At 37.1% G+C, this 144,179-nt stretch overlaps 4 protein-coding genes across 5 annotated transcripts; 1 reads left to right on the forward strand and 3 right to left on the reverse strand.

Moving 5' to 3' along the window:
- Window positions 1-24,136: 24,136 nt before the first annotated feature.
- Window positions 24,137-24,949, reverse strand: LOC135155208 (putative nuclease HARBI1). Its single transcript, XM_064104102.1, has one exon. The coding sequence runs from the start codon at window positions 24,947-24,949 to the stop codon at window positions 24,137-24,139; it is 813 nt and encodes a 270-aa protein (XP_063960172.1).
- Window positions 24,950-26,168: 1,219 nt separating this feature from the next.
- Window positions 26,169-55,846, reverse strand: LOC135155209 (uncharacterized). Its single transcript, XM_064104103.1, has 15 exons — window positions 55,834-55,846; window positions 54,466-54,545; window positions 53,549-53,787; window positions 47,411-47,418; window positions 46,374-46,553; window positions 36,469-36,777; window positions 35,409-35,750; window positions 34,557-34,874; window positions 32,703-32,996; window positions 31,916-32,212; window positions 31,386-31,406; window positions 30,565-30,804; window positions 29,199-29,330; window positions 28,534-28,583; window positions 26,169-27,574 (listed from the first exon to the last, which is right to left on the reverse strand). Exons 1-15 carry the CDS (start codon window positions 55,844-55,846, stop codon window positions 26,765-26,767), a joined length of 3,333 nt encoding a protein of 1,110 aa, XP_063960173.1. The 3' UTR covers window positions 26,169-26,764.
- Window positions 55,847-64,884: 9,038 nt separating this feature from the next.
- Window positions 64,885-93,956, forward strand: LOC129267168 (ubiquitin conjugation factor E4 A-like). 2 transcript variants are annotated; one of them, XR_010294412.1, is made up of 20 exons: window positions 64,885-64,978; window positions 69,598-69,703; window positions 70,349-70,460; window positions 71,535-71,656; window positions 73,080-73,247; window positions 73,667-73,814; window positions 74,451-74,653; window positions 76,023-76,205; window positions 77,178-77,295; window positions 78,547-78,768; window positions 81,377-81,643; window positions 81,904-82,167; window positions 82,851-83,004; window positions 83,782-83,974; window positions 84,715-84,828; window positions 86,092-86,266; window positions 86,882-86,958; window positions 87,441-88,243; window positions 88,404-88,950; window positions 90,160-90,247. XR_010294412.1 is itself a non-coding variant. In XM_064103584.1 (20 exons), exons 2-20 carry the CDS (start codon window positions 69,632-69,634, stop codon window positions 90,275-90,277), a joined length of 3,120 nt encoding a protein of 1,039 aa, XP_063959654.1. In that variant the 5' UTR covers window positions 64,885-64,978; window positions 69,598-69,631; the 3' UTR covers window positions 90,278-93,956. The 2 variants fall into 2 exon arrangements, 1 of the variants encoding a protein (XP_063959654.1); XM_064103584.1 differs by having other exon boundaries at window positions 87,441-87,692; window positions 88,793-88,950; window positions 90,160-93,956.
- A 5,557-nt stretch (window positions 93,957-99,513) lies between these two features.
- LOC129266318 (vang-like protein 2-B) lies at window positions 99,514-111,575 on the reverse strand. The gene is made up of 3 exons (XM_054904162.2): window positions 111,409-111,575; window positions 110,736-110,963; window positions 99,514-103,976 (listed from the first exon to the last, which is right to left on the reverse strand). Exons 1-3 carry the CDS (start codon window positions 111,475-111,477, stop codon window positions 102,582-102,584), a joined length of 1,692 nt encoding a protein of 563 aa, XP_054760137.2. The 5' UTR covers window positions 111,478-111,575; the 3' UTR covers window positions 99,514-102,581.
- Window positions 111,576-144,179: the final 32,604 nt, after the last annotated feature.

The following is a 144,179-nucleotide window of genomic DNA, read 5'->3' on the forward strand; positions in this document are numbered from 1 at the left end:
ACGGATAAATTATGTTCTGGTTGACTGATGTTGCTAGACACTTGATTCTCACCTGTTAAGTTTTTTTTTTTATCGAAAACAATATATGAAAAATTGATTTAAATGATTCTTATTACTTTACTTTGGCATTTAATCTATTGTGCAATTCAAGTAAGGTTTCATCAATATAAAAATGTCTCTTACGAAATTAAGTATAAATAGCTTCATCTTGTAGTCACGATAGCGGAAGAAGATACAATAGGAAGAAGAAGGTAAAGGATGATAGGAAATAAAACGGAAGAAAAACATAAAATGATAACATTAATATTTTATGCAGGGCCCGCTGGTAGAGCAGTTTCCTAAATGAAATGGCTACCCTGGGTAAATGATTATTAACATCATTATTATTACGAAAATAAAAAGAACATTTTACAAGAAGCATTAAGTAGGCTTGTGAAAATCATCCAATAACCATTGATAACGAAGAGGCAGTAGTAGTAGTAGTAGTAGTAGTAGTAGTAGTAGTAGTAGTAGTAGTAGTAGTAGAAGTGGTCGTGGAACTGTTTCAAAGGTGGTTGAGGGGTCAGTTGGTCATGCTACAAAACACAAAGAGAAGGTAATTCTTCGTTTTTTACGCTATAATTGAAAAAAAAAATGGGAATGAGGCACAGTGATTCCTGTTCCGGGGCTCGTGCATGTCGTGAGTCGTTAGTAGAAAAGTTATTTCGAGAGGTTTACAATAAAATTTAACTAGTCAATATGTCTTACCAAAGTCTGTGAATCTCTTGGTCGACTAACTATTTCTGTTCTTGGATTATCTGTAAAGGAAATGTTATTATTCAAACACATATCAAATAATCACGCAATACAGGCCCTACATAACATTTGTCATATGCATTTATTTTCATGTATTATTTATCTCTCAGTTAATTTTGTACTTGCATGCTGAGAATGGAAGGGGTTGTCTAAAGTATGTCCTGGCAAATCTTTCCATTTGATAATAAAGTACAATGTCTCTCTAATTATCTGAGCTGTTTATTTAAAAATTATGGTGTAAACATTACCTGAATACAGTTTATTTATTATTTTGTTCTCTAAAATTGTGTAATCATTACAATTTGCCTAACGTCACCTTGTGCAGCACTCAAGAGAGGGAAAATGAGAATGGGAGAGGTAACATAAAAACGTAGATATAACAGAGAGCGTCGAGTATAATGGCAAAAATAATAGATCAGAATTTAAGGACGGATTGAGATGAAATTTCCACTGACATGTTAAAAAATTTTCAGGGTCAAAATAAAGAAGCAAAAAAAAAAAAAAAGGAAACAACAAAAACATGCTCTTCGCAACATGTCCCCAAAACTCACCGGTCTTTTTGATAAAGAAACAACGTCTTACAGAGAACAGCAGCCCCAATGAGAGTAGCAGGATGACAATAGAAGCTGCTATCACACACCAGATGATGCCCAAGAAATATGAAAATTTAGAATCTGCCGTCTCTGCATTAAGGCGTCAAAAAGGAAGAAGTTGATTCATAGTAATAATGATAACAATTGAGGTTATTTTCTATAGCATAACATTCATGTGCATACCTCGTAAGCATCCAAGCGCTTACATATGTATCATTTACCCGGTCATCACATTCAATCGGTCACTCCTGCACAAAAGGTATGCACGTCATCCACTCCCTAGGGACCACTAATGCACCCTGAGGTGCGCATGATATTGGACAAGGTACAGTTAATTTTACATCCCACCGGGTAGCCATTTATCACCTGGGTGGAGAGTGGTAAAGTGTGAAGAAGCACCTTGCCAAAGGATCCGAGGCCGCGGTGGAATTCGAACACACGACCATTTGATTACAAGGTGTCATACATGAAAGCTTTGTCAACAGCAAATTCAATTTAAAGATTAAAGAAAACACCCACTTGAAAAAAGAAAATGGGTGCTGAAAGTCTCGAGGAAGTCTCTTCTGTTTTTACGTAACTTACTGCAATCACACTTATAAAAAGAAAGTAGTGATAATTGGTTAAAAGGGAGCGGATAACTTTAACTTTTTCCGTGTAAGTATTGATGTGATTAGCCTGTAATTATGCGAAAGAAATGCCAAAAGGAAATGGTGAGGTTAACATGTTTAGAAAATCATCACCAATGATTAAAAAAGGCGAAGGAAATTATATTGAAAGTGGTGAAAGTGGTACAGTATACGATTGAAATTACAGTTTCTTTATCGTATCATCTGATAATAACATAGGGAAAAGGTCGCGAACGCAATGTTTATCTTGTCAAAGGCGATTTGCATTATAGCATTCCCTTGATACATATACTTTCACAAAAATAATGGGTACATCGTGAATTCTGGTTTGAAATTCATTATATTATTTAAGACGGGAATATCGAGTCACAACCTTGTTCATTTGCCATCTTGCCTGTCTCTAAAATAACCCGGTGCTACCTCTGAATATTGATTCTTAAAAAGCCACATGTATTTGTTTGTTTTTTAATAGTAGATTTCCCTTGGTTAGTGTGCATGAGTAGAAATTGATTTACAGACACAAATACAAGTATTGTTGTTGTTTTGCAAACCCTTTTCTTGCTGGCATTATATAGGGAAAAAATGAATTGTTACGACGGATAATAAGTACAATTTCACGGAGATATGTTCGTGGCATGTTAAGGGTATAAGGAAATACATGGAGCACTAACCTATGATAGGATAAGAAGGTGCACTGCACAACCCCCTGCCAAAGGTCACCACAGCTAGGTTATCATCCGGGTCTATGTTGACCTCTGTACCAGGGTCAATGCACTTTGTATCATTCAGAGAGGAACATTCGGACCTATTCCGCAGGATGACAAAGCAAAGATCTTTTATGGGTTGGTCTGTATTCGAAATTGTCAAAATTCCCTCCGATGTCTTCCGAGTGATATACATGTATATTCCTATATTAATTAAAAAGTAAACAGAAGACAACGTGGTTAGGTAATCGTACGACTATACACAGTTATCTAAAACAAACATGTTATGGAACAATTGTTCCAGATAAAATGAGCCATGAGAGATGAGACTATAAGAAGATTGCCTATTTATATACTGTCCTTTGCTGGAATTATGAGTTAAAAGTAAAAGTTATAATTTAAATATTTGTTGAGAATTGTAATGCATAGAATGTGTTTTTATGATGCATGTTTAAAAACAACTGTTATTTAACCATGTACCGGAATTTTATTTTTACTTTATCTTGGGGGAATGTTTTTAAGATATATTTTTACTTCGGGGAAGGTAATAAAATGTTCGTTTAAAAAACTATTTAAAAAAAAAAATTAGGAATAGAAATGTAGACCCATTCTGTTTCGACTAATCATTATTTTCATATATAATGCATATTACCAACACATATTCATCTTATTTCCTGTTGCAATAAAAAAATATATATCAAACTCTATACTTACCATAGTGTCTTGGTGTTAATGCTGTCATGAGTGTCAAAGCATATAACGGAGATATGAACCGATGAGTCACAAGGGAGAATATATCAAAGAAAAGAGTTAAGTTTAAACATTAAAAAGTCCAGGTTATCCGTCTTTTTACCACTTAATAAATATTACTTTAAACATGAAGCTATTAATATTAATATTAATAGCTTCATGCTTTAAACATATCGTTTTGACAATGTATGAAACGTTTGAAAAATCAATACATTATTACAAAAGTGTGACTTTCATTCAGTAAATTCAAATATATCAAGTCGATTCAATTGGGTTGAGAGGGAAAAAAGGAATAAAAAATAGTCTTACGTGCTGTCGAAGACACGATCTTCTTTTGGCCACTGTTTCCTGCTTTGTTAGCAGACCATAAAATAATTTCGTAACGGCTGTATGGCTTTAGATTCTGTAGAGTATAATTTGTACTATTTATGTCTGCTTTGTGGTAACACACTTTCTGACCCGGATCTTCATTTTCGTATTTACAGTACTGAAGGGTGTAGGTTTGTTGGAAACCGCCATAGAACCCTGGTTGCCAGGCGACAATGATGGTTGAAGATGTCGTCTGCTTTTGCTGTACCTTTAGGTCAGATGGTGCCTGTGGAGTAGCTGAAATAAAATATGAATAAGTGGAAAATCTACATTATGTCTCATTATTAAAATGTGGATTATCGAAATAGGAATGCAAAAAAAATGCTTCTGTAAATGGACAAAAAGTTGGATAATGCCATTCAACACACCCAGTTAACTCAAGATTACATATATTTTCTTAAGTCCACATCAATAAAAATGGACGAGTCGGAGTCTGGATTTTGAATGTCGAAAGTTTCAACCTAAAATAGTTCAGTGGTGAATATATATCCATGTTGGGCCGGTGCCCAACAACTGTCGATCTGAATGCAATTTAAGTAAAATGTATTTTTCCGTAGGCCTATATCAATCCTAAAAATATTAAATAGTGTACGGTATTTTATCAAAATAACGGATCATACAACATCAAAATTTAATTCACCTTCGGCCCCTTGTGAAGGCAAAAGAAAGTTTTTGATTTTCCAAAAGTGATAATCGACAATGTATAATAATCATCATTCTCAATTGATAACTTAAAGGCCCAAATTATTTTCTGCCCTTAGGCGAAGATTGCCGTTGCGTAGGGAGGATACACAAGAGGTATTTACTCTGGTGACAACGATATACAGTTTTCTTTTCTCCAAATTACTTAAATTAAGATAGATTGCGATCAGGTACTAATCTGAAATTGGAGTAAAGTTTCCAATCTAAAACAATTTTAATTCAATCTTATTTAATTGAACTTTCCAATCCAACGTTGGATAGGTCAATGACCACAATCTCTTATATTGACGTCAAATCTACGGAATATGGGGAGTTCATTCCCTTTTCAATGAAGTAGGTTTTCATTACAGCTTTTATATTGAGGCAAAAATGTGACGTTATATTTACAGGCAAACGTATAATTGATAGCCGAGCTGTCGCGACCAAGATTCGTTGACGCTTCACACTGATATTCCCCTTGATCAGACAAAGTAACACCACCAATGGTAAGTTTGCTTGATGACGTTGTATTCCCCTTCTGATAGTCAGTATGTTGCTGTTGGTGTCCATTGTTGGAGTCCAAACTTGACCCGTTACGAAACCAGGTGAAATTGGAGGCGGACGGACTGGCATCCGCTAGGCAAGTGAAAGTAACATCGGTCACAAAGTGCCGAAAATTAAGCTTACGAATGACAGGTGGATCTGAATTTAAGAGGGGTGGTAGAAGAAGGGATAGTGTAAGGGAGGACAAAGAATTACACGACACATCTATTTGAAGTACATGTAAATGAAAAAAAAAACGTGAATAGAAAGATAAACAACGAGATCATTAATAATAAGAAGGGATATGTCGTGTCAGGATCGAATAGCACTTGTGCTATATTCTGGTCATATTTACCACTGTATGTTTTTACATGTATGTGTAACTATTATGCAATTTGTGTCATATCCTGTATACATTTGAATATTGTTGATAAATAAGTCAATCAAATCAAATGGAAATAGCGAGTGAGACCAGTACAGTTTGGTCAAAAGAAAGCTCTGACGTCATTCATGATATGTCTATAGCACACAAATATGATTAAAAAGGGAATGTGTTACACAAATTATTTAGCGATAAATTTCAATAGTGGCCAGGTCATTTTTTACGAGAAGCTATGCACTAAATTTTATTTGGATGTGCAATAGAACCAGTCAATTCAGAACATCACCTAGAAAACAGAAGCACTTAACCTTGGACTGACTTCTTAAAAATCATGAAAAATATGAATCTTAGATCGCACTGAACATTTTCACGGTTAATGAATTCCAAGATAATGACAGAATGGCATAACTAATAGTTACAATGAATTTCTAGAGTCCTTAGAACTTTCTGGGACAGACGAGACAAGGTAGTGAATGCCATCATTTGTGTGGTTTCACAGGTCAGGTTCCTTCCATTGTCAGCCTTCGTTGGTGTAAACACAAGTGTACTCATGATACTAGCTCTTCCATGGTCGCTCGGTATTTGATTTGGCCAAGATTGGTTGGTGATGTTCCTAGAACCTATATACCAGTGGACCAAAGGTGCTGGGTATCCACTACCTGTTGAGCAGGTCACTTTGGTATCTTCACCATCCATCAGTTTATTAGGAAGATCTATCTCGGGAGGTTCGGATGTCTCTGAAGCATTTTTATTGAATAAGAAGAAACAGACAATATATATTTATTCAGACATGGTTTCTGATGCGTCTGGTAGGTTATATTTGCTTTGAATGATAAAACAACAATTTCGCAGATCAAACTTCTGAAAGGTACTTGATGCTCGTTCAAATTTAAAATCAAGATGTAAACAAAGAGGAACAGTCTTTCCTTAATGAAACAAGCAATACAAATATCCTGAAAATAGTTGAACTCCATGGACATGCATATGCCTACATTAATAGATCGTCTTTATTTAAACATAAAACCCTAACAGGGAACTTGTTAAACTTGTTACTATATTGAACGACTGAATAACTTTTCCATAATTGCAATAGAGGTTTTCTTAAGGAATACGACCAATACAAAGTAATATGCTTCGGATTACATACCGTAAACAAGCAACGTTACTTCGGTTTCACGCCGGATGTCGCCAACCATAGCCACACAGCGCAGAATCTGATTGTGGTGGCGCCTTCTTGGCTGAATTTGTATGACACTTGTCGTATCATATAAGCTACCATCTACTGGGTTAGACGTATTGTGAGATGTGACGTCATTGCTGATTTTGTTGGCGTTCAGTGTCCATGAAATATTGGCAGCTGGACGAGACCCATTGCTGGTGCATGTGATGTTGGTGAGGGTGCCTTTGAAGATGATGATTTTCTGAACGCCAGATCCATCTTCTCTGATGGGCATTGATGATATTGAGATCTCAATGGAAGTCGGTGGAGCTATAGAAGATTGAAAATAGATTTGTTCTGGTCATAATGTGTACCTTACATCAGAGCTTGGGATAATTTTTCTTACCCTTGTAGAACAATTGGGAGCATTCTCTCTGAAAAAAAAATATCTAAGTCATTTGGGATATTAGCAATCACTTTTTGGAATAAATCTACAAAATATTTGAATGATATTGTGGTTTTCAATAAACAAAGAGGGGGTTTACGTTTTTTTCTTGTACATATCCAAGTGCGAAATGCAAAAAATAGTTCACTGGCATATTTGGGTGCAGAGGGTGGTCATGAGATTCAGGGGCACGGAACTGTAGGAAGCTAATCTGCCTCGATCTTACTTATGCATTTCTGAGGAAACGAAATATCATCAATATCATTCAATCGATTCCATTAACTCAGGGGGCCAAATTTTATTGTTTGGATGATTTTTCGATACCTTGGTTATTGCCAACAAGGGCAACACTGTTTGCATGGTTTCCAAGCAAAGATGCCTTCAGGGGAGCGTATCGTAAAAGGCTTGTCTGGTGTTTTATCCGACAAAGTATGTTTTATTTGACATTCAGACATTTATGCTTCTTAGCCAAAGTCAAGGAAAAGTTGTCAGATCTGACGACTTGCCAGACGCTAATGCTGAGAAAAGTTTCCAAGTCGGCCATGAAAAGCGTTTTTCACAATCAATAATAAAAACTTACCTTGAACGTTGAGAAGAACTGAAGTCTCAATAGGTTCTTGAAGTTGTGGATGCGACACTTTGCAATATAGTCTCTCACCATGGGCATCCCTAGACGGACTCACGTTCGCCCTACGCGAACAGAGGTATGAGTCCGGTCTTATCTTATTGGACTGCCTCGTAATATTAAAAACTTGTACAGACTCCGGGATGATCCATTCTACAGCAGCAGGAGGTACAGCACGGGTTATGCAGGTCACTTCAATGATTTCACCCTCTGTCAAGATCAGAACCTTGTCACCAGCTTGCCCGGTGATTAGCACACCGTGTGGGGGCGCTAGATATAAATGAATGCATCAATATAACATATAAAAAGACAAAACGGAAATCAACACACTGACGTGTACTTAATGATTTGATATATATAGAGATCACTTTTACCTTGATTCTAGATAAGAATGCACTATCGAAAATTACTATAACATCAACTTTAAATATATATTTATAAATGCTTGTAGGCCTATTGGTATTTTCCATTTTAATTCAATTTATATTGAAAAATAGTATACATATCTAAAACCTACAATGTGTTGCCCTAATTGTCTAAGTGTTTTTTTTTTTCACAACATTTGTATTATTATTTTCTTTGCAACGGATACAAATATTTATGTTTATATATGGTATACAATTTGTTTTTGTTTGATGGAAGTGAAATAAATAAATTTTAATTTTAATTTTAATTTTAAATTTGAATTTGAATTTGAATTTGGTATATCCTCACAGCTTCAATATGTCAACATCCACGTTATCAATAACAGATTTACAGTTTTGATACGAGGTATAGTAGAAATCTAACATTCGAACTTTATTCATCATACATCAATCATTTGCAGTTCTTTATTATTCTGAATTTTTTAATATTCACTCTGGAATTGTCAAATAGATGTTAAGAATAACCTCAACTTACCCGCATTTGGTGCTGACACAATATGAGTATAGACATGATAGATTAAAATCATGCAAAAATAGCATGTTCATCACACTCAGGGAGTAGGTTATCTATGTACATGTATATTAATACATATATTTTCAGCAGAAAATAGTATGCTTTCGAATTTTCCTTGGCCATTAGCAGATTATATCACTGATCTTTTTATTGAATAAAACTTGCCTGAGTGTTGTCATTACATCAAATTATTTACTACAAAATAAGATAAAATGATGAAACACTTACGGACACAATTTAATTTGATGTTATCAATATGAAGCACTACGATTGTATATGTAATCTATAAAAGTATATTGTTTTGCCGACTATCATTTTTCTTGCATGGCCTGTGTTGTACTTTGTTTTGTTTTCTTTCTTTTTCTCTTGTTTACTTGATTTATTGAAAAAGGTTCCTTTGCGTCATTCAGTTTCGAAGAAAACTTTTTTATTTGAATCTGAATCTGAAACTATTTTCTAAATATGCCTACCTTTTTCAAATACAACCAGACTGGTCGTAGCAGTTCCAGCACCCAATTTTGTTGTCACCAAACATTGGTAGTTTCCGTTGTCATGTATTGTTAAATTTCTTATTTCCAGACTCACAGTACCATCTTCGTCAAATGATATGTTGAATTTTTGAGGGTTGTTAACATTACTCTGGCAGATCCCGTTGTCGCAGTCCAGTGATGCCAGCACAGGGTCACTTCCAAATTGCCATGACACTCTGCGATCTGGGGTCTTAGGTGAATAGTTGCTATATTTTCTCCAACTACAAAGATGTCATCTTTATCTCCTACCATGGAAACGTTTATTTGTCCACAGCAATCTAAAAAACGAAACCACAAATATTAAGAAATTCGAACGATAAGTGTCAATTATTCAAATTCTGCTATATTTAATGAATAATCTCAAAATTAATGGAGGTTGCATTTCATGAATCTATTTTTATTTTTTTGTTTTTTATGATTTTTGTCGGAGTATGAGCCTAAGTTGGTAAATATTTTATTCAAATCATTATTGCTAGTGTTTCACGGCATCCATAGTTCTGCCCCAGATTATAATGTTAATTTGTTGATGCCACGCAACCAATCTCGATCTTTTGACTCCAAATTGCTCGTTGCACGGCCCTGGGATCGATTTTTTTTCAATAGGGGATGCTAAGAAAATTTTGACAAGCAAAAAATGAAAAATACATAGAGGTTATTTCCAAATTTTTTTTTACTTTTTAGTAACACACCCTGATTTCCATGGGGTGCTGCCTACACACACAGCACCCCCAGACAATGTTTTTTGGGGGGTGCTTCAGCACCAGGCCATGGCTCGCTGTTCCAGAATTTTAGAAATCATCTTGATAATTTGCTGGACTTTCGCTGTGGAATCAATTGCCACGATATTCGCAATGTCTAAAACTTGTTCTGTTTAAAATTGCCATTCAATAGTCTCCATTCATTGCATAGTAGTGAAGAAAATGAAATGCGTCATATCGAAGAAAAAGAAAAATCCAGTTAAAATCGCAGCGCTTCTGACACAGAATGAGGTCATGGACTTAGGCCTGGTGACAAAATATTTCGAAGCTCGATAATATGAGCTATTCTCAAACAAAATACTCAGCTGACAATCGGTGAAAATGCACAAACCATATGCATTCATGTGTTTTTTTTTTTTTAAAGCTAACGAATGTTCAATGGTTTGTCAATTTCACGTTTGGGTCCGGTCGAGCCTGTAATGTTTAAAACACGGTTAACTTGTCAATTGCAGTAGACTTACCTTTAAGGCTGATAATAGAAATAACATAGATGACTAGTAGAAGATGAAATATCATCCTTCTAGATTTCATCTCTTAATGTGAATGTTTCAAGATGATTGCTTGAAAATCAACTAAAATGTATTCTATGAAGTAATGAAGATGTTCCGGTATAGGAGACTGATGTGTGTACTGTATACAAAGTAATGACATATATCATGTATATATGTTGCAAACCGAATTGAAAGAAAATAATCTAATGCAATCGAAACTTTCTTCGCTCTTAAGCATGACATTAATCTTGGAAGGATTTATAAATCATTTAATGCCAGACGAGAAAACTCTATATCAGCTAGAACATTATTGTCAGTGGCGTAACTACTAGGGGTACGCCTCCCCCCCCCCCCCCCCCCCCCCCCATCGGCTTGCCAAAAAAAAAGGAGAAAGCGGGAGAAAATAAATAGGGACAAAATGAATCATTATATATTGTACAAATATATCAGGCTTTGAGAAAGTGTAGTGGGAATTATTTATTTGAGGTTGGACGGGCAATAGGCTTAACTATTTTCCGAGGTCGAAGCCCCGAGAGGAAATTGTTTTAATATTGCCAGTCCAACCGAGGATTGATAATTCCCACTATGCCTTCGAAGGAAACGCCTAATATATTTGTTTTATATCCCTCTTTAATTTGTAGGCCTAGTCCTTGCTGATGTGTTACCAATAAGGACCAATTCTAACGTTGCCGAACCTATATTCCTACTGTCTGTCGAGCTAATGCTAACCAGTTGCTGATTTGTAGGCTGCACACGGCTTCTACCCGCTTGCAGAAGAATGAGAGGTCTGCTGCGCGGCTGCAGTTGTACTCAACTTGTAAACGCGCAGGCTTTAGTCCGGTTTATAATTGGGCAAGGTGCCACTCGGAGAAGAAGAAATTTTGGTTTGGTGCTTCTACACCATTTTTTTAAAGCTGAATATGAATATATGAGGTAAACAGGCTGTATCCTGAAAATTAAGAATATTTGAATTTTTGTTCATAGATTTTGCATCGGGCACTATATATTAAGATCTTATTCGAGCAGCAAGTTTAGAGTGGAAAATTTTCCCTTGCCGAATTGACATAACATGGTATCACAACCTGATAGGAATTATCTGTGCAAAGCTAGCATTTTTCTCCAAACTTCAATGCCATACCTTTAATGTCAATTACTTTTCCATCAGTATGCGAAAGACTTGTATACCCCATTATGCCCAAAATGAGAACACTGGTAGAACAGAAATGTCAGTGTCGTCAGAGAAAAATTATGCGTGCTTATACTGCCATTACATCTTCAGAAGATAGCGGATAGTACATGGAACAGGAAATATGTCTACCAGTACTTGTTCATGATACAGTGGTTGTTCCCGAGGAATTAAAAGAACTTCCTTGTCGATACAAGTCAGCATCACCCTGTTCTATAACTTTTAAGGGGTAATGAAGTTGCTGGTCAGCCGTCGAATAATATATTGCATAGTAAATACTGCGAGTGTAAATCGAAGTAACACGGCTCTGGCAGAGGCATGTAGTGGAGATTGTTGGTGAAGGGGAATCCTATGAGTATCTGGTCGAAGAGGTATGGTACAGAGGGTAGTTGTGACAGGAATATAACAGGACATGGTGTAAAATGTTAACCTGGTGTAGATTATTTGGAATCACATGAAATGATTTGATACAAAATGATACGTTTTGTTTAAGATCCTGTTAAACTCGCGCGATCATCAACCTTTCATGTGTGTAAATGACCTAAAGGACACCTTTACATGTGCTTCATTTTTTTTATTTTTTCAAACCTTTATATGTACATTACATTTTCCATAAGGAGCATGGTATGTTCCGCATTACATGTCTTACTTACATTTGTAAGGCATTTTGACCTTTTATGACCTTAAATTACCTTTACCTGAGCTATGCGTGATTTCAATGCCTAGTAATCCTTATCTTTGCATTTGATTTTTCATTAGCTTTAATTTGATACCAAACATGAAATGTTAACTGAAATATGAAAATCATATTTAAGAGGTATGTGAAAAAAGTGGGCGTGGCCTATGACGTCAATTTAAAAGACTCCGTCAGATTCTTGAAGTAGACACCCTCTACTACAACTTCCAGCAAAAAATGCAGTCATACCCAACCTGACGGTTATGTTGGGGTTCTACTTGACTATTACGTTCAGTTCCAAATCAAGCGTGAGTTCCAAAATTTATAGCGACATGGTGCAAAGCAACAAAGTTGAGCTGCGCATCAAATGCCAATCAACTACAAATTCGCGCTTTAATAGTCAAAGGACCTAATTTTGCGACTAACGCTTGATTTAGTATCAAATGTAGCTTCCCTGCAATTTCCCAACAGTGTTCATATAGTAACAAAATATTCATTTCCTAAGAAACAACGCTCGTGCCATTCTTTACCAGGTTGTCATTGTGAAAGTTGATAATTCTGTGCAATTACATTTTTAGGATTTCATTTTTCAGCTTATTCATTATTTTTCTTCACTCCTTGTCTTTATTTTGAGTCCTTACATTAGTGGTAACTTCTTCTGTTATTTAGGGAATATTGGATAGCCTTGAATGGGATGCGTATAAATATTGTATGGTAGGGGGTCCTAAAGCTACGCACCACTCATCGCGTTTTCAATGGCAAATGCGTACTCTCTGTGTGGAACTGTGACTGCAGAGAGACGAACGATTCCTAGTCAATTTTTAATACAGAGGCTGAATTAAATCTCTAAATGTAGAGGGAACCCACAACTGGGACCCGTTGCATAAACATTTTGCCATAAAAATAACTCTGGCAAACAAAATTATGCCATTGAAAATTACACATTAAAAAAACATGGGCAGAAAATTTGCCCGAATTTTTTATGGCAAAAGTGTCATGCAACGGGCCCCAGTTTGGAATTTTGGAGTTATATTCACTTTAATTTCCTATTTTCTTATAATGAACATATATTAGAAATTGAGGCACAGGAAATGCTTTTTTGGGGGGATGATAAATCGAGTGCGTAGCTTTAGGACCCCTTCTACATCGGGCGGAGAAAGTAAAAGGTGTTCGGAAAACACAGCGGGATTTTCGCATTTGTTTCTTGGTTAAAGGGGTGGTCTGGGCTGAAAATATTTATATCTCAATAAATAGCGTAAAATTCTCAGAGCAAAATGCTGAAATTTTGATCAAAATCGGATAACAAATAACAAAGTAATTTTAGATATTTGCATTTTTCCGAAGAGATAGTTCTAGGGATGTCTTTATGAATATTCATCAGGTGGGCTGATGATGTCATATCCCCACTTGTTCTTTTGTATTTTATTATATGAAATTAGGTTTATTCATTTTTTTTCTACCAGGGGGGCGTTTCATGAAAGGACTTGTCGGACGTTTTATCCGACAAGTCCCATTTTATCCGACAGTTACCATAGTAACAGTACCTCTCAGCCAATCAACATCAGAGAAAGATGTCAGATCTGACAACTTGTCGGATGAAAATGTTGATGAAACACTCCCCAGAACTTAAACAATTCGAATGACAACTGATTAAGTGCATTAGTTATTTATTGCCGCAATTCATTTCATCATAATGGAGACACATCATTTACACCTGTATAAAAAAATAAAACATCTATGATTTCATTTAATAATATAAGAAAAAGGAAAGTGGGGGATGTGACATCATCAGCCCACCTAATGAATATTCATGAAGACATGCCTCGAACTGTTTCACCAGAATAATGCAAATCTTTGAAATTCAATAACTTCATTATTTGTTATCCGATTTTGATGGAATTTTCAGGATTTGGCTTTGTGAAATCTTCTCTATTTATTTAGATATAAATATCTTCAGCCCTGAGTGTCCCTTTAATGATCTTTAGAATGCTTGCCACAAATTAGTGAAAGATAATTTGTTCAAATATCAAAGTTGGCATAGTTGTTTTTATCTTTTGTAAACAAAGTGCGTAGCTTTAGGTCCCCCATCATACGAGCTGAAGAACAATTTTGGACGAGTCGGAGACGAATCCAATATTGCTCTTCAGCGATTAACAATATTTATACCCATCCCACGAAAATTGGTCATCCAACAGTATTATTATTATTTAGAAACCCTCACAAAGCTAAACATAAGTTAATAACGCAAATAAAAAATGGTTTTACACACATTTTATGTCAATCCTGTTAGTCATGAGCATTGCAACTGAGTTTTGTCATTAAAAAAAATATGCATGTGTAAAGATACGCTAGCGTATAGTGCAAGCACATTTGAATTCAATATAATGGGTGATTTCAAGTCCGGTGTTGGCCTTGGTGTTAGTGTTGGTGTTTAAATGCTCCAGAACCTATTCTGATTTTAATGAAACTGATCCAGATCAGTTTATTGACATCTCAACAACCAATGAGAGACTCTTCGGGACCATCTCCATTTTATTCATCTTGAACAAATTGACCTGACACCAATACCAAAATGTCAACACCGAACTTGAAATCACCCAATCCCGTTCCTTTGCCATACCTCCTGGCAATACGCAGTGCAATTTCATTGTGACGTAACAAAAGCTTCATGTGCACAATTTATTAACCAATGATAATCTTGTAGGCGGGCAAAATATTAATTTCATCCAATATGGTTATTATTGGATGGTTTTTACATAGGCATGCACGTTAAAAATCAGTTTTTATTATTTGTCTCTTTGAAACAACCTTGCAAGACGTCAACAAAAATCTGTGCCTCTAAAACCCTACATCTAAATAATAATTCATGATATAAAGAGTTTGATTGCAAAAGGGGTTAGGTCGGCTCTTGACCATTCCGAGAAAAATTAAGTTTTTTAAATCTCACTTATTGCAATATTCTTATGAGAAACTAAATTGTCATGATGTACTATCAAATCATGTAAACATAAAATTGGGTATAAAAGAAATCTACCTGTTTTAAATTTGTCTATATTTTTTAAAAAATTATCATTGTGGACCTTAGGGGGCGGATCAAGGACTTTTCTAAACGGGGGCACATTTTAACGATGAAAGATTTGACATGCAAAAAAAAATGTTTCAACCAAAAATAAGGGGATTTCGTCCATGAAAAAATACGACAAGCAACAAACAAATAAAACAAGGTCTTCACTTTCAATAGGGGGCACACTTCTGTTTTAACAGCGCTTTTGCATTTCAAATTTTAATTGTGCCTCTCAAGGGGGGCGACACGTGCCCCCCCCCCCTACCCTCTCCTGAATTTCGCATGTGGTGGACCTATACCCTTTTGCAAGCAAACTGAAATGAATCAAATCTATTTAGATAAAAAAGGGATTTTTCTTTGCCACTTTTATTCATGTTTTAATATTTTTCTTTTTTCTATGGTATCATCAGAGCTATGAAAATCTATAGGTTTTGAGACTGAACACAATAAATTATTATTTGCCATTTGTGTTACCCTTTTTAATGGGAAATTCAACCTTTCTTTGGTTTCATCTTATAAAGCTACTAAACGTCTATACATTGAGACAAAAAAAAATCAAATTTGATGAAAAATGGACCTAACCCCTTTCACAACTGAGCTCTTCATATTTCCGCCGTCTTATCACGAAACAGCGGCTTAACATAATAATAATAATAAAAAAAATAGGCATTTATATAGCGCCATCTATCTAGAAATATTCTATTCCGAGGCGCACAAGAAAATAAAGAAAGAAAGTTTGGATGAGTGTCAAAGTGCCAATAACTAATACTGTTAGAAAAGATAAGACTTCAGTTTAGATTTGAAGGTCTCCAGTGATGGTATCATTCTTAAATATAACGGCAAATTATTCCAGAGAGAAGATGCTGAGGCAGAGAAATCTCGCGCACCATATGCTACACGTGTCTTGGGAGTCATAAGAAGTTGCAGGTGTGATGATATTGGGCTACGAGCTGGTGTATAAGGCATGACAAGGTCTTGTAGATATGTTGGTGCCAAACCATTTAACACTTTCTAAGTGAAGTATTTTAAATTATATACGCTTCCGGATTGGCAACCAATGTAACTTTTGGAGAATTGGTGAAATGTGTTCATATTTTGATGTACCGGTTAAATCCCTGGCAGCTGTATTCTGAGCATACTGAAGTTTATTGACATTGCGTGAGGTTATGTTAAAAAGGAGAGTATTTCCAACATCTATTCGAGATAGTACAAATGAGTGTAAAGCATAGCAGCAGACTTATGGCCAAGGACTTTCCTAATGCTGTTAACATTATGAATATTATAGTATACTGATTAACATATTTTTTTACATGTGCATCCATGGACATATTTTCGTCAAATACGACACCGAGATTTCGACTGATGACAAGGCTTTAATCAAAGAGTCCCCAACCTGTATAGTGCGGTCCTTAATCAAATGACTTTGTGATTTAGAACTAATAATCAACAACTCTGTTTTACTTTCATTTAATTTCAACTTATTATTTAGCATCCATGACCGCATATCATCTATTGTATTTTATAAACGAAGCCTGGCAGACAACTCACTAGCAGGGTCAGTTGTATCAAACGAAACATACAACCGTGTATCATCCACATACATATGAATGTTTATGCCATGTTTATGCGCAATTTTTGCCAGAGGACTAGAATAGATGGAAAAAAAAAACGGCCCGAGGACTGAACCTTGGGGCACGCCGAAAGGAAGTTAAACAAGAGATGACATATTTTCACCAATCTTGACAACCTGTGATCTTTCATGAAGATATGATGAAAACCAATCAAGTACAACTCCTCCTATGCCACAATATTTCAAACGATCCAATAGCAAGTCATGGTCAACAGTATCAAATGCTGACGAAAGATCAAGCAGGGGGAGGAAAACAGCCTTCTTGTCATCAACAGCACGAAGAATATCATTTGATACACGAACCAAATCAGTTTCTACCCCATGACATTTCCTATATGCAGATTGAAAAGGTTCAAACAATTCATTATCCAAAAAATGGTCAGTAAGACGCAGCGCCACAACCTTTTCTAAAACTTTTACACAAACAGACAAACTTTAAATTAGAGACAGGTATGTAGTTTTTTAATTCCTGAGTCTAATGATGGATTTTTCAAAAGAGGAGTGACAAGTGCTTGCTTGAAATCATGAGGGAAATTACCTGTCTAAAGAGAAATGTTGATAATTTTTGTGATTACTGGAAGCAACAGATGCATATGTTTCGTAAGGACCCAGGTTGGAATTGGATCTAATGAGCACGATTTAGCAGGATAAGAGGTCAAACTTTTCTTAACTTCTTTATCAGTTGTCATTTCAAATGTTTTCATTATGGGAGTGGCTGTATGTGAAGAGTCACATTCTTCAACACTATGAGATAAGGTACCTGGATAGTGGATATTTTTATACAAAGAAATTACTGAAACGTTCTGCTAGGTCTAATTGAGATATATGTTTCGGCGATTTGATTTGTTCTTTTGATGGAGAGCACTATCAATTACTCTGTAAAACTGTCCACTATCTTTACAATTTGACAGCTGTTCCCATAAGTATTTTGCTTTGGCATATTTTATCATATGCCAAACTAAGAGGCGCTGTTTAATAACATTTTCTCGACTTATGTCTGTTCTCTCAGCTCGCCAACGACGCTCAAGTCGTTTGCGCAAGCGTTTTGCTTCCGCTATGTCATATGTATACCAGATTTTCCTCGATCGGATTGTTACTTTACTTTCTGTTAATGGAGCATGTTTGTCCAAGATAGACTGAAGACTAGCATCATATTGATTGACAAGAGTATTGACATCAGAAGTAGGATGTAAGAGAAGATCTAAAGCAAGAATATAAACAGCCAACTTTTCATGATTCACGGCTTTGAGCTTCTTGTATGAAATAACCTTTCTGTTTCTCATAGGTTTAGTTAATTTCAAATTACAGTGTATTGCAGCATGGTCAGTGAGAAAAGATGACACCTCCAGAGCCCTGATAAGCTCATCATCGGTACGCGTAATCACAAAATCTATAATGTGACCAGTTGCATGAGTAGATTCATTTACGTGCTGTTTTAAGTTGAAAGACTTATTAAGTAAGTCACAAAACTTTTTGTTCTCTTGATTAGCAGGATTATCCCAGTGAATATTAAAATCACCTACAACAATCAACTTACTTGAAGTTGACAATAAGGATGTTAGAAAATCAGAAAATTCATCAATTGAAAAAAGACATTAAAACCCACTCTATTATTTTGACTATACGGTGGTCTAAAGATAACAACAAGCATGATAGGAAATTTGTTCCATCAAAATTAATAGAAACACTCATACACTCAAAACTGGATGCAGTGTGTTCCATTTGCATTATAAACGTACTCTTGATTGAAGAATGGTGTATATACAACTCCTCCACCGCTACGAATGGAGCGAGGTACATGAATTAGATTAAATCCAGGTGGTGTTGATTCACCAATTGTCTTTTTATGTTTTTCTGTGTCTGATAACCATGTCTCTGTTAAACATATAATGTCGATATCATGTTCAATTAGGTGATCAATAACAATATATGTCTTGTTACACACTGATCTGGTATTAACTAAGCACAACTTGATACATTCTTTAAAGGAACCAATGTCAACAACCCCTAAGGTTGGAGCTTCTCTTTTCTTTTTTACCTTGGTCCCACCTTTTCTTCCACGCCTTTTATAGTTACAAGAACGCCCCAGACATCAATGGGGAGTCGATAAGCACAATTCAACTCTAAAAGATTGTCCCTAGTATACACATACCGACACTCATTAGGAATCAAATTTACATTTATTTCTGTGTTATTTTCACCACCCTTGTTACTACTGGAAATATGATCAGGGCCTGGGTTAGGGTGAATATCACCCACAAGGAGCAATAGGGATATTCTCAAAGTAGTAGTTAATAGACTTTCCAATATACTTGCACTTCACATGCCCTCCTGACAACCATTCAGTCCTCCCATAAAGACTGAACCTAATCTCTTTAGAATTAGAATCTGGTGGACAAACCACTGATCTCTCCACTAACTGGATATGCGGGGAGGGTCCTTTGTTTGAAGCCCACGAGTTCTATTGTCCGCCATACCAGTTCCCCCAAAAGGAACGCGATCGCTCCACTAGCTAGCATGTGCATTGTGAGCGATATAGCTGTCTGCACACTGAAGCTCTCATTGCTTTTCATACAAAACTTCATATATTTAAGGTGCCAGAATTCGCAATTTCCTTGAAACCATGGTACTTTCCCAGTACATTTCGGAAACATAATTTTGAAGGGGTTGGTGTTTTTCTCACCTAAGGAAGAATGGATGAAATCCTTGACTTGTCTAGGGGTATTTTGGAGGTTTGCCACATAAAATCTTAGGGATAGGGCGAGGACTTATTAGGTTATGCAGGCTTATAACACTGGGCTTGAAACCCCCTTTTATTTAAGTCCACCCCCCCCCCCCCAAAAAAAAAAATCAAACAAGCATACATAACACCGAAAAATTCATCGCTTAAGTAAAACTTTGAAATATCATAACTTTCATATTTTACTTCTGATTTTGATTAAATTTTCAGCATTATTGTGTGGTTTTTTACTCTATTCAAATAATCTTTTCCATGAGGTGGACTCGCCCTTTAAGAGTGTCTCTCTCTCTCTCCCTCCGTCACATCGATCGACCCTCTTCAATTATCCTCTCCCCAGTTTGTTCATATAGTATAGGCAGCGGAAGCGGGGGGGGGGGGGTCCTGTCCCCCCTAAATTTTAGGTGGGGTCAGACGGACCCCCCCCTAAATTTTTGGTTGATAACCCCCCCCTTATTTTGCTCCACCGAGACATTTTTTTCTTTGAAGACATTCATCATCTCAAAATAAGTTCTGTGAAATTTCTGAAATCTGTAAATCCGTCTCTGTAGCCTATATATTTTTTACGTACTTTTTTTTTAAAATAAGTTATTGGAAAAAATAATTAGATCTATTGTCGACAGAGAAGTATCACAAATTCACATACCACATGTTACATTAGCCTCCTAAAGTCCTACCGTACATGTACCTCTAGCTTGTAAATTTTATTGTCCTTTCCAAGGAAATTAACACAAATAAAAGATAAAATAATTGTCAGAATACCTTGTAGATCTAGTCCTTGACCGAAATCAGTCTATTTCGGTCAGGATCTGTGCTTCGCAACAAATCATTTTTTTAACTCCTCCGAAATGGCAGATTTTTCAGTCTTAAGTCAAGTTTCAGAATAGGTGGCCTACAGGCTACACGTACGGTCAGTATTTTCGTGTCTCGTGATATTCTTCTGTCCAAACATGACTGATAAACTCATAAAACTTGGTGACAGTTATAAATATTAATAAACTTAATATTTATTTGAATCGTGGTTTAAATTCATCACGCTTCCAGAGAAATCACAACAACCGATAACCCCCCCCCCCTGGAGTTTTAAAGTTTTGGAAACCTGCTCTGGTAATTTAGAATTACCACACATGTATTTGAGCACATGGGACTACATAAAGTCTACAACTAAGCAGTTCACCAGCTTGTCTTATCTGTGAAAAGTAACCCCCTTTTCTCTGTTTCCACGGTCGTCCCGATTAGTGCAATCATACGCGGCACAGTACGGCATCTTTAACTTTGTATCAGGTATAAATTCACATTGAAAAGTGCTGTAATAAGAGTTGATCTGGTAAGTATAAGTAAGAATTGACACTATTGCCGTGAACCAGACTCTACTTCGATTTTGGCTTTTTTGGGGGGGAACTCGGGGTGCGGAGGTACCAACTTCCGGTGCTTCAACACGGAATAGGCCAATCAGCGTTATTGTTCCCATCCAGATAGGGGAGAGATCAGTGGGACAGACACTGAATGACAATATATCCAACAATAGAAGACTTTGCAGCTTCATTGTAGTCATTTAGCTGCTCCAACATTCCATTCATGTCATGATCTTAAATACTACTTGAATGACTACATACCTTGAATGAAGTACATGATAAGATGCCTACCTTACTTAAGCCCCTTTCACAATTGGCGCCTCACTCGTGCGATAATTTTTTTTTTCGAAAATATTGGTTCCGTCCTGTTGTAGAAGTGTTGTCTTTGAGTCGCAAGCAATATATAAAATCGTACGAGAGGTGAACGACCACTGCACCAGGATACAACAGTCGTGAGACGTAATCGTGCGATTATTTTCATGTTTCCGGGTGCAACAGTCGTACAACGGCTGCAACGGTTGAACGATGATGCGACCAAGTCGCACGACATATGCGTTTTGTAGCGCCATATGTCGCGCGACCTAGCGACCCGTTGTACGACTACTACAACCGATCGTACAAGGCTACGACCCATTGTGCGACACACCGCACCACCTGTCGCGCGAGGTGTTGGCCTATAAATAGGACACGCGATGCGACTTTCTTCATTACAACCGCTGATGCCTGACGAGACGCTGCTACAGTGAACAAGACACAACCAAAATACAAGCATCGGCATGGCCCCAAAGAAGTCAAGGAAAAAGAGGAAAAATCAGCCTGATGAGGAGGAAGGGCCGAGGAGAAAGCTACTGCTTCTGTCATAGCTGGTGATGAGGGGGATGAATTTGGTGAAGCCCAGACCGAGGATGATGAAATGCTGCAGGAAGGGGGCCAAGATCCACCAGCCGCCGCCAGTGATGAGAACAACGTGACAGATGGCCATGCTACCTGCGGTATCACCATGGAGCAGGAGCTGGCCGAGTTTTTCGCTGACAATGAGTTCATCTACGACAAGAGCAAGGTGGACTTCAAAAACTCTAAGAAGAAGGAGCGCAAGTACATGGAGATGGCGGAAAAGCTGGGAGTCACCGGTAAGTAGTAGCTGAAAAATATGCACATTCTGATTTATTGATGATGTTTATTAGTTAAACATGCCAATTTTTTGGATGTTGACTAATTTCTTGCTTCTACATTTTGTATATTTTCAGTGGCCGACATCAGACTATGGTATAAAAGCCAGAGGACCATCCTGGGGAAGATGAAGACCGCTGGAAAGAAGAGTGGTCAGAAGGCCATCGTCCTTACCCCCAGGCAGAGATGGGTCAATAACAACCTTGGTTTTCTGACAAAGCACATAGTCCATCGGTCACAGGGCTGCCAACTGGGCCACCTCAGTGGCCGAATTACTGAAGCCGCCTCCGACGAAGAGGGTTTAGATGAGGAGGGTCCAGATGCCAGCCAAGCACCCAGCTCCAACCAAGTCTCCAGCCAGGGGGCTGCACCTCCCAAGAAGAGGCAGAAGAGGGGGTCGCCCACCGATGTGGACAAGGCCCTCCTGGAATTCATCAGAACATCCACCGAGCAGACGGCCATCCGGAGCCAGGTGGATGCGGCACTCACCCAAGGCGCTGACGAGAGGTAGGCCTGGCTAGAATGGATGCTGCAGGCCGTCCACCCACTCCCAAGACCCCTCTGGCGAGAGTTCACCAGGGACACTTTCAACTTGGTGAGCCGCTACCAGGATCGGGCGGACCACCCCAGTATCTCGCCCCAGCACTCCCCAGATGATCCAGCCACTCAGGCCTCAGTCAGCGCCGATCGGCTTCACCAAGGACGCTCCACCTGCTTCCTTCCTTGGGATGCTCGGGCCAAGCAGCACCTGGACCCCTCAGAACCCTCAGGGAGGATTTCAGCAGCCCAATTTACAGGCCCCCTTCCAGCAGCAGGCCCCCTTCCAGCAGCAGCGTGCCCCCTTCCAGCAGCAGCACCCCCACTTCCAGCAAAAACAGCAGGCAGCAGCAGCAAGGAGGCAGCAAGGAGGCAGCAACAGCGCCAACACATCAATCATCACCCAGTTTAACTTGTCAGATGAAAAAGATGAACAGTGAACTTTTGTTAGGATTGTTTTTATTGTTACTTGACGAACTCTCTCAACTCAAATTATAATTTGACTAGTTTGGAACATTTATTTCAAACTTTTTTAAACATTTACTCGGTGAATAGAATTCATTTTCGTTAACAAAATGTCTTGGAAAAAATATATAATTTTTAAAACAACATGATTAATGACAATATAAAATTTGTTATATCTGTACATCTTTTTTATTCTCATAAATCACGTTTTTTCAAAAATGTTCTTCTTTTTTTAAATTTCAAATACATGCTATTAAAGGAGAATCAACGTTTATTATTTCAAACATTTCATTGTCAAAGAAATTTTTGTTTTAAATAAATGTTGACATGATCATTCATTTCTTCTTTGAAATGATTCATTCCACTAGATCAAGGAAGCAGCAACAGCGCCGTCACATCAATCATCATCCATTTGAACTTGTCAGACTTGTCAAATAAAGAAAATGAACAGTGAACTTTTGTTTGGATTGTTATTGTTACTTGATGAACTCTCTCAATTTAATTTACAACTGACCCATTTTGGAACATTTATTTCAAACTTTATTTTAAACATTAACATGGTCAATAAAATTAATTATCGTTAATAAAATGTCTTTGAAAAATATATATCATGTTTAAAACAACATGATTAATGACAAAAGAAAATGCGTTATATCTGTACATCTTTTTTATTCTCATAACTCACATTTTTTCAAACATGTTCTCCTTCGTTATTTTATTTCAAACACATTTTATTAAGGAGAGTTAACTTTTTAAATTTCAAACTACCTTTCGATGTAAAAGTAATGTATGTTTAAAATAACTGTTGACATGGTCATTCATTTCTACTTTGAAATGATTCATTCCACAAAATCATGATCGAAGTTTACATGCCATTTTTATGGCAGAGTCTGTGCTGTATCCCAAGTAGTGCGCCAAGTGGCAGTCTATATCATGTGTTGTTGCCAGGGCAGGCTTCCAACTGGACTGTTGTAGTAGTGCTTCAGGTAAGTTCTCAGCTTCTTGCCCTCTTTGTTTGCCTGGTAGCCTCCGCCAACTCGTTCCTGCAGAACTGCTGCGTTTCTCCATGCCCCAGGGATGTGGTTGCCCAACTCATCTTCATGGTCAACGTCAATGTTCTGAAGCCCAGGAAAACGATCTCTCATTAGGTTGTGAAGGCACATGCAGGCCATAATGACTGTCCTGGCTTTTTCTGGATCAAGCTGTAGGGTACTCAACAAGCATCTCCAGCGATGGGCAAGGATGCCAAAGCTGTTCTCCACCACACGGCGAGCCCTCGAGAGACGGTAGTTGAAGATTCTCTCCTCGTCGGTCTGCTCACGGTTGGAGTACGGCTTCTGCATCCATGTCCTGAGAGGGAAGGCGTCGTCCCCAATTAAGAAGTAAAGGGTGTCTCGGTCATCATCTGGTAGGGGCTCTGGATCTGGCAGGCCAAGAGTACCATTCTCCAGTCCACGTCTCAGCGGGCTGTGGTTGAAGACCTGGGCATCCGATGATGAACCGGGATTACCAACGTCAGCCCAGAGGAACTTGTAATTGCCATCAACTAGGGCCAAGAGGATGAGGCTGTAGAAACCCTTGTAGTTGTAATAGATCGTAACCAGAGCCTGGTGGATTTCTGATGGCCACGTGTTTTCCGTCCAAGGCTCCGCAGACATGATGTAAGTTCCATCTGTCAGCGTAAGTCCGTGCCACTTCTCTCCATTCATCTGGGGTAGTTGGACAGGAAAATACTTCATCTTGGTATTCACTGATGATGGCCTGGCACACCTCTGGTATAAACAGAGAGATGGTATTATGGGCAACACGGAAGGCATACTGCAGGGTTTTGTAGCTGTTGCCGGTCGCAAGATATCTCAAGGTGATGGCCAGTTTGAGCCCAGGATCCAGTGGCTGCCGGTAGCGATAGGACTTCTCTATCCTCGGAGTGATGCGCTGCAACAGTTCCAGGAACGTTTATGGTGGCATCCTCATGTAGTTCAGGAAGTCACCCTGACATTCTCTCTGCAACTCCGTCATCAGATTATCATACTGTCCAAACAGCACACGTCTCTCAATCCAGGGTTTGACCCACCACCTTCTTCTTTGCCTTGCATGTCTTTGACGTCTACGGATGAGTAAGGCCATCAATATGACATGTCTGTCTTGAACGTTTTGGATTTGCCTTCTCAGACTTAGCAAATGCTAGAGCCTCCCAGGAGCTATTGGTCGAGCAGCAGCCATGTTTACAGTATGGATGGTCCAGACATTTGGGATGAAAGCTCAGGAGTTCTCGAGCTTATATTGGGGGTGAAAAAAAATCGTACAACGTTGCAAAGGGGGCAAGACAGGTCTTCCAATAGTCTTAGGGTGGTACAACGGACTCGTACGACAGGATGCATCATCGTACGACATGAAAATACTCGTGCAACACTCGTCCGGGTCTTACGAGTACGAGCAAAGTCGCACAACACTCGTACTGCCTGTCGTGCAATTATTTTTCATCGCGTCAGTCGCTCAAAATATCGGAGCAGCACGGTTTTTTTCCCGACCGAGATGCGACCATTTTGTCGCATCTGGATCGTACAATAAGTGGTACAACGGCTACAACGAGTCGTACAACGGGAAAAATTTCGAGTCGCAAGCCGTTGTAGTCTGTTTGGCAACAATTGTGAAAGGGGCTTTAATAGTACACACAGCAAGAAAGCCAAAAATCAAATTTGAAAAAAAAAAAATCATCAAAACAGTACCAGAAATGCTCAATCTTGGTCTAGTTGAATCTATGGCACATAATAACTTGACACTTGAAAAAGAACACTCATCCAATAAGAAAAAATATATTAAAATTCAGATGAATCCAGATAAGGTTGTGCAAGCTGCCTCTCAGCGCTATGCCTATTCGAGTCTTACTTATTCTAAAAAACACTGGTCAGTTCCGTTCGCATTTTAAATACTTTTTTTCAATTTTTTCATCAGTTTACACTATATTTAGAAAAATATGTATTTGCTTTACAAAACATAAATGTGATAAATTTTCTATACATTTTTATTTGGAATTATCGATATAACTGGTTCCAATGGTTCCGTGTTCACTGTGATCAGTCACGGAAACATAGTCTATCCCCATCCATATTTTGTCTACCATTTCTATAAATTACATATTTACATACATTCTGTGAAAAAATCCTCTTAATCTGCTTGATGGTGAAGAGAGTTGAACTTGTAGTTCAACACAAGGGCACAACTACCACTAAAAATATGTATTCTTTGATAGATTCAAGATATGATATGAAGAATAAAAAGTACAAGCAAGTGTCCAACAAAGGGCAGCCGAGCAGCAGAATTAATCCCGTGGTAATGCAAAATTATTGTTCCACGGATACAAGACGTATGGAAGAAATGACCGGCTCTTGCCAAACGATAGTTTTCTGGTGGGTCGTGCGTATATACAGAAACGTGATTGGGTGGCATCCCTCTCCTTGTCCCATTCCTGCTTTTAACTGATGTGGCAAGGCTTGAAGTCAATTGGGAAGAATTTGGTCTGGGAGGATACGTCACACAGCAGGGGTGTTTTATTATTGGGAAATATTAATGTAAAGTAGATCGTTTTCTGTGACCAGGTCTTCTGGATCTCTTTTGGTCGATGAAGAGGGGCTAGCGTTCTCCTTCTGATGGGTTTCCATGACATCATAGTCGAGTGATGCATAGACAGTACCTTCTCGAGATCGATCCAGGGCTGGTCTTGGATAGCGCACGCTGTTATGGGAAATATCGAGGTAAATCATACCATCCTCATCTAATCGCTTGGTAACTGGTAACGCCACAGAGGTTTCTTGAATGACGTCCATCTTCCTTGCGCCTTTGTCATTTGATTTATTTGCGGTTGTTACGACAGATTTTTCGGTTACCGTTTCATCGGCATGATCAGTTTCGGACAAGCCCGAAACATGGGCAATGTCACTATCTCGATTTCGATCAGTGCGGACTAAGCTGTCTTCATTGGGCATCGCAGGGCTTGGTATGTTTCCATTTGTCTTGAGGGCGGTCATTGCTTCACGGTCGAGAGATGCGTAAGTTATGCCGCCTGTAAATCTTCTTTGAGTTGGTAATGGGCGGTCGGTACGGTCGTGTGAGAGATCGATGTAAACTAACCCATCTTCGTTCCTCTTCTGGGAGGTGGATGCTATGTCAGGAATTACCGGCTTAAACTCCTCCTCATCTCCTTCTGCCACACTTTCTACCCTTTGGTCTTCATTGTCCCCTTCAGGTTGAACTGTGGTATTGTATGTGTGAGTTATTCGGGGTTTGGGAATCGCAGGTAAAGCTCTGACGGATAAGTTATGTTCTTGTTGACTGATGTTGCTAGACACTTGATTCCCATCCACCTGTATAGTTTTTAGGAATATAAAATAATATACGGAAAACAAATCTTAGTGATTCTTGGTCATTTGCTTAAGCATTAACATAACCTTGTGCAATTCAAGTAAGATTTTATCCGTATATGAAATGTCTTCTAAAGTACAAACTGAGCTTTATCTTGCATTCACAATTAAGAAGAACAATATGAAGGAGATGAAAAATTATAAGAAATAAAACGAAATAATAAAACGAAAATATAAAGAACGTTTTACAGGGAGTATAAGTAGGCTAGTCAAAATCATCTCATAACGAAAAGTCGTAAGACTAGTAGTAGTAGTATCATTAGTAGAAGTAGTAGTAGTAGAAGTAGTAGTAGTAGTAGTAGCAGCAGCAGCAGGAGTAGTGGTAGCAGTAGTAGTAGTAGTAGCAGCAGCAGAGGAGTAGTAGTAGAAGTGGTAGAAGTAGTAGTAGTAGTTGCTGGGGCCAGTTTCAAAAGTGGGTGAGGTGCAGGTTGGTCATACTACAAAACACAATCAGAACGTCATTCCTTCGTTTTAAACTTTTTCATTGAAGAAAAAGGGGCTGAAGCACACTGTTAGAAAACGTATCCTTAAAATAAAAGAAGTTCCTACAGCAGAGTCTCGAGAACACCTGTAATCTTACCAGATTGCGTAATCTTCCATTATATCATGTAAAATTACAGGAAATTGGTATTTGGTTTATGGAACCTTACAAATATCCTTAAATAAAACACAATTTTCCCCTTTTTAAACATACCTGTTCTGTTAAATTGCAGAAAGAATCCTGTTTTATGAATTTCAGAATGATTCTGTTGTTGCTTTTTGCAAAATCTTGGTTTTTTTTCTGTAAAATCAGGTTTTTTTTAACAGTGCACCCCCTCCCCTTCCGGGGTGCCTGAGTCGTGAATACAAAAGTTCTTTCGGGAAGTGCATAATAAAAGTATACACGTTATTATTTGTCTTACCAAGGTCTGGGAATCTCTTGGTCGACTAACTATTTCTGTTCTTGGATTATCTGTAAAGGAAATATCATTTTGCGTCATTGTTCTAAGAATTACATCATACACCATATTAGTCATACCCATATATTTTCTTGTATTATTCATTTCTTTTAATGTATCTATATCTTGAGAATGGGAGGTGTTGTGTATACTGACTAATCTTTCCATCTGATAATAAAGTACAATTTCATTCTAATAGGCTGTTGAATAATGTATTTCCTTCAGCTGTATTTAAAAAATATTGAGTTAAAATTACCTGAATACACTTTATTCATGATTTTGTTCTCTAAAACACTTGTACCTTAGGAATGTAACAATTTGCCTTACTTCAACATTTACAGCACTCAAGAGAGCGAAAATAGAGAAAGGAAGAGGTGAAAATAAAAATGTAAATAACAGAGAGGGTGGAGAAATGGCAAGAACAAGAGATAAAAATTTAAGGATGGATTGAGACAAAAAAATTTCCAGGGACGTCTTCAACTCTTTATGCATGGTAAAAAAAGCAAACTGAAAAGAGTAAGGAATTAGCATTGCGAAAAGTTTACAAAACGAAAACTATCTAGAGACAAAGGGCAATTAATTTGCAGAAACAACAAAACATGTTGCTTGTGACTAGTCCTAAAACTCACCGGTCTTCTTGATAAAGAAACAACGTCTTACAGAGAACAGCAGCCCCAATGAGAGTAGCAGGATGACAATAGAAGCTGCTACCACACACCAAATGATGCCCAAGAAAAACGGAATTTTTGATGCTGCCGCCTCTGCATTAAGGAGGTCATAAGGGTAGCAGTTGATTCATAGTAATAATGATAGCAATACTAATTATGGTTAGTAGTTAATGAAAACAAACATACCTCGTACGCATCTAAGCTATTACAGATTTATCATTAACCCGGTCATCATATTCCATTTGGCATTCCTGCACACAATGTGTGTACTCCACTCCCTAGAGACCACTCATGCAATTCCCCATTTAGGCGCACATGATTTTGGACAAGGTACAATTAGATTTAAATCCCACCGTGTAGCCATTTATCACATGGGTGGAGAGTGGCAAAGTGTGAAGTAGCACCTTGTCAAAGGACGCGAGGCCATGGTGGAATTCGAACACACGTCCGTCTGAATACAAGGTTCCATACATGAAAGCTTTATCAACAGCAAATTTAATTTAAAAATTAAAGGAAAAGCCCACTAAGAATAAGGAAACGGGTGCTGAAAGTCTCGAGGAAGTCTCTTCTGTTTTACGTTACTTACTGCATCACACTTATAAAGAGAAAGTGGTGATAATTGGTTAAAAGGAAGTGGATAACTTTTCGTTTGTTTTTTCATATAAGTATTGGTATGAGTATTCACTTGTTATTATAAAAAAGAATGTCGGTAAAATGTCAAAAGGAAATGGTTAGGTTAACATGTTTAGACAATCATCACCGATGACAAAAAAATGAAGGAAATCTGAAGGAAATTATATTGAAAGTGGTTTAAGTAAACGATTGAAATTACAGTTTCTTTGTCGTATCATCTGACAATAATATAGGTAAAAGGTCGCGAACGCTATTTATATCTTGTCAAAGGCGATTTGCATTATAGCATTCCCTTGATACATATACTTTCACAAAAATAATGGGTACATCGTGAATTCTGGTACTGAAATTCATAATATTAATTGGAGAATATCGAGGTCACATCCTTGTTCATTTGCCATCTTCCCCTCCTCTAAAATGACCCGGTGCTACCGCTGAATATTGACACTTAAAAGCCACATTTGTTTGTTTGTTTTTTAATAGTAGATTTTCCTTGGTTGGTATGCATGAGTGGAAATTGATTTACAGACACAAATACAAGAAATATTGTTGTTTTGCATGTTTTGCGAAGCCTTCCTTGCTTACATTGTCTAGGAAAAAAATGAATTGTTTAATACGACGGATACTAAGTACAATTTCACGAAAATATATCCATGTCTTGCTAAAGGTATAAGAAAATACATGGAGCCCTAACCTATCATGCCTATAGAATTTGAAGGTTCACTGCACAAGCCCCTGCCAAAGGTCACCACCGCTAGGTCATCATCCGGGTCTATGTCGTTGACCTTAGTGCCAGGGTCAAAGCACTTTGTTTCATTCAGAGAGGAACATTCGGACCTATTCCGCAAGATGACAAAGCAAAGGTCCTCTATGGGTTGGTCTGTATTCGAAATGGTCAAAATTTCCTCCGATTTTTTCCGGGTGATATATACTCCTATATTAATTAGGAAATAAACAGAAGACAACGTGGTCAAGGAATCGTACGACTATACACAGTCATCTGTAACAGGTTGTCGTGTAAAAATTATCCAAGATAAATGAACAATGAAAGATGAGACTATTATGAGCTCGCCTACTTATACACTTTTAACTTTGCCATAATTATGAGATAGAAGTAATAACACATAACTTAATAAGCATTGTTATGTATGGAATGGGTTTTCCATGATATGTTAACTAACCATGTATAGGAATTTTATTTTTACCTTATTTAGGGGATGTTTTTAAATATAATTTCACTTCGGGGAGGGAAATAAAATATGCGTTTTAAAAAAAAACCAATATATATATATATACATGTATATACATCGTGAATTCTGGTATTGAAATTCATAATATCAAGTGGGGAAAATCGAGGTCACATCCTTGTTAATTTGCCATCCCCCCCCCCCCCACCCCTCTAAATTGATATTAAGTAGGGAAAATTAGGGTATTGAAATTCATAATATTAAGTGAATATATTATATTCATCACATTTCCTGTTGCAAGATACATTATATCAAACTCTATACTTACCATATTGTATTGGTGTTAATGCTGTCATGAAACATGGAACGGAGATGGGAGCAAATGAACCGATGGAACAGAAGGAATAACATATCAAAGAAAAAAAGGTACGTTTAAACATTAAAAATCCAGGATATTCATATTTGTTATACTATACAATAAATATTGGCATATGTTTACATTCTAAAGGACTGTATCCCAAGTCGAATAGGGATAAAGCACATAGCCCCAGCAAAAATTCCTTTAAGCATATCCTTGATAAATTACATGATTTTTTTTTAGTAGTCTGAGGAATGATTTCTTGGCATTTATGATGTGAACGTTTACAAATCAATATATATTCTGCAACTTTCCATATTTATCTTTAAGTTATATAATTTCAAATTTTTATATCCGTTCCGTATATTATTAATTCAGTTATTAAGCTTATATTGTTTGACGTATATATTTTGTATTGCTTTTTATCTTGAGAAATGAATAAATAAATGATGGGTTAATGAGAAAGAAAAAAATGGATAATATAAAAAAAATAATCATACGTGCTGTAGAAGCAACGATCTTCCTCTGACTGCTATTTCCCGCGCTGTTAGCAGACCACAAAATAATTTCGTAACGGGTGTATGGCTTTAGACTCCGTAGAGTATAATTTGTACTATTTATGCCTGTTTGATGATAACACTCTTCGTGATCCGGATCTTGTTTTTCGTGTGTACAGCATTGAAGGGCATGGGTTTGTTGGACCCCGCCATAGAAGCCCGGTTGCCAGGCGACAGTGATGGTCGAAAATGTCGTCTGCTTTTGATGTACTATAAGGTTAGATGGCGCCTGTGGAGTAGCTGAAATGAAATATGAATAAGTGGAATATCTGCATTATGTCTCATCACTAAATTTTTGATTCTCGAAAAAGGAATGCAAACAAATTGTTTCTTTAAACGGACAAAGAGTTGAATAAAGCCATTTAACACACCCAATTACCTCTAGATTACAGGGATTCAATCAATCAAAGGACAAGTCGGACTCTGGATTTTGAATGTCGAAAGTTTCAAACTAAAATATTTCAAGGGTGAATATAAATCCATTGTTGGACCGGTGACCAACAGCTGTCGACTGTTGAGGTTTCAAATCTAAGACAATTTCAATTCAATCTTATTTAATTGAACTTATCGATTTCTCCAAATTTTGGAGAGGTCAATGAGAACAATATATTAGATTGACCTTCAACACGTCCAATTTTAGAGGCTTTGATAGTTCAAAAAAAAATTCAATGAAGTATAGGTTTTCATTGTAGCTTATTATATTTAGGCAAAAATGTGGTGTTATATTTACAAGCAAATGTGTAGTTGATAGCCGAGCTGCCACGACCAAGATTCGTTGACGCTTCGCACTTATATTTCCCTTGATCAGACGTAGTAACATGTTGAATGGTTAACTTGCTTGAGGATGTTGTATTCCCCTCGTGATGATCAGTACGTTGCTGTTGGTGTCCATTGCTGGCGTCCAAACTTGACCCGTTACGAAACCAGGTGAATTGGGAGGCAGGCGGGCTGGCATCTGATCGGCAAGTGAAAGTAACATCGGTGACCAATTGCCGAAAAGTAAGTTCATGAATGACAGGCGGATCTGAATTTAAGAGGGGTTGTAGAAAAGGGGAGAAGATACGGAGGGATCAATGAGGAGGAAGGACTGAGAATAACACGACAGAAATATGACAAGGGCGAATTTGTCGAAAGAAATTTGTAGCGTCAGAGAAAATATTGTAGCCGAACCGACTTTCTCTCCTGACGAGCTGGTTCGTTTCGGCTGCAATATACAACCAGTTGGTGTAAAGTCCGTCTTTTTTCCACCTCTGACTCTTTGCTCCTTCTCAGTAACTTAGATGAAATCTCATGTATTGCAACATCTCCGTTATTCCGTATCTCCGTTTCCTCAGTTATTCCAGTATTCAGTATTTCCGTAATTCAGTATTTCGGTATCTCAGTAATGTCAGTACTTTCAGTATCCTCACTCATCTCAGTATTTTAAGAATCTCGGTAATCTCAGTATTTTCCGTATTCTCACTTCTTCTGGTCAGTACTTTCAACACTTTCGTACTTCGGCTCTTCCGACCATGTATACTGTAGCTTCGTACATCAGAATAACAAGTAAGCAAGGCATTCAGTTTTTATAACTTTACTGAAGAAATCATGCTCATCCTGTCGCAGCAGGTTCCGATGAAAATTGAACAGAGTTTCGGCCAGAAACCTATTACTGCCAAGCATAGCGCTTGGCTCATAATCGAGCATGGAGCCCGATTATGCTCAACGATTAAGGAGGGAAATTGCCAAGCCGTAAAATTTAATCATCTTTTTAAAACAGTTAGGGTCATGAAATAAATCTTTACAACAACGGCATTGTGTATTATCTCTACTATTTATACCCAAACAGTTAAGAACAATTAACAAAAAATATTTAACATAACCATACAGTTGTAAACATCGTTATTTCTCAGCAAATAGTGATTAGATACACTTTAACGAAAATACCTACATAATCTATTACAAACGATTACTGAATTTCCCTATGCAACTATATACATGGATTAAAAATTGTTCTACGCTCTTCACTGTTACGAAACCATGCTAGACATTAAATAAACCTTTCATTTCGTTACAATATGTTTAAACCACAAGAATACCAATGAATTGAACCGAGTAGTCAGCCCTATGTTTTTTTGCAAGGAGCTATTCTTGATAAATTTTGATCATCATGATGAAATATGACCTGGGTCCCGTAACACAAAAATTAGCGATTAATCGTATGCTTGATTTCCACGATTGATTGTACATTGTAGTCACTAGCGTACCTACGGGGGGGGGGCAGGGGGGCACTCTGCCCCCCCTGACGAGCCACAACCCATACAAAATACATATCACTGCCCCCCTGATGAGCTTGAAAGACCTTTTTATTTTTTTATTTTTTTTTTTTTTGCTTGTCAATCTTTTTGGCGGCCGATTTTGCCTCCCCTGTGGAAAATCCTAGGTACGCCACTGATTGTAGTCATTGGAATAAATCGGAAAAAATGTTCTTTGATCATTGCTAAGTTTTGTGTTACGAGCCCCTGATCAATAGCCATTACAAGGATGAATCTTAGATTGCACTGAGTTACATGAATCTTTTCGCAATAATGAATTACATACTTACAAAGAATGTCAAGAGTCTTCCGAGCTTTCTGAGACTGTCTAGGTGAAGCAGTGAATGTCATTTCTTGTATGATTTCACATGTCAGGTTCCTTCCATTGTCCGATTTCGCTGGTGTAAACTCGAGTACACTCGTGATGTCAGCTCTTCCATGGTCACTAGGTATTTGATTTGGCCAAGATTGGTTGGTGATGTTCCTGGATCCTATATACCAGCGGATCAAAGGTTGTGGGTATCCATTGTCTGTTGAGCAGGTGACATTGGTAACATCGCCCTCCACCAGTTTATTAGGGAAATGTATCTCTGGAGGGTCCGAAGTCTCTGAAGAATTATAGTTCAAGAAAAAGAGAACACCGAAAAATTGTTAAATTGGGCATATTTTCTGGTGTGTGTGGTAAATTAATTATTATATTTTTGCAACAAACCACAAGTTCTACTGTGAAATATTCCACCAGATACCCTGTAAATATTCAAAATTTACCCTGTAAATATTCAAAAGTCCCTCCTTATTAAAACGTATAATATAAATGTCCTTCAAATAGTTGGATTCCGTGGACATGATAGGCCTACCACAATGGCCAATAAAGAACCTGATAAATAATCTTCTTAAATATGTTTATGCTATAATGAACATCGCTGAATAACTTTTCCCATATGACAATACATTTGAAGTTTATAATAATAAACAATTATTATATAGTTACATTTATATAGCACTTAATACGTTGTGCTTCTAAGCGCGTTACGTGTAATTAAATTATTTTTACCCCGGTCATCAGATCTTTGTTTATACGGTTTATCATGTGAAATATGACCAAAGCACAAATAGACGCCTCTGTTACCGTGATTACATACCATAAACAAGCAACCTCGCTTCTGTTTCAAGCTGGGTCTTGCCAACCCTAGCCAGACAGCGTAGAGCCTGATTATGGTGGCGCCTTGCTGGTTGAATTTGCATTACACTTGTCGTATCATAAAAGCTATCATCTACTGGGTTATACGTAAAGTGAGATGTGACGTCATTGCTGATTTCGTTGGCGTTCAGTGTCCATGAAATATTGGCAACTGGACGAGACCCATTGCTGGTACATGTGATGTTGGTGAGGGTGCCTTTGAAGATGATGATATTATGAACGCCGGTTCCATCGTCTCTGATCGGTCTTGATGGTATGGAGATCTCTACGGAAGTTGGTGGGGCTATAGACGAATTTAAAGCAAAATGTTCTGGTCATAGTGTAGGCTAGCTACCTTACACAGTTACATCTGAGCTCAGGAATAATATTTTTTCCCTTGCAAAGCATGGTAGCTTTGTCTCTGAAATAAGGATCTGGTAAGTAGGAATATTACAAATAAATTGCTTTTGGGGAAAAAGCTACAAAATATTAGGAATGAGTGTGAGGTTGTCCTCAAACAAAAGGGTTTGTGTTTTCTTTCTTTCTTACAAGTACGCATCCTAGAACGAATTGCAACAACAGTTTAATGGCATATTTGGGTGCAAATGGTGGTCTTGTGATTCGGGGTACGGAATTGACTGATAAGAAATGAATCTACCTGAATAATATTTTCATATTTTCGAGGAAACAAAACCATTAATATCAAGCAATCGATTTCATAAATTCAGAATGGGCAAAATTGTAATAATGAGATGATTTTTCTCTACCCAGCGTATTGCCAACATGGGCAACACTGTTTGCATGGTTTACGAGCTAAGATGCCTTCAGGGGAACGTTTCATGAAAGGACTTATCCGATATTTTGTCCTAAAAGTATGTTTTATTTGATAGTTGATGTGGTGACAGTCAGACATCGGTGCTTCCCAGTCAAGGAAAAATTGTCAGATCTGACCACTTGTCAGACGCTAATGCTGAGAAACGGTCGGCCGTGAAAATGGCTATTCATAATCATTACAAACTTACCTTCAACGTTGAGAAGAACTGATTTCTCAATAGGTTCGTGAAGTTGTGGATGCAACACTTTGCAAATGAGTCTCACTCCATGGGCATCCCTAGACGGTCTCAGGCTCTCCTTCCTCAAAGAGACGTAAGAGTTTTCTCTTATAACATTGGTCTGCCTCGTGATATACGAAAATTGTACGGACTTCGGGATGATCCACTGAAGTGAAGCAGGAGGTCTGGCGCCCTTAGCTATGCAGGTCACATCCGTGGTTTCATTGGCTGTCAAATTTCTCACCAGATCTCCTTTAATAGACACCTCGTTTGGCGGCACTGCGAGTTAATCATTTGAATCGTTATCAATATTACGGAATGAAACAGCAAACGCCCCAGGTTCTATGTAACTGATAAAAATGGCTGTCAGATTGAATGAACACGCTGGTGGGGTTTGGGGAAGGGGCTAGGCCCCAAGGTCTGGGCGATCGTCTAACATGTGAAATGCAATGACTATGCTCATTTGAAGAAAATGATCTCGGTCCTCTCTCCAGATGTGATGCTTTTTTTTTCTTGCCAGGTATTGGATTTTATAATTTATAACCCCTCCCCCTAACGGTCAGTCCTGCACCCCTCCCTGGATTAACATAGGAGTCAACAACTGGATTTTTACTTTCAAATAGTTTGTTGTCTCGGACGTATGTTGAATTGATCAAAGATGTGCTTTTTGACATTTTTTATCACGTCAGTTTACTACAAATAGTCAATGACTAACTATTCAAATGCATCACAATAACAGGTCTACTAATACGTAGCATATTAATCATGCTCACAAGACTATTAATGAATATTAATAAAAGGGTAATTCTCAGAAAAATGCACCAATTGATGGGGGAATAATCGTAAAAATAAAGTCTACAGAATGGTTTGAAAGATGCATATTGTGAAAGTACCATGTATGAGAAAGTGACAAAGAAAAGGGGCAAGTCGCTATTGCGTCAATTTAAAGTACTGACCGGATTAAATCAAGCACTGTATATCAAGATTATGGAGGTTAATCGTTAGCATTGCCCACTTATGTTACTCAATTATATCACTTTTGAAACGATTGAAATAGAAATGCACACAATTTAGTTAAGTGTGGTATTAACAATATTGAATAGTTTTCTATCTTGCAAGATTGAAAAAATATTTAATATTGTTTTTCACAAGCAGGATTTTAACAAATGACATTATAACAAAAGTACCGTAAAAATTCATTGCACATCTTTCGTTCAGTTTAATGTTCATAATCTGAATGAGGCAACCTTGAAATAACTTTTCATCTATAACCTGAGATCCTAAGTAATGCATGACCAATTATGGGGATCCAAAGATAGTTTACCATGAAATCCTCCCGATTGCATTTACTCTTGTCAATCTTCGTTACGGAAGTTAAATCAAGTTACAAATTGCAATATTTATTTTGCTAGCTAAAGAACATCCATATTTAGGTATTTGTATAACATTTTAAAATGATTAAAGATGAATGTGGAACGCACTGCTTAATTTTGCCACCCCTCCAAACAAAAATTTTAAAAAACAGAACACGAAACGGACAACTGTGATTTTTGTTGTCGTTCTTGTTCAAAGTTGGAATAAGAAAACCGAATCCACAAAATTGTAGTTCATCATAAATTTTCTGGCCCAAAGTAATCTTAAGCAAGATCCTAAGCAATGCATGGCCAATTCTGGGAATCCCAAGATATTTTACCATCAAATCCTCGAGTGGCATTTACCATTGTCAATCTTCATTACGGAAGTTGAATCAAGTTACATATTGCAATATTTATTTTGTTAGCTAAGGAAAATTCATATATAGGTATTCGCATAACCATTTTTAATAAATAAAGATAAAATGTGGAACGCATAGCTTAATTCTGCCACCCCCCCAAAAAAAAGTTAAAACAGAATAAGAAACGGACAACTGTATTTTTTGTTGACGTTGTTGCTCACAGTTAGAATGAGAAAACCGAAAAATCGGGCCACAGAATTGTAGTTCATCTTAAAAGTTTCTGGCAATAAACAAAATATAACAATCGCAGGCCCGCAACCAGGATGAGTTCCAAGTTGGTTACGATGAATTCCGCCGCTTGCCAATAGCCAAAAAGAAAGAGAGAGAAAAAATGGGAAAAAACATTAAAAAAACAAAAAAGGACATGGGAAAATTAATAATAAAACAGGAAGGTGAATGAAACAAGAGGCTAAAAATTCACTTTTGTAAATTAATATACACAAATTATTACTAGAATCTATATGATCTAATCGCTATTTTTTTCATTATTGGGTTTCATCGAGATACGCAATTACGCATCCTGTTCGTGATGAAAAAAATGATGAATAGCCAAAATGTGATTATCGAAATACGTATATCATTCCTAAATTCCAACAAACCGTGAGTGAAATATCCCTTTCCATTTGTTCATGTCAGTAGGTCTATATCAATTATTTCAGCGTTTTTAATGCTCATTAAAGGGGTCATCCAGGCTGAAAACAAACATGATCTGAACAGATAATAATCAGACAAACAAAATACTGCAACTATGATCAAAATCAGACAAGGAATAACGAAGTTATGCAATTTTAATTATTTGCATTTATTTTAGTGAAACAGTTTAGTCTATGCATATCTTCATGAATATTAAGAGAGTTAATTGATGGTGTACATACATGTAATCCCCACTTGTTCTTTTGTATTTCATTGCATGAAATTATTTTTTATTCAATTTATATTCTCTTTATTTGAAAGCGTGCTTAAAAATGTCTGGTTTTCATATTGGAATGACACATATTTTCAGTTCGCGCTTCGCACTCGCTGCGCATCATTTCCTTAGCAAGACACCCATCCTTTTTTATGATTATTAAAAAAGGGTAAATATTCCCCTGCAAGTACAATGATGATGCTGCGCAACGAAAGTCCGAAACTAATTTGTGATTTTTGGATTCTGGGCTTCAAGACGGTGGCCTCAATGTTTCACTAAAATCGCCTTTGGTTTCTTCTTTTCATGAATTATTGTTTGTAATAAAAATAATTTTGTTCCTGAAGATTGCTTACCAGTATTCGATCTGTTTTCCTGTTGCAATTTCAAAGAGTGAAGGGGATAAAATTAATGTGACTCGAATAGTGGATCTGAAATCATACCTCCCAACGCTCTCCTCGTCTCGTTCTACGTTTCATTTTTCTATCTCCCTTTTCCCTCCAAAAATAACCTTTCTACCGATTACTGTTCGTCACAATGAGAGAAAGTAAACTATTTTTATATATTGCAATTATACAATCTAAATTATAATTGTTTTATTTTGTTCTTTCATTTTATTCATTTTTTACCGTTCTGGGTTTTTTCTCAACCGAAAACAAAAGTAATAAATAAATCATGAAAGATGTATATCCCGTTTTGTCTCTATCTTTTTAATCGTTCAATTAAATAGTACAGAGGCGTTGGAGTCTGTAGGAGGTGTCAGTCCACCCCCCCACCCCCTCCATTCAGCAAAAGTATACAAAAACGCAAAGTCCATAAACTTGTGATTTTGTTTTGGCCGGATCACTCCCTCTCACATTCAGCTAATCTATAATTCTTTATAAGTAAATATTCATGCAATAGCAAAAGCGCACATTATGGTTTACATTATACCTGTTTGGTCTATATCCTCTTTTTTCCCCTCTCATCCTGTCGTTTCATCATTCTCCTATACATGTATCTCGATTTGCATTTTATATTCTTTTTTTAATCTCACTTGCATCTTCCTCCATCCCTATGTGTATCATCACCCAAGGGAAATTGTATTTTTTATGAAGAAAGCACTGTCATGCTCAAGAAGAAAATGTTCTTGCCATGTCTTAAGCGCCTGCATGTTTTGTCAATAAGTGAGTAAGCATTTACTTTTTTAATTTTACTGTCGTAATATGAAAAGCAGTATTCCTGAGATTTTTTTGACTTTCTTTTGTTTTGAGTGCCGAGATCAAGAACTGCGTGGACGTTTTCACTTTCAAAAGAGCAGAGGATAAATGGTGTTCTACATTGCTTTATTTTCTGTTTATTTCCTTTGAAATAGGAGACAAAAATAAGAGCAATAAGATGAGAGAACGAGAGAAAGTGGGGAGAGGTTCAAAAGTATACCAGGGGCCCGTTTTATAAAGCTACTGAAATCCTTTTATTTGACTGGCGGATGGTAAATTTGTTTAAATCATAGCGCGTTTGTCAATATAAAATGTACATGTATTTATAAAACGGTACCAATTAGGGATTTCCTCGTTTTCCCTTTCTCTGGTTTCTAACCTGTAACATAATGTATTTTTTAACGCTTTCATTCCCTTTCTTATATCTTTCGTCTTTCCATATCCCCTCCCTTCTACACCCTTTGTTTTCTGAGTTCTTCTCATTTAAATTATATCTGTATCGTCTTCCTTCTCCCCGATTTTGATTACGAGGTATATACCCACCCCCATCCCCCTCAATCCTTTCTCTCAATTTTTTTCTTCTCAGTACCTGTCATTTTACATTACATCTTACGTCTCCCCCTCTCTCTCTCTTCATCGGAAACGGTTCCGAGAGTATGCCTCGATTTTGCCAACTTGTATTGATCGGAGATGGTTGCATTTGTGGGCCTCTCGTCTAATTGCAACGTGGTCATCATGTCGACAATCTAGGGCCCCCCCCCCCCGTTTCTCAAATTAATATCCCGAAAAACCTTTTAAAATCACTATTGTAACTGTCACTTCACAATAAATTTAATATCATTTTCCATTTTCTATATTGATAACGTAGGTAGATATCTTTCGCAAAAGACAAGATGAGGATCATCGTATAAAAATGCACGACTAAACTATTTTTTGTGAACTTGGGGCTTAGGGTTATGGCTAGACAGAGGCCTCAATCTTTCACTAAAAGACATTATTGAGATTTTTCCATAAATTATATGTATCATTTAATTCGATTTTCCACGCAGCTATGATAATAAAATAATTTTGTTCCTGAAGTTTGCGCACCGGTATTCAATTTGTAATATCCTGAAATTTAAATGAGTAAAAGTGACTAAAATTGTAAGTCTGAAATCATACCTCCCAACTCTCTTCTTGTCACTTTCTACATTTCTTTCTTTATCTTACTTTTCCCTAAAAAAGAGCCACGCTAGCAATTACTGAAAGTAAGAGAAAGTATTTTTTCTTGAATATATTATATAGCATCCGCAATCAAAAGGTTTTTTTTTTTTTCTTTCGTTTTGTTCTATTTTTAATTTGTCTCATTGATCACAACCGAAAACAAAGTAATAAATAAATTATAAAAAAACATTCCTAATAGTTAGAATTCATTTTTATCTCTATTGTTTTAATAGTTTTATCTAATAGTACAGAGGATGCGGAGTTGGTAGGAAGTTTCAGTCCTCACCCCTTTCAGCAAACATGTACAAAAAATCCGAAGTCTACATAAATTTGTGATTTTTTTTTTGCCAGTCCACTCCCTCCCATATTCAGCTCAACCCCTCCATTATCAAAACGCTCAGCGGTCCCTGTTTTTATTTTAAAAATCAGATATTTTGGTTTTGATGCTAACCAGGGTAAGCGCCCCAAATGTTTGCAGTAACGGAAACATGTTTTTTTCTATATGAATTTTTTCTACCACGCTATTCGCCGGTAAAAAAAAAAAAAAAAAAAATTCGCGAAAAAGTAGGGAAATCAATTAAATTTGGGTCGGTATCAACCCTTTTTTTTGGGGGGGGGGGGGTGTAGGTCAAACATGAATAAAAGTTTGTAGGATTGAGAGGGTTCTGTCGGGTGACACGCCAGACAAACTTGTTTTCTTTATAGTGGGTGCCTTAACGTAATTTCTCATCATAATTATATCATTCTACATGTATTTCCTTCATTTCAGGCGAGGAAACTTTTAATTCATTATTGGTTTAATCATTTGAAGCGATTATGTTTCCGTCTACTTTTCAATGCAAAAAGCTTCTAAAACCTAACCTATTATAAATTCATTCTGTAAAATGACATGAATTAAAAAATTTAGATTTTTTTGCCGATTCACCCCCGTCCCACAGCTCAAACCCTGCACCATAAAAAAATTGCTGTCCCGGTATAACATAAATCTTTTTCCAAATATGTTGGTTTGGATGCTAACCATGGTAAGCGCCCCAAATGCGATTTTTTTTTTCTTGGTCGTAACGGGGAAAAAACTTGCCAGGACGGTCTTTATTATTATCTTTTCTACCGCGTAACTCGCAATAAAAAACAGATAATAGGAGAGAGGAGACAAACAATAAATATTACAGTGTAGGTCAGAACATTTCCATCGGGGGGGGGGGGTTGGCTAGGTCAAACAAGAATAATAATAAAAAGTCATCAGTTTGACAAGGGTCTGAGGACCGAGTTGCGACAAACAAACGTCTTGGGATTTTTTTTTTAATTAATCTAACAAAAGAATAAAGTCATCTTGTTATTCGTTTAAGTAGATATTCATGGAAATTTAGCAAAAGCGCACTTGTCTATTTCCCCTTTTATCTCTGTCTCTCATTGTCTCTCGTTCTCCGTGACATCTGAACATTTTTTTTCTATCATTTCCCTAAATGATTCATCTTTCATCCTTATATGCATCATCACCCAGGGGAAGCGCTTTTATGCAATATGAATCAATGACTGATGTCATAAGCACCTGTGTTGTCGGTAATTGAGACAATTTTTTTTTTCTTTAGATACGGTATGAAAAAAAAGTATTCATAAAAACTTTTTGTATTGCGAAAAAAAAGTACGAAAAGCATTCAATAGGTAATCCTGCCGATAAACACTAATCTTCCTTTTGTTCGGGGCGTTAATTGACCACCTGTATCTTGCTCTTTTGGAAGGAATTTGTTTGAGTGGCCGCCCAGACATTCTTTTGTTTGGGTAGTGCCGATACCATGAACTACATGGACGTTTCCCTTTTGAAAAGAGCATAAGATGAATGGTGTGCTAAACTGCTTTCTTTTCACTTTTTTCAGAATAGTAGACAAAAATAATGAGAAGAGGGATGATGGGGAGGGAAAAAGTTCAAAAGTGCACCGAGATCAGCTCAAAGTACTAAGACATTACAAGCTTTTTGTTTTTCTGAAAGTATAATTGATCGATGAAACCAATGAGATATCATTCTATCTAGAGTGATATCTCCTTGATGAAACAAATAAGACGAAAATGGTGAATAAACGCGTAGCTTATTACGTGACGATCTTGCAGAAAAGAGTTTAGCTTATCTTTCAGAACAACGATATGGATCAAATCACGTGATCAGAACAAATCACGTGATCAGGCCTAGTGCGCGCGCGTACGTGCACGTCACAAAATTTATCCTCCCCGTCTGACTCCAACGAAAAATTCGGGTAAAGTTGAAATAATTTCCTATTTGGGGGATTTTTCCCCACGTAGCTGTATATTTTTTTCATTTGGTTATCGAAATAGGTTCATAAAGGAAATAGTGGCAGAGGTTTTAGTACATTACAATTCCGAAAAAGCTGAAAAACTTCATCGAATTAAACCAAACAAATCTCGGCTTCTGTAGAAGCCCGTCGTAGCGAAGTGAACAACTCGCTGGGCTTCTGTAGAAGCCCAGTTACAAAAAGTTAATAGAATGTCCCGTTTTGGGGTCTAAATCTCAAAAAGTGCGCGTTTCACATTTGCAATAATTGTTTATTGTATATATATATATATATATATATATATATATATGTGTGTGTGTGTGTGTGTGTGTGTGTACACACATATATATAGCTTGTTCTTAAATTAAAACGTTCATAAATCTTTTTTTTTTTCAGATCAAAATATTAAAAAATTCAGTCGCATCAATTAAGATACCCATCCTTGTAATCGGTAAAAAGAGTATTTAGAATGTCAAGCTTTCAGTCAGAATACGAGAAAAAAAATCAGCTAGCATTTTGCACTCGCACTAATAATTTACTCAGATAACATTCTGATCATTTTTTACCAAAAAAAAATGCTTAGAATTTCAAGTTTTCAATTTGACTATACAAAAGTTTTAGCTCGCGCTTCGCGCTAACATTTTTGATTGGTGAGATGTCAATCCTCTTCATGAGTCATTGCAGATAGTTTCTATTTCCTTGGCCATGAATGCTTAATTATTTCTCTTTCTTCCCCTTTCTCTCCACCGTTTCTGCCGACTTCAGCATTAGACAAAGCCATGACACCTGTTCTTGAACTAGAATCGTACTATCAATCTCAGCAAAGTACAGCAAAGAAGTGTATTAACTTCCGTAACAATTACTGAAATAACTTTATATAGCAAAGGATATTAGAAATGTTAAGTTCTAAAGAAGATGCCAATATTCATCATTTGTTGTATGAATTATTTAAAATTCCTAAAGCATTAAATATCGTAATTATCGGGAAATTGTTTTCTTTAGCAATTTTCCCTCTTTTTCAAAGTGATGTTGAAAATAAGTTGTGTAATAATAATTTGACAAGGATGAATAGCTATGATTTTTATGGGTACCTAGGTGGAGAGTACCTTATATGATTTATATCTGTATGATCTGGAGTGATTCAGTAAAGCACAAATTTGTAGCATATTAAAGAAAAAAATGTTACGGAAGTTAATGTCTTTGTGCTTTATGGTCCAACGTGGTCCTTATTTAGCAGTCCTACCTTTGTAAACTGTCTTTATCATGAAAGGTGTCTCTTATCTTATATAATACTGAATCCTTAACACAGAACTGCCAAAGTGCATATTTTTAAAGGTGCGTTACGGATGTTAAAGCTATTTAGTCATACATTTATATTTTTTTAATAGTCCTACATTTCCGTGTAATACAGGAAACACATATAATAATTCCCTATCAATTATTTATTAATGAATATCACTCTACTTGCAGACACATTATCATATAATATCAGTAAGTTTGAAAGGGAGAAAAAACTTGTGGCACTATTCGTTACAGAGGTTAAAATGAATTTGGTACAAAGTTAAAAGTGAAAATAATCATTATGCAGATATTATGATTTTTTGACTGCTCTGTATTTTTCAGGCTTATGAGATATGTTTTACTCCCAGGTTTCATACTTTGACCAATGTTCTAACCATTTTCATTCAAATATTATGACCAGATGTTGTATTTAGGAATATTATCTATAGTTGCTTAGCAACTGTTGCTGTACATGGTTGGCATGTTGCTTGATATGTGATTGTAAAATTGGCACTTAGAAGTCAAAATATATTTTTTTTAATATAGATATCACCCCAAAATGGTTGTTGCTAAGGTAAATATGTTACCTAGGAACTGTTGCTATATGAGGAGAAATCAGGTTGGCACCCCCGCTAAAAATGTTCAGCACTGTTTACTCTACCTGTCAGCCGAATATATGCTTGTACCATAATTTGAACAATTCTTTCTATTTTTTGCACCAATCATCCAGACTATAAGCGCAATAGGTCAGACGTTTACACCGAATACAGACTACTTATAAAAGAAAATGATAATAAAATCTAAAACTGACCAGAGACAGTGTCGATTCTAACAAACAGCAAAAATAAAAGGCTTCTGTAATAAAATTAGAGCTTTACTAGTCACTGGTTGCATATGCTTTGTGGAGCTAGTCTATCAATGTCATTGTCTTGATAATATTTTTGTAGAAAATGTTCAGGGTTGTGAAGCTAGCGGCCATGAGATAGTCGAAACACGTTTTTTGTGAATTGTAACATTTTTTTGAGAATGACGCAAAAGAACAAAAAAGACCTATTCCCTACCTTGTTCAAGAACTGCCAATCGTAAAGAAGATAACCCATTTCCACGTTTTGATGTCACCAAGCATTTGTACTTTCCACTGTCATGTACAGCCAGATTTCGTATAGCCAAACTCACAGTACTATCTCCATCAAACGTTATGTTGATTTTTTTAGGGTTGGTAACATTACTCTGGCATATCCCATTCTCGCAGTCCAGTGATGCCAGAGGGGAATCACTTCCATCTTTCAATCGTACTTCGCGATCGGGGGCCTTGGGTGAGTAGGTGCATATAAGGGTTGTATTTCCTCCAACTACAGGGATAGTATCCACATCTGCTACCATGAAAACGTGTATTTCCCCATAGCAACCTATAAACAAAATCACAAATGTTAAGAAATTCGAACAATACATGTCAATTATTCAAATTTTGCTCTACTTAATGTATAATCTCAATTTCAGTGGAGGTTGCATGTCATGTATTTATCTATTTATTTAAATTTGTTACTGATTTCTATTATTGGGGTATGAGTCTAATGGGCTCCATGTTTTATTCATGTCATTACTGCTATTTATTAACTGTATCCATAGTTCTGCCCCTGATTATAATGTTAATTTATTTTCTGACTCCAAATTGCTCGGTGTACGGCCCTTTTTTAATAGGGGTGCCAAGAACAACCCCAGACATTTTTATTAGGCGGGGTTCTTCACCCCCCCCCCCCCCCCCGCTTCCCATGGTCCTGGCTCGCTGTTCCAAAATCTGAGAAATCATCTGGATTATTTGCTGGACATTCACTGCGGAATCAATTGCCATATCGCGATATTCGCAATATTACAAAATGATGTTTTAAATTTGCTCTCTACCCATCCGTTTCAAATTGCCTTCTAATAGTTTTCATTCATTGCATAGACGTGAAGAAAATGAAATGCATAATCCCGAAAGATAAAAAAACATCAAGTTTTGAATCACGAGGCTTCAGACACAGAATGACGTCATGAACATGGGGTCGGTGAAAAACATTTTTAAGCTCGATAATTAGAGCTGTTCTCAAGCAAAATACCCAGCCGACAAGCGCTGAAAATGCACAAACCATGCATTCCTGTGTTTTTTGTGCTTTGTAGTTGAAAAAGTTTACGATTGTTCGATGGTTTGTCAATTTCACGTTTTGGTCCGGTTTAGCCTGTAATGTTTAAAGCGCGGTTAAAATATCAATTGTAGTCGACTTACCTTTACGGCTGGAAATAGAAATTAAATAGATGACTGGTAGAAGACGAAATACCATCCTTTTAGATTTCATTTTCTTGATGCGAATGTTCAAAGATGATTGCTTAAAATCAACTTAAAATTTATTCAAGGAAGTAATAAAAAATATTCCGGTATAGGACACTGCAGTGTATACTGCATGTCAAAAATGACATATGTTGCAATCCTATTTGAAAGAAAACAATTTAATGCAATCGAAACTTTGTTCGCTCTTAAGCATGACATTAATCTTGGAAGGATTTATAAATCATTAAAAGCAAAAGGGGGATAATATTTATCGGCCATGGATAGAACAGTTACTGTATATCCCTCATAGTACGGATGGAAGTTTGAAAGACGACAAAGAAATGTAAATTAAGAGTTTAGTTGCAAAAGGGCTTAGGTCCACTTTGGACCATTCTGAGAAAACCCTGTTTTTTATTCTCACTTACTGCAATATTCTTATGAGAAACTAAATTGTCATGATGTACTACTCTATCATGTGAACATAAAATTGAGTATAAAAGAAATCTACCTGTCTTCAATTTTTTTCTATAAATTATTTTAAAAATTATCATTGTGGACCTAACCCCTTTTGCAAGTGAACTGAAATGAATCGAATCTATTTTGATTAAAAAAGTGATTTTTCTTTGCCACTTTTATTCACGTTTTCATGAAAATTTCAAATTTTCTTTGTTTTCATCAAAGCGACTAAAAATTTAGACGTTTTGAGACAGAAAACAATAAAAAAATTTAACAATGGACCCAACCCCTTTTGACAAATGAGCTCTTCAGAAGAGTTTGTTTGCAAAAGGGGTTAGGTCCACTCCAAGAAAATATTTTTTTTATTCTCCTATATTGCATATTCTTATGCGAAACTAAATTTTCAAGATTCCCTACCATGACAACATAAAATTGGGTATAAAAGAAATCTACCTTTATTCATATTTTTTGTAATATTCTTTTCCTAAAAATTCGGTGTGGACCTTATCCCTTTTGCAAATAAACTGAAATGGACCTAACCCCTTTAAAAAAAAAAGGTGATTTTTCTTTGCCATTTTTGATCACTTTTAAATAGGAATTTCAACTTTTCTTTGGTATCATCTTATAGAGCTACTAAAAATCTATACATTGAGACCAGGAAATCAAATTTGATGAAAAATTGACCTAACCCCTTTTGCAAGTGAGCTCTTCAAATAGAGCGTGTAAATAAAAAAGATCGTTTGTATATTATTTTATACTATTTTATGATGTATGATTTTGCATGGGTTATATTGAAAAATTATGTTTTGTGAAAATGGAAGAAAATAGATGCTTATTTTAATTGAAGAAAATAGGCTAATAGTAACTAAGAGGTTCTGGAGGCGAGATTGGGATTGGTCATCGGGAAATAAGTGGACCGACTTGGGAGTGACCCTCTTGGGATTGGCAACATGAGCCAACTAACTAAGAAAGTGGACTAAGGAGCTAAGCTTTGGCTTTAAGATACGGGGCACAGTTTTGGAAAATACTGGCTGTGAGCGAGGCGAGTGAGCTGAAAATTGATCAATTTGATTTTGTACCAGCTCTGTATGTAAAAACTCAAATCCGTTATATTTTAAGTATTGTACTACTTACTGTCTTTGTATTTTTGTTGGAGGGGGGGGGGGCAACACACATCCACCATTATGCCAATTCACCCAGGGTCCCATAACACAAATATTCAAAGCCCTTTTAAAAATTTGGTACATTCCCTAAAAGTACATTTCACTGTTCCAGTCCATATGTCTTAAAGCTAATATTAATGTGGATGATAGAGGCCTATATATATATATATATATATATATATATATATATATATATATATATATATCCGCGTCATTGATTTTCTTCATTTTTTAAAGAAAACTATACTTATCAATTATTGAATTGGTGAATTAGATTGAATTGAAATTGTTGAACCTGATTGGCATCTGCTAATATTTTGTTCAGTGCAAACAAGCAAAAAAGTACATGACCACTGAGTAGGTATGAAGCTTCAGCATGTTCAGGATATAATATTCATATTTGTCTTTCTAATGTTCAATCGTTTGTAATGTGTGAAAAGTGTTCGTTTTAAAGAAGAATAAAACAGTTAACAAGAGAGGGTGCTAGACATAAAATTTACAAATCCAATACAAAGGGGAGAGGATGGTCAAGTGCCCCCTCAAGCCCCCATCTACACGCCAGTGATAAGCAGTGTAAGTATCATTTCTCTTGAAATGGTTATGATAGTATTTAATTGTATTCTAAGTGGTTTCATGCACAAAACCTTGAGCACTTGAGGACTATACAATCAATGCAAAGAAAGATTGATATTGTTTTATTTGAAGTGGGGCGGGTCCAGGGGCAGGGGGAGTGGGCGTACCTCAGACAGAGATCTGCACACAAATAAGAAACAATGCGGTATCCCACATCCAGGCGTGTCCACTTTTGAAAGTGACGACGAAAAGGTCCCTAAAAATCCTTTCGATTTGGCTCGTTTAAAGAGGGAAAGGTCTCCGATTTTGACGTTGAGGCCCATCCCCTTTTGCATTATTTTAAGGGATTTTTTGCCAATAGAAAGTGAAAGATTTTGAAGTGAACTTCATTTTTTCTTTCCAAAAATATAATACGTTCTTCCCCCACCCCATTCTGAAATCATAGTTCCGCGCCTTTTGAAGTGTCTTGTATTGTTTATCTAACTGACCTTAAATTTAAATTTTGTCACATCACACCAAAAAAAAGGGGCCTACAAAGTGCTTTTGTGTAAGCTTCTAAAAGAAATAAATTCATTTCCTTCCATCAGTTAAAAAGCGAAGAAATGACCCAGTAAACACAGTTCACAATTCATTTTCACTATGATTTTATTTACTTTTTATTAATTTAGTGTAATGCAATGTATCCAATATAGTATAAAAACATAACACTATTCATTTGCCACTTATGTTTAATGGTTTCACAATCACACTTATGAATCATACACTACACAATCGATTTTGTATTGCCTCTGTGCGTATATCTGAACATATATATTTTGAAACACATTTATTCTTAAACATAATGGCGAACCCATTCCACAATTAGTGTAAATATTCTCGTGTGTTTATGTATATGCAGAACATAAATGTGTAATGAGATATCATATTTCCAGAAGACCATAAACCCGGAAATATGGAAACAATTTCTTCAAAACATTTGTATTTATACAGCAACGTGACATTCATTTACAATTGAATGCAAACCATAATCGACATTAAAGCTCTTTATAAATAGCTATAACTATCTTATTTGCAAAAATACTAAAACATCAGATCAATACTTCTTTCGCCTGAACAATAATCTTATTTTTATTTAATGAATTAATGACGTATTATTGTCTTGAGAGCACATGGCCATGCATTTACGCCCTAGTAATATTAACAATGTGGAGCTTTATTGCAATACAGTTTCTAAGCGCTTTAGAATTTAAATTAAAAGTAAAAAAAAAAAAAGTAAAGCATAGTAAATGTAAATAGAAAGTATAAATTATAAGTGTACAAAAAATGTGGTGCCATCTTGTTATAGTAAAATAAAGTGCAGGAGACTTTAGTGTTATTCAATTCTTAATGGTTGTGTCATAAGTACTTTTGATTTTTATTGATCATCCTATTTACAATTTAAAGGCAATAAGAGTGCCAATACACATCCACATTCAACAATATAGGCTCCGTTACACAAAGCTTTGCAATCAATCGCTAAATTCCAATTACCAATCAAGATCGTCGTTGCAGGCGCACTCTGTTTAAAATACTGACCGGGAATCAATCGGCGCGGTTCTTTTATACTCGCATTTCATCGCAAACCTTTGTGTTACCACGGTTACGGTACCCTGAATTGAGATTGTGAGAGTTCTCGAGAATTTCGAGATTTTGACAGATCTCGAATAGTGAGGGTTCACATTGTAATGGTCAGTCACACCGGAGAAGCCCACTCCAGGGTCCCGTAACACAAATGTTATTGATTGATCATAAGCTGGATTTTCACGACAGGCTGTACATTGTAATCAATGCAATCAATCATAAAAAACGTGTTCTACGATGATTGCTGAGCTTTGTGTTACAGGCACCAGAATTCTATCACGTTATAACCAGTGACAATCCATCAGGAGGTTTGGAGTCGATTTTGTTGATGTGAATGAAACGAAACATAATGTGATTAAGGTTGTGAAAAGGAGTGGAAGAAAGAATGTTTGGTGAAAAATAGGTTGTGAAAATCAAATATAGGCCTATATATATATACATATATTTACAACTTTAAGAAATCGAAATCGTCATTACGAAAAGAACAAAGTAAATTTACATTAGAGAACACTCCATACCCTACATCGATACCATTATTTTTCAACTGCTTATAACCATACAAGTGTCTTCAATCTAGTTTATCATGTTTATATACCCCTTTAATGTACATTTGTTTGTTGTTTGGTCTTATTACTGCGCTCAAAACAATACAATGCATAATATCAAATGTGCATGTTTACATGTACAATATACAAAAATAATCCATAGTATAAACAATAAAGTCATAATACATAATGAATCCAAAATAACATGCAGGAAGTAAGAATAAAAATAAGTGAAATGCTCAAAGGCCTATATCTATTCGGATACTTCATACCACTTGCACCTCTTTAATCATTACGAAAACTGACTGGTTCTGCCTCCCCTCTATTCAACCGTTGTGAACACTAACACTTGCCTTTCATTTTCATTTTCTCTCGATTAAACTAAATTCGTCATTCCATAGTCATGAGTATCTCAGCACTTGAATCTTTCCCATGCATAATTAACATTTTTTTTAGTTTGAATGAAGATTGTCATAGAAATTATATCTTTTTAAAAGTTATGTAGGCCTCTATGTTATCGGATACTCTGTATATCTACCGCTTTAATCATTACGAAAACAGACTGGTTCTGCCTCCTCTTAACCCAAACGTTGTGGATACTTGTCTTTCATTTTCTCTTCCTCTAAATTGAATGCATAGATTCGTCATCCAGGAGGTTATAAGTATCTCAGCACTTGAATCTTTTCCTTTTCAATATCCAATCTTAAAAGACCAATTTTAAAGCTGGGCTCCTAGCTAGGAGGTCAAAGGGGCGAAGTCCTCAGCGTGCTATGTGTATATGACCTGGCTGGCAATCGAACCATGTAACGACTTCCTCTTCATGAGGTGGAAGCTCACCGCTAAGCCACCAAGTAAGCATGGGTTACTGACATAAATATATCTGACTAAATATCATTAGGACTAAACTATATATTATGATGCAAGATCTTTCAAGGTTTCGTTTAATTGAATAGATTATATACGTATTCATTAAGGGATTCAAATTCAATGCAATTTATGTTTTAAAACAGATGAGGTTATAAATGAATCTAAGAATTTACAGAGTTAATGATGCTTTGATAGAATATGCATTTATTCCATAAGATCATGTTTTAAATGGCTCGTAATCTGAACTAGAATTTAATTCAAACTCTAGTCTAAAGCTGTTTAACTATGGATAGACAATTGTGACGGGTATTTCTAACAGTACAAATTCAATTTGTCAACTCATTTGACACTCAAATCATTCACAACAAACTGAGAATAAGTATTACTGACATAGTCCTTTTTACAATAAAAACCTGAGGATGATTTAACACAGGGTTAGATAATGTCCTTCAAAATATGGGTCATTGTGTCTGCACGTAATGACAGTGGTGTTAAAGCTACATAATTCTGTAAAAGAGGGCCACAGCAAACATTTAGTGTTTCAAATCATAATGTCAGTCCATCACCAATTAGTTTTGATATGGTTGTAATATATACAAATTATTTCGTGTTATATTCAAACAAGACCAACTACGTGGGCTTTAAGAATGTAGATCTTAAATGTGATATGAAGTCAATCAGCTTTCGTCAGGTAATGGCACTTACTGTGGCTTTTATTGGCGATGATTGGGCATGGGCAACGGAACCGTGTGTGAGTTCACATCACCCATCCCCACCCCTCCCTGTGCACCTGTGCACGACAGGACAACATTTATTTATCAATACCCACAGAATTAATTTCAGCAGAAAAAGGTTTCAGGCATTTGCCAGGCCTCTTGATATTCTCATAAATTCCCTCCTCTCCCACAACACATCCCTGACGCTTCAGCTTATTTGAAGACACGTAGTTTGCTCTGTAAGATTTATCAGGCGGGACACAGATAGGGTTGTCCATCATCTGCGTGGCGTTCATTCCACCGGCCAGTCTGTCAGTCTTTGCTCTGATCGTGTTTATACGAAATGAAGAACTTTTCTTGGGCGTAGGTTCCGGTCGTCTTCTTTTCACCACGTCCTGCAACCAAGATGGTTAATTATACTAAGGTGTTAGTAAAATCAATACTATCACACCAACATCATAGACTGAATACTAACCTATGTTATGCTATATTCGAAACAAGATAATGTTTTATCGGCCTGGGTTAGTTTTGTTGATGTGGCTGTGGCAAATAAGCATCTGTAGAAGGATCTTCAAGTACAAGACGGCCCGTGTCATAAGGGTAACAACTATTGCATCATTGTAAAATTCGTTCTGAAAACATCTTATACTTGATAATACCAACTTTGTTTCTGTAGTTCATTTTAGAATAACCCGTTCGATGAAAAGGACATTCAATCGACAGTTCACGCTTCGCGATGAGCGACGGATTCAAGAACACAGTCATTGTATTGAAAATGCCCGTAAAATGGCATTGAACTGATGGGGTCTTTGTCGAAAACTGGTTAACCGAATCACCGGAATAGCATTTTCGTCCGAAATTTCGGAGGTGACGTAAACTTTTCAATATGTTGTTTGTTGAGAGTCCATGATGAAACTGTTGTTTTGATTCGCCAATTTCTAACAAAGACTTATTGGTCGTTTTTTTTTATAAAGGGCAGTTAACATCCTTTTTCTATATTCTTGAGTCTGTCATACATCGCAGAATGAAAAATCTGTCATATCAGTTATCAGCAGTAGCATGTAAATTCTTACCGAATCGTTTTCTAAATTTGCGCTTTCTTGAATGCCCTCTGTTTCATCTGCTTCGAAGACATAGGTGATTGCAGGGTGTTCTGAAAGAAAGAAGAAAAATTTAGAAGGATTTACGCTTATAAGTAATACAATTCCTTTACGACTACGTCTACCCCCACCCAACTTTAATGTCGGTTTCTCTTCCCCATTGGCGGCGGAAGCAAACAAATTTAGGGGGTCCACCTGAAATTTTGTGATGGACACAGATAAAAATTTGACAAGCAAAAAAAAAAAAAAAAAAAAAAAAAAAAGGTTATCAACTAACAATTTAGGGGGGATCGTTCCCCCTTAAATTTAGGGGGGAATTATCCCCCCGCCCCCCCCCCCCCCGCTTCCGCCGCCTATGCTCTTCCCCCTCTGGATGGGTTTTCCATTTCCCTTTCATGCTTACTTAAACAAAAACACATAAGCACCGACAAACCGGCATCAACAATACACACAACAATCATAGGCTGATTATTATTTTTTTTTTTGCCTAATGTACGCGATGATTGCGCTTTTCACCGGCCAACTTCACCGGCGAAGTTCGCCAGCGAAGAGGAAAGTGTCCAGTATGAAAGGTACACAGGAGAACTTCAGCGGTGAAGTTCGCTGGCCAACTTCTCCACCTCTAGAGGTGGAGACCGGCGAAGTTCGCCGGTGAAAAGACCAGTATGAAAGCAAACCGGAGTACTTCTCCTCTTTAATGACGTCAGAGGTCAATTTTTCTCTCTCCCGAAGTCCCCTGTACCGAGATTCCGCGCGCGAAAAGTTGCAAGCTCAGCTGAATGCTATGGCCAAGTAGAAACCCTCGAACATATTTTTTGTATACTAACAATATTTATAAAAAAGCACTTTTTACATGTATAAAATGCGCTAAAATATAAAACAAGGTGATATTGTTTGTTTTTCTCGTAATACTTTCAAACTATGTTGTAATTAATTTTTGTTATACCTTTTTGTAATAGGTAAGAAGTAATGTTTACAATTTTCTTTCGTTTTGTTCTGCAATCGCCCGTTGACTTTCGCCGGGGAAGAAATGTCAGTGCGAAAGGGTACATTTTTTTCTTCGCCGGGGAAGTGATGAATGCGAGGCGGAGAAGTTCGCCGGTGAAAAATGAAGAGAGCAGTATGAAAGGGGTATTAAAAGCCACTTCAACCTGACACCACTATTGTACATAGGGCGCGGGGGCAGGGGGCAGACCCCCCCCCCCATTCCTCCTCTGTAAAAGAATTTTCATAAACTTTTGTGTCTGTCAGGAAACTTTTGGCGAGAAAGTGCTTTAGCAAGTGGTGTTGGCCTTTAAAAAAAAAGAAAAACAATATAACCCTCATTTGTAGATACCCTACTGCCTGACGTCATTGTTAGTTTTCAATTCAAGAAGGGGCAAGATGTAACAACTTGAAATTTACCTTTTGCTTTGTTTACTCGACCTTCGCCACGACACTTTATCTTTAATAACAGAATCACAATGGCAACGGTGAGAGCAAAGAGTAACACAGCAAGGCAACACACGAGGTACAAGTAGATTGCGACCAGATTTCCCTGTGTCTGTACAGCTAGAGTTGGGGGAGGGGAGAAGAAAATGGATTGGGCGGGGCTTTTTTGTACACTGTATATATTATTTTTTGAACTGCAATAGACATTACATGATATAAAATGTGTGACATCATTTACATTATCAAAGGGGGAGTTTACCCTTACAATATGTTTTTTAAAAATAATGATTATCACTAACGAATTGATGGGAGACTATTTTCCAGGCAAAGGACATTTAAAAAGACCTTCGACAATTTTCTGCATATATTGTGGCTTCCTATGTTTTCTTTGGCAATGAAGAAATATAAATAGAATTCGAAGAAACCAGAACATTGACGTTGAAGAAAAATGAAAGCGTTTGAATAATAATACATTCTTCCAAATTTATATTGTTCTGAGCACTTTTCATTTTCTGCGAAACTGTGCCATGCAATGAGTGGGCGTACAACTATATCGTAAAAAAACAAAGCAAAGCATTAATCATACAAATTTTATGTTTCGTTTTAAGATTATTTTAATAACACAAGACACGTGAAATGGATAAAACATAAACATATATCATATTTTTGGTAAATATGTAACAACGAATAGCATTTGATGCTTAATCACTGTGCAACAAATTTATTTTCAGTTTCGGTAAATTGACATAAGAATTTTGAACAATACTTTGGTTGTCAAATAACTTGTTAGTTTTGCCAGCATTTTATCACCAAAAGTGGCCGATGTCATTAACAAGTGGAATGCCTCTGGCGGTCTCACCTGCATCACGCGATTCAATATAGCAGCAGTGCTGACTTTGAAAACTACTACAAAATAATTATTCACAAAAAACACCATTCATATAATGATACAATACTACGTTCATTGACATTTGACCTTGATCATGTGACTTAAAACTTGTCAGTGATACTTGATTACCCCTATATCCACATTTTATACACTATAAACTTTGAAAGTTATGACAGCAATCTAATAATTACCTCTAAAATTGCCAAAGTTCAATGGCCTTAAATGACCTTTGACTTTCGTCATGTGACTTAAAACTCGCATGAGATACTCAGTGATACTTGATGACTCTTGATGTCCAAGATGCTATTCGTTGTTACTTGATGTCCAAGTTTTATGAACTAGACCAATATACTTACAGAGTTATGATGGTAATTCAACAAATACCCCCAACATGGCCAAAGTCTATAGACCTTTGACCATGGTCATGTGACCTGAAACTTGCACAAGACGTTCAGTGATACTTGGTTACTCTTATGTCCACGTTTTATGAACTAGACCAATAAACTATCAAAGTTATGACGGTAATTCAACAAATCCCCCCAACTTGGCCAAAGTTCATTGACCTTACATGACCTTTGACCTTGATCATGTGACCTGAAACTTGCACAGGATGTTTAGTGATACTTGATTACTCTTATGTCCAAGTTTCATGAATCGGATCGAAAAACTTTTGAAGTTATAATGGTAATTCAACAGATACCCCCAATTTGGCCAAAGCTCATTGACTCCAAATGACCTTTGACCTTGATCGTGTGACGTGAAACTCAAGCGGGATGTTCAGTTATACTTGATTAATCTTATGTCCAAGTTTCATGAACTAGGTCCATATACTTTTTAAGGTATGCTGTCATTTCAAAAACTTCGGTTAAGATTTGGTGTTGATTCCCCCAACATAGTCTAAGTTCATTGACCCTAAATGACCTTTGACCTTAATCATGTTACATGAAACTAAGGCAAGATGTTAAGTGATACTTGATTAACCTTATGGCCAAGTTTCACGAACTAGGTCCATATACTTTTTAAGTTATGCTGTCATTACAAAAACTTTGGTGTTGACGCCGTCGGAAAAGCGGCGCCTATAGTCTCACTCTGCTTCGCAGGTAAGACAAAAATTAGATATCTGCTTGTATCCAAGATTGAAAAATTAATTATAAGCTGTATTTGATTATGTCAATTTTAAGATCACTGAAACTTGAAAAAAAATGACAACGTTTTTTAAAAAATATTCGAATAGCCTAAGAGGATTTGACCCTAATTTCAAACAAAAATTGTTTTAGGAGAAATGAACATTTTAATATCTCTATATGAATTTAAAGGGTCCCCCGGCTGTGAACTGACTACCGTCCTTATTAATTTCGGGGGGGGGGGGGTGGGTGATATCGTACTTATGAAGATCGAATGGTTTTGGCAGGTTGTCCACGTTGAAAGCAACACCTCGGAAACCGGAACTAATGTTCCCTGAACTTTGACCTTTGACCCTCTGCTCACACAGACTGTCTCGGATAATGACCAATCTTCACGATCAGTGCTTATGTTCCAGTCCGGAAAGCAAGCTCCCAATTTTTCCGCGGTGTCATCTGTATTCAGGCCTGAAGCGAAAACTGAGAAGAGACAGAGAGAATTAAAAATAGAAAATTGGGAGGAATGGGAGGGGAAATTCCGAATGGGCGAGGCGATGGGTGGGAGTGTCGGTGTGTATGGGGAGGGGGGGGGGGGAGTGCTACGGTCGATGTGGTGTCAGGATGGGTATGCGTGAGAGTCAGTGGCGTAGCTAGGATTTTTTTCCTGGGGGGCACTGGGGGGTCCTTGCTTAGTTCAGGGGGGCAACATTTTTTTTCTGTGTGTGTGCGCATGTGTCACAAGGGCGGATCCAACTTTCGCCTATAAGGGGGGGGGGGGCACGAAATTATCTTCACCTATATTTTCCCTGATCAGTCACTTCTTAGCTTTATTCTTATAAAACAACATAAATATGAAATAATCTCATGACATAAGCCCTATATAAAAGTGCGAACGCGAAGCGCGAGCAGCGAATTTTTTTATATTATGTATTTTGTCCTGAAAATTAAATATTCTGGGCAATGTTTGTGATCCTGAACAAGATGCGTATGTAACTAGATAATTACTGCGAACGCCAAGCGCGAGCAGAAATTTTAAACAAATGTTCTAACATGATCAGAAAGGAACCTGTAAAGGACTGTTTACAGGCTACCCACGAATACGGTACATATTTCAATAATGGGAGCGCGAAGCGCGAGCTAAAACTTGTTGACATTATGAAAATGATGACAATCTTCCTATTATTCCTAAGCTTGTCGATATTCCATTCTGAAAAGACCCAATTTAGTTAATTCATGAAAATGTTATTTTCTTATTTGTTAATCTAATATGCGTAATGACAGCGTGGAAGTTGTTGGTTTTAAGGCTTGAAAACTAGAAATTGTAAGCATTTTGTAATTATGAATACGCCTTACAATGGTTAATACATTTTAACAATTAATGCGAGCGCAAATCGCGAGCTGAATTTTTTAAATAAGTGTAATGAAAAGGCCTGGAGTTTTGTTTGCCTAATTTACATAATATAGAACTGATATATGGTACTCGCCAATCAAAATGCGAGTGTGCAGCGCTAACTTATAGGCGTTTTGACAGTAACATCTGAAAATTGATATTTCGAGAACTTTATGGAATACACGAAGACAATAGGAACTTGGCAAATCAAATAATGCGACCACGCAGCGTGAGCTTAAAATGTTGATATGTAGACCATATTAACCGACATTTTACAAAGTGCAATAAATTTGTAAATGGAAAAAAAAATAATGAAAGCTTGATGTCCGAGCTGAAATATGTTTTGAATATTGACTCAAAAACTTGATATTTTAAGCTCCATATCAGCTTATTGAGCAAGATGTGAATCTCATCGAACAGGCAATTCGAGCGCGAAGCGCGAGCGAAAATTTTATTTAGTAGCATGAAAGATTTTTTTTAGAAGTCTTCCCCCAACATTATTATATTCACTCGTCTTCCTCCTCTTATTTTCATCTTCTTCTCTTTCTGTCTTTCGCCTTCTTTTTCTTTTTTTCTTTTTCATCTTTCTCCTTTTTTTTTTGCTTCGCCAATTTTTTTCAGGGGGGCACCTGGGGGGCACGTGCCCCCCCCCCAGGCCCCCCATCCGTAGCTACGCCACTGGTGAGAGTGTATATTAAAGGGAAAGACAAAAAGGTTTGGAGAGGATGAATGGCAAATTGTAGGGAAAAGGATGCGGCTGTGGGGCGTTACGGTTAATCTGGGTGTTGGTGTATAAGAGAGGGAGAGAGCTCTGGGGTAAAAGACAAAATATCGGGAGAGGGGGAGGGGCGAGTTGGTGGCACATCATTTTGAGTGGCCAGAAGTCGGGAGATGTGCATGTTTGTGTAGGAGGGGGTTGTGTCACTAATTTATATAGTATGTGTAGGCCTATGTGGGAAAGACACAAGATTGGTAGAGGGGTAAATCGTGTGTGAGGAAGCCAATAGTGCGCCTAAAATTATGTTTGTTTGTTTGATTATTAACCATGCATAATGGAAAAAAAAATTGACAGAATATAATAGTGCGCGTAAAATTATGTTTGTTTGTTTGATTATTAACAATGCATAATGGAAAAAAAAACAAATTGACAGAATATAATAGTGCGCGTAAAATTATGTTTGTTTGTTTGATTATTAACCATGCATAATGGAAAAAAAACAAATTGACAGAATATAATATAATGTTTTATTCATGATAATAATACACAGTAGGAATCAAGCATATGCAAATTATGTTGGAAATGCAGAGTCCTTTGAATAACATCGTAGAGTTATAAGTAACATGGCTAGCTAGATGTGTGTGGTGGATGTGTCCACTGAGGCTGTGCGTGCGTGTGTGTGGGTGTGAGGGAGTGTGGGTGAGTGTGTGTGTGTGTGTGAGATAGAGGGGGTAGAGAACACACATAAAATAGAGAGGGGGCTGGAGGGAGATGAAAACAATTGATTCGGTGATGTGATTCAATCATCAGTTTTGAATGAAAGAAAATACAACCATTATGACCATTGTGGGGAGCTAAAAATTATTTTCAATTTGAAAGAAGAAAAAATAAATGATAAAAGTACCACTTGGAACAAAATTGACAATATATTAGTGCCGCTGAAATGTGATACCCGCACACAAAAAAAAAAAAAACTATTCCTATTATTATTGTCACTTATGATTAATCACAACTCCAGTAAATGCAATCAACTCTCTGGCTTTTTGTTCATAGTGATACATTAGAATATTGTGTCTAATTATATACTATTTTCCCAACTTACCTATATTCCATAAGGATGATATGACGACAATGGGGTATCGCATTATTCGACAAGGCGAGTTCACCAAAAGCATATCGAAAATTCTGAGTTCAAGAAGAAAAAAAAAATCGCTAGCCCACAATCAGAACATATCACCGACAGTGGTCACTTTCCTTTAACCTGCTCAATTTCTAGGTTGTGGTGCTGGTAGCGGTGACGACTACGATATAATGCCGACGACGATGATGGTGTGGTGATGATGACGATGGTGGCAGAGATGGATATATTTTGCCACAAGTGTAAATGCAAAAACGAAAGAACAGCGTATGATTAATCTCTTGCTGCAGTAAATAATAAGCCAGTGTGTCTGTTTAAGACCTCAAATCATTACTTATTGATTATGAAAGATTGATATAAAGTAAACTAACACACAACTACCCGTCTGTAAGCGATACCATACATGGTCTGTTGTGTTCATTGTGTACTTCCGGAAATGTAAACACTTGATATTTCCTTCTAAGTGCGAACCTCATCATTAAATGTATTCTTTATGTTCATCATATTATAAGCAGCTCTTATGGTATGAAAATGAAACATCAAATGGAGAACGAGAAAGTGACGTAGATATGTGTCCTGTATGTGAGTGGAATTCAAGTACTCTAGATGGATTTAACCTTTTACTAAAAACGAAATTAAAAATATGTTACTAAAATGATAGAATAAATTGGGCATTTAGAAAGAATTTAAAAATGAATTCCATACAAACAAAGTTATTGTTTGATTGTGATAAAAAAAGCTCCAAACTGATTTCAGTATATGAAGAGTTTTGTTGCAAAAGGGGGTAGGTCCACTTTGGACTATTTCGAGAAAAATCATGTTTTTTTATTCTCACTTATTGCAATATTCTTATGAAAAACTTAAAGGAGAATGAAACCCTTAAAACCAGCTGAATCTATATCAAAGAGAAAAATCATAGAAACATATTGTTGAAAGTTTGAGGAAGATTGAATGAATAATAAGAAAGTTATGAGCATTCGAATATTGAGATCACTAGTGCCATGTAGATCCTCCCAACGGCAATGCGACCAAGATCTGTGATATCACACACGTACAACTCCCTCATTACTTTAGTACTTATTTCACTTATATTCTCACTTTTATAGAGTCTATCACAAGGTGAGGTGTTCTCTTTATGAGATGACAAGTACAGAGGTTTCACAACATTATATCATTGATGAATCGTTTGTCATATGATTAGAATGAGCAAAAAGAGATGTTTTGGGGTATATTTTCAGTGTCCAAATGGGAGAGTTGTACGTGTGTGACATCACAGATCTTGGTCGCATTACCAATGGGAGGATCTCCATAGCATTAGTGATCTCGACATTCAAATGCTCATAACTCTTTTATTGCTAGTCCTATTTTACTCAAAGTTTTGTTGATCTTATTCTTTGATTTTTCTGCTTTCACAAAAGCTAACTTGCTCCAAGAGTTTCATTCTCCTTTAATAATGTTGTCATGGTGTACAATCTTATCATGTAAACATACATTTGGGTATAAAAGAAATCTACCTGTCTTCAATTTTTTTAATATATTAAAAAAAAATTATTAAAAAAAAAAATTATTTGTGGACTGACCTTTCGCAAGCAAACTGAAACGAATCCAATCTCTTTTGAATAAAAACAGTGATTTTACTTTGCCACTTTATTTATGGACCTAACCCCTTTTGACAAATAAGCGCTTCAGAAGAGTTTGGTTGCAAAGGGGGTTAGGTCCACTGCAAGAAAATCATTTTTTTTATTCTCCCATATTGCAATATTCTCGTGCGAAACTAAATTTTCATGATAACATACCATGTGAACATAAAGTTGGGTATAACAGAAATGGTCTAGCTGACTTCTCAATTTAGAAAAAAAGATGGCGGAATTTCAACACCTTTTTATATAATTCTGGTGTAGGCCCACTAGCGTACCTACGGGGGGGGGGGGGGCAGGGGGGGGGCACTCTGCCCCCCCTGACGAGTCACAACCCATGCAAAACGTATCTTTGCCCCCCCCCTGACGAGCTTGAGAAACCTTTTTTGCCCCCCCCTGACGAGCTTTAAGACCTTTAATGCCCCCCTGACGAGCTTGAAGACCTTTTTTTTTTTTTTTTTTTTTTTTTTTTTTTTTTGCTTGTCAATTTTTTTCTGGTACGAAATCCTTTATTTGTGATCGAAGACTTTTTTTTTTTTTTTTTTTTTTTTTTTTTGCTTGTCAAATTTTTTGGTGGACGGTTTTGCCCCCCCATGTGGAAAATCCTAGGTACGCCACTGTGTAGGCCTTTAATAACCACTGTACAAGCTAGGGAAAAAGGAGGGATCCATGAAAATACAAAGGTTTATGAGTGTGTAGAACCCTCGAATAGAAATCATAAATCGACTCAGTTGTCAGATCTGACTTATCATGATCAGGCGAAAAAGTAATTAGGAAACGGATCCTAAAGTCTAGCTTATATATGTTTATTTTGATTGATTGATTGATTGATTAATTGATTGGTTGAATGATTCATTGATTGATTGAATTGCCGATTGATTGATGACGAATTCAGTTCACTTCAGCTTCAAATTTTCAACAAAATCATTAAAGTAAGGCGAAATATAAACAACTAACAAGTTAATGAACCGAAAAGGAATCAGCTTCGGGATTAGCTCCATCACAAATTCAAAATAGGCCTACTAAAAACCGGTACTCTACAGCTTACAAGCGGTTATACAAGCCTATAGGTGAGGATCTCATATCTGCATGGCAAGCTATATAATTTATATTCAAATTTTGAGAAAAAGATAAGCATTTATAACAGGGGCCGCGGAAGCGGGAGGCTTGGTGGTGGCTTCAGCCCCCCACTTTTTTTTCCAAAACCGTGTATAAAAAAACGTAAAAATGACCATATATATGATTTTGATTTTTTTGCATGGTCAGCCCCCCACTTTTGACTCAGCCCCCCCTCCCCCCCAACCACCTTGAAAACCGTTCCGCCGCCCCTAGCTGTATAGCACAGTTAGTTTTATTCACTCTCTCTACTACATATATATTTATACATTAAAGGAGAATGAAACCCTTGAAACCAGCTGAATCCATATCAAAAAGAAAAATCAAAGAAACATATTGTTGAAAGTTTGAGGAAGATTGAATGAATAATAAGAAAGTTATGAGCATTTGAATATTGAGATCACTAATGCCATGTAGATCCTCCCATTGGCAATGCGACCAAGATCTGTGATGTCACACACGTACAACTCCCTCATTACTTTAGTACTTATTTCACTTATATTCTCACTTTTATAGAGTCTATCACAAGGTGAGGTGTTCTTTTTATGAGAGGACAAGTACAGAGGTTTCACAACATTATATCATTGATGAATCGTTTGTCATATAATTAGAATGAGCAAAAAGAGATGTTTTGGGGTATATTTTCAGTGTCCAAAAGGGGAGAGTTGTTCATCTGTGACATCATAGATCTTGGTCGCATTGCCAATGTTAGGATCTCCATAGCATTAGTGATCTTGACATTCAAACGCTCATAACTCTTTTATTGCTAGTCCCATTTTACTCAAACTTTTGTTGATCTTATTCTTTGATTTTTCTGCTTTCACAAAAGCTAACTTGCTCCCAGAGTTTCATTCTCCTTTAAGCCTACTAAAGAACCCCCCCCCCCGAGAAATTGACACCCAATCAAGTGATCCAGTGAGAGATCCACCCCCCCCCCCCTCGAATTCCACTTAACCCGGAAGCGCTATTAAACCGACGTGGAATCCCAAGCCGGATTTTCTCATCGCTGACATAGGCATAGCTAGATCTAGGACTATATAATATTGGTAAAGTAATGTTTTTTAATCATATATTCTGAGTGTGTGTGTGTGAGTGAACAGCAAAACAAATGAAGTAAAATCTAGACGACTTTTTAATGCAATTTTTTACTCCGACTCGGTCCTCGGAGTCCGAGTGCAAAGCTAAGCGGTGATCGACGATTTCGCATGCTATATTTCGCGATCGCCTCTTGTCCCCGCCGCTCCGGCTCGCACGGCTGACTCGGTGTCGCCTCTAGTCTGTTCGGGCCTACTGGTAGTGAGAGAGTGAGACTTAGACTTGGAGTTCCATACATACATATAGGCCAATGATATAAATTAACGTTAGACTCAAGACTCTAAGTCTAACGTAAGCATGATTTTAGGGGTCAAAATATACTCCCCCCCCCAAAAAAAAATGGCCTTATCGTGAATGTAGTCTCTAAATAGACTAATGAGTAATGTCGGTGTGTGCGTACGCGTTGTGTAACGTGAATCATGGGAGTTGAAAGAAGTATACCGAGGGTTCGTATACTAATATAATAATACTAACCTCGCAATACGTGTGATTGACCGAGGGCGAGGAGATCATTTGGGTGTGGAAATGACCCACAACAACAACGAACGAAGTCACCAGCGCTGACGAAATAAACGGCAGTGAATGGATTGGTGACTCGAACCAGGATAAATGCCAAAAATATGAAAGTGAAACAGCATTTCTAGCTTAGCCTAAGCCTAGGGCTAGGCGCACGAACAGAGTCTAACATAGTCATAGACAGCTGGCAGCCGTCTGTTTCGAGGAGTTTTTTTACATTTCTTATTTTTACTTCTCGTACACAGACGGCTCGCGATCGTGCAGCTCCCATAAGGGGATTAACAATGCAAAATCCCCCCGACGGGGCTCATCATTTTTTTTTCTTTATTCCATAAAAATATATAAAAAGAACTGGACATGGACCAAAATAAAGATTATTAGATCTAGGCCTTTAGGGTCTAGGTCTAGGACCCTATTCCGTTTTGACCTGAAATGCACAAAAAGAGGAAAATATAAACTTAAAAGGAAAAACAACAGTGACTTATGCACCTAATGACCTATCAATTGTAAGACGCACCCCTCGACCCCCGGGAATGGTGTGTCATGGTAGGGTCATTTACCAACAGATTAGCGACGCAGGGTACCGTCATGGCACATACATTCGTAATTCCGAAGCTTCATTATTCCGAAGGTTCCGATATTCCGAAGGTTCATTAGTCCGAAAATGAAATGAGGTTCGTAATTCTGAAGGTTCGTTTGTCTGAAAACGAAGTGAGGTTTGTAATTCCGAAGGTTCGTTAATCTGAAAACGAAATGAGGTTCGTAATTCCGAAGGTTCGTTAGTCCGAAAATGAAATGATTAATGAACCTTATTTCGTGTTTGGACTAACGAACCTTCGGAACAACGAACCTTATTTCGTTCTCGGATTTACGAACCTTCGGAACAGCGTACCTTATTTCGTTTTCGGATTAACGAACCTTCGGAATAACGCCACAAATGTTCGGATAAACAAACCCTTTTACGTTTTCAGATTAACGAACATCGAGGTATAGGCAATTTACGTGTTTCGGAATTACGAACCTTCAGAATAAAGAACCTTCGGAATTACGAAGTGTAACCCCGTCATTGAAACATTTGGTCTATCACAGTTTGAGGATTGGGGTGCGTCAATGTCAGTCATTTTACCTGGGTGCGTCATGATGCCTCAGTGATACAAACGGGTATTAAAATGTTGTATAAAATCGGATCAAAATGAAATTGGATCGGCAGTTAAAGGAGAATGAAACTCTTGGAGCAAGTTAGCTTTTGTGAAAGCAAAAATATCAAAGAATAAGATCAACAAAAGTTTGAGTAACATAGGACTAGCAATAGAAGAGCTATGAGCATTTGAATGTCGAGATCACTAATGCTAAGGAGATCCTCCCATTGGCAATGCGACCAAGATCTATGATGTCACAGATGAACAACTCTCCCCTTTTGAACACTGAAAATATACCCCAAAACATCTCTTTTTGCTCATTCTAATCACATGACAAACGATTCATCAATGATATAATGTTGTGAAACCTCTGTACTTGTCCTCTCATAAAGAGAACACCTCGCCTTGTGATAGACTCTATAAAAGTGAGAATATAAGTGAAATAAGTATTAAAGTAATGAGCGAGTTGTACGTGTGTGACATCACAGATCTTGGTCGCATTGCCAATGGGAGGATCTACATGGCATTAGTGATCTCAATATTCAAATGCTCATAACTTTCTTATCATTCATTCAATCTTCCTCAAACTTTCAACAATATGTTTCTTTGATTTTTCTCTTTGATACGGATTCAGCTGGTTTCAAGGGTTTCATTCTCCTTTAAGCTTCTAAAATCCAAATGGAATCGCCGATATTTGAATACAAAGCTATCTATCAAAATTTTGTTGTCTTTCGCACGCATCTTCCTGACAACACAAAGTCGCAAAGAATAAAATGCAATAGAAGTCGCCAACATGCGCGATCGTTCGGAACATGTTTTAAAATCGTTTTGAGGGGCTAACGAGTTAAAATATATTTCATATACCTTTTGTTATGAACTCTCATTCTCCCAGAAGAAATATTAAAGACGCATTTTCTCGACAACGTTGGAAACGTAAATAAAACATAATAGAAGTTGGCAACATCTCATATTAGCGTGCGACCTTTCAAGACATATTTTAAAATTGTTTTTAGGCGCTAACGAGGGAATATATATTTTATATACCTTTCGTTATGAACTCCTGGGGGCGTTTCATGAAAGGACTTGTCGGACGTTTTATCCGACAAGTCCCATTTTATCCAACAGTTACCATAGTAACAGTTCCTCTCAGCCAATCAACATCAGAAAAAGATGTCAGATCTGACAACCTGTCAGATGAAATTGTTGATGAAACACTCCCCAGTTCTCCCAAAAGAAATATAATTGATGCAGTATTTCAACACCTCGGAAAGGAAAATAGAAGTCACAAACATCTAAGATTAAATGATTGGGACACCATTTTTGCTGAGGTGCTAATTAGTTAAAATATATTTTATGTACTTTTCCGTATGAATCCTTGTTTTCTGAGAAGAAATATAAATGACGCATATTTCGACATTATCAGAAAGGAAAACAAATGAATCGGCTGCCGATCCGATGATCAGTTACAGGGTTACCTTTTATAAGAGTTCAAGGCGGCCTCCGCTATCACCACGAAACATCGTCAGATAATAGCGCTATACACGTATTGCATTCCATTGCATTCATATTATAGCTCTATTATGCGCCACGCAGCACTTACACACACAAGACATCATACTTCACATGCTTCAGAGCTAGAGTCTATTCCGAATCTTACGTTTTACTCTGACGAAGTTGCGTCAGGGAGACGGTCATGGTTGGTCAAAATCTTGAACTGGTGCGTCACTTTTTTTCTTTCTTGGCAGGGTCATTGTAAGTAAAGGTGCGTCATTGTTAAGACACACATGTGCGTCATGGTACCACAAAATCTGACTCACGTTTGACAAGTGACCCACCATTCCCGGGGGTCGAGGGGTGCGTCATACAATTGATAGGTGCATTACATCGGCTGTCGCGCAACTCCCACTTCCCTGGTTTATTGGAACTATTAACATATGGCCATTGAGTCCCTGTACAGATCGAGTTAGAACTTTGGTTTCTGTAATTGGTGAGTGGAGCCAACAAAGTTCTGCGGATCAACCACTATAACAGAGACCGAAGCTTTTGGTCTAAGTCTAACATAGACACTAAGACAGGACTAGCCATCTTTTCTGGGGATTTATTTAAAGGACAAGACCACCCCAACAAAAAGTTGATTTGAATAAAAAGAGAAAAATCCAACAAGCAAAACACTGAAAACTTCATCAAAATGGTAAGTAAAATGAGAAAGTTATGACATTTTAAACAGTTAAAGTTTTGTTTATTTTCACAAAACAGTTCTTGTCGGTATACAAATGAGGAGACCGATGACGTCATCCACTCACTATTTCTTTTGTATTCTATTACATGAAATATGAAATATTCTAATTTTTTCATTGTCAAGTGAAACTATGATTGATTCTTCCATGAACATGTTAAACTAGCATTGCTTAAAACTATATGATTCAGTCAAGTTGGTCCCTATTGTCAAATCTATAGAAAATGAAATATGGTATAATTCAAACAATAACAAACAAAAGAAATGGTGAGTGACGGTCATCATTGACTGTCTCATTTGCATGTCACTGAGTTGTGCATATCACTGTTTTGTGAAAAATAAGTGAAATTTTAAAATGTCATAACTTTCTTATTTTACATCCAATTTTGATGAAAATTTCAGTGTTATGCTGGTTTGATTTGTTTCCTTTATTTATTCGAATCAACATTTTTCTGGGTGGGGGGTGGACATAACCTTTAACAATTTCGGACATTTTACCATCATCCCCATTTGCCGACAGTAGTACGTTAGTGCGAGCCCACATGTGTAATCTACACAACACCATTTCAGAAGATTGTTTTTCATCATATTCTACCTACATGTAGATATCCCGAAATGTATTCTGTTAGCTTAATTACATGTTAAACAATTTTTTTTCTACCTATATCTTGTATTGAAGGTACCTGGTATTGACTACGTGTAGCTGTAGAGGGATGGCTTCTTCGTCAACCAATCCCTTTTCTCTCCTTGTCTCAACAAACGAAGAAAAACAAGGCTCTGTTCAGGTTTGTTTTTTCTCATTCCTCTGAAATATAAAAAGAACCAAGAGTAATTTCTGTCATCTGTAAGATCAGCCACTGTGCCTGATTAATTAAAGATGTAAAATGTTTCCTATTTAATTGGTCATACCAGCTTAGGTGTTATGCAGCAGAAAGCTATCCTGATTAGTTCCTATGGGAGTTACTATAACAAAAATAAATAACAAGCTTTGTAAAGAACTTTTCATAATTGTTCAGTTTGTGCATGTATATTTGCTTTTTTATAGGGCAATTCCATAAAATGATGTCCGACCCCCATTTTTCTCAAGTCTTACTTTATAAACTGACCAAGTCATGGTCATTTGAGAACATTACAGACTGTCAAAAGAACAAGATATCAGAGACAGAAATTTTCATGAAGGTCCCACGTGTAGGGATTGGACGTACATATTTTATGAAATTGCCCTTTAGTGGAATAAAAAAAGGACAAAGGAAAATAGAAATAAGAAGTAGCTCTTTGTCAAGTACAGGTAACCCTAGAAATCATTATGAGATCTATTTTCAATATTGTCTGTTTAAATGTTGCATGCAGAGTAGTTTTATTATTGTTATGAAAATACAATTTAAAAATTGATTTTCTTCATGTTTCTTTTTCTTTCACTGTTTATTTAGAATATCAGTCATCCTGATAAATCAGGAATGATGGAGGTGGATGTGACGGCCAGAGAGATCAGTTTAATAGATGCAGTCATTCAACAAGTCTTCCTTATAACGGTAGATCAAGGTAAGCAAGATTATCACCTGTGTAATTGACTTGGAAGCATGAATTGAATCGACGGTTCTAAAATAGGGTGGAGTTCTCTATTCACTCGGTCTACAAACAGTTGGTCAACTTCTCAGATAATCTAATACCATATGGGTTAAATTCACAGGTCCACCCTCCATTTGGTCTAATTTTTCATCTACAAATTACGTTACAGTTTGTATATATGAACATTTGATTCATAGTTTTCTAACGATATAGACTATGGTGTTTAGACCAATTGGATTGAAATGGGTATAGCTAAATTGATAATTAGACCAAACAATAAATGGGTAAAAGAAGTTAACTTGGCAATATTGTAGTACTGTAGATGAACAGGTTGCAGACAAACTAGGGTTAGTCCAAGTGCGATGAGACCAAATCTGAAATTGATGAATGGCCTATATATGTTTACGGACAGTCTGATGTGACTCAAATATTTTTAAAATATTAACTGTTTGGTTCTGCAAAACTGGAAAATGGAATTTAACAGCTATTAACTGAGTCTTTTTTGCATGCGATTGCCAGAGTAGAATCACATAAATAAAGAGAACACCATAAATTCAACAATATAATAATAATAATATGCAACATTTATATAGCACTAAATACAAATGTTTCTAAGCGCTTCATACTATTACCCCGGCTTTAGCACGGCTATCCTGATCGGACGCTCGAGCATTCAAGGTATTCCTTCCTACCGGGTACCCATTTACTACACCTGGGTGGGGATTGGCAAATGTAGATAAACGCCTTGCCGAATGACGCAAGTGCTGCGATGGGGTTTGAACCACGGACCATGTGGTTCAAAGTTCGGAGATTTATCCACTGAGCCACAACACCTAGAGCTACAATATAAATGTATGACAGAACCAAAGGATACTTAGGCTTAGTACCCGCTAGGTTATTACCATTTGATAGTAATGTTTGCTTTAAAAAAAAAACATATATTACAGGGCCCAGCTCAAGGGGGTCTGAGTGCCAATTTAAAACACAATTTTGAATCGTAAGAGTGTGTGTTCACTGTTATGTTTTTGTTTTTCCCCTTGTGGACAGAGGGAACAACATTAGATGAAGGGATGCCTCCTAAGTGTGTGTTCTTGGTTGATATGTCAGACCAGCTTGAGAAAGAGCATAGTGAACCATGGTCGTGGCTCTCATGGGAGAGCATTGATATGGTGAGTAGCGCCATCTATGATACTGTTCTTTTAAAACAGATTTGTGAGACAAACAGTGTAACTTATTTTAATACCAAAACTTAGGGGCTTGATATATAGATGCCAGTTGGGGTTACACACCTGTATGTCGAAAAATGAGATGATGATTGAACTGTTGTTTTGTACAAAAATATGTGCCAAATGATTCTGGTTGAGAAAGTGTATTTTCCTTAGAAATTAGCTGAATATTAAGCATGGCATGTATCTTTACCAGATGTAGAGTTGTTTTTTCCGAGCATTGATGATGCACTGTCCCACATATGCTATTCTGTGTTTCAATTTAATTTCAATTTAATTCATTGACCGTGTTTGTGATAATAAGTGTGATCTTTTTAAGACTTCATGATTTCACGAAGTTTGGTTCATATGTATGAACCAGATATGGATCTTCAGTAATTTGTTGATACCTAATTTTGATTTTAGAAACTTTCTCTTAAAATCATTTTTTTTTACTGTTACAATTACTGGCACTTAACAGTGGTATTCAGCTTTCTTTGGCAGTAGTATACAATGGACTGTAAACTCAGACTCGCTCAGTGCAAAAACAATGGCATATTGATTTTGTTGTGGCAGTTGGGTTGGTATAAATAATGCTAATTAGACCTGGGGGGTGTTTCACAAAGATTTAAGTATGACTTAGAGTCGCACTTAAATGCCTAGTTGCATGCGGTATAAAAGGCATGACCACATTGGTCAGATCATGGGATGAGGACGCGCACTACTGCGTATTGATCAAAAAGATTGCACATTGCATATCATGTACATGTCGGGATTTAAGTGTGATTTAAGTCACGCGTCAGGATTTAAGTGCGATTTAAGTCATCCTTAAATCTTTGTGAAACACCCCCAGTATGTATAGTAATATCCTATGTTAATTATGTACATTCCTCTCATGATGTCTCAGTGGTAGAGCGCCTGCCTCATCAACTGGAGGTTCGATCTCTGCCCGAATCATACCAAAGACTTTGATAGTGGAGTCTTCTGCCATTCTGAATGCACTCAATGTATGAGTATGGAGAAGGGTAATAATGGCCCACTGGAAGAACAGCTTACAGCTGAAATAGCTACCCTGGGTAAAAAAAGAATTATTTATTTAACCGGTGTTGGCTCAGTTGGTAGAGCGTCCGTCTCACTACCGGGAGGTTGGGGGTTGAAACCCCAGCGGCGTCAGACCAAAAGACGTTAGAAGATTGGAGTTGCTGCTACCCTGTTTGGCGTTCCAACGGTTAAAAGGGATAGAGCCTCGTCGATCTGGCGCTGCACAGCGGCTCCCGGGCCCACGATCAATTGGGCAAAGCAAATTTTCGGAATATTTCATTTTATGTCTATTTCGAATAATAAAATATGGATTTTTTTTTATAATTACGATAACTTCATTCTCTAGGCCATCTTTGAGAGATTACTTCTCCAAGACCCATCATTCCATGTCCTTCACATGACGTCATCTATTGCAAACTTTGATGAGGAGGAGAAGAGGGCCGGGGAGAAAGATATCCTGCGTTATCTTCTCTCATCCTACACCAGAGCAGCTGCCTTAGTAAAAAACAGTCAGGTAATACAATAATATTGATATTGCACATCACCAAGGGTATTAGTATAAATTATACACACAGGGTACCTTCAGAACAGTTCTAATTGTTGGACTGTTTCAAAGGTGAGAAATGATGTAATGTTGCTAATGCCTAGTCCATTCTCTCAAAACCATGACTAGTCAATGGGTAATTCTCTGATTTTCATCTTCATTTTCTTAGATTATTTTTAACGACTTTTCATTTTACTTCGATCCCCTTAAATGCTTACTGCTCCCGAATAATCACTTGACTAGAATCAAAGAGCGCAATGTGTGATAATAGTTGGAATGTTGGGATTATCGTCAAATTTACTATATTGTTATTCTGATCTTGACGTTCCTCATTTCGATGGTATCATGAAGTATATTGATGTAATAAATTCTTTTTCAATTATTTATAGAATGAAAAGGCTGACTACGCCATGAAATGTCAGCGTATAGCTGTATCCAATGCAGCTACATGTCTCCTTACTCCAGAAGTGTACAACAACCAGAACACAAGGCAGCAATTATTTGATATCCTCCTCCAGTCATACACAAAGGAAGATGGTAAGTAGTTTTATCCTAAGAGTGTCATAAATCAGGGAATATTTTTATTTCCAAATTAAATTAGCAGTTTTATGGTTTTGGGAGTAAATATTCTAACACATTTGTGTACAGTATTATGTGTCAACCTTTCATTCAACCAGACATTTTTAGTGGCAATATTATGAAACGTGTATCAATTTGCGATATGACACCAGGAAAATTATTAGTGTATTTTTTAAAAAATAGGCCTGTAGCTCCTGTGTTCGACCCATGCATGGATCCAGGGGGTAGTGTCCTCCACCCTCCCTTCCCCCCAGCAAAACTATGCTCCAAACCTACACCTTTCCAAGTGTCCCCTCCACTTCAACTTATTTTGCTTTTCAAAAATTCTGAAGGAAAATCTATTTGTTCCGCTTGGGATTTTTGTGCCATTTCATTCATGAAATTTCTGCATCTTCCACTGGTTAGACTCAAGGAATTCTGAGTCAAAACGTTTATCTTGCACGACACTGTTATTTTTAACTATCGCCACATATAGGCTGCATCCTGACTCTGCGTGGTTTTCTCATCCCAAAATAATGTGACCTGTATGCCAGCAAATACGGCATTAATGTCAGCCCTAATTATTTATAATTATTTTTTCATTTATCTGATCAGATTGGGATATAGCAGTCAAGTTCTTCCATGAGGTAGCAGAAGCTATCCACTTGGATGACTCTCTACCAATCACAGAAGCGTTTACTCCAGTGTTAGAAATCCTCTACAAGAAGATGATAGCTAGTCCCGCATTGGTTGATCCTCTTAACTATGCTTACTGTGAAATCATGGGATTCTATGCAAGACAACCACAGCTTGCTAAAGTGAGTATCATATCGGCGTGAGTAGAGATTATTGTACAACCCCTACCTAGCTTGTACGCGAGCAAATTCGTACCGTTGCACACAAGACGTACCATCCAAAATGTACCGTTACACGGCTTTAGGAGGTGACGTCACAATACAATTTAATTCATTGCGCTCAGTAAAAATGAAGGTGCAATACGGGTATAAGCCTGCTGGCTAAATGTGCAATGCTGTCCAAGGTCATGTGCGCTTGTGGGATTTTGCTTTTCGCTTTGAATATTTTTGCTCCCTTTCATAGATTACTGCAGGGAAAAACTCTTGTTGTTTCGTATTTTTGCTGAATTCCGAGGCGTTGTACAACACAAATAGCGAATATTTTTATTAGTGCAATGGTGCGAGATTTCACATTAGGTGAAAGAAAGAGACGCTCTATTCAACTCGGCTAACGCCTCATTGAATAGAGCATCTTTCACCTCGTGCGAAATCTTGCGCCATCGCACTCATGCCTATTCGCTTTACGTATATTGTCAGGGTAGGTGTTTGAAAATGTCAGGGGGAGGGGGCTAACCATACAAACAATCACAATCAGATGGTAATCTCTTTGTTCCATGTTAATTGAAAAAAAAAATTGTGGGAGCCCCCAGCCACCCCTCCACGGCCCCTGTTGGCGGTGGAAGTTGAGGAGGTGACTATATTGGTCAGGTGTGGTTATGGTGATGGGGGTGAGAGGGGTAAATTTGTCTTCAACGGCTCCGTCGACAATCTTCATCTTCTAACCATTTGGTCTAATTTCCATTTAGCCCTTTCACCTATATCTTTAATTATACCCATTTTGTTGTCATCCCACTCGGTCCAGTCCTGCTTTGTCTGCAACCTCTTTGTCTACTAACGATTTGGTCTTGTTGCCATTTAGCCCATTTACCAATTTTGTTAAATTTCCAGTTAGGCTATACCCATATCGTCTTATATCTTCTACTTCTACGACGATACTCAGCAGGATCCATAAGTCAGGATGTAGTGCTAAGGAAATATCTTGGGTCCTCATCTGCAGTGCATACTTGTTGGTGCTTTTAAAACATTGTGCTGTTTAGGCAAGTAAAAATCTATCAAGTTGGTCTAACACACTCTTTGTATATTACAGGTCCTCATGAATTTCATAACACCATCTGATCTGTTGCACGCTAAGAGCCACGAGAAGACCTCCGTCGATCTGATCCTGTCGCTATCCTGTATATCAGTTAAACCAATGTTAATAAACACACCCACTGTATATCATAGGTCCTTATGGATTTCGTAACACCATCTGATCCGTTGGTCTGATCCTGTTGCTATCTTGTATGTATATCAATAAACCAATCTTAATTAACACTCTCTTTGTATATAACAGGTCCTAATGGATTTCATAACACCATCAGATCCGCTGAACGCCAAGAGTTACGAGAAGACCCCTGTCGGTCTTATCCTGTCACTATCCTGTATACCCAGAGACAATCAGGAACCGCAGTTCTTTGAGAGGCCATCTAGGACATCGGGAAGAGAACACCAAGCCACACAGGAATATATATGGCAGGTAAGTCACTGGACTGTTCATGTTGACTGTTAAAAGCTACTGAAATCCTTGAATCTGATTGGTGTAGTGTGCATTGTGGAATGACAGTCAATGTTCTGTTCATGAAATACTACATACAATCTCAAAGCCCAGTACTAGGGGGCCTTGTTATAAAAGCTGTTGATACGTTAAGATTGACTTTAAGAATGACTGGTATCGTTTCTTGTGGTAAATGCTATTCACCATTAAATGTTCATTGCTGATTATTTAGCGTGTAAGAAAGGTTCACCAGTCGCCATTACAGTCGCTCTTAACTTACAAACAGCTTTATGATACACCCACCAGGGGAGTGTTTCATCAACATTTTCATCCGACAAGTTGTCAGATCTGACATCTTTCTCTGATGTTGATTGGCTGAGAGGTACTGTTACTATGGTAACTGTCTGATAAAATGGGACTTGTCGGATAAAACGTCCGACAAGTCCTTTCATGAAACGCCCCCCAGGAGGATATTACACCGAGAGTATGCTTATTTGGCTTATCGATGATCAATACTTAATTTCTATTTGAATCATCTGGCATTTGATACTTATGTGCACAAACCCATTGCCTCATTTTTTTAAATATTGTTAAATTCATTTCATGATTATAACCACAATAGGATTCCATTTTTTCTTAGGCCAAGTAAAAGTATATATTATTTTATGTATCAACTTTTAAAAAAGGATGATGGCACTTCCTTTTGTTGTCCTTAAGAGCAGGGGGGGGGGGCACTTGCCAGAATACCCCCCCCCCCTGCTTAAATGGCACATATTTAGTGTATTTTTCCTCAAGACTTCAATATTATGTGCACTCGCATATTTTTTGAAAACAGTAACTATCATTTGAAAATTGATAGTGATTGAAATAACAAAAACATTGAATGCAATGGCAAAAAGTGATGAGTATTTTTTTTTTCCAGGCCTTGTTTTATTCTTGTTTTTCTATTTACAGCCCGTTGGTAAACTGACAGAACATATTTACAGGATATTCCGATCTCTCTTCAAGACTTCATTAGAAATCAGGAATAGTTTACTTGCTTGGATAGGCAGGTGTATACATGCTAATGCAGGTAGGATATCCATATGCCTCGTATCATTCTGTGGGCGCGTCGTGGTCTAGTAGTTCCGACTCGCATTTCAAGCATTGTGCATTCGAATCTTAGCCATAGCGTGTTTTCCTTCAGCGAGAAATTTATCCACAATGTGCTGTACTCGACCCAGGTGAGGTGAATAGATACCCAGTAGAATTTATTCCTTGACGCTTTAGTGCCTATATGGCGGCTCAGCTACAGCCGGGCAATAATATAATACCACGTATCAAAGGGCAGTTGAGTGTATGCACATAGTAACAGTGCTATATAAATGGACATATTATTTATTATTCATAGCAATGCAACCATTTCATGAATTCAGGAGTCAGTGATTTTCACTTGCAGCTGTTAGAAGCTACTGAATTCCTTGCATGTGATTGGCTCTGAGCAAATTTGCCATTTAAAATCACTGGTACAAGATGCTTCACGTAACACTTCTATTGTTAGCATCTTGTTTTCCTCTTCTCAAAGTTGAAGTCAAGACAGTTTAGATACCAGAGCAAATTATTTAGGTTGAATAAGGACAATAATAATCTGCAACATTTATATAACACTTATAGCAGCGCTACTATGATTTGATTTCGATTCAAGGAATTTCTTCGTACCTGGACCCATTTACTAAATCTGGGTCGTGAGATGCAAATGGAGTTTTTCAATTATATTAAAACATGAAGGTTCTATGTTACAATCATAATGTAGTGTGTGAGTAGGGTTATTCAATTGACACTTTTCAAGATATAATTACGGTAATCTGTAACAGAAATGCAAGATTGATAGAGTATCAGCTTGTTTGTTGTATGCACTAGATCAGACACATAGCTGATAACATGTGTGTTGTAACAACAAAGACAATTGCTGTTGCCTCGTCCAAGATTATTTCACCCTTTGGCGGTTCCATGCGAGAAAAATCAGCCATTTTTACATTTTAAAATCTGCTATCCAAACAAACAAGGAACTTCAATTTGTTTTGTGGTAATGACGTACAGGACATTTCTGAGTCCTGCATGAGACACAACTTTTTCACTTTAATTCATCCATATTTAAACATTTTTTATTGGTAATAAGTTTTTCACATGACTACCCACTACCGGTATATCTTTATTATTGACCAAAAATTTGTTTATTGCTCGAGCAACCAGTTCAGAGACTAGATATTGTTTTTGAAATATCCCGTACGCCACGTATGGAATCACCCCTTTATGAAATAATTATTCTAATAATAACTTGTAGGACGAACAAAGATGTGGTCGAGGCGACTTCCGACCTTCGCCCTTATGTATGCCAGTGATTCCTTCTTCCTTAACCTGTCCTCCGTCCTGTTGAGATTCTGTGGCCCCTTCACCAAACCAGACACGACCAATATCACAACAGTTGATATGAGCTATGCTAGTGTGGACCTGCCTGTTGGTGCATCGGAAAGCCAAATGAGTGAGCTTGGTGTTCATCTTGTAGGTATGTAATGGTTATGACCATAGTGATGCTGGTGGTTATTGTGATTAGGAAAATAGTGATAATGGTGGTAATGATGATGAGGATGATGATGATGGTGGTATTGCTGCAAGTCAGGCGCCATGTTCGGGTTCGGTTTGGTTCGGCAAGGTTCGGCAGAAATTTGCCGAACATTGGTTCGGTTTGGGGTTCTGTAATGATAGGCTGATAAAGCTATAGTTCATTCAGCTCAGGTATACGTAGCGTACCGGTAGACAATTTGTACTTGATTGACTGCATGTGCTCGCGTGTACCTCTGTCACATCAAACCATTTTATCTCTATCTTGTTGACATGAAACTATGAAAGTTATAGCGCTCAACGAATCAACTGTTATCTCGAATTTGATTATCTGATGACAGATTTATTGGGTAACTCACAGTTCTAAAATGGCAACTCTTCCTAGTCGTCCATACCTGGACCACACTTAGGATACTTGCCAAACGCTCGCACTCGTACCAGCTAGCGCTAGGCTAGGCCAGCGCATGCAGCTCAGTCCCCTTGGCCTTGTAGCGGCACTCTGAGCTCATGAATATTTATACAGTCCAGCCAAACGTGATTGGCAATTGCATCACATACGAGGCGGCCAGCGCCAGTGCACTGAACTGTAGACATAGTAGGGCCAGGGGCGTGTCGAAGAAAGCGTGCTTATGTAATGCGCCTTTCGCTAATTGGCTCGATGGGTGAACTAAACCACCAATCGCATGTCGCTGATTGTCGCATCGGTACATACAGCCACGTGCTTTGTCTGCTCGCGAAACTCAGCTCACTGATTGAAGAGCAATTTCCGAGATTTCTATGATTTCATTGGTCAGATTTCATTCGACCATGAACATACAGACCAAGTGGGATGCAAAGTTTTACGACTGCAATGGGACAGGGGGAGTAGAGTGATCATCGCATTGTTTATGGTTAATTTGAGAAGTTGATAAGAAAGGAAAAAAAAGTAAAGATTGGGGGTCATTTTCCCCCAAGAGATGAATGTTTCCGCATGGCTTTATCTACATTCAACTTGTCAACGAGGGGAAGGGGATCTTGCTATATGCTATACCGTAATCATTCATGAGTGTTTGATTTTTATTTTCATCTGATTGTTAATAATAAAAAAGATAACTTCACCTCATCTCATTTCTATATTATTTGTTTTGCGTCTCTCCTTTCCATCTCTAACAGTCACTCACTTTATTTCCCACTTTCACTGGATCTCTCGTTTTCAAAACTCTTTACTTCTCTCTAAAATCATGAAAACTAGACAGTAGCGAGCCGACACCTCAATAATAATGTCAATCACCTCAATCAGATCTTTATTCTCCGCCGCAACAATACATGAGTTACGATCTTAATCACATCGTATCGTAATTCGTAATATTAATGGTACTTCATCTTTCACTTTCAGTTTATTGAGCTCGTTCATTCAAAATACTTTGAAGATTTTCAAACAAGAATCTTGTTCGCCACCTAAAAACAACAATATTTTAGATAATTAGATTTAACCAATGAACACTCATACAGTTTTGGTTTTCTTTACCATACTTCGGCGATTCGGCCACAGAGCGAGAGATGATGAAAGCCAGTAAAATGATAATAGCGCAAGCTCGCGCAACATCGTTCATCGGATCTCCTTTCTTAATCAGGGCCGTAAAAACCACAATGTCAACATGAAAATGAAAACAAAATCTAGTAACCGCAAAATAAGCGCATACTTCCAACATACAATTGCAAAGAAGATTAAATAGAGAATGCGCAAATATAATGATTAGAAAGGGTGTAAACTTATAAATTTATTAGCTGAAAGCCGTTTTTTTTTTTTTTTTTGCCGAACTTCCGAACCAAGTCTTAGTGTTCGGTTCGGTTCTGTTCGGTTCGGAAGTGCCATGTTCGGCGAACTACCGTTCGGTTCGGCGGTTCGGCTACAGCACTAGATGGTGGCGTTGATGATGATGAGGATGATGATGATGATGATGATGAAGATGATGATGATGATGATGATGATGATGATGATGATGATGATGGTAATGATGATGATGATGATAATGATGATGAGGAGGAGGATGATGATGATGGTAATGATGATGATGATGATAATGATAATGATGATGATGATGGTAATGATGATAGTGTGGTGATGATGGTGATGACGATGATAATGATGATGATGATGAGGAGGAGGATGAGGATGATGATGATGGTAATGATGATGGATGATGATGATGGTAATGATGATAGTGTGGTAATGATGATGATGATGATAATGATAATGATGAAGGATGATGATGATGAGGAGGAGGATGATGATGATGATAGTGTGGTGATGATGGTGATGATAAGGAGGAGGGTGATGGTGATAATGCTGATTTTTAAGATGATGGTGGTGATAATGATGCCGATGATGATGGCAATGATGATGATGATAACGATGATGGTGATGCTAGCGATGGTAACGATGAAACAAATATTAATTTTCCCTTACAACTGTTATACAGTACACTATGAATATTGTTGCATCTGATTGGCTCAGAACATCTTGAGTCAGTAAAAAAAACTAATTGTTTGCTTCATGAAATCCTCCCCAGGTCTTCCGAAAGAGACCAGGATGCTCCACCGGGAAGGAGAGGAGAACAACCGCGTACCCACCCATCCTCCCTACAACTTTGCCACCGGCATCTTCTTCCTGACCCAGCGATGTCTTCAGCTCGGTTTCCAAACCTTGGTGGAACTCTTCTACAATGTCAACCGTGAGCTTCATCATGTCCAGCAAGCCTTCCAGGAGATGGTCCAGCAGATGGGTGGTCCCAGGGCTGGTCCCGTCATGTCACAGCTCCATGAGAAGATGGATAAAGGTAGGAATCACTTTCACAGTCTTTGATATGCTGCAGTCACACCAATGAAACCGACTCCAAATTGAAAGATGTTTGGTATGTTATTGGTTATAGAATAAAAGCTCTTGATGGTCTTGCATAAGACTATTGTTTTATATGATTGAGCTTGTGTTTTTCTAAGATTGCCTCTCCATTCTTTGTCATTGCGCATTGCTCTATAAGATACTGTATAGTATGATCAAGCTGATGTTTTTCAAGTTTGTATCTCCTTTATTTTACAGCCATGACATTATTCCTTAGCATCAAGACATCACTCCTAGAGCCTCAATTTCTTGAGATGGCATTCAACCTCCACATAGCAACGGCTCGCATCGTCACCCAGTATGCTACGTCAGATGATGTGACAGTTCTGACCACACCCAACCTGCCTCTCCAGGGGGAACCCCCTTCGCATCTTGTCACCGTCCCAGAGTGCCTGGCAGAGAACCTTGTCACGTACCTGCAGTTCTTGAGGAGGTTTGCTGAGGCAAAGTTCGAAGATGGAGGTGAGATGGTGATGATGATGATGATGTGATGATGATGATGATGATGATGATGGTGATGATGATGGTGATGATGGTGATGGTGATGATGACTATAATGATGATTGTGATGGTGATGATGGTGATGGTGATGATGATGATGATGATGATGTTGATGATGATATTGATGGTGATGATGACTATAATGATGGTTGTGATGGTGATGATGATGATGACGATATTGATCTTGATGATGACAATGATGATGATTGTGATGGTGATGATGATGATGATTATAATGATGATGTAAAAACATCAAATTTGAAATCAATTTACTTTTTTTAGAAAAGGAAGATAGTGTGACTAGACATAGAACATGAACAAATGTTGACCAAACGGAAGGGGTAAAAATACAGTAAGACATGGGGGATGCATTTTGAAAGATGATTAAATTTGAAGAAAAATAATTTAATTTAAAGGGTTTATAAAAGTGAAAAAGTAAAAAAAACTCACATGAAGCAGGTGGGACTCCAAAGATGAATGAGCAGACAAATTAGATGCATAGCTCGAGTAGGGGATCACCTAACATACCACTTCACAATTCAACCAAAAACAAATGAAATTGGTGAGCCAAATAATGAAGATATAGCACTGGATTTTCAATTCAGATTTACAAGAAAACCTGTCTAATATTTTGATATTTGCAGGTGACGCATTGAAGCATGTGATGACATTTGTGATCATCTTCATGGGCAACAAGAGTCACATTACCAACCCTCATCTGAGAGCTAAGCTTGCTGAGATCTTAGAAGGTCTGATGCCCGAAGAGAAGTCTGGAAGCAGAGGCATCGTAGTTCCTATGTAAGTCAAGTAAAATAATGAAGTTCTTTTGTTGGTCTTTAGTCTTGAGAGGATGGAAGGGGGATCAAAAGTTTTTACTAGTAATATATAAAATCACATTACAAACTCTCATCTGAGAGCTAAGCTTGCTGAGATCTTAAAAGGTCTGATGCCCGAAAAGAAGTCTGGAAGCAGAGGCATCGTAGTTTCTATGTTAGTAAAGTAATAATGAAGTTCTCTTGTTGGTCTGTGGTTTTGAGAGGGTGGAAGGGGGATCATAATGTTTTACTAGTAATAGATAAAATCACATTACAAACTCTCATCTGAGAGCTAAGCTTGCTGAGATCTTAGAAGGTCTGATGCCCGAAGAGAAGTCTGGAAGCAGAGGCATCGTAGTTTCTATGTTAGTAAAGTAATAATGAAGTTCCTTTGTTGGTCTGTGGTTTTGAGAGGGTGGAAGGGGGATCATAATGTTTTACTAGTAATAGATAAAATCACATTACAAACCCTCATCTTAGATTTATGCTTGCTGAGTTTTTGGAGGTCTGGAGCCAGAGGTGCATTCTGGAAGCAAAGAAATTGTAGTTCTAATGTATAGTTATATATTGTAGGGCTTTTGTTGGTCTGTATTCTCAGTACTGTGAAATGATGGCCGGGGGGGGGGGGGGGGGGGGGTGGCAGTATGGGCGGACTGTGAGGAATGTCTCTATACACTCTAGAACAAAGATAAATTCACTCCTGTAATGTTTTCTGCCTGTAACCTTTAATTTTTATAATTATTCAATGGTATCTTTGCAGTTTCCACCGTCAGAAAGCCTTCAATGAGCATCCGCTTGGAGAACAAATATCCCGTTCTCTGATCAGTATCTTTGTGGATATTGAGTTTACCGGTGATCCTCATCAGTTTGAGCAGAAGTTCAACTACCGTCGGCCGATGTACAAGGTTCTGAAGTACCTCTGGGGGATGCCGCAGCACAGGAATCAAATAAAGGTAGAATTCGAGTAACATGCTGACATGGTACTGGTAGTATTTATTCAGATTTTGAATCCGGTTCGGTCCTCGACTACCAGGGTGGCCATATTCACCTTGCACTCACAGATCTCACCCTCACTCCCACCATCCACATTACTATTTGATGTGTCCTCCTCCTACAGCCCAAACCACCTACTCTCCTCCGCCACTTGCTTCTTCCATGTCTTATTCAGTCGCCCCCTTCACCTCGGGTTTCGGATATGAATTACCATTGCAGTAACAAGTTTTAAATCTATTTATGCAAATTGATTTTAAGCTAAGTATCCGTATTTGCAGCAAGCAGTAATCTTATAAGAAAGTCTTTAAAAATCAAGGTTAATTGTCATCATAGTTTGAGCAAAGTTTAGCTACCAAATTATGTTTGGGGAAGCCTTAGCACAGGAATCAAATAGAGGTTAAATGCAAATAACCAAAATATCCAAAACCCTCTTAAAATCATCAACCGATTAGATAGTTCATTAAGTTCATCAAGATACATGTACACATGTGTTCTGGTCCCCGCAACACAAAGCTAAGTGATTAATCACTGATTTAAAAGGACAAATCTGATTGGTTCCCAATCAGTCTACTGAGCAAAACGCGCATGCAACGACGATATTGATAGGCCATTTCATTTAGCGATTGATGGCTAACCTTTGTGTTACGGGTCATAGGTCATGAAGTGGAATCGTGAATTATTATTCTTTGATTTCTTTCAGTTGGTTGCTCATGAAGCAATGTCCCATATGGAAGATGCCAACGCTCCCCTCTTCCTGAAGTTCATCAACCATCTCATCAACGATTCCATCTTCCTCCTTGATGAAGCCTTAGATGTAAGTCAAATCAACTTGACTGATATCAGAAAAACTCCATCAATCGGAGCGTGAGAACGTAGTGGTCCATATTCCAAACTCTGTACTAAGATTATGGAAAGCCAAAAATGTTTAAAATATGTTTCATTTGTTTACTGTGTTCTTTTCACATGCTTTTATGCTGGAGAAAATTATCAAATCTTAGCTCCCAACCCCTACCTAAACATTTTTAGATGAATCTATAAAGTGAAAAGCGTATGATTATGTTGTGTGTGATGTACATGGTGATTTATTTGCCATTTGACTATGTAGGGTTAGAGGTGGGAATTCTATCTAACTGCATTACCTTAATCCAATGTATTGAATTCTGTTCATTGTCCCTGTCAACAGGGAAATCAAAACTTATGCAAGAACACACACAAGCTTCCAAGTACTAAAAAAACACCATGAAGAATGGCAACTGCATTCCAGTTTGAGGGATGGCTACCAAACTTCCCCATAGACGTGCATAAATTTGGTTAAAGTGATCACTTCACTTTGTTCTGATTTAAAAAATTATCATTTTGGTTCTTGAAAATGGGCTTAACATTAGGCTTATAGTGTAAAAATACCATCCCAAAAGTTTCAAAGTATTATATCCACAGGATCAATTTTAAAACCTTATAGATGTAAACCAAAGTTTGAAAATAATTGGGAGTTGGTTTCAATGACTATGTGTATACATTGAACCTGTGCACCACAACACACGAACTCTAGATGAACACAGCATGGCCTACATACAGTGTGTACTAGGTATACACTGAATGTTCAGTGCAGCTAATAGCGTGTGTGTGTGTAAATAGTAGATACACACAACAGAAGGCAGTCAAAATAGCCAACAGACTTTTTGAATTGGAGTAAACTGGTCATAAGCTTAACCTGTCTACTAGACGGTTCTCATAATCAAGCTAATAAATTGCTACTTGTATCTAAATTAGAGTTTTTCATTCTATATTGTGGTTTGTTTCAGGGTTTTTGAGGACAAATTCATGCACTCATACACATGTTTTGTCTCAGTTTGAGAATTTTTTAAATCAGCTGCTCACAAAGTTAAACGATCCCTTTAAGATCATGTGTTTGACATTTTTCTTTGTTTAGTAAATTTTTATATAATAATTTTGTTTCCGTATTTTTTGATTAATTTATTGAAGTGCATAGATACATGCAAAGAGGCATTTTAAGTTGAGTTACAAATGATACATTTCCATAAGTTTGATCATCAATTTGTTGCTGTTATCGTTGTAGTATGTGAAGAAAATCAAGGTTCTCCAAGAGCAGCGAGAAGGAGGGGAATGGATGCAGCTACCACCGACAGAAAGAAGACAACAAGAAGACTCGTTGAGACAAACATGTGCCATTGCCAGGTTCTATAACATCATGTCAAATGAGACAATGAGTACTCTTGTCTACATCACAAGTGGTGAGTGCGTTCAAAAATGAGATAATAGTATGCCATCATTAAGTGTTCATCTATACCACAAATGATGAATGCATTTTATGGAAATTCTTCGAGACAAGAATATGACATCATTAAGTTTTCATCTATACCACAAATGGTGAATGCATTAAATGGAGATTCTTTGAGACAAGAATATGACATTATTAAGTTTTCATCTATGACACAAACAACAGTGAATGCGTTGAAAGTGGTATTCTTTGATATAAACATGTCCCATTGTTGATTTCTTGTCTATCCCAGAGACAGCCAGTGCATTCAAAAGTGAGATTCTATTAGAAAAATATATGCCATCAAAATATGTAGTGAATGCATTCAAAAAATTCTTAAAGACAAACCTACTAGTATGCAATTATTAGGTTGTTGTCTATCCTGCAATTGGTAGGTGCCTTCAAACATGGGATTTACTAAAAGTGTGCATCCAAAAGTTAGATTCTTTGAGGTAAATATTTCTCACCACTAGGTTAAATTGTAAAATGAGACTGATATTTAAGGTTGAAAAATATTGATTTGCATAACACACGCTTTGTAAATACAGTCATAATTGAAAGTGTTTATTTATATTTATTTTTTTTATAGAGATCACAGACATCTTTATCCATCCAGTCATGGTCAACAGAGTGGCAATGATGTTTAACAACTTCCTACACAAACTGGTAAGATTCTATGAACCCTATGGAAGATCCATTTTGTATCAACTTATTCTGCCATCATTGTAGACGATGTGAGGAGATATCATGGTTTGAAAGTAGTCTGCAGGCACAGACCCTGATTGAAACTTTGATCAACAAGTGTGTCTCCACGCAAAGACTAGCACCTACAAAACTTGCTGTTTTGAGAGGGCCTTCACAGTACAAGGCATGAGGAGGCTGCACATTCAGACACTTTACTCGAGTGAAGGGTTTGCATGGCAGACTAGTTTGAAAAGCACAAATTAAGAATATTTGGTGAATGAGAAAGAGGGAGTCTTATGACGAGTGTGAAATGGACAGGCCCCATTTTGAAAAGGGAAGATGATTAACTTGTAAAAAGAGATAGTCCAAAGATGTTATGAAGACATGGGGTAAAGAAGGAAAGGGGTGTCTATTTTATGTTATCGTACTCTTCATGTTCCATTTTTTCTCTCTCACATCTTAAGGTTGGTCCCAACAAGATAGCCCTGAAGGTGCATGACTTTGAGGAGATCGAGTTCAACCCTAAACAGCTGGTCAGGGACATATGCCGTCTGTACATAAACCTGGGAAAAGAGGTGAGGTTCTGCAGGGCTACGGCCGAGGACGAGGTCAACTATACACCCATGCTGTTTATCAGGGCAGAGAAGGTCCTGGATAAGATCTGTATGGACAGGGAAATGATCGACGAGATGAAGCAGTTTGCTGAGCAAGTCAAGGTGAGATAGGAACATATATTGACCGTCTAGAGAGTCACTATAACATTTGAGTTGAACTATAAAAAGGTGTTGGATAAGATCTATATGGACAGGGAAATGATTGATGAGATGAAACAGTTTGCTGAGCAAGTCAAGGTGAGAAAGGAACATATATTGACTCCTTAGAGGGTTAATATAACATTTGAGTTCCTCAAAGGGTTATATTTGAAGTAGTTTGCTGAGCAAGTCTAGATGAGGTAGTAAAAATATATTGACTATGTAGATTGTCCATATAATATTTGAGTTGAGCTATACACCCATGCTGTTCATCAGGGCAGAGAAGGTCCTTGATAAGATCTGTATGGATAGGGAAATGATCGATGAGATGAAGCAGTTTGCTGAGCAAGTCAAGGTGAGAAAGTATTCAGATATCGACTGCTTAGAGGGTCAATATAACATTTGAGTTGAACTATACACCCATGCTATTCATCAGGGCAGAGAAGGTGTTGGATAAGATCTGTATGGACAGGGAAATGATCGATGAGATGAAGCAGTTTGCTGAGCAAGTCAAGGTGAGAAAGTATTCAGATATCGACTGCTTAGAGGGTCAATATAACATTTAAGTTGAACTATACACCCATGCTATTCATCGGGGCAGAGAAGGTCCTTGATAAGATCTGTATGGATAGGGAAATGATCGATGAGATGAAGCAGTTTGCTGAGCAAGTCAAGGTGAGATAGGATAAAGATATCGACTGCCTAGAGGGTCAATATAACATTTTGAGGGTTGAGGTAAGCTTTACAATCATGCTGTTCATCAGGGCAGAGAAAGTCCTGGATAAGATTTCTATGGTCAGGGAAATGATCGATGAGATGAAACAGTTTGCTGAGCAGGTCAAGTTGAAAATAGTAATCGGATATTGACTGCTGAGAGGGTCAATATTACATTTGAGTTCCTCAAAGGGCTATATTTGAAGCAGTTTCCTATTAAAGCATGTTTAGGTGAGATAATTTACATATATTGACTGTGGCAATATAACAGTCGAGTTCCTCAGCAGGTTATACATGTATTTGAAGCAGTTCGCTAAGCATGTTCCTTTAATACCTTTTTTGTTGCACAGTCTCTGAGTGAGACAAATGTGATGGAACAGGAAATGTATGCTGATGCTCCAGATGAGTTCACTGACCCCTTGACCTTTACCCTCATGGAAGACCCTGTGACCTTACCGACCTCTGGCATGAACATCGATCGATCCACGATAGCAAGGCATTTACTCAGGTAAGTCACAATATGAGCATTTAATAAAACAATCATTTAATTTCATTATATTGTTCTTAGTCAATCATATTCAATGAGCTCAGGAGCTTATAACAAGAATTCTGTCAAAATCACTTAATATTTGTTAATGAAATGATCCCCATGTCATTGATAGATCCAACATATCACTTTTTAATTCTTTATAAAATGTATTGTAAGAATATGCACTAAGGACTAGACTAGGAGGAAGTGATCCTTTTTGCAATTTTCGAAATTGGACCTGGTGTGAGTTTCATAAAGATGTTTGTAAAGTTACGCCTAACTTAATACACAACTAGAACTTGTTCTGAGGTGCTAAGTCAGCTACATGAACATAGGGATCATTCACACGTAGCACACAAAATGGTCACCAGTTGTGTGTTAAGTCATTAGTAACTTTCGAACAGCTTTATGAAGCGCTGCCTGAATCTTGACTTTTAAGACTTATCTTTTCTCACTCCCTCTCTCTTTCTGATAGTTTCTATCTCGCCCCATCAGCTTTACTATTTTAAAGGGATGCTCTGGGCTGAAATTGTTTATATCTAAATAATAGAGTAAAATTTAGGGCAAATTGCTGAAAATTTCTTCGAAAGTGTACAACAAATAACAAAGTTATTGAATTTAAAAGTTAAGCAATATTTTTTTTGAACAGTTATATGCACGTCTTTATGGATATTCATTAGATTGGCTGATGATATCACATTCCCACTTTCCTTTTTCTTATGTTACTACATGAAATCATAATTGTTTCATTTTTTCATGTGTGAATGATATGTCTCCATTATAGTGAAGTTATTTGCAGCAATGAAAATCTCGTGCACTTAATCAGTTGTCAATCCATTTTTTATGTACTTGGTAAAAAAAACATTTGAATAAACCTCATTTCATATAATAAAATCCAAAAAAAAAGTGGGGATATGACATCATCAGGTTGTTCATTGAATATTCATGAAGACATGCCGAGAACAATTTCTCCGGAATAATGCAAATCTTTAAGATGCCATAGCTTTGTTATTGTCTGATTTTGATGAAAATCTCACACTACGTTGTTTGTCTGATTTTTGTTTATCTGTTCAAAACATATTATTTTCAGCCTGGAGTATCCCTGTAAGGTGTGGGTATGTTTTCCTTTTTTATGTTTCACAAATATTAATACATATTTATCTTCACCATTTTTTTTTTTTTTCCCAGTGATCAAACCGACCCATTCAACAGGGCACCATTGACTATGGAAGAAGTACAGTCAAATCCACAACTCAAAGCTGAGATAGAGGCATGGAAACAAGAACAAAAAGATAAGATAAAATAACATTAACAAAGCCACCACCACCTCTTCTCTACATTTTGCATACAAATGTTCTTTTGCTGGGTCTGTGTAATGCTGACCATCAGTTTATTTGTTTCACGAGGAATTTGCCACAAACATCCATTATCATGAGTGGATTGTGGGTCAAATACTTGTTCCTAAGACATTCAAAATGGCATGACCCACAAATGAAAGTTGAATAATTTTGACATTTCTAGCATCCAACAATTTTAGCCTAGATAATGGTTTAAGTGAAACCAAGTACCAAATAATTGTTTATTAGTGTATAATGAATTTGGATTAAGTTTTCGGAAGATTATTTGATCTCGTGAATAGTAAAGGAGGATTTTGAAAACCTAGCATTCCATATTACTGAAAAAAATTAATGCTGAATCTTATCAGCAAACTGATTAATTATTGTTCACCTTCTCTCTGCTTTTTATTTTATTTCAATCATATTATGACTACCTACATGTACATGTTGCTGATTTTTTTTTTGTAAACTTTAACACTATCAAAAAGTTTGCAACAGTATTTTTATTTTCCTTTTTGCTTTTGAAAAAAAAATTCCCTCAAAATATCATGTTGAATTCTTAGTTATAATTTATATCTTGAAAGGTTAACAACTTTTTGATTGATAGCATGTTGGCACAGGCCATTCAGCAGGTATCAAATTTTGTTTGGAATATTTCCATTGTGTATCTAAATGTTTTTATGTGATTGGATAATTTGATGAAGATTCATGTACTCATGCTGCTTTATTTGATGAATATTTATGCTGCTTTTGTTTTCAGTGAATGTTCATGCTTTTTTTTATTCTACATGTATATACATGTAATTGGCTCTTATAGAGTACAGAAGTGTGACATCAATTTTCACTTTTTGTATTTCAGCATATTTGATACCATATTTTGGTAGAGCATGATGAAAAACACCCACAACCCAAATTTGGTGGGAATCGGTCCATGGGGGCCTTACATGTAGATATGACCTCATGAATACATAATTAGCCCCATTGAAGTCAATGTATTATTGGCTTGGTTCGTACCTTTTAAAACCAAGCCAATAATACATTGACTTCAATGGGGCTAATTATGTATTCATGAGGACATATCTAAGGCCCCCATGGACCGATTCCCACCAAATTTGGGTTGTGGGGGGTTTTCATCATGCTCTACCATAATTTTTAATAAAAAATGCTGAAATGCAAACAAAAAATTTTTGTGACGTCATCGCTTTGGTACTCTATATTCTCTTATAAACTTGACCCAATGCATATTAGATTGAGTAGTTTGTATATGTATCTGCACTCCAATTTTTCTAAACGTATTTCAGGGCCCTGTAACATAAAGCCTATCAATTGATCATGGGACTGTTTTATACGATTGATTGCATTGATTATTGTATATGATCAGTCGTAAAAATCAGCCTTGCAATCTATCACTAAGCTTTAAATGATATGCCCCAAAGCAAAGGGACTTGGAAATCCATATTTTTTTCTTCTTCTTCATTTGTTATCGTTAGTGGTCAAGGAATATGCATTTAAATGTTTGTATGCATCAGGGTAAACTTATTATTCACTCCAATCCTTTTCAAATTTTGAATTGTTAACTCCTTGATGTAGGTATAAGAGATACATGGTAATTGTTCATTACAGGTCTTGTACGGAAGCCCTAGGTCTAGGTGTGTACATTCATTATACCATTATCTTCAAGAGTTTAAATTGATACTCTTTTTTTTCATTATGCATTTTCCCATTACACTTTGGCTTAGCTACATTGGTTTAGAAGTGAAAACTTAAGGAATTTGTTATATTTGGCAGTACTATATCTTTGTAGATATTCCAATACATATATTTTGGTTTTTGAGTATTTATACTTGTAAAGTAAGATTTGATTGTATGAAAAGGGTATCTCATATAGGTTAAGTGGAATTTTAGGCAGGCTTGCCTAGGTTTCCCTTTGTGATTAGTATTTTAAATATGTCAATATATGGATCAGTGATCTGATTGGTTTATATCAACTTTGTCTAATACCAATTCAGTACAATTCTTGTTTCATCTAATGTTTTTTTTGTCTTCAAAATTCATTTCAGGGGCGGATCCAGGATTTTCCAAAAGGGGAAGGGCACATTTTCCCTATTAAAATTTGACAAGGAAAAAAGGTCCTCGCTTTCAAAGAGGGGGGGGGGCACACTTTGGTAAAAATGGCATATTTACATTTAAATTTATTACGCTCTCAGGGGGGGGCAGGGGCCGGATGTGCCCCCCCCCCCCCCAGATCGCCACTGATTCATTTAACCTTCTAGACTAAAGTGGTGTTTATATTCGGTGGTTATTACATGAAATGGGTATACATGTAGCCTTACTAGTAATTTTAAGCCAAAATGGGCTAATGAATGGACTAAATGACAGTGGTTAGTAGATGAAATGGTTGTAGATAAAGTGGATGTATACCAATCAGCAATTTGCTGGCTGATCAGGGGCCCGTAACACAAAACTTAGCAATGATCGTAGAACAATTATCTACGACTGATTCCATAGACTACAATGTACAATCAATCGTAGAAATCAAGCGTACGATCAATCGCTAACCTTTGTGTTACGGGACCCAGATGTATAGAAAGGTATCTTTGTGCAATACAGTGAAGATTATGGTGATATGCAGATGGAAAATGTGATGAATTATAAAATCTGGTGATTTGATTAATTTCTTTCTTTAAAATTTTATGTTTTGGGGCATTTCTCTTAAATATTGTCGAATGTCCTGATGGCACACATTCGTATTTCAGATATAGGCGGGGTGGAGTGACGTCACATCTGCTTAACGACAGCACTGACCATAGTGCAATGAAAACGGTGAAATAATATCAGAAACAGCACTGAAAATTTCAGAAAGGTTTGTAAACTTCCGGATGAAATGGGTGAACTTGATTATCACGACGTTCAGCACAAAGTATGAATGCGATGTTTTGTGTATTATGCATTGTAGGCATGCCAAAACGCAGCGCTGCTGTACGGGTCACTAGTGCATTGTTTTCAAATTCATCGGCTGGACAGTTGCTAGGGCTCGAGATTAAAAATGCCCAGATGTTCGCCTTGGTCTATCGACCTGTTCAGTGCAGGAAAATATGATAATGGTGAAAGGGGTTGGTATATTTTCTTGTTTGTGATAGCAGTGTTTCATGTGACATGTTTGTCATGTTCATCTATGTTTATATTTTTTTAAAGGGCTAAACATATTTTTGTGAATATCTAACTGCCACATTGTTACCCAGGCCCTCTTTTTTTTTTTTTTTTGGGGGGGGGGGGGGGAGTTGGAATGGGGATATTGTGTTATATAATTATTGGTTCATTTGGTTTCTTGAGCACCCTGAAACAATCCAGCCCCCAATATATTCTTAAATATGTTTTTGTTTCGGTAACTGTTGATCAAGTACATGTACACAAAACTTTGTACAAAGATCTTTGATTGTTTTGTTTAAATTGTTTTTAATACTTCATGGAAATGATATATTCATGTAGTATAATATGTACACGTATATTGCTCTATCCAAATTTTGAGACTTCTGAATTTTGAGATATTTTGACTATGTGATTGTATTGTGGAGATTATGTGTATATTTATTAGATATCATTTTACTTATTTCAGATAATGAAATAAAGAAAGCTATGTAAAAGAAACATTAAATTATTTCTGTTTTTTTTCTTTTGTTAATACCGGTGCAATGGTGATTAATACAAAGATGATGATAAAAATGATGATGATACAAAGTATTTATAATAGCAATAACTTTAAAAAAAAGAAATTATAATGATAATAGCTACAATAATAATTTCAATTAATATAATAAATATTACAAATGTTTTTACGAGACAAATAATGAGGTCTGTCCATTAGGTGCTTTAACTGTAGAACTAGAAAAAAGATCTAGAATCAGGAACAAAAGAAATATGCATTCTATAACAAAAGATAGCATATTAAACAAAAATGTATAAACCTATAACTTCCTTTGTGATTCATACGGAATCAAAAGAAGATGAAGTTTTACTTTACCGATTGCAAAAGAAAAACATACCTTGGTATTACTAGGAAGATTTGTAATGTAATGCAGAGTTGAATTTAAAATGATTGTATGTGGGTGTTATAAAGTGTATTCCCTGATATGCAAAAGCATAGATGTCAGGAGGTTAATCCTGTCCGACTGTAGTATACCCTGTAACCTTATTTTCACACTACATGTTCCTTGGTTTCTCATACTTGCTCCCTCAAACTTCCTGTCTTTATAGTTAGTCTATTATATTTGGTATAACATCTTCTATTCTCTTCTCCTCCTTCCTTCCTCCTTCATTCATTTCTTCTTCTTCTCCTTCTTCTCATCCTACTTCTTCTCCTCCATCTTCTTTGTATCCTTCTATTTCTTCCTCTTCTATTCTCTTCTTCTCCTCCTTCCTTCCTTTCTTCTTTTTCTCCTCCTTCTTCTCCTTCTATTTCTTCCTCTTCTTTCACTTTTGTTTCTTCTTCCCCTCCTCTATATATTTATCCTCCTTTCTGCTCTCATCCTCCGACTAATAATCACCATCAACATTATCACAACCAACACCATAATTGTCATCATCACCATCACTTTCACCATTGTCATTACTTCCACCATTGTCATTACCACCACAGCTACATGTATCATAATAATCATGACCAGCATCCATTTCATCTCATTTGATATCAACCTAATCACCACCACCACACCCATCATCATCATCACCATTTTGGTCACCATCATCACCATCCTCCTGATCTTCTTCATCTTCATCATCACCATCTATATCCAAATCAACAGCATATAGAAAACTAACAATTTAAGAACAGCTTTCCAATGCATCCATCTAAAATAGGGAAAAACCTTGCATGTGGATACAGTGCAGTCTAGGCATTTGGGTCTACAGCACATGACAATGCAATATTACCCATTCAACTCAGAAAGGAATATTCAGAGACTATATCCCAGATGCTGTATATTTATTCTACCTGCCATCCTCCTCATAAATCGTACTCTGACAAAGAGGTTGATATGTATCTCCTCTTTCATCTTCTACATATCATCTGTGCATAGTAGTTGCATTCCCTGGAGGCACTGCGTATGTGACAAAGCAAGGATTCTCGAAAACCAGATTGCGTCAACAGCACCCCCCCCCACCCTTATGTGATCTAGGGCTAGGGGAGTATGTGTACATACCCCATTCAAAAAAATTGGATAGAGAAGATTATGAGTCTATCAGAAGTGTCTCTCTTTCGCTCCCTCTGTCCATCTAGCCCCTTCTCTCTGCTACTACGACCCCCCCCCCATCCTTTTTGTTATCTTCTTTTTTTAATATATATACTTGTGTTTATATTAGGGAATGAAATCATTTTTTTTTACATGTATCTTTGCTCTGACATTCACACTTACATGAATTGCCAATACCTACTTCTACTAATTGGACACATCCGAGAATGAATCAGCAATGCTACGCAGGGCTTTGCAATATTTCTAATACCATCACCACAAAAATAATACAAAGTACAATAAAATAATTTGCCCTTTCAATAAATTTAATGGATGTCACAACTTTTAACTTTACAATGCACATTTTTAAAATCAATTCGAATTTCAGTTTCACATAATTTGACAAAAAAAGCTTGCAAATCTGCTCCAGCATTCAGTTTAAATTGAAAACAATTAAATACTCTAATTAAACTCATTATCATCATGTTCCTCATTGCATAAAATAACTAAAACGTTACAAACCTTTGATTAATGCATTACAATTAGCTAAGCGAGAGTGTCTTATATATGGTTATGAACTTCATCACATTCCCTACACCAGTGCCACCTGAAACATTCCAAGTGAAAGCTTACCAAAAACAGGTAAAATGTCATGATTGTATTTGAGTGTAATCTTGTATTCCAGTCCAGAGATATTAAAAAGGATAATTTAGAGATGAATTTTTATTCAACTTTTCTGGTATCAATGCAATTGTAGCAATAGCAATAACTGTGAGTATAAGAGAATATCGTAAATGAGAGATTGATGTTTGTGTTTTCTGTAATGGACATTCACATGCACGCAACATTAATCGCATGTGCAATATAATCATTACTAGCAGTCTCAGGGGCACATGTCATAAAACATTACAACTATTGTAACTTTGCCATCATGGCAGTTACCATGGAAAAAACCTTGACTTTGGATGGCTGTTAACTATGTTACCATGGTATTGGCATAATTACAGAATAACACTAGTTGCATGTGTTTATGAAATGGGTTCCTGTACTTGCAATATTACTAATGAGCAGCAATACCACATTTGGACATGATGATGATCGAGAAATCAAACTGAAAGAAAATGTAATTTGGCCGTCCGTCATACCAATGACACTGACTCGAATCCAACCAATGATATGTCATTTGACGTAATGTAATAGCTAAAGATCGGGCTAAAGTTCGCTTGGTTGTTGTGAGTGAAATGGAAGACCAAGAATTAAACAGAAACAAAACATTCCAAATTCTCAAACTGAACTCAAAATGAATTACATGTCTAAAAAGTAAATCCAAAAAAAATCTATGGGTCAAATTGGTAACGGAAGAGATTTCTGACTTTTTCTGAGTTTTGATTCAATAGAAAATAACTTCCTTAAGAATGCATATAGTGTTTTCTATTAACCTATACATGTTGATCTACAAATGTCTTAAATAACTCTAAGAGAATATTAACTTGCCTATTTGGAAATAACTTGGAAAAAGATTTATCTTTCAAATTGAAGAGTGTAATACTAAACGAGATACATATTGACCATTTCATTTTCACAATGGATTGTGAAGTCATGTGGGTTGGAAAAGAAGACTAACCTCATACATTTTGGGAATTGTATAGACCACTTTTGTAGTAAGCTTGCATACAATATGGTCAAATAATTATTTACAAAGCTGTACATATTCATTTTTTTCATTTTGCCTTTCCAGAAACAAGGCATTTATGATGCTCACTTCGTATTTGTACTTTTGTTTATCTTCTCTTATTTGCAATTTGCCAAATATATAACAATAATAATAATAATAATAAAAATGAATATAATAGCCAGAATGATGTTAACCCGCCCCATGCTATGGACATCTCACCATTATGAAACTAAAACAAACTTGCTTCATCCTTCAGCACTTAACATTATATTAAAATACTACTTTGCTAGTACAAGGCAAGCTAGAAAATACATGTGCTGCTGTCACTTTGCAGATACCTACATGTTACAAGCTCATTTTGAATACATACAGAAACATATGATATGAATACAAAAATGAAAGAAATTTTGAATTTCTATGTCGGGGTCTATTTCAGAGTTCAACTATATTTTGAATACTATACTTTATTAGTTGGAGATAATACAAAGTAGTTGATACACTAGAAAACTGCAACTGGTAGGGGCAGATCAATACATTCCATTGTTGTCTATTCCATTATTTCCATGATTAATTAAGTCAATTTGTCTTTTCCAATCCCATAAAGGCATAATTCTTCAAAAGGCAAAAAGCTGTAATGGCATAGTAAAATGGATAAAAACATGAAACACCGATTAAGTGACAACACTGATTTTTCTTTTAAATACATGTACATAGAAAATGAATAATGGGCAAATAACAACATGAGCAAAACATTTAAATTTGTTCTCTTCTGATCAATTTACAGCAAGATCAAATAGCTACATTATAATATCAACTATATACCTGAAAACAAAATAACAAAAATGCGCAAAAAAATGAAAATGATATGCACACTATAACTTTGATAATATATGCAAACAAAGTCCAGCTAGTAATGTTTGTATATGTACAGGCGTGAGGAATTTGCACAATAGTTTTTACAAATGAACGCTTTGGACATCGCAATATAGAACATACATGTACATATAAAATAGGTATATATAACAAACAATGCCACAATGAAAAGATGAGATGAAAATAAAGACGACTTTAATGCAGTAGAATGGCAAATGCAATTAGTAATGAATTAAAAGGAACACATAAAACACAACTGGAACACATCTCCTAGTTTGGAAGAAATAGTAAAGTTCAAAACTCAAATTTTTAATTAAATAGTTTGCAGTATAATTAAAACAAAAAACCCCTTAGTACTTGCATTCTGATACAACATCACATTGTGTTTGTTTGTTTTTCGATTAGTATTGTGCTTCGTCTTGCAAAAGATTTTGTAATAAATAGATCTAAAATGGAACTCAAATTTTGTTTGATGCATAAAAACTCCAGTCACCCACTTAATGAAATGAATTAAGAACAATCACAATTTGAGTTGGTTTGAATCTACATGTAAAACCTAATGAAAGTCAATTCAAGAAACCATTTTGTTTACTTCAAGAAATCGTTTTGTGTTAACAAAAACAATTTTGGGTATCAATAAATAGGTTTGAACGCAACAATGGCTTCCCTTAACACCTCGGGTAAAAGATTCAGGTACATGTTTCATAAAGCTGTTCGAAAGTTACAGGCCACTGAATGAAAGACTGGTGACCTTTTCTAGTGGTAAATGATATACACCAGAATAATAGGCGTCATAGCATTTCCTAAGAAAGGTTCACCAGTCACTCGTAAAGTCGCTCAGAACTTACGAACAGCTTCATGAAACACCACCCTGAAAACAAATTGTACAAACACATTTTAAAAGAATTGTCTATCAACCAGGTGGGTGTTTCATAAAGCCGTTCGTTAGTTAAGAGCGACTTTAAGAATGACTGGTGATCCTTTCTCTTTTAATAAATGTTCAATGGTAATTATATAGCGCGTAAGAAAGGTTCACCAGTCATTCTTAAAGTTGCTCTTAATACGAACAGCTTTATGAAACGGCACCCGGCTAGACATCAACATACAACAGTCAACAAAGACATAGATATGTGTAACATATACAACCTCCTTTCCACAAAACACAACCTCATTTCCAATGAAACATTTATATAATAGAAGTAGACAGCAATATATGATATAACACATCAAGATTCAAGATATCCACAAAAATAGGACATTTGCACCATATTTTTTCTCCACAAGATATCTAGAAATACAAACGATGACAAGATGTTGGATTGAGACGGAGGGTGTGACAAATTACACATGGCACAATGAGTACTCTTACAATAATAATCAAGATCTATGTCATATAGTACTTTACATATGAATTGTTATGCATTGTTCAAAAAAAATAGTACAAGTACTACAAGATTAAAGATACCTTTCCACAGAACAGTACCGTAATACAAACAACCAATTGCTAATTGTTTTGCAAAATGTCAATAAATACGCCAAGTTATCTATGATGAGGATCTGAAACGTTGTTTTCCTATGTTGAAATGTGACCTTCAAAAGTACACAACAAATCTTAGTTATAGTCTGGACCTACCTATAAAGTGAAAAAAAAAAGTGTCATGAATTATAAATAAGCCAGTTCGTAGTTCCTTTCTGCGCATGATCAAACGATTTTGCGCATGATCAGAGGAAGGTCATTTGTACTAAAGTGACATGATGGTTTAAAATCTAATGAGATAAGCACCAACTTTGATGTCTTGATTATTCATATATTCTTTTGAATTGTGTTTTTCCTTTACATCCAAAAAACAACAACAATGCGTCCACGAACGACTGGTATTTCACAGTTTGCCAAGTACATTGTGCAACATGCTATGATATGCATTCAAAGTAGGAATGCAACAAGTACCTTCATAAAGTTTTCATTGGTGTGCTATTCTAGTCACCTGGTCCATTCAATTTCTTCATCCTGCTATGTAAGACATGTTAACGTAATATCTTGCTTTGAAATCTGCCTATCATAATGAAAGAAATGAAAGGTCATTTGATCAAAATTGTCCATGAAGTAACTACGAACTGGTCTATTATCAAGGTTGTGCATTATCATGAAGCCTGGTGACAAGACTAGCTGGAAAGTGGGATGTACTTCCAAATTACTAGGTCTAAAAAATACAAAACTAAGCATTAAATGTATGACTGATTTTACAAATTGATTTGTGCATTGTGGTAAATGCACTCACTAGCAACAATTTGATCTACAATCATAGCTAAGTTTTTAATTGCTTACAAGTATTAAAGCACCTCAGAAATAAGAAGCGTTGTGCCAACGGCCAAGACTACAAACACAAAAGGTGCTATTCCCATACTCGTAGCACTGATTGAGTTATCACTGGATTAACTTGCTTGCATTAGTCTTTAGATCACATGTTTATGGAATGCCAGTTGTCAACTTTAATAGACACTAATTAGGTTGGCAAAGCAATGCAAATATCTTGGTGAAATATCAATTTTGTCAAGAAATAAGAAGAAAAGGATCAGTAAGAGTGGATAAAACTTCAATGAATTCTTAATCCTTTTGTCTTTTTCATGAATATCTCATTAGAGAGAGAAGATATGGCACTGCATACAATTTTGGCAAAAATTCTTAGTGTTTGGAGGAGTCAAAGCAGGGTCTATTATGTCAGAAAGGTTTCATAGCTATTCATCTTTAACAGGGATCCCATTGAATACTAGTAGAAATAAGATGTGTCACAGTGGCTCTTAAAACATATCCCCATTGTTTTGTCTAAGACGAAACATGAGGATTAGCAATGAAAATGAGCTTGAGGGATTTCAAGTGTGAAACACATGTTCTTAAGGCCCTGACACATTGTTCCAGAAGCCTTGCGGGTGAGGCAACTCTCACACAACAAAGTTTTGAGCATGTTCAAAACTTTTCTGCGTGCAAATCAAACTTGCGTGCGCTTCTGCGGGCAACTGCGTGCGAGATACTGTCAATGCAGGCAACCTGCAGGCAACAAAATTTGCCATCTGCAAGTCACAGGCAAGGTTTGCAATGAACGATGTGACAGAACCTTAACTTTTGTAAAGTGAATCCAATAAATAGAAGATGACGAAGAGCAATGTTTTTGTGCACACAGACCAATTAGAACAATACACTTGATGAATTATATACAGTGAAGGATGACTCACCATGCTACGATAAAGATCCCACATGAACAGCGGTAAGTACATAACCAATACGTGTAATGTACATCTACTAGATTACCTCAAAATTTGTGATGTCCACTAAAAACACATCACTAGGATGCATGAAATAATGTGCACAAGTATCTTTAAGATTTCAAGAAATATCATTCTGAATACAATTTTTTTACAAGGCAGCACTTAAATTGAATATGAATAGCGCACATCCCACTCCCCCTTTTCAGATACACCACTGGAAGTGTTCCTTAGTGGGTTAAAAACCATTGCTTGACTGGAAAATCAAATAAATAAACACATGCTGAATTATGTACCAAGGAAGCCAGTATAACACAAGTACTGGAGGGGGAGAAGGAGAAGAGAAAAGTAATGAACATTTGAAAGCATGATCCTTCCCCTGAAGAAACATAATAGTAGGCTCTGCTGGCTTGCTGCTTGACCATAGTACATGTACAAGGGTGAAAATAAATCAAATCAAATTCCGTGTTCCATGTAGCCACATGCACAGCCGTTAGTCCAAAGGTCACACTGGAAGGTCACCCAGGACACGACTCCCTTGAATGTGTGAAATTTTAAAGTGACAAGATTGATCTAGATATACATGTACACCATGACACAAATATGGTCACAGACACACCACAATTTTGGTTGACATCTCAGCCCACTTTACATATTCATGTACCCTCTATTAAAGTCAGTACTCAAAGTATAATACCCTAGCACAGACCTGGGCTCCATAACATAAAGGTTTGTAATCAATAGGAAATACCAATGACCAATCAAGATCGTCGCTGCACGCGCACTCTGTTTAAAATACTGACCGGGAACCAATCAATGCGGTTCTTTCATACTTGCAATTCATAGCACACCTTTGTGTTACGGAGCCCTGGGCCATTCTAAAGCTACAGCTTTTAGCAGGAACTATGTCATACTTAGTGATCTTCACTGACTGATTTGTTCTCAGCCAATCAGATGCAAGGATTTCAATAGCTTATAACAGTTCAGTGAGAATCACTATTGTTTCATGAAATGCTCCCAGGAGAATTGCTGAGAGTTCTTCAAGGTACTTATCAGTGGACATAATGTGGATAAGGAATTGGTAACTGTCACTTCTTCTGTCGATACCATGACACACATACACTGAAGCAGATAAAATACTTTAAAGACATCGACGACCATTACAACAATGACTGACTTCGTCCATACTGTTTACCTTGTCAGGGTTTCTAAAGCAGCATCTTCAAGGTTTTTAGATCAGACTGATGTCTCAGACTGAAGGCGCAGCGCGAAGCGATTCTTCTTGTAGTCAAAGACTTCTTCTCTGATCTTATAGTGAGGTATCTTCATGACAAATACCTGGAGCAGGACCTCACCCTGTCTGAGTTGAAAGGTTGTTCCCTCCTTGAGGGTGCCATTCACCTGGGTGTCAGAAACCAGTTCCCAACCTTGGACAGGGTTGTGATGGTGTTCCGATAAAAGAACGTTGGGACCAGGTTGAAAGAAGGTCTCCAGGAAGGATCGTGGAGCCAGATTGTAGCTGATACAGACAGCAAGATGATCCATGACAGCGTCCATTGGCCATCTCGGTTGCTGTCGAGTGATGCGTAGGTATTTCTGTAGAGGGCGGGCTAGCGATGGAAAGATAGACTGCGCTGCTTCTGTTGGATCCATTGCATGATTGCCTGGATGCGTGTCTTCATGGACACGCTTGATGTGCGTGAAGGCTTCTTCCGCCGCGACGAGCAACCTTGCCTTGCGCTTTTTGACACGCCTCTCATACTCCTGCTCTTCGTAGAACCTCTCATTCCTGCTCTGATCACGCCGATGCGCAGCAGTGGTCATAATTGCCCGTGAATGACCGGTGACGTTATCATTGCCCCCGCCACCGTCCACATCATAAAACTTAAAGTTACTTAGCTTCTGGGCCACACGCGATGTTGTTGGCACACGAAGAAGGTGAGAATTGTAAATTTGAAAGTCACGATAATAGTGTTCTAAGACATGAGCTGCGCTGCGCTGGATGCTAAGCTGACCTATCGAGTAGTAACGACTCATACCATCTGGTGAGCGAACAACCTTCAGCATATACACAGGCTGGAGATGCCGCAACTCAAACATTATTACTGCTATATAATGCATGAAGAGCAAAGCATCGGCCAATGACACTGCATACGAGACAATCGCGGCGTAGTTGGTGTCTTGTGGCAACACAACGCGCATGATGAAGAAGAGCCAGTATGCCAGGAGCAGCACAAAGATGGCCACCATCATGACAAGGCGGTAGAGGTAGACTCGCGGCATCGTTGATCTGGGTTTGCGGAAGAACAGCGCCCAGCTTCCGACTGCAAGGATGACTAATTTGAAAGCCATGCTGATGAAGAGTCCATCGCAGTGGATGCCGCAATCGCCAGGTTCCCATAGAAGTGGCGGAATCACCACAAACGCTACCGGAGAGACGAAACCGACGAGGGATAAAACGACAAAGAGGACGATTGGAAAGTATCGTGTGCAGTCAAAACCGATGCTTGAATCCATGCTCTTTGCCAGCCTAGAGAGATCCTCATTAGACGATCGATCTGACGTGCCGGTGATGGCGGTGGTGTTGTCACCCCAGTTGTCATCTTGAGGTAGGATCTGCACCTCGATTACCTGTAAGAGAAAAACATGAAAAATGTAGAAAAAATAGTTATAGGTAAAATAAATAACCCATCAGAACATGTACATTATAGAGCATGGAAAAAATAGAGAAAAATAGATAACCAATAAGAATGCAATTATACATTATAAAGCAGAAGGTTATGAAATATTTTAGTATAAATTTGTATTGCCTGACCCCCTACCCCTCCCCAAAAGAGAGAGAGAGAGAGGGAAAGATAAAGAAAGAGCCCTCCTCAAAATCCCACACAGGAAAACGAAATAAGAATTTACAAAAAAAAAATCAGCATGAAGCACTATATAGGCCTATTACAAAACTTCTATTATAAATTAGGTAAAATTTTAATTATTTATAGGCAAGAAGAAGAAATCTAGGTTCCATAACTTTGGAATCATCCTACATACATGTATATTGAATTTATTGACAAGAAATCAAAATTACAATACAAATGTAGCAAAATCTGTTCTCTTTATCTTCATTGTGCACATGTGCTTTGTGTACATACGTTTGTAGAATGACATGTGGCACATGGTACATACATACGTATATCGTGGCAGAGTATGATGTGAGGCAAAGAGTGTGGCATGAATGCTTGTAATATTTGTGAGATAGATGACGATGACCTCACTTGACCTTTGCTATCCCATCTGTCCTAAAGTGATAACAACCTGACTGAGATGGCTAATGAATTACCGACAGAGACGAGAGGGTGATGGAGAGATGAAATCATCATTTGTAGAGTAGACCTGGGGGCCGTTTCATAAAGCTGATCGTAAGTTAAGAGCGACTTTAAAGGTAAATGCTAGTTTTGGTAACGATATCAAAATGAGTTCGTACAGAATCCAATGAAATGACCACCAAAGTGTCTGTTTGTATTTATAAAACGCATGTGCCAAAGGATTCTGGAAGAAATTGTGTAATTGCTGAGAAATCAGCAAATAAGCACAGGATTTGGGTAGAGCGTCGGGCCCGACGCTCAAAGCAATAATTATACACTGTCCCACGTGCGCTTATCTGTGTTGGGGAAGTTCAGTCTGAACATTATTCAGCGTAGATTTCAAGATTTCACAAAGTTCAGTTTATGTAACTGTACCAGATCTAGATCCTCGATGATATACTGACAATTAAGCCTGGTTTTACAGACTTTCTCATGAAATCAGTGTTTACTGCAACTACTGGAATTTCTCTTTAAGAACGACTGGTGATCCATTCTTGTGGTAAATGATATTGACCATTAGATGTTCATTGGTGATTCTTTAGCACGTAAGATAGGTTCACCAGTCGTTCTTAATGTCACTCTTAACTGATACCCCTTTCATAAACCCAATAAAACCCAATTATGCGGCTAATAGCAGCATAATTTGGTCGTAAAATCAGAGGAGGACAAGAGTTATCCGCATTATTCTGATGCTGCTATTATCCGCATAATAGCGGCATCGGGACAAGATTTTGAGTTTATGAACGTATTTCCAAATAATGCGGATAATTGCCATGGTGCGGTCACAAGGTCACCCTTTTCCAACACAACCGCATCGGAGGGGGCGTGTCCAGTTGTCATGACGATTATCCGCCTTTTTCAGGACGGGCGCTCGTAAAAATAATGCGGATAATTTTCGGAGTTTGTGAACGCAATTTTTATTGAATTATCCGCATTACTCTTAGGCGGCTAATTGGAGGATAGGTTTTATTGGGTTTATGAAAGGGGTATTACAAAAAGCTTTATGAAACACCCACCTGGGCCCTGTCTTACAAAGACTTATGATTGATGCAATCAATCGTAACTCAATGGAAATCCATCTACATGTATGTCATAATTTTGTCTACAGGAAATTTGCAAAATGTCCTTTGTAAACAAAGAGAAGCACACCTCCCTATAATAAAGGTGGCTGCCTTCCGCGGCCAGGTGAGGTGAATGCTCGAGTGCCCGATCAAGGTAGCCGTGCTAAAGCTGGGGTAATAACATTATACATGTAAAGCAGGGAGAACAGTTTTCGAAACTGAAATGGCTACCCTGGGTAAAACATGACGTTATTATTATTATTAAAGGCCTTCATATGGCCTTTAATACACAGTGCAGTGGGGGATGGGGGTGGCAGTTGCCCCACAGAAAGTTTGAGAACAAATTTTCACCAACTTCACTAAGTGTATGCATGATATCCTTACATTTCACTTCATAAAATGCAAAAGCGCCCAAATGGCAAGCTCAATCGCTTTGCTCCCTCGCTTTCAATTTTTTTAAATAAGTTTATGCATGCTGCTCCCCCCCCCCCCGCAAAAAATGTCTGCGTGCGATCACGGGCCCTGTAAAATCGTTGCATGTACATGCAAGCCTTGCACGTGAATTGCGGGTGATTGCCCACAACTCACCCGCAACAAAGTCTCGAGCATGTTCAAAACTTTTCTGTGTGCATAAATCAGGATTGCGTGCGCTTCTGCAGGCAACTGCTTGTGAGATGCGTGTGAAAGTTAATGTCAATGCGGGCGAACTGCGGTGTCCTGCGGGGGAGCAAAAATAGTTTATACCTGCAAGTCACACTCGAGGCTTGTACAGAACGATGTGACAGGGCCCTCACCGAATTTGGTTCCTTAAAAAAGTCTAACTAATGCTATGCATGCATCGGTAACGTTTGTACATATGTACAAGGTACATGTATGTCTGAAACATACTGTACAGGGAAGCAGGGATTTTTTTCAACCATGCTACATTAAAATGAGGAAAAATCAGCATTGTTGATAAATGGGCATACATGTATCTGTTTAAGAAATCAGCACTGATGATAAATAGGCATACGTGTATCTGATTGAATATAATATAAAACAATCCCTGCAATAACTACAATGTAGCCCTACATGTACAATTTGTATCAGCGTTCTCTTATGGTTGCTTGAACACAGCTTGGGTGTATTTCAAACTTCCCAATCTCCTTCTCATGTATCCTGCTCGCATAAATAAAAACCTCAAATAGCTCCATCTAACATTTTCATGACCCCTGGGCCATGATAGCCCCTTGTGGGTGGCTGAACCTCATGTAGGCTGCGCTGGGAACCACTGGGAACCAGGTCGTGCTAACAATGCCTTGTGACAACCTATCAAAATCAGTTGTGATCTAAGGGCTTGTGTGCACTGTATGACAGTATTCGGTATTAGATCCATTGCAAGAGCAAAATTCAAATACTGTACAAAGAAAGGACGAGGTATGCACAAAGGCTGTGCATTAAACATAATTTTTGTTGAACTACATGGCAATTGTTACTCCCCTCCTATCACCTGGTATTTCACATATTTTGTTGTAGGCCTATACACATAGACCATAGTGCACAACACAAATTTTAATGCTAATTTCCTTTTTTTAAATACATGTTTATCATGGTGTATTAAAATTTATAGGCCCACATTCACTTTGATTCTCTGAATGTAGAAATGAAGATCATGTACAAACACCTGTGCAGATAGGCGCACATGTAGACAGTACTAAACAGATTAAAATGTTGACATTTCTGAGCAACAAATTTTCAGGCAAACAGCCTCTGTGCACCTCAAATAGAACCTCAGGCCCAGATAAGGAGGTTTGATATCAACCGGAGCTTGAGCAATCTTGCTTGTCTATTTGGTTGAGTAGAGTGATGAGTTGGTTAGGCCGGTTTGCTAGTCATAACAAAACACAGTTCATTCGCACTGAAAAAACATACAAGCTGACAGCACAATCCCCTACTAATATATGATTGATGATGTTTGTGGGCGAAGGGAAGATGCAGCAATTGAACAAAACCATTTAGACTAGCAAAAAGGCCTTTTTATCCCAGAGGAATATTATAGGAGAGATATATAGGTCTACAGTGTATGTGTATGTATGTAGTACCATGATTTTCTATAGATCCAAGAGTGTGGAATTATTGAGAAAAGTATGATTATTTTTAATACAAAACAAGAGCTCAGAATGGTCAAAATTCAAATCCTTTCCGGACAGTTTAGAATGCTTTAGTTTCCTGAAAGTTATATGTACATGTAAGAATGCAAAAAGGGAAATAATCAAGGTATCTCTTTGATCAAATTAACTCTATTAAATTCTCTTCATTTATTCATCTTTCAATCTTTTTATATCTACAATGATAGTTCTATAAAATATACATATTTACAAAATATAACATTTAAATCAACTTTTATAATATAATAATACCATGAATTCGAGAGGGAAGGAGACCAACTAAAAAGCAGAGCTTGCGTCTAAAATGTTCAGGTATTGATGATCAGGGATTAGGCCTACATGTAGATACAGAGATACTCTGATTCTATTGGAAACAAATTCTACCTCTATCAACCAAGTTCAATCCATCCCTTCTTCTTTTTTGTCTTCATGAATAGGGCATATAGGCAAGGAAAGGCAGGGCCCAATAACACAAAGCTCTAATAGTAATTGATCATGAGGCTGTTTTCTACAATTGATTGCATTGATTATTGTATACGATCGATTGTAAAAATCAGCCCTACTATCGATCACTAAAGCTTTATGTGAGGGATGTGAGGCAAGGAAAGGAAAGGCCCAAAAAGCTTAGCAATTGATCATGAGGCTGTTTTCTACGATTGATTGCACTGATTATTGTATACCATCAATCGTAAAGATCAGCCCCACTGTCGATCGCTAAGCTTTATGATACTGGGTCCGTCTTCTAGGTATGGAATGTGTGCGTGCATAGAAAACATGCCATGATGAATTTGTTGATAATGATGTGTCAGGTTTGTGGATGACAATGTTATATGATGTGTTCAGGGATAGGCTAGTGGTAAAGATACCACATGAAAATTGGACAATAACAAACAGAGAAGGGTGGTGGGAATAAAAAAGTGCTCTTACGCCCGCGTAACCGTGTGCGCGAGCAAATTTTTGAAATGCTTAAAATGACCTGATTCATATGATATTTTGGTCAAAAAGTGATTTTCAGCATTTTACAATTTTGACGCACGCATACGCGCACGTCGTGACCTTTACATGACCTCTGATGACATGGACAGTTGACCCGTCACCTGAAGATGTGATGTAAATATGGTTGATTTTTTATAATTGATAACGAAGGTATGATTGATGTGATTTTTAAAATGAGGACCTTTTGACCTTGAACTTGTTTTATACACATGACATGATAAGTCCCCATAACTGATGATATTTTGAAGAAAATTGTTGATGTAGATTTTGAGATTTTGTGCGAACGAGAAAAGGGCGAAAAAATAAAAATGAATAACAAATAATAAAAAAGAAAATTTGTACAAAATTAATAGTTGATCTGTCGATTGACAGATCACCTAATAACATGAAAAATCAGTATCCCTGCTTTTCTGGGGAAAATGCATCTGTGAGAAAAAATGGATGAATAGCTATTTGGACAAAAATGATGGAAATCATTTTGCACCACACATGGCTATGTATCCATAAATCAATCGCCAATTACATCCAGAGGAAATAAAACTCTTCTAGACCAGCATTCCTTGTATTGCCTCTAAGGATAAGATTTCACAGACTATTACACCTGCTCCTTTGGAAGAAGAGGAGACTGGATAACTGGAGTTAGGGGAGTCTGGGATAATCCCAAGATAGGCATTCAGAGGTCAAACAAGGTCAAATATGAGATATGGTTTTCACCTGGTAAAATAAACCATATGCCTTGTTTAATAAAAACTCACTTCTATTGTAACTTCTATAAAAAAAATTGATTTGGATTGGCTGCTGAGCACTGTTACCATGGTAATTGACATAATGGCAGACTGGCATTTACAATTATAGTTGTAGCTATTTGCGAAAAGGGGGTTCCGGGGGAGTGTTTCATGGAAGGTTTTGTACTTGATTTTTGCTGACTTCTTTACTCTCAGCCAATCAGATGCAAGTATTTGCAGTAGCTTCTTATAATCTGTAAAGTGACAATCATGGTTATTTCCAATTTGTCTAATGCCAATTCGTCCAATTGCCAACTTGTCTACTATCATTTGGTCTACCATCAGTTTGTCCACTCACCACATGGTCTACCCTCATTCAGTCTAATGCCATTACGTCTAATAACCAGTTGGTCCAATAGCCATCTAGTCCATATACCATACATGTGGTCTATTAAACTAAAGTGTTAATTATGCAAAATGAATGAAAAGAAAATGGGTATTAGACCAACTGGTTATTAGACAAGATGGTAATAGACGAACCGGGGATTAGACGAACCGGGGATTAGACGAAGTGATGATTGGACCAAATGGTTATTGGACCAAATGAAGGTAGACCATGTGCTGAGTGGACGAATTGGCAATTTACCATGTCATTCACTGAGCAACCTTTTCAAGAACCCTGCCTTGCATGAAGTGCAATGTTTGATGTCATTGATTTTCACTACATACATTTTATTCATGTATGTAATCTGCTCTGGGAGCCCTGCACAACATATGGAAGACTTCTACTTTTCAATGTTACAGTGTCTAGACATGCATATTTGCATGGACAGTACAGTGTACATGAAGGCTTTCAATAAGTTCTGTACATGTGATTTTGTGCCTAAATTAATGCTCTAACTCAATTAAATGGGCTTACCTACATGTACACGTACATGTACTGTATGTCTAAACATTTTTCAACTCATACAGCCATTGTAGTTTGTGCAAGTCAAAATCAACCCTATTTTTACCATGTTTATTTTGACAGTATTCCACTATATCGAAGTAAAATATTTTTTACAAAAAATCCTTTATTACATGTACATCTCATTATTGTACAAACCTCATCTCTGTCCTCGTCGGTTGTAGCTCCGTGCGTTGCTATGGTTACTGATCGTTCTACATGAGAATGTCTTTTGCTGTGTCTCCTATTTTCTCCATCATTCTCTGAATCCTCTCGGTTTCGATGTCGCCGACCACGTCGCCCCCTGTGGCCACGCTCGCTGTCTTCGTCCGTGTCCCGGTCACGGTATTTGTTCTTCGAGCTCTTACTGCTCCTTGTACTTTGGTTCTGTAGGGGAAATCCACACAATTATCAAGGATTCATGTTGGCCTTTTAATCGTGAAATAATTTTAGCAAATTAGCTTTTTTTCAAAATCTTTACACATACCTGTAGGCCTACTAGGGCTGAATCAAAGCATACATGTACTACCGTTCAAATGACTGCTATTAAAAAACATAACCGTTTTGCCATTTCGTAAATCATAACTGTATAGGGGAAAAAAAATCCCTAAGAGTTGCTGGAATTTCACATTTCACATGTACTCATCCTTGAATCATTCATTTTGAACTTGTTTAGGATTCTTCTTCTCAATTTGACCAAAAAAATATAATTCCATGATGGAGTGTAAGGGTAAGTCCATGAACCTTTACTTTACCATAATTGAAATTAGCAAACTGAATTTGAAACTGTGACTGCAATTATAAGCAATTTGTTAAAAACCTATTCTAGTACCTGAGGCTGCGGAGTAACTGGGAACCCCCCATTATCATCAGCATTTTCAGGAGCACCGTCGGTATCCATTTTCAATGTTTTGGCTCCAGAGGGCGGTGTTCCCGATCCCGTGTCAGTCTTGATGAATACGGCAGTGACCGTCAGTTTGAATGATTATCTCTGCATCTGGAGGGAAAGACAAGAAAAAAAAAGGTGGACAGTCTTTTATTTGCTGATTTGGAATACAAAAGAACGGGGGAGCATTTCATCAATGTTTGTCACCAGGCAAGTTGTGCCAACCGTAACTGTTGCTAGCTATGGTAACTGTTGGATAATGAGAACTTTATGACAAAAATTAGCGATTATCACTACAATTCTATGACATTTGCTCCGGCAACAATTGCTCCGCTATCATCAATTCCACAAACTATTCAAATGACCATTTTCAACACTGGATTTAATACTTAACACAACCCTAGCCTAACCCTAACCCTATTAATATAAGACCCTATTGCAACCCTCACCCTATTATGAAATAAAGAACGGAGCAGGTGTCGCTAGGACAAATGTTGTATCACTGCCACAACATCCATGTAACAGTATTTATACCTTTTTTTATATAAAATTCCCAGGAATTGCAAAAGAAAACCAGCAAAACAGACACTGGAGTATGCAGTGTGCATAGAAAGTAAAGTCGAAAGCAAAAATCATGATAATCTGAATTGACATCCATGTGGCTGATGTTATGTCAGAGTTTCGAATGTTGAATCAACCCCTACACAGTACTTGACCCAAACAGCTGGTCATGTGACCTGTTTATAAGCTGCACCAATCCCATGAGCCCCTGCACCAGACATTTAAGCTTCCAATAATATGGAGGCGTATTCAGACCAACTTGTTCGAGAATATCAGACCTCTGGTGGGTGTTTCATAAAGCTGTTTGCTCTACGGCGACCGTACGGCGAGTCGACAACAGTCGTTTAAACATTTTTGTACCAGCTGCATACAGGTGATTTGAATTAAAATTAATAAAATGGCTGTTTTCGACTCCATGAAGCCCCCCCCCCCTGGATCTGGAAATTTACTCTCTGATCTACAGCACACCTATCATAAAATATCAGGTATTTTTGGCAGCAAGAAAGCAAATATTTAATGTACTGCAATGTGAAAGGGATCTTCTCTGTGCAATATACACTGTAGGCCTACATGTATATTGGTGATTTATATATATTGGTGGCGATTTTTTACCTGATTGCTATTAAAGAAAGCATGAATGCTTGTAAGCAAGCAACCAGAGGACCGGTGGCTTAATGTCCTCTCCGAAGGACCTGTTACTGAGGATTGATGCCTTACCAAAGGGCACTAGCGCACCAAGTGAGAATCGAACCCGGGGTACTGGAAAACGAATGCCCCGCTCTACCGACTGAGCTACCGCGTCTCCTCTGCGCTTTGTAGACTAGTGCAATTGTACAACCCACAATGTATGAAGGCATAACCTCATAATTTTTACATACATGTAGTGCAGAGTCTGAAAGGAGACTAGATTCACTCATGTGTGGCTATTCTTATTTGACACAGGCAGAGAAAATGAAGTCTAGTTTTCACCCTACATGTACATGGCAGTATAATTTCTTCAAGTGTCAAATTTGAGTCTGCGCTTTGTAGACTAGTGCAATTGCACAGCCCACAATGTATGGGTGAATGAGTGAATGTGTAATCATGTGAACAATCTATGCTCGAATACTGATGATGCAGTATATCCCGTGGGACTCTACCCATCAATCCAGCTATAAAGTGCATTCTCCCCCAACTGAATTAATGAAAAACAACTTTTTTACGCATGGAAAGTATTCGTATCAATCACGGGGAGAATTCTCCATCAAAGCCTCGATGAACTGAGCAGTGTCAAAATTAAATTCACAAAAAAATAAAAATCTAAAGTGTAGTTGGCACTTTGTTTTTCTTTCACAATCTGTAGTTTTCATTGTGACATTGGGCAGTTACCCAAAGCCCCCCCCCCCCTTAAAAACCTGCACGTAGATGCACATACTTTTAATCAAACCATAAAATTGCTTATCAATATAATCCACAAAAATTAACTATTTTTCATACTACCAGTATAATATTTCATATGATTCAGTGTAAAAAAGGAGCAACACAATTTGTTCCACAATGTGCTGCACTCGACCCAGTGAGGTGAATGGGTACTGAGCGCCGGTGATGGTAGCTTGAGCCATGGATCTACTAGTAGGTCCATGCTCGAGATTAAGCCAGGGTAATAATAGCAGCGCTTTGTATCCTCAGGCAAAAAGCGCTTTATAAATAAATAAATTATTATTATATTAATGGAAGAACTTGAGTTATAATGTAAAATGCAAGTCCTGCAAGCTTCTTGGTAGATGGGTACAACTGAATACCCAGCAACGGAGCCCTGCCATGGAGCCAAGCCATTGATCTGGACATCAGAGATCCTGATCAATGAAAGGTCTTGACTTCACCTATCTGGTTCCCGAGATATTTGCCCCGATACAATTTCCCACTACGTGCTTGTCAGGTATCAATGACTTGCATTGCATTCTTTTTTGGTAGCGAGTCCTAAGGGTGATCACAGGATTGCAGTCTTTGTAGTTTTCCACACTGATCTCTCTTCTTGCTCTTTATCTCTTTTCCTCTCTCCTTTCCTCTATTTTCCCTTCTCCCCTTTTCCTCAATCGTCCCTTCTCCCTTTCCTTTATTTGCCCCCTTTCTCCTTCCTATATTTGCCTCAATACAATTTCCCAATACATGCTTGTCAAGCATCAATGACTCGCGCCCCATTCTCTTTGGTAGCTACATGTAGTCCTAAGGGTTATCGAAGGTCTGTTTTCTCCTTAGTTTACCACACCAATCTCATTTTTGTCCCCTTCCCTGACTCTCTTTTTCTCTCCTTCCCTAAAACTTCCCTCCTCTCCTTTTCTCCAAATGTACAGTGTAGAGCATCTGGAATACAAGAGATGATCGAATGGATACGTTTCTATATCATCCTTTGGCAATAATCTACATTTACCACATTTGCCACAAAAGGACCCCAGCCCTCACCCAGGTGATGGAATTGGGTACCTGGCAGGAAACGTGTACATGTGTTGGGCCTATCCCTTGAAATGCTTGTGTGCTGTAAAATAGCTTGCCAGGCAAAAAACCAGAGATTAATATATTCAACATCATTTGGAAGCCCAGAGATGTTTTAGATGAAATAATTAATATGATAAAATGCACAAGACTGGAATAGCATCTCCAATTTCTCTGTGATAGTGAAGATCATTGGTAGACCCCATTTCAAGATGTACAGTATTGTAGGTCTGAGGAGGTGGACTATTGAGGCAAACTAGGGACAGTCAAACGTGAATTCATTGAACACACTGAGCAATATTGGAAGATAAAATGAGGCTAGTCTGCAGGCGCAGACCCTTCTTTTTTGCATAATTCGGAGTCTGAAGTAGTGAGACTAGATTCACTATACCGTGGCTGGCTCTGAACCTTTGGCGTCTAGTCTTTACTCTAGACCTGTTATTGGTTAATGTGTCGAAAATAGGTCTGTGCTTGCAGACTATGCTGACACTTCTGTTCGATCATGTAATTATCCATGGCTGGAAGGGGAATCGACCAAGGCAATATGAGAGGGCAGGGAGAGGGAGCATGAAATTGAAATCCTAAATCAATAGAATCAATCCCACTCCTGACATTTGTAAATTTGATGTCATATGAATGATGAGGCTTTGCAATGAGGCATGCCTTGAAGGGCTACAATCTCTTGGAGTGCTCACACCATGCTTGAATATTTTTTTTCGTGCCTGCCCCCTCCATCCCCCCCCCCCCCCTTTCCATCCCCATGACTAGTCTGCGGGCACAGACCCATTTTCGACACTTTAACCCTTGGTTTTCACAATTCGCATACTGCATAATGCAGAGTCTGAATTGGTGAGACTAGATTCACTATGCACTGTGGGTGACACACACAGAGTCATTGGAATCTAGTCTTCACTCTAGACCCATTATTGGTTGAAGTGTCAAATATGAGTCTGTGCTTGCATACTACCCATGACTATTCACAGATAGAGTGACAGTTTTTCTGGCATAATTAATGGTAAAGAAATTTAATTGGCTTTAATATGTACACTGTCTGTACAGTATGTAGGCCTACATGTACATATATGTATGTATCATACAGTGTAGTAAAATCTCAGTACATTATTTTCACCCATTTTTAAAGGTACATGTAGAATCTGTGAAATAACAGAGAAGGGGGAGACCCCCCCCCCCCACTCTAAAATAGTTGTTCAGATTTCCCGATCAACAACCCACATTCCTACTAGTCTGCAGACACAGACCCTGATTGAAACTTTGATCAGCAAGTGTTTCTCCAGCAAAGACTAGCACGTACAAAACTTGCTGTTTAGAGGGCCTTCAGCACACAAGGCATGAGTAGGATGCATATTCAGACCCTTAAACTCGCGTGAAGGGTTTGCACATCAGACTACATTCCTACATGTAGTCACGCAGAGACCACAGAATTTATTCAACACTTCCCACCCCTCCTTCCCTAATATCAGAATCAGTGCTTCTTCCACAGTTTAACGCCTTCATCTTCATCACCAACTGCGGCTGACTCCCCACCATCTGCCATTGACAGGGGTGAGGAATTATGCTGCGGATATCACACACTCATTGCAGTACTGGACAATAGATTGAGTAATGGTTCAATCCCTCCATCCATGATGATGAATTATGCCCTGTGACTCATCCAGATTACAGAAATAAAATGTGAGGTCATGCAACATACAGTGTACATGTAGGTTGGCCTACTGAAATAATAGGGAAGTCCTAGGAGTAGGAGAAGGTTACGTCTACTTGTAGGTGGTTGTGTATGCTTTACATGTACATGTACTTGATGAAATAATAATAAAAAGGTGAATGAAATGATTAATGTACATGTAGGTCGATGAATAATTATGAAGGATGTACATGTAGGCTACATGCATGTTTTTTTTAATATTGCTAAATAATGCTAGATACATCATACATGTACACTGTGGCCAACAGGTGCATTTGTGGTGAATATTCAGTATCAATTGAAGAGAACTGATTACTGTTGGGTAATATTAATGTACAGTAGTACGGTACATGTACTGTTCGTTCATACACTGTATTAACTGTAAGGTTCTATACCACCCGGTATATACACAAGTAGCATAAAGACTTATTTAAGGAGAAAAATTATAATTGGTATTAGGCATTGATAATCATTGCCATTCTTTTCTATTACATTTATTTCATTGTGACAAGAGTGGTTTCACAATCATTATCACCACCACCATCATCATCACCATCATCAACACTAGCATCATCACCATCACCATCTCATTATCATCATCTTCATCATCATCACATCATCATCCTCATCATCACCACCAGTACTGATAAGATTTCATTATCATCATCACTATGAAAACCATTATCATTAGGGCGATTCCACACTAGAACTTCAAAAATGTCATAAATTTCAACACGCTTTCAATAAGTCACAAGTAGTGTAATATTTTACTATGATACCTAAATTTTTTGAAAATTATGAGTTTTAACCAAAAGTGAAGTCAGATATAGTTTTTTTTGGGGGGGGAACAATGGAATTTTCAATTTTCAATAATTTTGCTGATTAAATAGTCAAGTACAAACACTGCCTGAAACAATTATTGGCACAGCGCGAGAAGATTGAAAATATTGCAGGTCAATGGAATAATGTATCATTGATGGTTCCAAATAATATCTACAACATTTTCATGATCCATAATAGGGGCAGCCCTGATTTTTCCTAACCTATTTTTGGCAATGTCCCGTACGACACATGAAAATGCAAAAGTTTTTCCTACAATTTTATTTTTTATGATGCAATTTCACAATATCAGTTGCTCTTTCTTTGACCCATGGGTGATCGATTTATCCCATAAGGATCTAATTACTGCCCTTCATTTTTCAATAATTGTCTTATTAAAATTTGTCCCGTACGACACACAATATATAATGCATTTAATTGCAGGATTTGGATTCAGAAACTATAAATAGTAGGCCTATTTTAATTCAAGTAATTGATTTGACATAAAGTGAACAGAAAAAGTACTTTTTTATCTCCATAGTATATGAAATAGGTGATTCTAACCATTTTAATTTATTTCATGTAGGCGTATTCTTTTGTGAATCCCTTCAGCTAAACTGGTGATTTTCACTGGTCAGTGCAGGTTAATTTCTTTGTCATTGAGCATGAAAAGAAAACCTTTATAATTGATTCATTCTAGCCTGGAAGATGACTTCCTCTTGCATGCTAATGTGGAATTATTATAAGATGTAAAAAAAAATTACATATCAATCATCTATTTGGACTTCCCTTGTTGATCACTAATTTTTTTATATAATATACAGTATTGAAACTCCTTACTTTTTTCAAGTTGTAAAAAAAAATCACAAACCATGTTGTTCAAAAAAAATCTGGAAAATAAGACAAACCCTATGGTTTCATGAAATGCAGAAAGTTATGAAAAAGTAGAACCACATTTCTTTAGAAAAAAAATATTTTGTGGAATTACAAGTGACAGTTGTGACATACGTGTATATCATGTACATTTTATATAAAAAATTATAACATTTTAGCCCCATAATTTACACAAACAGTTTCATTCATTCTAAATAGTGTATTGGAAATCATCAATTAATTCACTAAGATATAACTTCACACAAATCCTCAAGTTTTTCAGCTCGTAAAAATGCTGTGAACCCTTGTACATTTCCCATCATGAAAAAAAAATGATAACATATTGCTCCCGATTGTATGTATTGAGGTTACTTAATTATATTGTCCTGAATGACTACTTAAAAAAAACTTTGCATTTAAAAGGAAGAATTTTGGGGCAATGCTCCCCTTCTGATTGATAAAAAGTTAATTGTTTTATTTAGGCAACCCAGTACAACGCGCAAGTGCCTGTACAACACACAAGTGTCCCGTACGACACACAAGTGTCCCGTACGACACAGAAGTGTCCTGTACGACACACAAGTGTCCCGTACGACACATTATTTTGTTTATGATATATTGACAGAAATATTCAGCCAATAGCGGTTTCTAACATAATGAATGTCTTTAGTTTGATAGGATTATCATTATCATGAGCCAACTAAAGTGATTGAAGAAGTCAAAGAGACATAAAGTAAGAAAGTTTGGCTTCAATTTAGAGATGTCCCGTACGACACATTTTGAGTGTCCCGTACGCCACAATGTTCTCGAAAATTGTAATTTGCTTAATTTATTCATGAATGTTTATTTTGCTTTCTTTCATAGATGTGTTTGTTCTTGGGTAATTGACTATCAATTTGAGTTCAGTTTCTATACAAATTATCTGTCCAACTCACAGACTTTAGAGTACAAACTTGAGGTTTCTAAAAAAGCCACTTTTTCTGCGTCCGTACGACACATTACTATTTTAAATCTGTATTATACAGGATGTGAATTCAAGTCATGTTAAGTCTTGGTTTTTCTAACACTCCGGTAGTACATGTACATGTACTTGATGATCACCTTTAGTTACAGGTACTGGAATATTTTTTGTTTTTCTTGTCAAAAAACTGTCAAATGTTCTCTAAATGTCCCGTACGACACGTATGGAATCGCCCATTATTATCATAATCATCACCATCATCCTCCCCCATCACCATCATCATCATCCTCCCCCATCACCATCATCATCATCACCACCATCCCCATCACCATCTCTAACTTCATCATCATCATCACCACGAATAACACCATCACCATTATCATTACATGGCTGCATACATGTAGACATATGTTAATCACCATCATCACCACACGACTATTCCCATCATCATTATCCTCATCTACATGTAGTACCAACACTCATCATCAACAAAACCAACAACACTATCATCATTCATCATCATCACCACCATCATCAAATGTTACCGGCACCAACATCATTATGATCAATTAATCATCTTCATCTTAAAAAAAAACAATAAGATTAAATTATTGATTATTGAAATTATCAATCACCAGTAATTATCAAACAATGGCAGTACGAGTGACCAACATAACATTGGTCATGATGATAAAAAACAAAATGCAAAATTTTACTCCCCAAAAAGGCATTAAAGAAAATCAATATCAATGAACTGTACCATTCTGGCTAACTGACTCCACGATTGAGTGCTTGAACGCTACAAATTATGAGTCATTTCATGCACACTGAGACACTCATTATGTGTAATGGAACCCATGTCCTCAACAATACACAATGAAGATGGGGTGAAATTAATAGCAGGTTTACATACGTACATTATTAAAAGCAGAAAGGAAAAATATTGATCAAAAATTATTTTTTGCGCACATGTACATATTATGTAGGCCTTATCAAATCAAGGACTTTTTTTGTTGGTCCAGTATCTTGGTTTTGATTGTGAGAAAAACAGGGCAATTCTTTTTGCAGTGACTGTCGGTGCACAATATTCTATTAGAAGCATAAAATTGAGGCTTATGTCTGAGATAACTGAAGACTATATGGTCTAGATCTAAAAATCAAATCAAATTGTGATCCATAAAGATTTAACTTTTTTTCAATAAAAAGCCTGCATTCTGAACATGCTACCTTTGACTGTACATACATTATGTAGGTATTCTATATATATGCCTTTATTTGCATAGATTTTTCAAAATAGATGACACTTAATTTCACAAAATTCTGAAAGAAGGCATGTTAATTTATTTTTTTTTATACACATTTACATGTAGCTACAAATAAAAATCTAAATCAATTTCAACTATTAAAGCGTATTTAAAAGTAATCCAACGCAGTACATGTACATGTATGTCGCTCCTGGAAGTGTTTTCACTGCGGTGATGTCATCAATAAAGTTAAAGGAGACACAAGCAATCTGAAAATTTGCTGAAGATGACTATGGAGTTGGCCATTTCAGATCAAAATACATTACACCTGTATAACAATTAATTTCATACATATGTAGACCTGTCAAACTCCATATTGCTAGAAGCGGCAACAATGTGAACTAACCCACACCATACAAATAAAGTATATTGAAGTGGATATCAATTTTATTATTAAAAAATCAATAAATAAATGGAATAACATGCTCGAGGTTTCATTATAGAATTCATTACAAAAACAACATTAGAACATAAATGATTAAATGGCTGCACTGAGTAAGTTCAGACAGATGGCATTATGAGTATATTTCACTCTCTGAGTCCAGACATTTCCCTCGTTTGGGAAAACTCAGGGTTATCTTTTTTAATTTACTTTTTACCATCACTTTATGTATGTGATAATTTTGTTTAAAATAATACATTATTGTGAATAGTTTACCAACCCTGAAAATATCATGGTACTAGCAATTTTTTTCAGAAATTCATTTTATAAATACACATGCACTTGGAAAAATGCAAAACAAATCATAATGAAGTCAAATTGAAAATAAAGTGAAAGTGCTTGGCGTATTAAACCAAAAGTGGATCTGTAACATGGATCCTTTTGAAATGAAAGTGAAAACAAGAAAGATATTGCTAGAGAGATGAAAAATAATATTAAGAGTTCATATTTTCACAGAGAAGCCAAAGGCAGGCTTTAATTTCTACTTGTTCTACGAACGACATTGGAAACTAGACAAGACCTAATTACGTACATGATGTAGTCTGAACAGTGACTGCACAATCTCATGGTCGCATGGTACTTAATTACTGATTCAATTTTATTGTCAAATATCAATACCTTGTATGACAACTAAATTATTCTTTCCTTGAGCTCTTTTGAATGCAATTAGATCAAAACCAACATAATTGCATCATTAAATGTGACTCCGTCTAGCCATTCTATTGTGTTAATGTCCAGCATGAACAGTTGTAAAGCAAAAGTATTTTGATGGAGAAGACACGGACCAAAGATATCTCCAATAATAACAAAAAGAATTCATTGATTGTAAAATCCAATGATAACAAAGCTATTGATTTTAATGGAGGATTAGACTTACATAAATGTACTTCATGTAGGCTGGAAGCAAAGGAAATGTGAACACATTTTCCATTGAAAGTTGAATTTATGGTGACACAACATTTGTTCGTGCAACATATTTGTTCTGGTCTTTAATGATATATTTTAATAGGGCATAGGATCAGTGTTTATACATGTACATGTAGGATTAGAGTTTTTTATTCTGAAGATAAGGATTATGGTACAGTTTGGGAGGTTAGATTTTATATTTGGCAGATTTTCCATCGGAGCAAACATCATTGAACCAAATTTATATCATGATTTGGAAGACAAGGTGGCCGTTTCAATTGTTCCAAATTAATTTACCATTGACTGCTGATTCTTTCTTTTATATCATCCTTACGGTGTGTACAATCTTGCACAGGTCTGTTCCAGTCATGTGCAAAGTCGTGCATAAATTCATGCATAAAGTCATGCACAACTTTACAAAAAGCTTTTATAAGAAAACACCCATTCGGATTGCCATGAGACTATTTTGTACAGTGTGGTTGAAATGTAGTGACTACCAAATTTTTCCAAAGAGATTTATCCACAAAATAATCAGTGCATACATCATCCTTGTCAGGACTCTCCTCTATAATCTGGCAACTGAAAAAAATAGGTCAAAGATCACCACCATTTTCAGATGCAATTTAAAAATATGAGGATACCTTTTTGCTTTTAATACCCTGCCCCTCCCCCTGTACATGTACTCTTGGAAAACTAAAATTAGATTCCCCCCCCCCCCACCCCCAATCTTGTACAGTGTACTTTCAGAGGGAACCCCAATCATGACCATGATTATGTAGACCTGAGCAGAGCCTGGATGCCCGTACATGTAGTACATGCAGCAAACAATTCACGACTGCTTCTCCAACAGTATCTCTTCATTACATGACACTATTAGTGCCTCACCACTCACTGCAACAAGTGAACAGAGAGAGTATTGATGACTTAAACCCATTCTAATGGAGGATAGGTTACACAATAAAGAAGATTTTAAAAGCTCTATCGATACACATTATTGATGATGTCTCACTTTATTGATTCTCTTTTTTAAGCTGGTGTGCTGGTGTGGATTTTTTTTTTTCCCAGTCATGCCTATATCCTGTACAGTGGTGGTGCCACAAGCACCCCCCCCCCCCCCCATTCAAGTAATAAACAAAATGAAAAAATGGGGAGAAAAGGGGAAGAAAGTTCTATTCATGAGGGTAAGGAGGGTCTGCCAGGTTGTTGTCTCTTTTTTTCACTTGATAGAGATATCATAACAGTCTGACCTAGAAAAGAATGTTTTGTATTTCACAATGCAATTTGATTATACACAGGTCTTGTTCTAGTCAGGGGAATTGGATAGAATCCCTCACTAAATAACATTCAAGATTATGAAAATGCAATTGCCAATTAATCATTTTCTTCTCTTCTTCCTACAATACAATCGAGACCTGCAGTATATTGGTTCAATATAAAAAAAAAGTAAATATTGCATCAATGCACATACATGTAGCTAGCAGATAATGATCACCAAAGGGCATAGAAGTCAAATTCAATGCAACTTTTTTGCTATTGTTACAAGTAGAATCTACGTATTTGGCATGAAATGTCATGATTGATGTTGTCTAACTACATGTAAAATACATGTACATGTAGTGTCTGGAAACTAAAAACCTGTGGCATAAGGAACAATAATAAAATGTACAATCAAAGTTTTAAAATGATTGCAATTTTGATTTGGCATTGGTACACGTATGCACATTGCCCAATTTTCTATTTTTTTCTTTACGTACAGTACAAGCATTAAAAACTGAAAATGTTACAATAGAATAGAGCATTGTTTTTTTTTCTGACAATGAATTGGTAGCCACTTTGAAATAAGTATTTTGTTATATTGAACCTTGATGGAACAGTACACTTACATGTAAATAGCCAAGACAGAACTCTACAAAGATTGAACTACAGTGTACCCTTTCCATGTTTGAATAGAGCACAAGTTTTGGCTAAATACCAAAAGAAAAGAAACAGTACTGATCAAATTATCGGGGACCAAAATCAATGGCAAACTTTAAATCATCCAAGTTTCTAGACTTTTATTCCATGTATAGAACCTTTTCTAATTTCAACTTTGAAAATGTGTAATGATGGAGTCATATGGGTTGTTCTTTTTTCTTCAAAACCAGCATTGAAATTACTGAATTGAAGGTCAATTGAAAGACAAACCCTTTTGTAGATTAAAACATCTTGCATCCTACCACCTTTCAAAAACCACTGGAACTCACTACGAACTCTGCTAACACCCTGGATGTATTTAATATCAAGCTGTTAGTATTAATATGACCATGAGCAATAGTGATGAACATATCCATTGATATAGAAGATAAATAAACCAAAGTCCGTTGCTGGAATTGTACACAATTCCAAATATTTCCCTCAAGATCTTTGAAAAGCAAATTTGCAGAGAACAAGTTGAACAGCCGAGATTCTTGAATTGAAATACATACATGTACAGTGTATACATGTACAGGTTGAACTTCATTGACCTGTTGTGACCATTTGTGTATTGTAAAGGCCAATAATGAAATTACATGTATATGATCAGGGGCCCCATAACACAAAGCTTTATAGAAATGATCGTAGAACAGGTTTCTACGATTGATTCCATTGACTACAATGTACAATCAATCGTGAAAATCAAGTGTACGATTAATCGCTAACTTTTGTGTTACAGAACCCTGAAGACAGACTGGCTGTGGCTTATGTCAGGTTTGCCCATGGAAATACTACGTACAGTAAGTACTGTATCTTCTTCTGAATACAATTTACAGTTTCACTGGTGTTACTGAGGGTATTTTTAAAGAATTTGGGGTATGAAAATTTTAAGGAAAATGAAGAGCTAATCACCCAGTGCTCCTGTAGATCTTTTCTTGTCCTCTACTGTAAAGTTTACAAAGCATTCACTCCGAAAAATGTGATAGAGTGGGAAACATGAAGAAATGTTTTACTCTTCCCATATCACATGCCAACTTCAAGAGAATAGTTTTTCTTTCTGGTTTACACAAATGAATAGGCCTATATTGCATCAGGGTGTCAAAACATGGCAGAAATTATAAATGGAATACCGCATACATGTACACTGTGCACCACAGGAAAAATATGAAAATAAGAAAGGAAACAGAGCGTGTTTCTGAGGCACATGTACAATTTCATAAAACTTGTGTAGCCTTCCCCCCCCCCCCCCCCCCCATCTTGGTCTTTTTTTTGTGCAAGTGATCTACAATGGAGCATTTTCAATTCTTGTTTTTGCCTGGAGGAAGGGAACATAGAGACATGTAGGCCTGGCTATATGAGAAAAAAATATATGTAAAAAGCTTTGGGTATTTTCGATAATGCTGGGTTTTAGACCCTAGGGGACCACGCTTGTACAGCGATAATTGAGCCGATTGCCCCCATCAGGCTTTAACTTTAAAGCTACATATACATGTAAACGTACAATAGATAAAAAGATAGGCCTACATGTACATCCTGATCATGATTGTACTATTTGTAGTGTCCTCCTTTGGGTATGGTCAGTTATTATTATAACTAAAAGCAATTAGCAAGCTTTGGCTAAGATTAGTTTATTCAGAACAAGCATATTGCAATTGCAAGGGCATCCTCTAGCAGAGGAAAATCTAACCATTTCTTGCATCCTTATGCAGCTTGATGCAGTATCATCCATTCCAGTCCGGCCCGGAGAAGCCTAGAGAAACCCATGCACACAGCATCCCATGTTCTCATCTCCACTACTGCTGCACCCCCTACGCACCCCTATTGAGAGAGCCTGTTACATCCCACAAGTTCATGAATGCTAAATGGCACCTCTTTATCACACAGACACACAATCTAGTACGCACATCTTGGCATGTAACTTTACGGAGTAGAATCTACTCAAGATCATAGATGATATACATGTTAATGCATTTTAGAAGAGCTCCAAATTACTTACCTATCAAATCATAAAATAAGGCATCATCAAGTTCAAAACAAGGGGAATATCCAAATTTATAGTCCGTTTTTAGTGTCCAGTTGCGAAAAACAGCCCATCTTGGCCTGGCAAGCCTTGTTTTGGAAGCCTCTTATCTCGACCACTCATGTACAGTGTGTAACAAAGGCAAAGACTGGCTCGTTCCATTCACAGGTACATGGAGAGGTAGGGGTGCGCAGCAGGCACTCAAGAGAGGGAACCCCTGTGGTGAAAAAAAGAATGCAAAGTGTAAGGATAGTCTTTCAAAACAGACTTTATGATGCTATCATCATCGTGACTGGTCAGTGCTAGCTGTAGTGAAGTGCAAGACAGGGTTATTAAATGTGTATATCCTGAAAAGTGTTGGATTCAGGTCATCCTATATTTTCGTCATTGTCACTTCCTATTTGTTGGAAGCCATTGTGTTCGGCTTTTCTAAAAGTGTAAAAATTTGTGAACATTCATGTGAAATTCGGATAAATTCACAAAATCCCAAGAGATAAATCATGCACAATTCACGACAAAACCAAATTCAAATGTAAGATTTTAACTTGTAAAGCATTACCACCAACATTTTGTTCTTCAAACATTGATCTAGGAAACAACTACAAGGAAAGAAAAGTTCAAAGAATATTGTAGAACAATAGTCATTACAGAAATAATTCAGCATGGAAATATTTTCAAAATTATAATCGATTCAAAGTTGAAGTCTAACCTTTCAAAAGGCAGAGTTACAGTGCCTGTAGTGAGACCTCCAAATCGTTGTGGTCTGTTTTTCTAAGACTAGGGGTGGAAATCCTCAAGCTTTGTTCAAATTTGAATGAGAATAGAAGTGGATTTGATGATGATGTGTGTGTGTTCAAGTCTCTGATATGGTTGACTGAATAGTGTCTGGGTCTAGAGAGAATTCATTCAAAGGGATAGATCAATCATAGTATTCACAATGTCATAAAGGGGGAGAATAGAGGATAACAAAGGAAAGAAGGTGGGAGAGCGAGAGAAAGGGGGAGAAGGGGTGGAAAGAAAGAGAAGGGATGAGAGGGAGACAGACAGACAAACAAACAGATGAGAGAAGAAAGAGGGATACTAAGAAGACAGAGATAGATGAAGAGAGAAAGAGACAAAGAAAGAGATACATGAAGATACAAAAAAGATAAGAGAGAATTACAGTACATGTGCAATGAGGGAGAGAAAGCAACAGACAGGCAGACTGAAGTAGAAACAGACTCAGAGAAAGAGAAAATGGGAGGAGTGAGACTGGACATACAACCCCGGGGGGGCCACTTACATTGACGAGTGGATACCATGCGCGACCAAAAAAACACGTAAAAATGATGTCTTTTTCAAGATAGGGCACGTTACGTACGTAACGTGATAAGGGTGTCAAAAACACAAAAATATTGAAAAAAGGGTATCTATTTCGCTCGGAAAAATATACGTGTTTAGGGTCAAATATGCGGGGATGATAAAACAAAATCAAAATGTTTTATAAAGGATGTCCTTTTTGCCCCAACACTACGTGTTTAGAGTCCGATTTGCGCGAGGTGTGGAAGGTGGGGCCGTACTAAACCAAAAATATGGTGTCTAAAGGTAAAACTGACGACCGACCGACGCGTGATATAACAATAAAATATCTCTGTACTTGTTTAGGGGTTCATTTCAGGGAATACTTGCTATGAGTATCGTTTTGTTCCCAATACTTGTTAAGGGGTGCATTTTCAGAATATGGAAAGTACATCGCTGTACTTGTTTAGGGGCTCAGTTCTGGGAATACTTGCCAATAGTATTTATTTCCAATACTTGTTAAGGGTAAGGTTTCACACGCCAATACTTGTTAAGGGGTGCATTTTCAGAATATGGAAAATACGTGTTTAGGGTGCTTTTCAAGACCCCGTGGTCGCGCATGGTATCCACTCGTCAATGGAAGTGCCCCCCCCCCCCCCCGGGCATACAACAGATAATATTAGAAGACAGAAACAGAGACATGATCATGAACACAGACAGACAAACATGCATACTAGCAGAGAATGAGAAATTCAGAAGAATGTACATTTGTTTTCTTCCTTTCATGTATTTTACATCATAAAAGAGGTCTGATAGAAACTGGATCCCAAGTTTCAACCAACATGCATTTCAATATTAAAAAAAAACAAGACCTCCCTGACAAGATGAGTTGAAAACAGGCTAAATTTCTGAAAAAGTTATCGAAAAGTAATCGAATTTCATCATAAAAAGACCTACATGTACAAAGGAAGAACAGTATTAATTTGCAAATTGATGATGTCACATGCCAACTTTTGTATGCAGCATTTTCTCCCTGGCATATTGATTGAATGGTCCATCAAACCAAGTTTTCCATTGACCCATTTTTCACTCCCTTCATCATGATTAATAGGCCTATTCAAAGCAGATACAGGGGCTTCAATCACTTCAGATAATCCATTTCCTGATTAGACAATAGGATTAAAGGTATCATGGGACAGCACCAATCCCATAAATGAAGACAGGAAGTAATTAAAGATTTTGACAGGATTAGTTTCTATGTGGGGGGGGGGGGGGGACTACATAGCCTACATTTAGATGTAGCAAATTTGAATTGCAGTCGTAAAATTTACTTCTACTATTAAAGTTGTATTGTAAAATTTAATTTTGGTACATGTATCACTGATTGTGATGAAAAAAGTTTTTATGAAGGGGAAGGGTGTCTCCCTTGTGTCAACTGTCAATAAACATGCCAATACATAGCATACATGTAGCAGGTTAATAAAAAGTTTAATATTGTAAAGTTTAATTCTGGTTGTTAAATTTACTTCTGGTTGTAAATACACGTAACTCTGATAGATCTAGTAAAGTTCAATTCTAGTTGTTAATTTAAATATTAGAGAAAAGCATTTCAAAGTGGGTGAGAAAGTCTGTTTGTCCATGATAGACAAAAGGACTTTTAAATGGGTAGGCCTACATGTATGTATAACTTTGATCTGGAAATATACAAAGTTGGATATATAATACAAAGTGGGGAATACATGTATACATGTACAAGTATGTAATTCATGGCAATTGAAACATATTATCAGACATACTGGTTGTTTGTATACAAAATATTATTACACCATCTAGGATGAGACCAAAGACATGATGGACGAATTGGGTGTGAAGCAATCAGCTTTTTAATGCATACATTATTCGGCCTATATGTATACAGTGCACAACGATTACAACATGAGCAAAGAGCTACATGAGCACAGAGTTTGCAGGAAAGCCAAGATTAGCTACAGTTTCCACTTCTATCATAAGTAGAATGCATGATGACGATGGGTTACTATGCTCTTCACAGCGGGGCAACATCACTTTCAATTTCTCTGCTGATGGCTCGCAACTGCATGGGGAGCATGTTTCATGAGGCATCCAATCAGTGATTTTCACTGACAAATTTGCTCCTAGCCAATCAGATGCAAGAATTTCAGTAGCTTATAACAAACGGTCAGTGAAAATTGCTACATCTGTTTGATGAGATGCCCCCTACAGAATAATTAAGAGGAAATTTAGTCTGAGCCAATCGGAGGCAAGAATTTCAGTAGCTTGTTACAAATAGTCAATGAAAATGATCATTCTATATGCTCACTCTTGGTATGAATCACCAAGGAAAGCTGCTATTCAACTTCAATAGGATTTATATACAGTCTTGGTAGAAATTAGAAGGAAATCGAGGGTAAAATTGGATGGCGATGCCTGAAGGCTGATGTGTCGCCAAAGAATAAGAGACTGATTGAGGTTTGCCCAATAGAATAGAGTATACCCTTTTGAGCATTTCAGGGACTAAATCGGCCCTAGCCCCCATGCCATTTTTCCCCTAAATCCCAAAAATAGATAATGAAACAAAAATAGAAATGGATATACTAGGAGAGAATAAAATAATAGAGGGGAAAAAACAGGTGTAGAATAAAATAGAAGAGAATGACGTACGAACTCCGTTTAATAACGAAACTTTAGTAAATGTATATGTATGTAGGCTATTACATGGACCTCTGTACATTGAGCTCCCCTAAAATAAATCTACACAATACAGCTATTACGTAATGAACATAACTCAGGTGGCTAGAGTAGTGTAATTGATAAGATAATTAAAGTCAGATCTTAAAATCACATACAGTTTATGTGTTTTAATAGATAGTCTTATCTGATGAAATTCAAGCAAGGCTGGGAAAAAAAATTGAACTTTTATTGGGAAAAAAAAGAAGGGAGAGAAAATGAATTTGTGAAAACATGGCCTGGCAAACACAAGCACATGTAGCAGACTTAACCCGCTTGAGGAGAAGTGCCTGTATAAAATAAATAGGAAATAAAGAATTCAGTTGTCAACAGATTAGAGAGTTTAATGTGCATAGTGTGAATAATTGAACCAACATGACTCACCAAAGATCTTTCAATATTTGGTTTGTTTGTACGTATGCCTTCCTATTATAATAGGCCCTTCTATGTTGTACACATGTAGGCCTACATTAATATACAGATCTACTGTACATGTAGTATGTACATTACATGTACACTGCTGACTGCTCATGAAAATGGTATTCTTTCATCAACCAATATCTGGGGTCCATCTTACAAAGAGTTGTGATTGCTCCGATCAATCGCAACTATGGAAAGCCAGCAAAGTCAACATATGAAATGCATGTTTGTTAAAAAAAATTATAGATATGAATGTATAGGCCTATCCAAAAAGTCATTGATTTCTTGACACTTTTGTGTGATTTCCTTTGTTTACAAATGACGTTTTGCAAATTTCCTGTAGAAAAAATTATGACACAGATGGATTTCCATAGAGTGACGATTGATTGGATCAATCGTAACTCTTTGTGGGGCACTGAAATCTTGAAAGATTTGTCTAGATAGCCTCTTTATTTATATATAAAACACATCCACAAGGGGCTTTTTTTTTGGGGGGGGGGTAGAGTTATTGAGAAAATTATGAGAAAGGATGCCACACATTGCCTTAATTTTAATGTCTCGTTCCCACTAGCTGTTGCGTAATCTGTTACGAATGCCACAATTTGCTTTTCGTAACTGATCATGAGACTTTTTGAACTATTCATTTTTTTTCTGCGATCATCGAAATTGCCACTACTGATCTGATATGATCGCTACGATTATCACACGATTAGGATCACTGTATCAATCATGGGGCGAATCACGAAAGTGGAAACTACATGTAGGTATAACCAAGTTTTATAATGAATCAGATTGATACACTTTTAAAATGTTTTCAGGCTATTTTGAAATATGAGTTATGCCACAACAAAGGCTAGCATGATCAAAGGACCTGTACATGTATCATCTTTCCAACAATTTTTTATTAAACCAAGAAGGTGAAATGCTAAGAAATGAACCTCGAAATGTTTTAGATTAAAAGAAAAAGGATTTATTCAATTCTATTAAAGCTCCAGGGAAAATAATACCAGAAAAGAGTGGGCTCAGTCTTGCTCATAAGTACTAGCTGTAAATACACAAACAAGGTGTTTTCTAATAATGGACTGTAAAACCCAAGGGGTTCAAAAGGCCAACTAGATGAAAATAAGACCATTAATCATGTCTATTTGTAAAACAGTTTAATGTTCCCATCCTTTGGAGGTGAGTAGGCCTACAAGTACATGTAGGTATTATCGGTTGCATCGTGATCTACATGTATTTAAAAGGCCAAGTACATACTGTATATGATCCAGTTTGTTGATTTGAATGAATAAAGGAAAGGCATTACCAAGAGAATTTGATCAAAGAAATGTATTGAAATCAACCATTAGTGATTTGCAAACATGGACTGTATGCATGTACATGAAGAGCCAATGATAGGCCTAAACAGTACTGAACCATGCTGCGCTTTTATTCTTTTTTTTATACATACAAGCTTTCTCATAATTTGCATGCCTGTACCCAAGGCAACATGTACTGTTTGTAGAATGTAGGCCTACAGCCCTACATGTATGAAGAAGTGTTTGATGATCAGCTTTATAATATCGGACTTGTATCTTTCTTAAATATAAATTTTGCTTCTGGAAAAAAAAAATTAAATTAAATTGTAAAGTGTACAATAAAAAAATATTTTCTGGTCATTATGTTAAAATTTGTCACAAAATAATATTTTGTTTTTTACAAAGTCTTGCTTGCTCACTTTTCTTTTCACATGATTTTATTTTCAGGAAATTTCCCCTGTACACAGTACACCATGCTTTTGCCCCCATCCCCCCCCCCAAAAAAAAAAAATCAAAATTTGCACTGAGATGATAGTATAGACAAAGGCAGAGAACCATGTAGAAGACAGGAAAGAATATTTTTTTATCTTTTTTTTTAATTATGAGAGAGAGAGACAGAGACAGACCGATATACAGGAGAGAGCGTGAGATGTTAAATAATTATTACTTTTGAAGTTTTTTTATATATTGATCATTTGATCCAATTCACTTCACTTTACATCAAGATTTGTATTGCAAATCCCTTCTGAAACTCACTAGTTCATGATAGTACACAATGCACATCACATAAAATTATGCATCATCATAGCATGGACCCTAGTAGGGTCCATGATCATAGCAAGGGAAAAACCTCTTTCCTTCGGCCAGGGCAAATACCTCGCTCAAAAATCTGCAAATCTCAACAACTAAAGTGAAAGACTTTGCCTTTTGTTCTCTTTTATCAAAGTAGGTGAGAACTCATTTACTTTGCTCTCCACAGCCAAGCCGCAGCAAAACAGTTTGAAGCTGTGTTTTCACAAGAGCGCCATTCACCGGCACCAGTCAACCAAATAAAGTTCTTAAAGGGTGCGTTTTCACATCTACAGTGTACCTGGGTGCGAAAAATACCTGTAAATCTAGCCTTGAAATTATAATTACATGTCTATTCCAAGCCTGTGGGGGGGGGGGGGGCAGTCAAATATATTGCTGTACACATGCGTGACCAAAAAAACGCTTTTAAAGGGGTGTTTTTCAGTTTTGGAGGCGGGCCGCGCGTGCACTTGTTTAAAGGGTATCAAAAACACAAATTTTCAAGGAAAAGGGTGGTTTTGAAAGACTGGTCAATGGTCAATCGCAGGGTCAAACGTATTTAAGGGTATTTTTTCCAAAGCTTTCTTTTTAAGACTAGCCAAAGTCTGCCAAACATGTTTAGAGTATGTTTTTTCCCCAAGCTTCGGGGTCATATTCTGGCGACTTGTTTAGGGGCCAAAATGTGTAAATAAAGCCCGGCGAAAAAACTTGTTTAGGGGGTTATTTTGCACACAGAGAAAAACTTGTTTTATTAGGGGGTGTTTGGAAATAATTTGGTCACTCATGTGTACTGCAATACATTTGACTGCCCCCGGGATTCCAAGCTCATGCTCAGTCCCACCTGCCAAAAGCAATATTAAAGATATTCATACTCATAGACAGGTGAGGGTTGCCTAAGAAATGATTTTATTTTTAAGGGGTGATTGTGTAATTTTGGGGGCTATTTCCTTCACTTATAGGGCTATTTTTGAGGGGCAACAAGCAAACATGCAGTAAAAGCAAATCATTCTGCCATAGTTAGAATAATGATCATCTTCTACAAAATATTGAATATTGTTTGTGACCGAGCTTCGGGCCACTAAAGAAACAATGCATTTTGGGGGAATTTTAGGGGCGATTTAAATAGGCAGTCATGAGGGCGAAATCGCTCGTCGACCTAACATATTTCCTACAGTGTCTGTTGTATAGTACATGTGCATACATGTATCCATACATGGGTCATTCTTCTTCCGTTATTGCTTACAACCCATCGTGGAGTCCCTGTTGGGTTGTACAGCAATTTGCTTTCAGAATGGAAAAAACAAGTTTATATCCTTGCGAAGTTGCATATTTTGAGGGTTCAATCACTGCTGAAGTTGGTACTGTTGTTGATAGTTTGAAAAGTTGGACTATAAATCTGCAGGTATTTTCTCTTCTCTGATACGTCGCATACTTTTATACTTCACACTATTAAACAAACTACTGTTACTTTTCTGATCTAACAAGTGTGAATGTGTCTATTCATTTCAATTGAGATATACATGTATATACAATGGATTCAGGGGAAAAGTGCAAATTATTTCTAATGAAGTACTTGATGTGTACATAAGCTGAAATATACCCGTACACACAAATTGTGCACTGCAACTTGTGAAGAGTTTATTAGACAATTGTGAGGCTGGAGTAGATAATTAACCAGTTAATAGGTGGCAAGGAAACAGGCCTTTTCATTACATTACACATGGGAATTGGAAAATCTTTCTTATACAATCTTCTCAACTAAAATTTGAACAAAAAAGAAATTTACCTGATTTGGCTATAATAAAGTCTGGTGAACGGCTTTTTGTATTTTGTTGTTGCTGCTTGCATTTAATGCTTTCATGAAAATATTGTACATCCCTGCCTAATATTAGTCTACTGGGCAAACCCTTCACTCGAGTAAAGGGTCTGAATTGCAGCCTACTCATGCCTTGTGTACTGAAGGCCCTCTCGCTCAGCAAGTTTTGTACACATGTGCTAGTCTTTGCATGGAGACACACTTGCTGATCAAAGTTTCAATCAGGGGCTGTGCCTGCAGACTAGCCTAAAATTGGTACAAAAGAGTGTACAGTATTCTACCATCAAGAACAGACATATTGTACGAAGCCTAAAATTTTATGAAAGCCAAAATCTTATTAAATTCTTATTTAAAGTCCCTATTAAAGATAAATACCAGTTTTGGTAACGATCTCAAAATAAGTTTGAACAGAATCTAATAAAATTACCACCAAAGTGTTTGTGCCAAGTGGCACTGGAAGAAAATGCATAATTGCTGAGAAATTTGCAAAATAAGCACCGAGTTCCATCAAATGGCGGGTATTTTTCCGAGCAATATTATTACACTGTCCCACATATATTTTCCTGTGTTAGTTATCAGAATTATCGGTTTTCAGCTAAAAATTTCATGATTCCACAAAGATAAAGTTTATTTCAATGTACCAGATTTAGATCTACGATAATATTGTGGCAATTAAAGCTTGATTTTAAAGACTTTCTCATGAAATAATTGTTTGCTGCAAATACTGTCTTTTTACCTTTAAAGAAAGGCAAAATCTCCAGAAGGAAGGCATATTCTAGATGGAAAAGAAAATAACTAATATGGAGGCAAAATATCAAGTGAAGCTGCTGAATTTTATTCATGTATTCTTCTCACGCACAATGCTCCTATCCCAGGGGCTTTTGCGCTTTTCAATCTGGACTTATCGAAGGGACAGATTTTTTTCAAACTCTCCTTTGCTTTCCCCTCTCTATGTTTAGTGAGGAATGTTTTGATAAACTGGCAATGCTCGAAGCAGACTTTGGGAGAAAAGAATGGAGGGATAAAATTCAAATTCTATAATAACCTAGACTCTGAAGAAAATTTTGAGAATTTTCAAAGTGATTTACTCCAGTGGATAGATACATCATACATGTAGGTCATTCGCCCTTTCCATACAAGCGAATTGAAACTGTGTATAATGATAACATTTTTACTAGACACACATGTACTGTATGTTCCAGTCTTAGAATATTGTGTGCATGTGTTTAATGAAAAACTTTAGAACATGTACAGTGTATTTTAATAGAAAAAATCCAGTAAAATTATCTTAATTAATAGGTACATAAAGTTATTTAGATTTTGAAGATCATGCTTTTAAAAAGACCGTGTGGATACACTAACAATTATGTTAATATGATTTTGAAGTATCTGTTAGCAAATTATACCCACATTTTTAACCAGTACACAAGAAACTGGTTACCGGAAAGGAGCATTGTTGGCATGACTTCATGCAATAAACAAAAGTATGCAATACAATTGCAGTACCTCCTATTTCATTGCAATACCATATGATTCATCAATCTCCTAAAATAACTGCTGAAAGCATGTTTTCAATATAATTTCATACTGTATACTGGATTTATTTTTTATCATCATTATATTATTGTTTTATAAATGAATTGCTATACTTCTGTAAATGCATACATTTCAGCTTTTTAGCTTGCACAGTACATATGATTGCTTTATTACCTGAAATAAATAAACTACCAGCATTAATGAAAATGAAAATGAAATAGAGTCATCCCAAGATCTGTCACATACAATATTCAAGACTAAATTAGAAAATCAATATAAAAGGCAGAATTTGCTGTAAAGAAAGCCTCCAAATTCTGCAATCGCACCAACGTGAAAACAATAGGTCCCCTAAAAATATAAAAATGATTTCCTACTCTGCAGGTGTGAACATTAATAAGGGCCAGGGTCTACTGAAATAAGTTGGGGTACAGATTGTCACATGAAAACATGTTTTGGGGTTTTAAAACAGTCAACTGCAGTTTGCAGCAAAATTAGAGCATGTACAGGTATAGGTGTAGGCTATACAAAAATATTGTTTTCTTTATCAGGAAATGCATGTAGGTTGCATGTCATATCACATTGTATTAGAACCCATGCTCATCTAGAAGTTATAGGGTATAGCGTATAATGGAAACACTCAGACTTCAAGTTTTATGAACTACGGTACACAAATACACTTATGATGGTAATAGTATACAGATACCCCCAACATGGCCAAACTTCATTGACCTTAAATAAACTTTGACCTTGGTCAAGTGGCCTGAAACTTGCACAGGATATTCAGTGATACTTGATTACTTGTACATGTACATAAACTGACAAAGTTATGATGGTAATTCAACAAATACGCCCAACGTGGCCAAAGTTCATTGACCTTTGACCTTGGTCATGTGACCTGAAACTCGCACAGGATGTTCAGTGATACTTGATTACTCTTATGTCCAAATTTTAAGAACTACACAAATACACTTACAGTTATGATGGTAATTCTACAAATACCCCCAACTTGGTCAGAGTTCATTGACCTTAAATGACAGTTGACCTTGATCATGTGACCTGAAACTCGCATAGGATGTTCAGTGATACTTGATTACTCTTATGTCTAAGTTTCACGAATCAAATCCATAAACTTTCAAAGTTATGCTGGTAATTCAACAGATACCCGCAACTTGGCCAAAGTTCATTGACCCTACATGACTTTTGACCTTGGTCATGTGATTTGAAACTCGGGCAGGATGTTCAGTATTAAATACTTGATATCCTTATGGCCAAGTTTCATGAACAAGGTACATATATTTTCAAAGTTATGATGACATTTCAAAAACTTAACTTTAGGTTAAGATTTTGATGTTGATTCCCAAAACATCCTAGATGGTCTAAGTTCATTGACCCTAAATGACCCATGTGACCTATAACTCATGCAGGATGTTCAGTATTGATTAACCTTATGTCCAAGTTTCATGAACTAGGTCCATATACTTTAAAAGTTATGCTGTCATTTCGAAAACTTAACCTTCGGTTAAGATTTGGTGTTGACGCCGCTGCCGTCGGAAAAGCGGCGCTTACAGTCTCACTCTGCTTCGCAGGCTGCCCCAGCCTCCAAGTCATCTGATATTCCAAAAAACACCACTCTCTCACTCTCAAACCTAATCTCAGACATTTGACATGTCAAATCTTTCTGCAATTTTTCTGTGATTTTGTTAATCTCAGCCAATCAAATTTGTTCTAGATGATATAATGGCTACTTTGCTGCACTTCTGCAACGCCAACATACCCACAAATTAATAGGCGCTAGGGTCTAGGCCCGGGGGGGCTGGGCACTCACATTTATTGGTGGTACAAGGACGCGTCGCTTTGATGACCCCTTTCTTCAGTTCTCTAGATACTCCGAATGACAAAAGTTCTGTTCAGAAGCCGCCCCGCCCCGCAAAACCCCCATTACGAAACATCTCAGTTCCCTTGCCCTGCCCAAATTGTTCAGCGCGAGCTCCGCATGCAAGAGCTGCACGCACTGCTTCACAACTCCCTCCGCTAGGAGCTCTATGCACAGCTAGCACCCGTATCTGTATGCACAGCGCTAGCGTGCAAGGTACCTACTGTATCGCGATCCCGTTCCGTAGACCGTTTTTCACACCACCCGGTATATATTTAGTTCCCAAGACCGCTTGTGGTCAGTTCCTTAGACCCCCATTTTAGGGTTTCGTGAGGCACACCCCCATCAAAAAATAATTGAGTGCCCCCCCCTGGTCTAGGCCTACAGCTAAATGTATGAGAGAGCTGTTGCAATGTGTGCGGTGGCCTGTAATGTGATTGGACGAGATGGGATTGGCAACTTGTTGCAATTGGAACTTGGTGCATTCACGTTGCATAGTGTGCGCTGCCACTGTAGGCCTACTTTTAATTTAGACTCTCAGGCCCATATTCTGAAGTCGGGTTTAATCTAAACTCTGGTTTTAAGTTGTAGTTTAACTATGGAAAGCCAGTTGTTACATAAATCTCTATTAAAAGTAGAGGTTCAATATATCAGCTCATTTGACTCCCAAAACATAATTAACTGCCTTGGAAGAACTATCGACAGTTGTCTTCACCATTAAAGAATTTAAAGAGCACAGTAAACATGAGAAGCATTCACTGTGAAAATTCTGAAAGTTTGGCTTCCCATAATTTTAACACAAAGTTAGACCATGGTCTAAGTTAAACCCAACTTCAGAATACGGGCCTCTGTCTCACTCTCAGACCCAGTCTCTTCAAAACAAACCATAAAAACTGTCAAAAATCAATAAGACAACTGATCATCATGTCTTCATGATTCATTTCAAAGTAAAAACTGCTCAAATTCCCTGAAAAGGATTAGTTAAAAACTTTATGGCTAGTTCCCCAATCTGCGCAGTCCCCCTTCAATTGTCTGTGCACAAGCGTATCTGCGCAATTCTGTTAGTAGTAGATCTAACGTTAGATCTAAAGATACGCAACTGACACAAACTTCATAAACTTTAATACACAGACAGATATTCATCAAAAAATCTTATTCAAAATGGTGGGAAAATATGAATTTTGGGCATTTCCTCTGACGGCCTCAAAATACAGCCTTTTAGTACTTAGTTTCTAATATCAAAATCCCTGAATCGCGTGAAAAAGTGAATGGTTCAATGGGTGCGCAGACATGATTGTCTGGGGCACTATTTTTTTGTTCAATCTGAAAATGACTGCCCAAGCTTTTTTCCAAGAAAATCATTTACTTCTTTCAAATTTTTTAATGAGATATTTGGCACACTAACTCATAATGATGTAAGGAACATTATCAACTAAAAAGAAATTCATGTCAAACTGTTAAGTTAAATCTTAAATCAAGTCGTTCTGGTGAGCATAGGATGGGGGGTCGGGTGTCCGGACACTTTATGATTATACTTTTGAACTGAAGCCTTCTTTTTTGTCTTTGGATTACACTAAAAATATGAATTCAATACTTCACTTGTAATCATCTTCTATTTTGTTCTTTATAATATTTCCTAACATTTTGTACTAAAAATTTATGAAACTTCGCTTGTAAATTTTTCCAAATGACTTTCTAAAATTGATCGTCCGGACACACAACCTGTCCGGACACACAACAACTGGGTATACATGTACTACGGTAGTAGAGTAAAAATATCTTTCATATTTTGTATCTTTAACTTTAAGTTTAAAGGTCAAGTCCACCTCAGAAAAATGTTGATTTGAATCAATAGAGAAAAATCAGATATGCTAAAAATTTCATCAAAATCTGATGTAAAATAAGAAAGTTATGACATTTCAAAGTTTCGCTTATTTTTAACAAAATAGTTATATGAACGAGCCAGTTACATCCAAATTAGAGAGTCGATGATGTCACTCACTCACTATTTCTTTTGTTTTTTATTGTTTGAATAATACAATATTTCAATTTTTACAAATTTGATGATTAGGACCTCATTGCCTGAACCACAAAATGTTAAAATAATGGAATTCTGCGTGTTCAGGGAGGAATGAAACTTCATTTCACATGACAATGACGAGAAAATCAAAATATTTCATATTTCATATAATAAAATACAAAAGAAATAGTGAGTGAGTGATGTCATCGGTTCCCTCATTTGCATACCGACCGGGATGCGCATATAACTGTTTTGTGAAATGAAGCGAAACTTTAAAATGTCATAACTTTCTTATTTTACATCCGATTTTGATGAAATTTTCAGTGTTTTAAATGCTCGTTGAATTTTTCTCTTTTTATTCAAATCAAGTTTTTGTTGGGGTGGTCTTGTCCTTTAAGGAAGCTTATGTAGTATTACCGTAGTTCAAAGTGGACTTGGCCTGGGGACCTGTCTATTTATATGGCAAGTTCCCCCAAGTCTGCGCAGTCCCCCTTGTCTGCGCACTCACGTATCCGCGCGATTCTATTAAAAGAAGATACACAACGAACACAGACTTTACACATGCAATACATAGACAGGTATTCATTAAAAAATTTGACTCAAAATAGTGGAAAAATAATGAATTTAGGGCATTTCATGTGACGGCCTCAAAATGCAGCCTTTCTCATCAAAATCCCTGAATCGTGTGCAAAGTGAATGAGTGCGCAGACATGGGGTAGGAATCTAGGATGGGGGGTCGGGTGTCCAGACACTTTATATTTTTGAAGCCTTCTTTTTTGTCTTAAGATTACACTAAAAATATGAATTCAATAGTTGTTATCATCCTCTATTTTGTTCTCTATAATATTTTCTAACATTTTGTATACCCAGTTGTTGTGTGTCCGGACAGGTTGTGTGTCCGGACGATCAATTTTAGAAAGTCATTTGGAAAAAATTACAAGCGAAGTTTCATCAAATTTTAGTATAGTCACGTATTGTATTACCGGACACTATTATGATTCCGGACGCGCATATTACTGAGTTCGAAAACATTTTCGTACCGTAAGACTTCCGCAATTCAATTTCACAGAGCAATACATAGAACAGGATTGAAAAAACAAGGCGAAAAAAATCATCTTTCACCTTATTTATCTCTAAAATGACAGAAAATGCTTAAAATATCAAATAACATAGTTTTGCATTAACAATTGATATATTTTCTAACGGAAATATGGGTCTGATCTGCCGAATTTCAATCTCGTCCGCTCCTTCGATCGAATGATGAGGTGTGGTGTATTGTGGGTGATCGTCGACGGCTAGTTCTCAAGGGACCCGTGCGCGAGGTTTACCGTGAGTATAGAGCCGTCGACGATCGGCAGCGCATCGATAGAACTTGATGAGCATCACGATACGAACGAGCATAATATTGGAAAGTTCCATGAAACATGCAGCTAACAAGAAAAAATAAAGTTATCAAACATGAATTTATTACCACTATCTGCTCAGAATCGATATAAAAACAGCAAACAAAAACTTAGAATTTACTCATGATATGATATAAGAAGAAAAAAATCACACAAATTTGTTCTTAAATCATTATAATCAAGAATATCTTTACCCGTCCGGCGCGCGTCCGGAATCATAATGTAATTTGTCACGCACGAAAATAACTGTTTTTCATGGAGGGGTATGCGGCAAGTGCGATGCAAAGAAAATGGTTGGTAAATATAAAATAATTTTACCATAGGCATAGGCCCCTATTCATAATTTTCATAATATTTGGAATAGCAAGTGCGAATTTTCTTGATTGTATTTCCTCTAGTTGTCATTTTTAAAGCACTGAAATAAAGGTGTCCGGCAATAGGATACACTGCCATACAAAATTTTAGAAAATATTAGGCCTATAGAGAATAAAATAGAAGATTATTAGGCCTAGGCCTACAACTGAATAGTATTGAATTCATATTTTTAGTGTAATCTTAAGACAAAACAGAAGGCTTCAAAAATATAAAGTGTCCGGACACCCGACCCCCCATCCTACTAAAAATTGATGTAACTTCGCTTGTAATTTTTTCCAAATGACTTTCTAAAATTGATCGTCCGGACACACAACCTGTCCGGACACACAACAACTGGGACCTGGGTAGGCTACTTAGTTCAAGTACAGATACCATTTTTTTTTCAATCTGAAAATGACAGCCCTATGTTTTTTCAAGAAAATCCTATATTTTCTTTCATTTTTCAATGAAAAATTTGGTACACTTACTCATAATAATATAAGGAACATTATTACATGTTACAACTGAAAGATTTTGTGAAATAAGATTTATTAAGAAGAAATTCATGTTAAATCTTAACTCAAATTGTTAGGTGCGCAGACTTGGGGCCCACCATTATTATACTATTATGATTGAATATGAAATAGGAGAAGATGATGAAGACTCTACCTATTTAAAGCGTAGCAGATTTAGTGTCTAAGAAGTGGCTCACAGGCTGAGATGAGAGATCATCAGGTGAAGTCTTCGAGCTTGGCAGACGTCGAGAACGGCGCTGGCAGCCCAATCGATAAGCTCAGCTAGCCATAAACCCTCGTTGAGACAAGATAACGTCTTTTTCGATATATGGGACCGGTCCCACAAGTTCTTCTGAACAGCTCGCTCGCTTGCGAAGCCCAGCTCCGACCTTTCAAATTACTGACGCTAGATGGCGGTACTGAAGAATTTCGACTGTGACACAATGATTGTTTATTGAAAATATCGCATAAAGCAGCTTTAATATCTTTTGGTTCGTTATGTCTATGATCTCTCCACAGTATTTGAAATTATAATATTGCAATTTCCCCCAATTACAGTGATAAACGTTATTTTTTTAAGGATTTAAACATTAATTTTTTATTGATTTTACTGTGTCGTTGTTCAAAGGCCCTTCTCTGTCTATCTTATTTCCCCTTATTGGACTTCTATTCCCCGTTGTCATCTCCCTATTTTTCCCTTATTTAACCTGACTATTTCAGACAAGGTTTTACTGTGTGAAATTTTGTTTGGAATTAGCTCTCTTTAAATAGCGAGTAGAATGCTAATTTTGAAGAAAAATATAATAATAATAATAATAATAATGGATATTTAGAGGCGCTAAAAACAAAAAGTACCATAGCGCGTACAATGTATGAATAATTTAACATGAATAATAATTTAATAACTACAATATTCAAGATAAAAAGGGAAATTAATTATTGAGGAAAAAGGTATGTCTTAAGGGAAGATTTGAAGCCAAGAACACTGAAAGCATTTCTTATAGAAAGAGGGATAGCATTCCAAGTCTTGGCAGCTGCTACAGCAAAACGTTTTTCGGCAGAGGAGAGTTTTGACAAGGGAATGCAAAGTCTGCATGTGTCAGTGATTGAACGAAGATTACGAGAGGGTGTGTATAATTTGATGGTATTATTAAGATATTCAGGTGCTAATTGATTTAGAGTTTTGTATACATATAAAGAGACTTTAAACTGAATACGTTGGAATAGAGGTAGCCAGTGGAGTTCCTTAAATAGGGGTGTAGTATGAGTTAGGGATCCAAAGCCGAAAATTAATCGAGCGGCACGATTCTGAATAACCTCAAGTTTTCTTCTATCCCTAGCTGACTAAACAGTATATAAACTATTGCAGTAATCTAACCGAGAAAGAATAAGTGCTCGCACAGCATGGTGACATGTCTTAAGATCAATGAATCTACGAATCCTCCACAAGTTGCTGAGATGATAATTACATTTACGGACAACCTGATTTACTTGAGCAGACAGTGTGAACATGTTATCAATGCATACTCCTAGAACATTAGTTTTAGTGGAGAAGGGGATGCATTGACCATTAACATTAAGCTGGATATGTGATATTGATTGCAGATGGCGGGCAGAAGAACAGAGAGCTATGAATTGAGTTTTGATATTATTCAGCTGGAGATAATTAGATGACATCCACCTACTTATTTCAGAAATACAAAGAGAGGTTTTCTCAAGTGTTTCATTTATATTTTCAAAAGTCAAAGGAACAATACAGTTGTATATCATCATTCTGCATAACAAAATATACTGTAGACCATGTTTATTAATAATGTCAGAGATGGGAGTGATATACAAACTAAACAGAATCGGCCCGAGAACTGACCCTTGGGGTACCCCAAACTCAGTGACCCACGGGTCAGACAACTCTCCGGCTATGCTTACCCTAGATGACCAACCAGTCAGGTAAGACTTAAACCATTTAAGAGCTAGACCAGATATGTGAAATCGAGATTTTAAGCGATTCAGTAATATATGAATGAGGTGTCCCTCTCTCGTTCCCTTTCTTTTATTTTTTTCGCTCTTTTCCATACATTAATTCACTTTGATTTTCCAAACTTACTGTTCTCACTCATATTAATACAGAAAATGTTAATTAAATCATCTTATATCAAATCCATTCCCACAATAGCAGATACACCCACATTCACACATACACACACCTCCAAATGCACCCTTACATGCGTGTATGTATGATAAAATGTCTTCGGCTCCAGGGAAGCGTTTCACGAAAGGATTGTCAAACGTTTTATCTGACAATTTCCAGTTTAACAGTGCTTATCGGACAATCAAAAGCAAGGAAAGATGTCAGATCTGAAAACTTGTCGGACATAAAATGTTGAATCATAAAACGCTCCCTTAGTTTAGCCCTGATAGTCCAGGATAGGCCCCATAGACAAGGGGTCGAACCTTGTTTTTTTAGATATACAATGTTTTGTGATGGTTTCTTGTCAATTCGAGGGTGCTGATTCCGAATCTGAATGATGCCACTCTTGTAACCTTGAGCATTTTCCGCAAATTGGCAAAATCCAATATGGCCGCCAAAATCTGCAAATTACCCATGAAAATCATAAAATTGCCAACACATTAGCTATGAAATGCATGTAGTTGTTGTG

Source organism: Lytechinus pictus, chromosome 8 (genome assembly GCF_037042905.1).
Source record: "Lytechinus pictus isolate F3 Inbred chromosome 8, Lp3.0, whole genome shotgun sequence".
NCBI classification, from domain to species: Eukaryota; Metazoa; Echinodermata; class Echinoidea; order Temnopleuroida; family Toxopneustidae; genus Lytechinus; species Lytechinus pictus.

Coding starts and splice junctions, on each gene's coding strand:
- LOC135155208 (XM_064104102.1), bottom strand. CDS start 24,949: ATGAAGTATTTTCCTGTCCAACTACCCCAGATGAATGGAGAGAAGTGG.
- LOC135155209 (XM_064104103.1), bottom strand. Junction 34,875..35,408: donor AGCGAGGTTGCTTGTTTATG/GTATGTAATCAC, acceptor ATAATTCTTCAG/AGACTTCGGACCCTCCAGAG. Junction 30,805..31,385: donor ATTAACACCAATACAATATG/GTAAGTATAGAG, acceptor TAATTAATATAG/GAGTATATATCACCCGGAAA.
- LOC129267168 (XM_064103584.1), top strand. CDS start 69,632: ATGGCTTCTTCGTCAACCAATCCCTTTTCTCTCCTTGTCTCAACAAAC. Junction 71,657..73,079: donor CATGGGAGAGCATTGATATG/GTGAGTAGCGCC, acceptor TTCATTCTCTAG/GCCATCTTTGAGAGATTACT. Junction 88,951..90,159: donor ATAGCAAGGCATTTACTCAG/GTAAGTCACAAT, acceptor TTTTTTTCCCAG/TGATCAAACCGACCCATTCA.
- LOC129266318 (XM_054904162.2), bottom strand. CDS start 111,477: ATGGATACCGACGGTGCTCCTGAAAATGCTGATGATAATGGGGGGTTC. Junction 110,964..111,408: donor CAGTTACTCCGCAGCCTCAG/GTACTAGAATAG, acceptor TTTCCCCTACAG/AACCAAAGTACAAGGAGCAG. Junction 103,977..110,735: donor CCGACGAGGACAGAGATGAG/GTTTGTACAATA, acceptor TTTCTCTTACAG/GTAATCGAGGTGCAGATCCT.